The sequence below is a fragment of the Cuculus canorus genome, chromosome 27 (assembly GCF_017976375.1).
Source record: "Cuculus canorus isolate bCucCan1 chromosome 27, bCucCan1.pri, whole genome shotgun sequence".
NCBI lineage: Eukaryota > Metazoa > Chordata > Aves > Cuculiformes > Cuculidae > Cuculus > Cuculus canorus.
The window spans coordinates 421,832-562,783 of record NC_071427.1 but is presented as its reverse complement, the minus strand read 5'-3'; the positions used below and the strand labels follow the sequence as shown (position 1 = coordinate 562,783).

Here is a 140,952-nt window from a genome sequence, read left to right as displayed (position 1 = left end):
TGGAACCTCATTGAGAACCCGTACTCTTCTGTCCCAGCCAAGATCATCGCTGTCATGTCGAGCTTCTTTGTGCTTATCTCCATCGTGGGGATGACGCTGAGCACAGTGGAGGAGATGAAACAGAAGACAGGGAAGATATGGATGGAGCAGCTGGAGATGATCTGTGCCATCTTCTTCACCTCTGAATACCTCATGCGGCTCATATCCTCCTCCAGCTTCAAGAAGTTTTTGCGGGCAGCATTCAATGCTGTCGACCTGGTAGCCATCCTGCCCTTCTATATCCAGATCCTCTTTGAAAACTTGGACCAAGGGGACACACTTTACCATGATGAACTGGACAAGGTGGAGAGCGTGAGCAAGCTGGGGAAAGTCCTCAAGCTCATCAAACTCATGAGGATCTTCCGCATCCTCAAGCTAGCTCGTCACTCCACTGGCCTCCGGGCCTTCGGCTTCACCATGCGCCAGTGCTACCAGCAGGTTTGCTGCCTCCTCCTCTTCATCGCCATGGGAGTCTTCACCTTCTCTGCTCTCATGCACTCAGTGGAACATGATGTCCCAGGCACCAACTTCACCAGTATCCCTGACGCCTGGTGGTGGGCAGCGGTAAGATCTAAGCACGTTCTTCCAGAGGGGGTTGTAGTGGGGCTCCGAGGGCAGGGGCTGCCCTGGTTTCACCACTGCTGCTGGCCAGGAGTCAGAAAAGGGCCTGGTCTTCCCATAAACTCGGTAACAGTGGGAAAACCAGAGCCCCGTGTGCTCCGAGAAAAGAAATCAGAGATTTAGACTCAGCTCAGATGCTCAAAACCCAGAGCTGGGGTGGGATGGTGGGACAGAGGTGGTGGCACTGAGCACCTCCAGGCCCTGGGTTAAAGGGAATAGGACTTAGTCCGGGCTTTATCTGTCATGGGACCAAGTGTTGGGGGGGTATGGTTCAGGCCCTGTGGGGATGGAGACAGCCTGAGCCTTGGGCAACTCTGCAGCCCAGCTGGGCTCGGGAGGCGCAAGGGGGCCACGGCTTGTGGAGCTGAGCCAGGGGACACAGAGCTGCACGCAGGAACCAAGGAAAGATGGTCACACCGTGTCTCAGCCCAAGAGGGGACACAGGCTAGGGTGTGTTGCTGCCAGGGACAGGAACTCTTGTTTACTGCACTGCTCGTGCCAGGAGCCGGCAGCTCTGCTGAGCCGAGCGCTATAATAAACCTGGGATTACCTCCACAACGAGGAGCAGCTAAAGTGCTTGAGAGCCAGGGGTTACAAGGGCGTTTTGATGTATGGATGAAATGATCCCACAGATCACTCCTGCTCTTATAATCCCCCTCAGCCACCACAGGCTGCCTGCAGCAAATTCATCCCTCCTCAAGGGAGTGCAGAATCACTCAACAAAACCACCTGATTTGAGTACTTGGGTGCCACAGGGTGATGCTATCAGCATGGTTCCACGCAAAGCCCAAACCTCTCTGCCTCAGCTTGCAACCTGTCTGCATAGTCCTGCTCCCCTGTCGCTTGAACACAGTTCCTTGGGTGCATTCCTGGGCAGTGCCTCAGTTTCCCCTGGTAGGAGGGTCTGGAAACTTCATTCCTGTGAGACGGGGGAGGGTACGACCAGGAAGCACTGGAGCCGCTGCTCCATGGGAGCAGGAAGCTCCAGCAGACAGTCTAGCTGCTGGGAAAGTTCAGCTCAGTGGTGTCCAGCTGCTTTTGAAGATGCACACGCGAAGGGGAGGAGGGAGCAGGCAGGCTTGCCCCCAGTCTGCTGCAGGGGTCTCACCCGACTCTTTTCTGGGGGTCTCCAAGCCCATCTGGAGCTGAGCCCTGGCCATGCTGGGGGCTGGAGTGGGACCAGCTGAGCTGGTGCTGCCCTGGTGCAGTGTTGGTGACACCCAGCTCCCATGCAGGGGAAGAGGGAGGGGGGTCCCAGCACCAGCAAGGGGGTCTGCTGGGATTCCTCATGCAGGATTTTATCCTTTCCTTGCCCAGGTCAGCCTCTCCACTGTGGGCTATGGAGACACGGTGCCTGACACGATGCTTGGCAGGGTGGTGGCATTTGGCTGCATCTCCTTTGGCATCATCCTCAACGGCATGCCCATCTCCATCCTCTACAACAAGTTTTCTGACTACTATGCCAAGCTGAAGGCCCATGAGACCAGCAACTCGGTCAAGCTCTCCAGGAAATTCCACTTGAAAAAGCGAGTCCTGCAGAAGCTGTCGGAGTGCTGCCGACCAGACCCTCCCTGTCGCCACTGACCACCAATCCTTCACTCCCTGGATTACTCCTCCACCACGGCGCATCCTGCCCTTCACTGGTCATCCTGCCAGAAAGTCCTGTCCCCTGTGGAAGCTCCAGAGCTCAGGCAGCGAGCAGCAGCTGTAATAAAGCAGTCAGTAAAGAACCAGCTAAAGGACATCTGAACAGCCGAGGCAGGACATCTGTCTGCCGTGGTCTGGGGCACGGGGCACACCGGGGACACGGGGAGCTGGCAGTGGGATGCATGGGGCTGACCTCTGTCACCCTGCTGAGGGTGGTAGAAGTGGACACTCATGAGGTGAAGCCCGATGTGATACCTGGGCAGATGCTGCTCTGCTGCTGAGTCGAGCAGGATGTGCACAGGCTTCCCCGCCAGGCAGTGGCCAAAAGCCCTGCGACTCCTTCCCAGCCAGGTGGGAATCTAGCCAGGCTGAGTCCAGCAAATCCAGGTATTTGGATGAAGACCCACAGAAAATAACCTGCACCTGTGTGCTCTTCCAACCAACCCGTTTTCCTTCCTGCTGCCGTGGGAGCCTGGGGCACGGTCCTCGCTCGGGATGCTGCTGTGACAGGAAGCACAGCCACTCTGGGAATGCAGAGCTGGAAGCCAGAGCATCCCCAGGGAGAGGCGTTTAATAAACCAGGCCCAAACCATTCCATGTCTTGGATTATTGGCCAGACGCTTTGTGTAATTCGGTAAAATGCTCATCATCCAGGGATGAGGAGGGGACATCTCTACTGGACTCACTACCTCCTCTCCTGCCCTTTGGTGAGAGGAAGAGGCTCTTGTGTGACGCGGGAGAGCCTGTCTGCATATTGGTTTGGGGATCATAGAATCATAGAACCACCAGGTTGGAAAGGACCCACTGGATCATCGAGTCCAACCATTCCTAACACTCCCTAAACCATGCCGCTCAGCACTTCATCAACCCGTTCCTTAAACACCTCCAGGGAAGGCGACTCGACCCCCTCCCTGGGCAGCTGTTCCAGTGCCCGAAGACTCTTTCTGTGAAAATTTTTTTTCTGACATCCAGCCTGAACCTCCCCTGGCGGAGCTTCAGGCCATTCCCCCTTGTCCTGTCCTCTGTCACTGGGGAGAAGAGCCCAGCTCCCTCCTCTCCACAACCTTCTTTCAGGTAGTTCTAGAGAGCAATAAGGTCTCCCCTCAGCCTTCTCTTCTCCAGGCTAAACAACCCCAGCTCTCTCAGCCGCTCCTCATAAGGCTTGTTCTCCAGCCCCTCGCCAGCTTCGTTGCTCTTCTCTGGACACGCTCCAGAGCCTCAACATCCTTCTTATGGTGAGGGGTCCAGAACTGAACACAGTACTCAAGGTGCGGTCTCACCAGTGCTGAGTCCAGAGGGAGAATAACCTCCCTGGACCTGCTGGTGACCCCATTTCTGATACAAGCCAAGATGCCGTTGGCCTTCTTGGCCACCTGGGCACACTGCTGGCTCATGTTCAGTCGGTTGTCAACCATTACCCCCAGGTCCTTCTCTTCCGTGCAGCTCTCCAGCCATTCTTCCCCCAGTCTGTAGCACTGCACAGGGTTGTTGTGCCCCAAGTGCAGGACCCGGCATTTGGCCTTGTTAAACCTCATCCCATTGGTCTTGGCCCAGCGGTGCAGCCTGTTCAGATCCCTTTGCAGAACCTCCCTACCCTCCAGCAGATCCACACTTCCACCCAGCTTAGTGTCATCTGCAAACTTGCTGAGGGTACACTCAATGCCTTCATCCAGGTCACAGAATCACAGAATCACAAGGTTGGAAAGGACCCATTGGATCATCGAGTCCAACCATTCCTAACACTCCCTAAACCATGTCCCTCAGCACTTCATCCACCCGTTCCTTAAACACCTCCAGGGAAGGCGACTTGACCACCTCCCTGGGCAGCCTTTTCCAGGTCATTGATAAAGACATTGAACAGGGCTGGACCCAATACTGAGCCCTGATGAGGCACCCTGATGAGGTGCCTGGTCCTTGGCAGAGGAGCTGGGTATCTCTGTGTGCCGAGGTTGGCTCTGCCCTGTGTTCCCATGCTGGTGGCAGTGGGGCACAGAGCAGGGCCATGTCTGTGGGGCACGGGAAGGTTTGTCCTCTGCTGGAGGACTGTGTCCATCAATGGGCTCCTGGAGGTGATTCACCCTTCCCCTGGGTGGAGTGGGGAGAAGGAACCTCAGACTTTGGGGCCAGCAGTGACAGGGAAGGGCCAACAGCGGCAGGTGAGGCTTTCAGGTGAGCGGTGGGAGGAAACTGGTGCCCACCAGGCCAGGGTGGGATTTGGTCATCCACAAGATGAGCTGCTGGGGGGCAGTCCTGGTGTCAGCCTGGGACCATGGTCAAGCTGCTGCTGTTGGAAAGAATTGGAAAGAGGCTTGACAGAGCTGAGCCCTCTGGCAGGGATGGCCATGGTCCTGCTGAGTCCTGGGACAAGGGGGCTGTGCCAGCGGGTGTGAGTTGGGGTCCCTGGACCTCTGACACCTCCCCTCTATACCACTCCGCAGCACCACCCTGGCCCCACAACATTGGTCAGCTCTGTCTTCCACTCTATTTAATCTTCCACGAGAAACCTTCCCTGGGGTCACAGCACAGACTCCTCCAATCACCTTCACCCAGAGCATCCTTCCCACCACCCGCCTGCCCAGCAGCATCGTGAGCCAGCAGTGTGCTCAGGTGGCCAAGAAGAACAACAGCTTCCTGGCTTGGATCAGCCATGGGGTGTCGGAAAGTGACTGTCCCCCTGTTACTCAGCGCTGGTGAGATCCTGCCTCGAATCCCGGGTTCAGCTCTGGGGCCCTCACTACAAGAAGGACATTGAGGGGCTCGGAGCACGTCCAGAGACGGGGAACGGAGCTGAGGAAGGGGCTGGAGAACAAGTCCTGTGAGGAGCAGCTGAGGCAGCTGGGACTGTTTATCCTGGAGAAGAGGAGGCTGAGGGGAGACCTCATCGCTGTCTACAACTGCCTGGAAGGAGGTTGTGGTGAGGTGGGTGTTGGTCTCTTCTCCCACTAACAAGTGATGGGATGAGAAGAAACGGCCTCAAGTTGTGCCAGGGGAAGGTTAGATTGGATATTAAGAACAAATTCTTTTCTGAAAGAGTGGTGAAGCCATGGCAGAGGCTGCCCAGGGCAGTGGTGGAGTCCCCACCCCTGGAGTGGTTTGAAAAGCGTGTAGATGCGGTGCTGCGGGACACGGTTTAGTCAGCACGGTGGGGTCGGGCTGATGCTTGGACTGGATGAACTTAGAGCTCTTTTCCAACCTCAATGATTCTCTGATTCTATCACCTCCAGGCAGATCTCCATCCCCCCTGACCCCCAGACCCTGTCAGCACACCCCCCATCGGTGTCTCAGGGACTCCCCCCCGGCACTGCAGGCCGGCTGCTGCCTCCTGAGCTCATCCGGCTTCCAAGGAAGAGGGCTCAGCAACCAAACACCTCCTGCTCCGAACCTGAGCTGCAATGGAACCAACATCTCTGCTTGCACCAACCCTCCCTGTGCCACATTTGCTCGCCCTCAACCTGAGCAGGGGTCCCACAAGCATCCCTGCAGAGAACAAGGTGTTTAGTAGCTCCTCTGAATTTATTTTACAAGTCACAACACTGCAGAAATGTACAGACATTTACAGGACCCTGTCCAGGCGGTTTCTGTCATATATTAGTGCTCTTGCTATTTACATATAGTACAGCCTGTGGGACGCCTCCGCGCGGGCACCGAACCTGCCCCCCACGCAGGGCACCCCGACATGGAGCCGTCACCCCGGAATCACTTGGGCTCACTAAGGTCAATTTAATTAGAGCTCAGCCCTGGGCCTTCCCCAGCACTGCCAGGGGGTGATGGCCCCCAGGACAGAGCTTTGCTCACCGTGGTCTCTTCTGTGGGGAGTTTCGGGGACAAAGGCCCCACAGAGATGCTCCGACGGGAGCAGCCTCGGCCACGGTGGTGGTTCCACCTTCCTGCTCCTCAGTGGCAGCCGCAGCTCCCGGCCACCATGTCATCGTACTGCTTGAGGACCACGTTCTCATCATCATCAAAGTAGAGGAGGTTGATGGAGTAGAGCTTGTCGGGGACGCAGCAGGGGCTGCTCACGCCCTCGCTCAGCTTGAGGGCATTGATGATGGACTGCACAGTGGCGTGGTTCGTGGGCCGCATGTTCTCGCCCAGCGGGAAGGGGCAGGAGCCCTTGCAGTGGTAGGCATTGTACCCCCGTGGGGAGATGATCCAGCCAGACCAGCCGATCTCCTCAAAGTCCACGGACAAGGGATGTCTCTGGCAGGGCTGAAGCTGGTCCAGCGAGCGTGTGCTGCGTCGCCCGGTCAGCTTCTTGGCGGGGAGAACGGGAGCAGGAGGCTGTAAATCTGCTAGAAAGGAGCACACCATGCCGTTAGCCATCAGAAGACCCTGGGAGGACAGGGAACATGGTGCAGCCCTTGCCGCCGCCCCTACCCATGGGTTTTCTCTGCAACCTCCTGGTGTGGCAGGCCCTTCGGTCACAGCCTGTCACCAGCCCAGGCAGAGCCACCGGGAGGTGACGACCTCACAGCACCACAGCCGCGCTCATCTGGGCGAGGCAAATCTGGATTATTATCTGTGAGTCTGCAACTGTACAGAGACTAAACCAGAAGGGAGATGGCCTCTTCTGCTGGCCAGAGAAGGACCTTTGGATCTGAAGGAGCCCAGGTGCTGGGAGCTCCCCAGTGCCTCAGGAGCAAGGGGATAGAAGGACCGAGGGAGCTGTGCCAGCATGCGTGGGACTCACCTGGGAAGCCGGCCGTGGGCAGGGATGCTCCCCGGCGCCCATCATCCGTAAACAGGACCAACATGGGCTTCTTGCTCTCATGGTGGTCCCTGCCAGAGGCGAACCGCAGTGGTGGTGGGTTGAGCGGGCTCCCACCCGGGCCCTGCACTGTCACCAGCAAACCCTGGTTGTTGCTTTCATCTTCAGTCCAGTCACGAACCTGGGGAACCAAATTGGTGTCACCACAGCACAACAGGCCAGACAAGTTGGTGTCCTCGTGGCATGTGCCAGGCCAACAGACCCCATGCCCTGTCAGCAGTGAGGAAGCATCAGCCACAGAGCTGCTCTCCATGTCCCATGGAAGGGTCTGAGCTGCTTCCATGGCTGCAGGACAAGGAACACTGCAGCGGGAGCCAGCCCCAGCATTACCGGTGGAGCAGTGAGACCAGTTTGGGAGCTGGATGGAGCAGGGCCCTCACCCCCCTCCCAGAGGCTGTTTCCGTCCCTGGATCGGCAGAGCGTTCAGATAGGAAACTGCATCAGCCCCCAAAAGGCTGCTGGGGTAAAATGGGTTTCCAAAAAGTCCTGTACACCGGATTCCCTTGTGGGGTGGAGGTGCTGGGGGGGGTCAGGGCAGGGGCCTGCATCTCCTGGTACCATCCCATGTTCCCACTATGCCACCTGAACCAGGGGAAAAGCAACTCACAGCCTGCGTGATGGCAAAGACCTCCCAGCCCGAGCCCTGCAGTGAGACCAGCCTGGTCGCCAGCAGCTTCTTCCCTCCGGGGGCATCCAGCTCGCTCCTCTCCAGCACTTGGTAGATGCTGACCTGGGGAAGGCAGCAAAGGGCAGTGACCACCAGTGGGTCCTTCCCAAGGGGAAAGACCCCAGACAGTACTGGGGGAAAAAGGAGTAAGAGATGGGGGAGTTGTCAGCTTGGGTTTGTCACCACCCACAGGTGCCTCGGCTGGTGCATGAACAAACCAGAATGATATTTAACAACCATCATGGTTAAAACATGGTGATTCCAGGTGACACAGTGACATTTGGTTATATGAATTTCACAAAGCTGGGGCGTGTCCCACTGCAGGTGAGTGACCGCAGTCTGTCAGTGACATCTGGCTGGTGCACATCCCCATTCCCATCCTCATCCTCACCCCTACCCTTATCCCCCTCCTCACCTGGCAGAAGTGCTGTCTTTTGGGCCCATTGCTGGCCCTCGGCCAGAGGCGGAAGAGATGCAGCTCTGCTGTCAGAATCTTCTCGTTCTTGGCCACGCTGGAGAGGATGAAGAGGAACCGCATCTCCTCGCCGTGAGCTGGAGGGAAGGATGGGTTGAGAGGTGGAGCCAAACCAGGGGCAGCACCTCCACCGGCTGCGCTTGGCCCCTTCCCACAGCCCCATCCCCAGCACCGCGGGCACCCTCTGCCCTTACTTTTATCCAAGAAGCTGCGGACCGTGTTGCCCTCCAGGATGTCAGGGTTCTTGGTGACACCATCTGCGTTGGCGACAGTGTTGAATAGATCCACCATGTACTGGGGCGGCTGCTTGGAGTGAGCTGGGGGAGGCGGGGGATCTTCCATGCCAAAGACTTCCAGGAGCTTCTTCAACGCCTCAGCCCTCCGGCTCGTCACTCCGCTCGGACTCGGGCACACGGGCTTGGCCAAGGCCAGCAGCAGCAGGACGGTCCCCAGCATGGCTTTCCTGTCCCTGCCCCAGCTCCACTTCCCTCTGCCTCTCTGTCACTGAATTTATAGCTGGAAAGGTGGACTGGAGTCAAATATGCACAAGAGTAATCAGGAGGGCAAAGAGAGGTAATTGCTATGCTAACAAGGTGCAAAGCTGGGCTCCCTGCACCAATTCGTCCCAGTACACAAGCAGGAGAGGAGGCGGCTCAGCCCAAGTGCAGGGGACACGGTGGTCTGGGGACACAGCCCCTCGCAGGGCCCTGGCTGGGCGGCGTTTGCTCTCCCTAGGAGACGAACTGGGGTTAATAATGGCATTAATGGGACAAACAGGAGGACCTTTGTGTGGAGGAATGCAGCCCACCTGCCAGAGCTGGAGGAGCATCCATCCCCATCCCAACCCTGTCCTGCTGCAGCAGCTCGGGCAGCATCATGGGGCTCACTGTCCCCATCCCATGTCCCTGTCCTGCCTGCAGGGTGGGGGTCTGGGGGGCTCCTAGGAGCACCTAGGAGCCTGGTGAGCCAAGACCGTGGTGCAGTCTATTCCTCTCATGGGAGACCTCATCTGGAGTCCTGTGTCCAGTTCTGGAATCCTCAAAGTAAGAAGGAGACAGAGCTGTTGGAACGGGCCCAGAGGAGACTGCAAGGATGATCTGAGGGCTGGAGCACCTTCCCTATGAGGACAGGCTGAGAGAGTTGGAGTTGTTCAGCCTGCAAAAGAGAAGGCTCAGAGGAGATCTTATAATGACCTTCCAGTACCTGAAGGGGCTGCAGAAAAGCTGGAGAGGGGCTGTTCATAGAAGCTTGTGGGGATAGGACGAGGGTGAACAGGCACGAACTGGAAAGGGGCAGATTTAAACTGGATATTAGGAAGAATTTCTTCCCCATGAGAGCGGTGAGACACCGGCCCAGGTTGCCCAGGGAAGCTGTGGCTGCCCCATCCCTGGAGGTGTTCCAGGCCAGGTTGGATGGGCCTTGGGCAGCCTGATCCAGTGGGATGTCCCTGCCCATGGCAGGGGTGTTGGAACTGGATGGGCTTTAAGGTCCCTTCCAACCCAAACTATACTATGATTCCAGTGGAAAACTGGCAGCCCCAGGAGCTGCATAGGATCATAGAATCACTATGCTTGGGAAAGACCTCTAAGCTCATCCAGTCCAACTGTCAACCTCAACCCCACCATCCCTACTAAACCATGTCCCCAAATGCCACAACTACACATTTTTTTAACCCTTCCAGGGATGGAGACTCCACCCCTGCCCTGGGCAGCCTCTGCCAGGGCTTCACCACTCAGTAAAGAAACTGTTCCTCATAGCCAATCTGAACCTTCCCTGGTGCAACTTGAGGCCATTTCCTCTCATCCTATCACTTCTTTCTTGGGGGAAGAGACTAACACCCACCCCACCAGAACCTCCTTTCCAGGAGCTGCAGAGAGCAATGAGGTCTCCCCTCAGCCTCCTTCAGACTGAGCAACCCCAGCTCCCTCAGCTGCTCTTCACGACCCCTGATCTCCAGACCCTTCACCAGCTCCATTCCCTTCTCTGGATGCTCCAGCCCCTCAATGTCTTTCTTGGAGTGAGAACTGAACCCAGGATTCAAGGTGGGGCCCCACCAGCGCTGAGTCCAGAGGGACAATCCCTTCTCTGCTCCTGCTGCCCACACCAGGGCTGATCCCACCCGGGATGCTGTTGGCTTTAACAGCATTGATTGACTGTGGCAATAACGCTGCACCAGGAGAACCAGAGAAAAATTACTCTTTTTTAGTAAAAAAAAAGAAAAAAAACAAGTAACTATTTGGCTTCCTGAGGATTAAAAGGCGTTTGCTGCCAAGTCCTGAGTGCTCAACATGAATGAAATACTGTGAGAAACCTACAGGTGATGGGTAACAACCAGTTCTTTTGCTCTTATTCCCCAGTCATAGAGCAGCAGGGCTGGGGAAGGTGGGCGTGTTGGCACAGTGCACTCGGACCCCGTGTTGGCTGTTTGGTTTAATGCCATGCGACCGAACAGAAAAAATGAGTGTTATTCAATATCTGACAGCACAGTTTGACAGTTTTGGGTCAAAAGAGCAGAATTAGAAAAGCCTGATAGATCTTACAGGGAACAGGGAAATGAGGCTCACAGGCACGAGCTCTGCAAGAGGTTCGGCTTGAAGAAAGGCAGGTGCAGGTGCCGAGCCAGCTCCTTCTGTCTTTCTGCCAGCAGGGATGGAGCAGCGCTCCTGGCCCCACACTCACCTGGCCAAGGTTCTTCCAGGCCACCGTGCTGGGAGACAAGCCAAAGGCTACTTGCTCAGCTGGCGGCTATAGTTTATTCTAACCCAATGCCTGGCTGGTGAAAGGGCTGTTAATTATCCCCAGTAGGCAGGGGAGCAATGATAGGTTTGAGTTAATCACTAGAGGAAACTATTTGTATCCTCTGGATCTTTTCCTTCCTCCTGCCTTGCCAGGGGCGTGGCGTGTCTGCACGATATCTAGGGCTGCTTGAGAAGGGACATCTCTGTCCCAACTCACCTCCCGACCTCTTTCCTCTCCTCTCCAGCTCCCCATTTTGAACATGGGAACGGTCGGGTCCGTACAAACTCCATCTCTCTGTGCCCACCACATCCTCCTGGGATGCTCAGGTAGATACTCTGGGGGCCATGGAGCTGCACATCGGCACCCAAAGGAGCCGCAAATTGCCTATGATGTTTATTTTACAAGCTGCAAAATATTTTGCAGAGGGTTCATTTATAGGAGTGCTGTTTAAAATAGCTTTGATTCAAAAAATAGCCTTCTCTCATTTACACGTAGTACAAACAGTCTGGCGGGGGGTCTTGCAGGAGCCCCACCTGCAGCTCCCTATCCCACTACCCCCTGCACTTGCATTGCTGCGTGGCAATCCCGGTGCCAACGCTGTCCTGGAGGCTCCTGAATATGTGTACATCATCCGGTGAGGGATGCAGTGGCTGGAGGCAGCTTCTGCCCAGAGTAGGACTTTCTCTCTGCCTCGCGGCTCCCTGCAGTTAGAGACAAACCAGGTACATCCCCTGGTCCCCATGCCCAGCATGCTTCATCTCATCCTCTGGAAAAGGAGCCCTTGACCAGGGTTGGGGGAAGGGAGGCAGCTTTCTCCCAGTGGCATCTATTCCTTACTCCTGGTGTAACCTGGTGAACCATCTCCTCCTCCTCTGCCTGTGCAAAGCAGGAGTTATTTGTGATTTCCCTTTGCATTTGCCATGTTTTTATGTCTCCAAGTAACACAAAGTGGCCTGAAACAACTGTTCAGATCCTCGCTGCTCTAGAGCATCCTCCTGTTCCTCCTGCTCCTCGGCATTGCCAGAAGGCGAGAGCAGGAATGGTCCATCCCATTGAGAAAGGCACCGCCAGGACCCATCTCTGACTGCTGGGGGACCACAAGCTCTCTCACCAGCTGCCCAACACACCTAATTCAGTATCATTGTTGGCAGGGTCTTCTGGAGCGATGGAGCAGGGTGCTGCTGGCCAGACACAGCCCAGAGGGTGACCCACCCCCTGCTTCTGGCCACGCTGCCCCAGGAGCAGCAGATGCATTCCCAGAGAGGAATGGAACCAGCTCAAACCTGCGCTGAATGTGTGCGGATGCTCCCAGGAAAGAGAACAGCCACATCCTGGCAGCTGTGCTTACCCAAGCAAGCAGGGATCCCCCCCAGGAGCAGCTGCCCAAGCACCTTCCCACGTCGATTTCCTGCAAAGATTTGCAAAACAAAGGCACACAAACCCCCTGCAGCACCTGGGCACACCCCAGGGAACCTGCCTGTCCTCAGGCTGAGCCCACGCCCCAAAGCTTGTACCAAGAATTTCGGGGGCACAGAAGTGTTTCTGGAGTCAGAGGTCCCGGTGCACACAGGTAATGTTGAAGTAGAGGGCAGAGTATCCACTGAACTGAGCTTAAAACATATATAATGATGAAATAGTTCTTTAAATAAATATCTTGCTTCTCCCTTAATTATTTCGTAAAGAAATCCTCACTGCAAAGATAACAGCATTTGTGACTTTGTGACTGATGTATATACAAATTAGTGAAAGTAAAATACATTTTATAACATAAATGTGGGATTTTTACCATTACAGTTTGTGCCCGGGGTGCACTGAGCTCTGCCGGGGTGAAGCTGCACACGTCAGAGCATCCACCCGGCTGTGCAAACCGGCCCAGCAGCACAGCAGAACCCACCAGCGAGGACATCGAGCTGCAGGAAACCACCCTTGATCTGTTCCTCCCTGCATCCCACAGACCCAGACACAATTTCATAATAATATTCCATCTGGGAAGCACGATAGCATTTCTCCTTCATTTCACATCTCTCCAGCGTCCAAACCACCTGCCTGCCTTGTGGTGGTCTGACCAGCACAGTGTTGAACTTTGTGGGCAGGCAGAAAAGTCCATCAGCAAGGAAAACAAGAAGGAAATTTCCTCTGGGATTGCACGAGGCCATGGTGGCTGCAGCTGCCCCGTGGTTCTGCCCGGCACACGCACAGCGCCGGGCTCCAGCGTCCAGCACCCGGTGTGGAAAGTGCTGTTGCTCTGTGTGAGGTGCCCAGCTGAGAGTTTGGGGCTCATTCCTTCACTACTTCAGCAATAAGTTTTGTTCCCCCATCTCGTTTTCAGAGCACAGGGCAAAGAGGTTATTCTGGGTTCAGATTGTGATTCCCGTGCCTGACCCTGCGAAAGCCCCATCTCTAGGTGGCAGCCTGAGCTATTTACACATTGTCTTCAAGGAATAAAGGTCTTTAACATCAAATATTCATGGCAGCGCTTTTTTTCCAGAGATGTGCTCTCACACCATGGAGCTGGGGAACATTATTTACCATTTACTCATTCAGCATTTCTCGTTGGATCATGGAATCATAGAATAGTTTGGGTTGGAAGGGACCTTAAAGGTCATCCAGTTCCAACCCCCCCTGCCATGGGCAGGGACACCTCCCACTGGATCAGGTTGTTCATAGGTTCATCCAACCTGGCCTTGAACACCTCCAGGGATGGGGCAGCCACAGCTTCCCTGGGCAACCTGGGCCAGTGTCTCATCACTCTCATGGGGAAGAAATGCTTCCTTATGGCCAGTCCAAATCTGCCCCTCTCCAGTTTGTACCCATTTCCCCTCGTCCTATCCCCACACGCCTTTATGAACAGCCCCTCCCCAGCTTTCTCGTAGCCCCTTCAGGTACTGGAAGGTCACTATAAGATCTCCTTGGAGCCTTCTCTTCTCCAGGGTCTCTGGATCTGCCAGAAAACTGCGCCCTGCATGGGCTTCTTGGATGCTGGAGCCAGTATCACCAGCTCTGCTGGAGTAGATTTCCCTGGGCATCTCTGAATGTTTGCTTTGGGCTGGGTTCTCAGCTCACCATGCAAGCAGAGGAGCTGCCTGGGGTGATGGAGGCAGCATCTCCCCATGTCAGCACAAGTCATCGTCTCTGTATGACCCGTGTGGTGGGATGCAGAAGGGGTGACACAAGAGGAGAGGAAAGGGAAGGAAGGCAGGTGGTGGCCCTGGGGCACAGGAGTGAGTCCTGCTTTGCCGTTTCTCTCCTTGTTCATGCTTTAACTCAATGAAAAATCCCTGGGGCAAAACCGTGTTACGTTTGGATTTGCCATACCCAGTCTGATTGTTAAGGAAGCCATGCAGAGAGCGCACAGCCTGTTGGGCCAGGGTCTCAGCAGCTTGAGAGGAGAGACAGCGGCTCCTCCAGCAACGACTCATGCCCAGTGGGAAGGAACCAGGCACAGACTGTCCTGCCTGGCTCAGTGTGAACACACGTTCTGCATAGACGCTTTGTCTACTAAACCTCCCAGCTTTTCTCCCTCACTGAGTAAATCAGGAATAAAATCACTGCATGAGCTAGGGGAGGGGATAAGGGTAGTTGCCCAGGGAAGCTGTGGCTGCCCCATCCCTGGAGGTGTTCAAGGCCAGGTTGGATGAGCCTTGGGCAGCCTGATCCAATGGGATGTCCCTGCCCATGGCACGGGGGTTGGAACTGGATGATCTTTAAGGTCCCTTCTGACCCAAACTATTCTATGATTCTATAAGGGGTAATGAAGATTAGATGATCTTTAATTAGATGATCTTTAAGGTCCCTTCCAACTCAAACCATTCTAAGTTGATGGTTAAGTCAGTCTCGGGGTCTGGCTCTAAGCAGGACCCAGTCTTGCCCTGTCCCAGCCCTTGGGTGTGGGTCCTTTGGGGTTTGTGTTTGCTTCATGGCTATAGAATGGCTGTAAGAGTTTCCTGTCACCTTCCAGCTTCATCAGCTGCTGGAGGAGATTTCTTAGTTCCAGGATGTGGCTGTGTTTTCAGGGGAGAGAAAAGCAAAGCAAATCTCTCTGGGATGATGGGGACACAGGGTGACAACCAATTTAGAGAAGCCAATATTTTTGGATGAGGTTTGACCATCCTTTTCCCCACTTCTCTGATGTTCCCACCTTTACGACAGCACCGAAAGAGTCAGCCTGACTGTACAGGGGAAAATCCAGAAGGAAAGTGCAGAGACCTGCCTTAGGGCAGAGGCAAAGCTAGGGGCGAGTCCACATTTCCCAGCCCTGGGCCATTATCGCTGAATGAGCCACGGTCCATTAGCCATCCTGGGACACCAGCATTGTCCAGCACCTTTCAGTCACACCTCTGGGAAGTCAATGCTGATTCTCCCACCTCTGGAAAAAAGCACTTCACGCTGCCTAATTCTCTTTTCCACTTGCTGTGATTGGCAGCCGGATTGCACAACGGCAGCGGGAGGATGGGGAATGTGTCCGTAAGCAGAGCCCCTTTGGGTTGGGTTTTCTCCACCACCTACTTGGCCACCAGCCCCTCTGCTCAGGCCCCTTCACTGCTTCTCCAGCTCACGGTAGAACTCACTCTGTCTCTGTCCCTCTCTAGTGGCTGTCGTACAGCCGTGTCACAGGAGCCACCAGGAAGATTCCAATGGAATGGGTTGAGATGCAGAAATGCCAATAAATGACATCAAGTTCCAAGAGAATTGATTTTATCAAGCAGTCATGGAAAAATCATTTCAACACAATTTTCTGTTCTGATAAAACCAGATCAGTTCATCTTCACTGCGGTGATTCTTGGGTTATTTTATGTCTGGGCTCACAAGACAGTGCCCCATTTCAGGACAATCCAATTTAGATTTATCCCAGTGGAAAGATTTGCTCTGTCTGGAACAATTTAGTTTGGAATTTCCATTGCCGAGTGATTTTTGAAACATCAGTGTGGTTCCCTGGTGCTGAGCTGGAAGGGCAGGTCAGACCATGGGAAAGGAAACCAGATTTCAGCGGTGGCCAAGTGCCCTGTTTTCAGGAGAGCTTCTGTCACCAGCTTGGGTTTTTCATTTTGAGTGGTGGGGTTGAAGTACAGACCCCTGAGGTCCCTCCAGCTGGAGTAACTCTGATGCTATGGGCTCTGGTCAGAGGACACTTCCTGTAAGAGGATGTGGTTGTATCTTCATCCTCACACCATGCACAGAGAATTACCAGCATGCCCACAGCCCTGGGCTGCTAGGGCCCAGCACCAGAGGGAGAAGAAAACCCAAGCCCCGACAGTATAAAACACAATTTTACTCCCACTGACAGCGAAGTGGGTTTGTGTAGCATACTGGAGCACTGTTGGATCACCCTCTGCACTCTGAAGTTGGTGCTGGTGACACGGAAGGTCTCATCCCCATGTTTCCTGCCCATGGCGGAGTGGGGGTGGAACTAGGTGATCTTTAAGGTCCCTTCCAACCCTAACTATTCTATGATTCTATGATTCCCGGAGCGGGGGAGCTCTCCATCATTCCCATATCTGCATGTAGGTTGGTTCAAAGCATTTCCCCATGTTGACCGTGACCTCCCAGGGCACGTCTGGAAAGGAGATTTTCAGAGCTGGGAAATGGAGACATTCTTGGGGCATGACAGCCACTGACCACCTCCTGAATACCTTTGAAGAGCAGGAGCAGCTCCATGTGCACGTGGGCAGACTGGAAGCAGGAACCCACAGGGCAGGACCGTGGCACTCCCGGCTGTGGTAGTGAGTTGGGGTGCCTGACCAGGGCAAATGGCTTTACACGCTGAAGAAGAGGTCGTGGAGAACCTTCCAGCATCAGTTCCCTCATAAAACCTCTTCCAACCTAGAACTGGCTCAGCTTTTCCTCCTTTTGCCGTGCATGGTGGCACTGTGTCACTGTAGTGCTGCTCTTCCCAGTGACACATTGATATCAAAGCTGTTTGTACCCCAAAGCTCTGCTCCAATCAGCTCCACTGTGTTGGTAAAGCAGTCCTCATTTCACCCCAGGCTTCTCATCCAGTGTGATGACCACTCTGGGGAATGAACATGGAATGAATGCCTGGAAGATGTTGCACCAGCAGTGCCACAGTGGTGGCAACAACAGGCCAAGTGGCAAGAAGAGTTTTCAGCCCCACAGGTGAATGCTCACAGGGCACAGGTGTGCAGCACCATAGAATCATAGAATAGTTTGGGTCAGAAGGGACCTTAAACATGATTTAGTTCCACTCCCTGCCATGGGCAGGACATCCCACTAGATCAGGCTGCCCAAGGCCCATCCAACCTGGCCTTGAACACCTCCAGGGATGGGGCAGCCACAGCTTCCCTGGGCAACCTGGGCCAGTGTCTCACCATTCTCATGGTGAAGAAATTCTTCCTTACATCAAGCCTAAATCTGCCCCTCTCCCTTTCCCCCTTGTCCTTTCCCCACAAACATTTACGAACAGTCCCTCTCCAGCTTTTCTGTAGCCCCTTCAGGTACTGGAAGGTCGCTCTAAGATTTCCTCAGAGTCTTTTCTTCTCCAGGCTGAACAAGCCCAACTCTCTCAGCCTGTCCATCCTGCAGGTCTTGCTTTCATCCACTCGCCAGGGTCAGTTCTCCTGGTTGGGATGGGACTTCAGACAATGTCAGCTTCCCTGGGATAAGGAGACCACCACAGCCTGTGCGCTGCTGTGTCCCCGAACACACAGGCTCCTTCCAGTCCCCCCTGGAAGGGACACATAGCATGTGAGAAGGGATTGTCATGAGCACCCCAAAAGCCACATATCCATCATCGAACACGTGTCCTGACCATTTTGCTCAATCAGGCAGAAAGCATCTGCGTACAGGACGTCAGCTCTCGTGAGTGACCTGATCCAGTGGGATCCATGGCACGGGATTGGAACTGGACAGGCTTTAAGGTGCCTTCCAACCCAAACCGCCCTATGTGGCTGAAAGAGCTGGTCTGGCTGCTGGGTGGGAGAGGACAGAAATAGGCTCAGGTGCTGCCTGGAGCAACCAGGAAGGTGCTGTGATCTCCCTGCAGCCAAGCCCTAGCCCTTCTGGCCCTGCTGGCACGAGGCAGCCAGCACTGCTGGATGGTTTCCATTTGTCTGGCCCACATAGTCCACTTCTTGCTGGCCAAAAGAGAGCAGGAGGCTCAGTGAGAGGGTTTCTGCAATGCAGAAGCCAAGAACAGGTAAAACATGCGTAAAATCACAGCATCAGTGTGTGAATCCCGCCCAAACCCAACTGCTCCTGCCACTGGGATGACACAGACACTTTTCTAACCTTCTTGCCCTGGAGGAAATCGAGCATGGAGGAGCATCTGGAGAGCCCAGGAACCTAGGCTGAATGGAGCAGAGCTGCTGGGACAGGCACCGTCCATGCTGCCCAGAGACATCTGAGAGAGACACACTGACAAAGGGATCACTGCTCACTATTTGTGTCCTGCTGGAGAGGCCCAAGCTCAAATCAGGGCCAAGTGTGACACAAATGCTGAACAAAAAGACATGGTCCTTCGGGAAATCTGCCTGGGAGAGAGATTACTTCAATCTGAGCACCCACAGAAATCCCAGAGGGAAGGCCCTTCCCTAGCGCTGCACACAAGACTGCTGTGTCCGCGGAGAAGTAGATCATTTCATAACAGCCTGGTAAATGCACTTCAGAACAAAGAAAATGCAATTAAAAACACACTAGGAAACAGTCAAGGTTGTATTGTGAGGACGTATCATGGAGGATGGGGTGAGACTAGATGGAGAATTCAATCAGCAAAGGGAAAATGTGAACGCTCAGCTGTCGCCAAACAGCAGAGCCTGAAGGGACCAAATGAGCCCGAGCGCCCAGCGGATCCAGGGCAGAAAGAGAAACCCGGCTCTCCTTGCCTAGAAGCCTGATGAACCTATTTGTGGAGCTGAAACTTCATCTGCACACCCTACTCACAATTCCACGGCTCCCCCAGACTGGTGCATCCCCACACTGGCACTAGAAACAGAGGATGGGAAGGTGGGAACAGGGATCAGGCTTCCAGCAAGCATCAGTGCTTCTTGAGAGCAGCTGGGTTTGCTGCCAGCCTGGGGAAGCTCCCTTGGGGGTCTTTGTTCTTATCACCAATTTCAAACTAATTACATCTGTGGAGACTCAGAGCCACTTTCAAGCTGCCTCATTTGAAAGGACCACACTCCCTTCATGCCCGTTCTTCACATTACCTGGACAAGCTGGAGAAGTGGGGCCTGTGTGGACATGATGAGGTTCAACAAGACCAAGTGTCCAGTTCTGGAATCCTCAGCATAAGAAGGATACGGAACTGTTGGAACAGGTCCAGAGGAGGCTACAAAGATGATCGGAGGGCTGGAGCACCTTCCCTGTGAGGACAGGCGGAGAGAGTTGGGGTTGTTCAGCGTAGAGAAGAGAAGGCTCCAAGGAAACCTTACAGAGACCTTCCAGTACCTGAAGGGCCTACAAGAAAGCTGGGAAGGGACTTTTTTACAAAGGCTTGTAGTGATAGGATGAGGGGGAATGGATTTAAATCGGAGAGGGGAAGATTTAGGTTATACATTAGGAGGAAATTCTCACAATGAAGCTGGGGAGGCCCTGGCCCACATTGCCCAGAGCAGTGGTGGCTGCCCCATCCCTGGAGGTGTTCAAGGCCAGGCTGGATGGGGCTTGGAGCAACCTCATCCAGCGAGAGGTGGTGTTGGAAGTGGATGGGCTTTAAGGTCCCTTCCAACCCAAACCATTCCATGATTCTATGATTTAATGGTGTTTTTATCTCGAGACAACACTCTCCTGTCCCTCCTCACCACCAAACCCGAGACAAGGCTGGCTCTGTTATAAGGACAGTGACACCGTAGGACCCAGGCACAGCAGCAAGTGCTCCCCCTGACCATACAGAGGGACCTGCAGCTCTGTGCTTGCCTCTTTCTGGTGTCCCTGAGCCCTGGAGCCAAGAGGAGGCATCTTTCTTTCTGGCTCGTAAATACAAGTAGGGAACACCAGACTCCCAAGTCCTGGATACAGCAGAGGAACGGGCAGTGCTTGTGTGCCGCGAGTGCCGCTTGCAGCTGCGCCACTCAGGGGCCACATCTGTCTGAGGACTTTTGCCAAATGTTCAGAAATCAGGATCTCTGCCCTGACTTGGCCAAGTTGCGCAGGGACTGGATCCAAATCACAGAAATCACACAGAATCACAGAATCACAAGGTTGGGAAAGGACCATTGGATCAATCGGTCCAACCATTCCTAACACTCCCTAAACCATGTCCCTAAGTACTTCATCCACCCGTTCCTTAAACACCTCCAGGGAAGGCGACTCGACCACCTCCCTGGGCAGCAGCTGTTCCAGTACCCAATGACTCTTACTGTGAAGAATTTTTTTCTGATAATCCAACCTGAACCTCCCCTGACGGAGCTTCAGGCCAAAATCCCAGATGAACTGTTTTTTTTGCCAGATTCAGAACAAGAGCAACACAACAGAACATCACTGGCAGCCTCACACATCAGGCACCACTCTGGCATTCAAAATAGGGGGGCTGGGATGGATTTTTTTGGTTACAATGACAGCAATTACAGAAATTTATGGAATCCATACACCCTTAGGAAACAAGCCAAGTCTCCCAGGAGCTCATACATAGCCCCTGGAGGACAGCAGGGCTTCACTGGGACAGAAGAGGAAACAACCAACGAAAGCAAACAGCATTTAGCATCCTTTCTTGTTACCACAGCGCTACAGGAGCACCATCCATTGTCCCAGCAGAAATCAGGACAGCTGTTCAACAACAACAATTTAATTGTGTTCAGCCAAGAAACAAACATACACAAAGCAAAATACGTTTCCATACAAAAAAAATTCACCATGCCTGGGTATCAGAGCCAAGCTGCTCTCTGTTCTCAGCTCCATGGTGCTGCAGAGTGCCCAGAGACGCAGCTGACGCTGCTCTGCCATTGTGGCCACAGCTGGAGAGCGCCTGCGCCCTGCAGCAGGGAGGCTAAGGACATACAAAATAGGTATGAGAAAAATATGCATTTTTAAATAAAGAACTTCCCAAGAACTTTACAAAACTTATGGCGCCATTCCAGTGTCTCAATTCTAGGAGCTACTTTTTGAATATGTAGCATCCTGTTTTCCACCCCATGCTGACTCCGCAAGGCCCTTTCTCCAGAGGGATCTGTCTTTGTCCAGCTCAGTCCAAAGTACCTAAAAATGCAAAAAAAAAACCAAACCCCAATTACAGCCTCAGGAATCAGAAATGCAGTTATGTCAACAAATGAATCTTGTTTACAAACTGCCTAAAGAACAGGCAGAAATTTGAAGTTCAAGCAGATCACACATGAGTAAAACCAAAGCATCGTAGGTGCCTCAGGGTCCACTTGATTTATCTTTCACCTCTCAGAGCAGGGCAAAACAAGTTACATTAGTAATTATTAAAGACATGGAAACGAGAGGGTTCTGCAAATGATTCGGTTCTTTCTCTCCCAAGATGATTACACAAAATATTGAAACCAAGGGAAACCACGTAGAAACTCACCTTCCAAAAACGCGAATTCATCAATAGCTTCAATGGCGTTATCTGCAAAGCAAATAGAAGCAATTAAGACAAATAAACCGTATTTGCATCTGCCTCAAACATTTTAAATTACATCCCAGTGCAGTATCCAATTTTGAAGAGGTTTGCTGGGTTTGAAGCTGATGTGCGAAATTATCAGCGTAATATTTGGTAGCAGAGAAGTTTTTCCCTCCCATCTTCTGAAAAAAAGAGAAAGGCAGCTACAATTGTTTCACCACATCAGGACAGGTGGAAAAATCACTCATCTCAGCAACCCTTTGCAAACAACAGCATGGAATATGCTCTCATACCCAGGTCTTTTCTCTGCAGAGTTTTCCTCTTTCCTTGCTGAGCGTACACGTACGCGTCTTTGGCTATGGTTTCAACAAACAGCTCCTGAAAAGCAAAACAAGAGTTTCACGCAGGAAAGGAGAGCAAGAAGAGAGAAAATCTTGAGGAAAGGTACTACAAGGTTTCAAGAAGAAACCAGAATCTCCATCTTAACATTTCCCCTTTCCAATAAATAGCTCTGAAAATAACAAATGAAACTGCTGGATGGAGAAGCAGATGAGAACCAAGGGAGGAGAGAAGGCCACAGAGATCATTCCTTGGAATAGGTTCAGGAGACCAGCTACACCAGCTGCTCCCTGGGCAGCTTCTGAAGGAGAAGTGTCCCTTTGTCAGGGATCCCACCAATCCCACGTGGGCCAGCAGGGGTTGTTGAGGTTTGTTGTCCATAGTAGGAAATGTGGCTGTGGAAATGTGCTCCCAGGAAATCATAGAATAGAATCACAAAATAGTTTGGGTTTGAAAGAGATCTGAAAGCACATCCAGTCCCACCCCTGCCATGGGCAGGGACACCTCCCACTGGATCAGGGCTCCCAGCCCCCATCCAACCTAGCCTTAAACACCTCCAGGGATGGGGCAGCCACCATTGCTCTGGGCAACCTGGGCCGGGCCTCCCCACCCTCATCGTGAAGAATTCGTTCCTAATGTCTATCCAATCTTCCTCCTTCCAATTTAAATCCATTCCTCCTCATCAATATTCCAGAAGCATTTGGCCAGCACCCTCAGACACAACAACGTGAATGTTAGGGTTGCCCTGTGCAGGAAACAGGAACTGGACTTAATGATCCTTGTCAGGTCCCTTGCCAACTCAGGGGAGAAGGACAACAAAGCTGGTGAAGGGGCTAGAGAATAAGTCTTCTGAGGAGCAGTTGAGAGAACTGTGGGGGCTTGTTTAGCCTGCAGCAAAGGAGGCTGAAGGGAGACCTCATCACCATCTGCAACTGGCTGAAAGGAGGTTGTGGTGAGGTGGGTGTTGGTCTCTTCCTCCAGTAACAAGTGATGGGATGAGAGGAAATGGCCTCAATTGCACCACGGGAGGTTCAGATTGGATATTACTAAAAAAATTCTTCCCCTAAAAGGATGGTCAAGCACGGTGAGGCACGCCCAGGGAAGTGGCTGAGTCACCATCCCTGAAGAGAAGCAGATGAGAGGCTCAGAGATCTAGATTAGTAGTGGGCAGGTATGGTTGGGACTTGATCCCAAAGATCTTTTCCAACCAAGTGAGTCAATGATTCTATGTTCTTCTGAGCTGAAGGCTCCAGAGCTGGACGCGGGGCTCCAGGGGGGCTCTCCCCAGAGCGGAGCAGAGGGGGCAGGACCCCCTTCCTCGCCCTGCTGGCCACACTGCTGGGGGTGCAGCCCAGGAGACGCTGGGCTTTCTGGGCTGGCCAGCGCACGCTGCCGGCTCATGGCCAGCTTTTCAATCTCCAGCAACCCTCAGGTCCTTTTCGCCAGGGCTGCTCCCCATCCCTGCATGGACACCAAGGCTTGCCAGGGTGAGGCACCTCGTGCTGTTGGGGGCTATGTGGATTCCATGATTCAGGACATTCCTACAATTCCACAAAATCCCTCAAACCCTCCACTGAAAGGACAAACCCAAGCGAGTGGCTCCTGCCAGGTCTGCCCCCCCTGCTCTGCCCCCCCATCTCGCTCCACCCCTCCCCAGGTTCTCCCACCCTGCCTTTTCCTGTTCTGCCCCCACTGATGCTTTGTGTACCCCCAGGCTTTGGCCCCCCCAACCCAGGGCATCTCCCCCTGCCCCCCCTGCTTTCTTCAACCCCTTTAGCTCTGGCCCTCCATGATGGCTTTGTAACCCAATCCCAGGGCTCTGCTCTACCCTCCCATTGCTTTGTTCCAACCACCCCCATGCTTTGTGCTCTCCCCCCCCACTCCATCTCTGTCCCCCTCTGTCCCTTCCCCAGCCTTGCCCCCCCAGGCTCTGTCTACCCTAACCCCCCCCAGCTCTGTCCCCCCAGTGCTCCCCCCCTCCTCTGGACTCTTCCCCCACCACCACCCCATCCCCACCCTCCAGCTTAGCCGCCCCCTCCTCCCGCCCCCTTCCCCAGCTTACCCGCCCCCAGCTCTAAGTCCCTCCAGGCGTTGCTCCCCCAACTCAGGGCTTTGCCCCCACCCCCTGGATTTGTCACCCCACCCAGCTCTGCCTCCGCAGCTTGTCCCCCCTGCTCTGCCCCCCTCAGCTTTGCCACCCCAGAACCCCCCAGCACTTACCCTCAGCTCTCCCCTCTCAGCTTTCCCCTTAGCTCTCCCTCCCAGCTCCCCCCCTCAGCTTTTCCCCCCTCAGCCTCTCCCCCTTTCAGCTCCCCCCCCCTCAGCTCTTCCCCTCAGCTCTCCCCCTCTCAGCTCCCCCTCCTCAGCTCTCCCCCTCTCAGCTCCCCCCCAGCTCTCCCCCTCTCAGCTCTCCCCCCACTCCCCCCTCACCTCTCCCCCCCACATCCCCCTTCACCTCTCCCACCCAGCTCTCCCCCTCAGCTCCCCCCCCCCACAGCAGCTCTCACCCTCAGCTCTCCCGCTTCAGCTCCCCCCTCAGTTCTCCCTCCCCTCAGCTCTCCCTCCCCCCTCAGCTCTCCCTTCCCCCCCTCAGCTCTCCCCTCCCCCTCAGCTCTCCCTCCCATCAGCTCTCCCTCCCCTCAGCTCCCCCCTCTCAGCTCTCCCCCCCACAGGCCCTGCCCCCCCCCCCCCCCCCCCTCCCCCCCCCCCCCCGTCTCTCCCTACCGCTCACCGCCGCTTCTCGCCAACACCACCCACGGCCTCGTGGCTCGCCAAGCTCACGTCCGGTCCAGCCTTCACCAGCGCCTTTCACCCGCGCCAGCGGCAGCCGCGCGCGCCCGCGCCCCCGGCCCGGCCCCCGCCGCCTCCTCCGCCACCTCCGCGCTCGCCGCCGCCATCCCGGAGCAGCGAACCGAGCGGCCCGCACAGCGCCCCCAGCGCCCCGACACTGCCCGCTGCACCCCGAACACCGCCCCCCCGTGGACCCAACGCCGCCCCTATCGCCCTCTGCATCCCGAACACTGCCCCGCACCTCCACCCGCGCCCCAAACGCTGCCCTATATCCCTTCTGCACCACAAACAAACGCTCTGCGTCCCTCTGCACGACCTAAACGCTGACCCATCACCCTCTGCACCCCAAAATAATAACCGCCCTGCACCCAAACACTGCCTGCATCCTGCCCTGTACCCCCAAACACCGCACTGCATCCTGCCTGCACCCCAAACGCCACATGGCATCCCCCTGCACCCCCGAACGCTGCCTGCACCTTCCTCTGGACCCGCACACTGCCCCCCTGGTCACCCCTGCACCCCCAAAACACCGCCCCTATCACCTTCTGGATCCTGAACGCTGCCCAGCACCCCCAAATGCTGCCCTGTGTCCCCTTTCTGCACCACAAACAACGCTCTGCATCCCCTCTGCACAACTAAATGTTGACCCCATCACCCTCTGCGCCCCCAAACGCCACCTTGCATCCCCTCTGCACCGTAAACACTGTGTTGCGTCTCCCTCTGCACCCCAATAATACCCGCCCCTGCACCCCAAACACTGCCCTGCAACACACTTGCATCCCCCCTGCACCCCTGAACACCCCCTGCACCCTCCTCTGCCACCTGAACACTGCCCCCCTGTCGCCCCTGCACCCCCAAACACCGCCCATCACCCTCTGCATCCCAAACACTGCCCTGCATCACCCTTGCATCCCCCTGCAACCCCAACACCGCCCTGCATCCCCCCCTACACCCGAAACACCACCCCACATCCCCCCTACACCCGAAACACCACCCCACATCCCCCCTGCACCCCAAACACCACCCTGCATCCTCCCTGCACCCCAAAATGTGGCCCTTGAGCTCTCTGTCCCCCAAACACAGCCCTGCATCCTTCCCTTCACCCCTGTCACACCTTATCCCTCACACCCGGCTCTGTGTCCCCTCTCTGTCCCCCCTGGTGGCAGCGGTGCTGGGGCAGGTGGTGGAGGTGATGGAGGAGGTGTCTGTCACTGCCACCTCCCGTAGAATCATAGGATAGTCTGGATTGGAAGAGACCTTAAAGATCATCCAGTTCCACCCCCCCTGCCATGGGCAGGGACATCCCACTGGATCCAACCTGGCCTTGGACACCTCCAGGGATGGGGCAGCCACAGCTTCCCTGGGCAACCTGGGCCGGTGTCTCACCACTCTCATGGGGAAGAAATTCTTCCTAATGTCCAGTCTAAATCTGCCCCTCTCCAGTTTATCCCTGTTCCCCCTCGTCCTATCCCCACACGCCTTTCTGAACAGCCCCTCTCCAACTTTTGTGGAGCCCCTTCAGGTACTGGAAGGTCGCTCTAAGATCTCCTCAGAGCCTTCTCTTCTCCAGGCTGAACAAGCCCAACTCTCTCAACCTGTCATTGGATGGGAGATGCTCCAGCCCTCCAATCATCCTTGTAGCCTTCTCTTCATCAACACCTACTTGCAGTTGGTCAGAACATCCCTGCCATGGGCCTTGACTCAATCTCTTGGACCTTTCCTGTCTCTGAGGCAATAAACAGTGACACCAGAGTATTTCAACACAGAGATGGCCCAACTTGGCCTGTGACAAGGAGAGCGTTTTCCCTGCATCCTGGTGGAGCTCAGCTCTTCAACATAGCTAATGTTCCCTAGTTCTGGATGTGATGAAAAGCCCAGGTCTCTCCCCAGCCCTCCTGCAGGGCTCAGCTTCGTGGGGCCATGTTGGTTTTGCCATGCAACCCCTGCAAATCGCCTCCACCCTCTGCAGGTCCTGTGGGGCTCTGAAGACCTAACCTGCAGTGAGTTCGTGTTGGCCACCATCAGACAAGAATGTAAGCCACTCTCCTGGTCCTTGTGGCAGCCAGTCCCTCACATCACCGAGTCACTCCCTGAACTCCAGACTCTTTTCTGGATGAGACTTCTATCGGCAGCAGGGCTTGGTGGGCTTGAAGGTTCTCAAAAGCAGTAGAGTCCAAGCCAGCAGTGCACCAAGAGCTCCTCCTCCTCCTCCTGCTGTTTCACAGTCAGGCTGCAGTGACTTCCTGACATTTGCACACAGCTTGTCCCCAACAATTAGCCAAGAGCTTCTGGTTTCAGGGGAGAGGGACTCACCTTGCACAAGTCCTTCTGCTTGGAAGCCTTTTGTGGCCTTCAGAAAGGAGTTGAGCATGCAGGAAAGCATTTGCTGATGGAAAATGGTGAGTAAGAATGGGATCTGGGCTGAGCTGGACCTGGGGATGGAGAGTAGAGCTGTGTGTCCTGCTTGAAAAGGCTTTGGTAATGCCCTGGGTCTTACCAAGATCCTCACTCCTGGAAGACAAAGTCCTCCTGTATGTCTGAGCTGGTCAGAGCTTCAAAGGTCTCTCAGTGCAAGATTTGCTGGGTGACGTTGGGCTGGATATAAAATCTGTAAGAGAGAAGGAGGCCACTCATCCACCGAGTCCAGGAGAGCTCCCACCGGACCAAAATGTACTGAAAAATCTGGGATTGGTCCTGATGGCAGTGCTGCTGCATCCCACGGGCACATCTGGGGGCTTGGAGCACTTCCCAACTCATGGAACAGCTCCAAAATTGATGCTTACAAACCTCTGGATCCTTTGGGTGCTGAAAATCCCAGTGGCATGTTTGGAAATCTGGAAAAAGTTGCTTTTTTTCACTAGTTTGGGTAAGAGCCCCGCAGCTCGGTGTCCAGGAACCATTGGAGTCGCGCTGCTTTACCACAGGCTGCATTCAAAGTGCTCTGTGTGCAGCGTTCACCAGGGAAGCTGAGGTGCCTGGGGACGCAAAGGGAACTTGCACTTATTCAGGTACAGATCTATTTGAGAACTTACATCTAAAAACCCTGCACGAGCATCTTTGCATGTGAGCCCCTCCTGTTGTGAAAGAAAAACAACAGGCAAGCACAAACTCAAGCTAAAATCCCAGAGAGTGAACTTCAAAATCAAAGCCTGTGGGGCTTTTTGGTCATTCAGGAAAGCCGGGCAGCTCTGTGCTGAGGCTGGTGTGCTCCTGTTCACGTGTGCATGGTGTGAGCAGCGCAGGAAAACACACTGGGCAGGGAAAGTAGGGCAAATCTGCTGCCTCTTAGCCTTTAATATTGCACGCAGGCTTTGGCAGGAGACTCCTGCTAAGCTACCCTGAGATCATGGGAACCAGGACCAGGACAAGGCAAGTTGCTCCCTTCTGAATCCTGGGCAACCTCTAGATATCAGATTTTGCCCTCAGGAGCTTTGCTACTAGTAGGGTATAATCCCATCCCTTCCCTCTGTTTGATGGTCCCTGGTAGTGGACAAAGGTGGATCAGACTGAAAGGGACCTGGACAGGCTGGAGAAGTGGGGCTGTGAGAACTTCATGAGGTTCAACAAGGCCAAGTGTAAGGTCCTGCACCTGGGTCGGGGCAATCCCCGATTTCAGTACACAATGTGGGATGATGTGATTGAGAGCAGCCCCTGCAGAGAAGGACTTGGGGTGCTGGGGATGAGAAGCTGGACATGAGCTGGCAACGGTGCGCTCCACAGCCCAGAAACCAACATGTCCTGGGCTGCATCCAAAGCAGTGTGGCCAGCAGGGTGAGGGAGGGGATTCTGCTCCTCTATTCCTCTCTTGTGAGACGTCATCTGGAGTATTGTGTCCAGTTCTGGAATCCTCAACATAAGAAGGAGATGGAGCTGTTGGAACGGGTCCAGAGGAGGCTAGAAAGATGATCAAAGGGCTGGAGTACCTTCCCTATCAGGACAGGCTAAGAGAGTTGGGGTTGTTCAGCCTGGAGAAGAGAAGGCTCTGAGGAGTTCTTATAGCAACCTTCCAGTACCTGAAGGGGCTACAAGAAAGCTGGAGAGGGGCTGTTCATAAAGGCTTGTGGGGATAGGACGAGGGGGAATGGGTATAAACTGGAGAGGGGCAGATTTAAACTGGACATTAGGAAGAATTTCTTCTCCATGAGAGTGGAGGCCCTGGCCCAGGTTGCCCAGGGAAGCTGTGGCTGCCCCATCCCTGGAGGTGTCCAAGGCCAGGTTAGATGGGCCTTGGGCAGCCTGATCCAGTGGGATGTCCCTGTCTAAAAGACTCCATGAAATACCTCTTGGATGCCCCGATGGTTGTGGGACCTGTTCCTAATCCGGTGCAGCCCGGTGCTGTTTTCTCAGGCACGCTCCAGAGCTGCCTCGAGGAAAGACCACATTTCATGGAGGACAGTTCTTGTTGCATTATGTGGAAGAGATACTGCATTCCCCAGGGGGGCCTTTGGCTTCTTGTCCTCCATGGTGTTTTAACTGGTGCTTTTCTTAATGGTTGCAGGCCCATTTGGAGGGGAAAGAGGCTGTGGTGAGGCACCTACGGGCAAAGTTCCAAGGGAGCAGGAATGACCCTCCCAGTGCAGGTGGCCAGCCCGAGAGTCGCTCTACAACATCCTGTGCAACGGAGACAAGACAAACCCCCACGCTGCCTCCCGAGCACCCCTGGACCAAGAGGATGGACTTCAGCACGGCTCCTCCATCTCACAGTAAGGGTCAGAGCGTGGGACAGCATTTGACTCCTCATCCCATTTGTGAGACCCCAGCACGGATGGTGCAACTGAAGAAGGGGAATGCTCGAGGTGCCGGCTTTCCCCGAGTCCCTGTGAAGCCAGGTGGAGATGCATTGAACAAGGAGATGGAAGCCACCTCCGATCCTCCCCAGAAAAACACAGCCCAGCAGACACGGCCACTTGCCAAAGACAAAGGTCCTCCAGCAATTTCTGGCAAAGGCACAACTGTTGCAGCCTCCTTGGACACTGTGGGAAGCCCTCACAGGACCGGACACCCATCTGGGCCTCGGAGGAAGCCTTTGCCACACGTGAAGGCACTGGGAGCGAGGCCAGCCAAGCCCAGGCGCCCTCCTGTCGTGGATCTGGAGAAGTTTGGTGTGGCTCCACATCCTGGGATGCCCGTCCGTCCTGTCACAGAGCCACCAAGAAGTGCTCAGCCAGGTACAGCCAGGCACAGCCAGGCACCTGCAAGTCCCCCAGAGAAGGATATTGCTCATTCAGGAAGGAAAATCTTCCCACTCAGAGTCTGGAGCTCCTGGGAGATAGAAATACTGATTGATTACCAGCTGGGGCTGGTGATGCCAAAGGGGCTTTTATAGGCATAGCGTGTGGAAAGGAATGAGAGAGAAGGACAGCAGGTGAAGAAACAAAAGGGTCTAAGCGCCCTGCCCCTGGCTGGGGATGAGTGTGAGGCTCTGGGGAGCTTGTAGGGAGTAGGGTTGCAGGGAGCAGCACGAGGGACACTGACAGACCAGAGTGAACCCTACGCAGGGCACTAAGAAGGTTGAGGGGTGGAGCACGTGGGGAGAGACAGGCTGTGACCCAAAGCCTGGGAGGAGAGCAAGCGATGGGGAGATCCTCTCACGGCCCACAGCTCTCTAATGGGAGGAGAGGATGGAGCCAGACTCTTTCCAGAGGTGCCCAGGAGCTGGACCAGAGGTGACGAGTGTGATCTGCAGTAGGGGAAATTCCAGTTAAACATTGGGAGAAGGCTCTTTCCTGTGAGAAAAGCAGGCACTGGGGAGATGGGTATCTCCATCCTTGGACATAAGCAGTTGACCCGGGGATGAGGCCCTAAACAACCTGCTTTGGCTCTGAGGCCAGTCCTGCTCTGAGAAGGTGGTTGGATGATGCTCCAGAGGTCCTTTCTATGCAGTATGCCCATGTGTGGTTCTAAGGACAAGCCTGACTGGTGAGAAGCAGAGCTGATATCCTTCCCATTGGCAAGAGGCACCCTTTGGCCAAGGGGCAGAGGTTCTTTGAAGATGGCAGCATGTTGCCTGCAACACCACCTGCCTCCAAGCCTGAAGGAGCTGCTGAGATTCCCCAGGCACAGCCAAAGCTACAGCTTGGTGTGCCCTTCTCACCAGCTGTCTGTGGGACACAGGGCTTTGTGCCTCTTGGATGTGGTGGTTATCCATTTGGCATGAGCCCTGCCACGCTCCATGGTGGCCTTCCAAATCAAGGCAGATTTGTTGGTTTCTAAGAGCAGCCACTCTGGAATCCTCACTCTGGGTGATGAAACTTGTTGCAAATCCCATTTCTTCCTCAAGTCCTCTAAATTCTTGCTCATAACCCTGCTTAACGGATGGTTCCCTCTTAACCAGTTCATGCCGTACATAGCCTGTAGGGTAGAGGGCAATCGTAGGAGTAGAGCCTCTCTTTCTTTCCTTATAAGAACTGCAAAGCCTAGCTGGTTTATATTATTGTTATGAGATGTAATTATTGTATCAGCACGCAGAGGCCATTCCCAGGCTGTTGTGTAGAGAAGTAAACACCTGCCTGGGTATAAACTGGAGAGGGGCAGATTTAGACTGGACATTAGGAAGAATTTCTTCACCATGACAGTGGCAGGGCCCGGGTACAGGTTGCCCAGGGAAGCTGTGGCTGCCCCATCCCTGGAGGTGTTCAAAGCCAGGTTGGATGGGCCTTGGGCAGCCTGAGCCAGTGGGATGTCCCTGCCCATGGCAGGGGGTTGGAACTGGAGATGATCTTTAAGGTCAACCCAAACTATTCTATGATTCCAAGATTCTACGATTTTTAGGGCCTAATATATGATCACACTAGTTGGTACAATAACCCAGCAGAGCAGTGATGTTGTACTGCAGATCTTCATGCTGGTTGTTGGCTGCTATGGTAGTCCAAGATGGTGACAGCTACGAGGCTGGTGATAAAATCAAAAGATCCCAGCAGGTGTGCTGGCAGTCGTACAGGGTGCAGCAGCAAGTTCTGGCAGATGATTCTCCTGAGCACATGATGATACTCAGTACTTGCCCTGACTCTGGTATGGATCTGGAGTTTAGGGTTTCCCATCACATTCAACATACCGATTTTGGCCTCTTCTACTCTGCTTTCATCACTTGCTTCAGAGAGAAAGTAAAATTGAATGGAAAACAGCCCTGCCAAGAAGGACCTGGCAAGTCCTGGGGGGATGAGAAGCTGGACATGAGCCGGCAACGTGCACTGGCAGCCAAGAAAGCCCAATGTCTCCTGGGCTGCATCCGCAGCAGCGTGGCCAGTGGGCGAGGGAGGGGATCCTGCCCCTCTATTCCTCTCTTGTGAGACCTCATCTGGAGTATTGTGTCCAGCTTTGGAGCCCTCAGCTCAAGAACAACATGGACCTGTTGAAGTGGAGATGATGTGAGGGCTGAAGCATCTTCTGTATGAGGACAGGCTGAGAGAGTTGGGGTTGTTCAGCCTGGAGAAGAGAAGGCTCCGGGAAGACCTTAGAGCAGCTTCCAGTACTGAAGGGACTCCAGGAAAGCTGAGGAGGGGGCTCTGGATCAGGGAGGTGCAGGGACACGATGACGGGGAATGGCTTTAAGCTGAAGAGGGGAGATTGAGATGAGCTCTTAGGAAGAAATGTTTTTCCTATGAGGGTGGGAAGGCCCTGGCCCAGGTTGCCCAGAGCAGTGGTGGCTGCCCCATCCCTGGAGGTGTTTCAAGGCCCATGTCAGGGAGGGGAACTGGATGGGCTTTGAGGTCCCTTCCAACCCAAACCATTCTATGATCCATGAAAATAAGATCATAAGAATGGGAAAATAAAAAGCTCCCCAGTGAGCTCCCTGATGAGCCCCAGAGTGCTGGGAAGAAAGGAGATTCACAAGCGGGCCACAGAGTAAGAACACATCACTGGATCCAGCTGTGCCGGCAGTTTTAAGTCCCTGCATCTTTCTACACTAAATCCAGCTCAGGGCAGCTCTAACCCCTGGATGGGTTATAGAGTCAAGAATAAAATGTAGAATAACCCCTCACAACCCTCTTCTGTTCCTCTTTTCACCACAGGTTACCTAAGGACAGCCTGCATTGCATCAGCCCCAGCTCGCCTCCCACCGCAGGAATGCTCTGACTGTAATGGGGTAAGGACTCAGATGGCACTTTTACTCTGAGTGGTTTCCAGGCTCTCCTGATCCAGTGGGAAGGGCACAAGAGGGAACAGCAAGAGGGTCTTTGAGTTTTTTCTGCCTGCTCCTGGAGCCCAGCATGAGACAGCACCTTTGGCAAGCAGCTCCCACAGTGCAACACACCGTCCTCCGTGGGCTGCACGACCGCACCGGTCTGGCTGCTGCCTTTGCACCTATATGCCATCTCCTGCACCCTAGGCTGCAGCGCCGTGTTGCCGAGCCTTGTGAGGAGCTGCTGGCACATGGCACAGAGCTGCTGTTCCACTCTGCCCCAAACCCAGGGCCAATCCATGTGCAGTCCAGCTGCCTGTTGCCCACCCTCCTTCTGGAAGCCTCAATCCTGCCCTCGACCTCCAGTGCTGTCGCTGCAACAGAGCTTCCTAATCACTCTCTGCCTCATCACAGGGGTGAAGATGAGATATACGATGACGTGGAGCCTGTTGGGCTGCTCAGGAGTGGCCAAGGCTTTCTGCTGCCCCCCATGTCCCGGCCACCAGTACATCCCCGCCCCAGAGGAGGTGGGTACCGCAGGGGCTGGGATGCAGAGTGGGGTGAGCCGTGCAGCTCAGAGAGCTCTGAGGCCCTGACGAGCCACAGGCAGCAGCGGAGCCCACGCTGAGCCCACTGATCCCATATACAGGAGGGTGATGGGCTTCTCTGCTGCTCTGTAAGTGGATACAGGCAACCGTGATGCTCCCCACACTCAGGGGGCAAACTCAGGGTTTGCCACCAGGAGGATAAAGCTCTTGCTGCTGTGTCAGTCTCACAGTCTGTACACCTCGCAGCAGCCTCACAGCAGCACCTCTGCCAGGGTTTGGTTTTGCAGGTGGAGACACTGGTCAGGCCTCTAACAGGGCTGCACTGCTGGCGGCAGCACACAGGTAATGGGGGCTTTTGCTCTTTCTAAGGGCCCCCAAAATGGCTCAGGGAGCCTTTGGCAAAGCTTGTGGTTTAATGGTCTCTGGTGGGCTTGTGATAGAAAAGTCCATGCACAAGCATCAGGCTTTAACCTGGCCCGGGAGCCCCAGCACCCCTGGATGGAGGCACCCTCGGGTGTGGGGGGCAGAGCTGCTGCAGGGCAACAGGACAGGGCAGCAGCAGGGGTGGGAGAAGGGAGAGGGAGGGAACAGAGCGTGGGGTCACCTGAGCTTTCCCGTGACTTGCAACAACCTCTGCAGAGAAGCCCCAATCTCCCGCAAGGGGAAGCCAATGACACTCAAGGAATGCAAGAAAGAAGAGAAGGCAGACAGGGATTTTCAGAAGAAATTCAAGGTGAGCAGCAACAAGCTATTACTTTTCCCTCTCAGCTCCCCCTCTCCTCCCAGGAAGGGAGTAATGAGAAGAGCTGAGGGGAGAGCAGAGAGGGCTGTGCCCCACAGAGACCGGGAATACCCTGTTTGCCACTGAAACATCCCTCATCAGACCAGTCCCACAGACTAACTGGGATGAGAGAGACATCTGCCTTCTCGCAGAAGAGAGGGTGGTCAGAGCTGCCCATCTCACACTCCCCTGGGGCGGCTGCTGAGTTGTTGCACTGCTCATTTGTGTTTTCAGTTTGAAGGAAGCATCCAATGTCCTGACTCAGATGATGGTTGACCCCCGCAGCAACGGAGAAGAGGGGTGGAGGGAAGAACCTGCCGCTGAGACGAGGAGAAATTCTCGATGTCATTCAGTTTACAAGCCAGGAGCAAATCCTCTGCCGAAACAGCGAGAGGAGGTGTAAGTCTGTGGGGGCTGAGGTGTTGCTGCACTGGGGATCACAGCGCACAAAGGTTTGGGAACAAGTTTCCCTGTGCACACACCCCCCGGTAGACAGCAGGAGACAAACCCTTTCTGTTAGACACATCTGACCATACCCTGACTCTTTGGTTGAGGCCACACCTCGAATCCTGTGTTCAGTTATGGGCACTTTGCTATAAGATATTGAGGTCCTGGAGCGTGTCCAGAGAAGAGCAACAAAGCTGGTGGAGGGGCTGGAGAACAAGTCTTATGAGGAGCGGCTGAGAGAGCTGGGGTTGTTAGCTGGAGGAAGAGGAGCCTGAGGGGAGACCTTATCGCTCTACAACTACCTAAAAGGAGGTTGTAGGGAGGTGGGTGCTGGGCTCTTTTCCCAAGTGACAGGTGATAGGACGAGAGGGAATGGCTTCAAGCTGCACCAGCTGAGGTTTAGATTGAACATTAAGAAGAATTTCTTCACAGAAAATGCTGTCAAAACACTGGCAGAGGCTCCCAGGGAGGTGGTTGAGTCCCCATCCCTGGAGGTGTTTAAAGACAGGTAGATGAGGTGCTTAGGTATATGATTTAGTAGTGGGACAGGGACGGTTGGAGTTGATGATCTCAAAGGTCTTTTCCAACCTAGTGATTCAAACTCACACTTCTCTTTGCACAACATCCTTCTCTTCCTCTCATTGCTGGCAGCAGAATTTCCGCTGTTATCTGGGCTTGTTTTCTCCCTCTGCTAAAGCCTCACAGTTCTCAGAGCCTCTTGGCCACCAGCCTGACACATCAGGCTTTCCATAGGCACAGACTCCACAAGCCGTGTTTTGCACTGGAGGGATGCTCAGGTGAAATGGGCTGCACATCCCACAGGCAGCGAGGTGCGAGCAGGCTCTTCCCAGCCAGGTGCAGGCTCATGCCCTGCATTGCCCTGAACAGGTTCCTCCCAAGCGTCTAGCTCAGTCCCCAGACTCGGGCTTCTTCTTGTCCCCATTTGTCCCTGGGGACAGGAGATGTTGCCAAACCCCAACGTGTCCTGGGCAGGCGCTGGGGTGAGAATCTGGTAAACCCCAGCCCCTGGCACCGCGCTGACATGCTTTCCCTTGCTCTTTTGCAGATGGGTACGTGCCTCGAGCTGTGATGCTACAGCTGTGAGTACCTTGTCCTCAGCCCCTTCCTCCCCACTCCATGAGCTGGAGCAATCCCCCAGCTGGTGCCCAGCACCAACCCAGACCTAGCCATTGAGTGCCAGCTCAAACCCATGCACCCTAGTCAGTGGCCACGACATGGGCTCATTACCCTGGGGCTGGCATTTGCCATTCTTGGTGTCACGAGAGGTTCTGGCACTGAGAGCAACTTCTTGGGGTGCTGTGAGCCCTTCCCAAGCATGGTCCCTCATGTGGGACCTGTCCACAAGCTGTTCAGATGCTGCGGTGGCACAGTGTGATGGGCCAGCGCTGCCCTTCCGCACCACTGTGTTTGTGTCTCTGGCAGCCCAGGATGGGGCCACCATCCATGTGCAATGTGAGAGAGGCCAGAGTTGTGCTCATTTCCATGCCAGACATTCCCATCTCTGCCAGGAGAGCACGAGGCTGGGAGGAGGTGAACAGGGCTGTGTGGAGGACAGCAGAACCTGTAGACGTGTTAGGAGAGATGGGACAGACGCTGGAGCAGGAGATAGCCCTTGTCTCAGTGTCAAAAGGTGGTGGGGACAGACCAGACTGCTCAGAGCACCATGTTCTTTTTCCTCACAGGGATGCTGACATCTATGATGATGTTGAGATTTATGGTAGGTGCAGAGGGAATTGCTGCCATCAACCCTGTGCCGAGCACCGGGTGATGGTTCCTGGCACAGGCAGGCAGCTGTGATCCCCACACCTGGACCTCCTGCCCCCTCTCTGTTGTTTCCCCACCTTTCCTCACTCCTCTCTCTGTGATTCCTCTCCCTCTCTTTTCCATCAGTTCCCCACAGTTCCTCATTGTTGCTCTGTTCCCAATTATTTGGACTTCCCCGCAACCTTTCCCTTCTCAGCTTGCTCCCTGCACTTGCTGCCACCCCCAGGAACCCTCAGATGTCCTTTGAGATGTCCCTGAGCTCTCAGACAACTCAGGGTGCCCTTTTCCCCAGCAGCTGCTGACTCCCAGCCTGCAAAATCCATCCTTGGCTCGCAGCTCTGGAGACAGAGTGGAGCAGAGACAACTCTATTTTAGCTGTCCTGAAGAGCAAACATTCTATCTAACTGCCTGGCAGGTTGAGCAATCCATGCTGAAGCCAAAGGCACAAGACAGCACCAGCAGAGACCTCCCCAAGGGCCATAAGATGACAAGCACTGCATGCCACGCTCCTGCTTTGGAAGGTGCTCTGTCTCCTCCAGCAGAGCCTGCAAACCCTCTTGTCCCTGTGGAACCAGCACGCTGCGGGGCTGCAGGATCCTGTCCCACGGGGGCAGACGGTCCAGAGATCCTCAGGTCGAAGCCTTCTCTGTGTCTTTGTTTTGCCTATGTAAAAATATGGCAATGGTCTGAGAGGGTTTTGTGGTCTTATTCGGGCTGGGGTGTGTGTGTAAAATCTGGGCCAGAGAAGTTTTAATTCAGAAAGGTTTTAATATTTCCCAAATCCTAGAGCATCCTCAGCCCAGGAACTGCACTGTATCCCTAAACCCACCCACCTCACCCTCCAGCTGCCTTCTGCGCTGCTCTACTGCCCCAGTGAGGCTCCTGGGCTGAGCCAGAGTCAACGCAGCCAAAGAAATCCTCTAAAACATCGTGGGCAGCGATGATTACTGAACCCGGCTCCCAGCAGCATGGTGTGGGCTCAGGGCAGCTTCCCTGCAGAGCTGGTGGATCTGTTGGGGTTGATTCCTGCGGGCACATCGCCCTGTCAGCACCCTGGGTTTGTGCGCAGCTGCCATGGGAAGTTCTCCCCTTGCCTAAGAAGGTGTCCCCTTTGACAAGCTTTGCCCTCAGGAAGCCCTTACCAATGTGGGGTGGGAAAGAGGATGTGCTCGTAGCCGGTGGGAGCATGAACAACTGCATGAACACTCCGGTGGCAGGACTCGGATCCTTTTGAGTCACAAACTGTGACTGGAAGGGAGACTCTGGGGGCTTCATCCCTGCCCTCAGCCTGCAGCCCATGGCCCCGATCCTGGGGGCAGAGGCTTAACCCAGAGGTTCGGCACCGCGCCGGCGGGATGCCAAGCCCAGATTAAGCAGTTGAAGACGTCACTTTTCCATTACGGGAACGGCTCCCAAAGAGCCCCGAAGCTTTTGGGTCCCAGGGATTAGCCACCAGCACACTCAACTCCTGGTAAAGGACTGGGATCCAGCATTGCGGTGGTGCCCGGGGTGATGAACGGGACCAGGAGCTGCTCTGAGGGGCATCGCTTGGGCAGCTGAGGATGGCCATGTGGAACCGGGTCAGGAGAGCTTTGCCAGAGCTCGCTGTCCACCAACTGCCTGCACATCTGGAAGTGGGTACAGACTTTCTGGCACAAAAATGGTCTCTTGACCCTGTCGATGCTGTCGGTTGCCAACCGGGTGCCTCCTGGGGTTCCTACTGCGGGCGCTGGAAGCTGACAGAAATGGTAAGCCTGGGATGGAGACGGGAATGGGAGCCAGGGGGATGGAGTGGAGCAGCTAGAGCAACCTAGCCCCGGTTGCTGCCAAGACATCATTTCATCATCAAGGGCCCCGGCGTGAGCACAGCCCCAAACGCAAAAGGCTCCCTGCCCAAGAAAACCATCTTGCAGGGCTCGTTTCTCCCTGAGGCTTTTCTTTTTTTGACCAAAAGCTGCCAACAAGTGCTGAAGCTGCAGGGACAAATCCTGCCTCCCTCCACTGGGAGTGAGGGACTCTGAGATGGAGCTGCAGGAGCCTCTAGGTGGGATAGGGATGGGAAAGTAGGGAATGAGTGCTCAGCTGCTGGATGCTCAGTAACAGGATCCCCCAACCCCCAACAGCAGTGCCGGCATCCGAGGGAGGAGCTCCTCCCATCACTCTCCCCAGCTGCGTGATGCTCAACCCGAGCCCATCCACTCTCCTGGAGAAGGCCCAGGAGAAGTAATTCCAGGGTTGGCGGGGAGCCCAAAGGCCTTCCTCCAAGGACCCTTGGAGATAAACCTGCTGGAGAAAATGCCACTGAACAGAGGTGTTTGTTCGGCACTTTCCTGGAGCATTGTGCTGTGAAATGTCACCGCAGTAGAAGCCATGTGGCTTTAACGACATCGGGTGGCTCTGCCACTGCTCAGCTCTGATCTCCAGCCAGGCTGGCTGAGCGCAGGAGGGGGGAGACTGCTTTGGAGGGATGGAACATCCCCATGTCACCCAATGGATTACGCAGTCTTGTCACTTCAATTATGCCCTCCCAGCATCACCCGCTGCTGTGGGGATAATCTTGTTACTTAATTGAAGCTGGTGTAATCTCCCCAGCAGCCTCCCCACACCGCGTTTGGGGCCAGCAGAGCCTGGGGCTCCTGCTCCTCATCCTGCCATGCACTGAGTTCATTCATCCTCTGCCCCTGTCCCATCCTGCCCTGTTGCCACAGCCCTGCACATGGTCCCCAGCAGCAGATGAGGGGCTGCAGAAGCAGCCGGTCCCTGCTTTCCTCCCCGTGAAGGAAGATGGATGGATTGATGGGGTGAGGGATGGATGGAGGCATGGAAGGAACTCAATAGCCAAGAGTTTGGATGGAGAGATGGATGGATGGTAGGTGAATAGATGGTCGGTGGAGGTAGGGAGGGATGGATGGATGGATGGATGGATGGATGGATGGATAGTTGGATGGATAGTGGGTGAATGGATGGTGCGTAGAGGTGAGGATGGATGGATGGCAGACAAATGGATGGTATGTAGAGGTAAGGATGCATGCATGCATGCATGGATGGATAGTAGATCAATGGATGGTGGGTGGAGGTAAGGATGGATGGATGGTGGATGAATGGATGGTGACAAATGGATGGTGGGTAGATGGAGGGATGCTGGTCAGGTGGCTGCTGGTCTAGTAAACCCTTTGCTCTTCTCATGATCATGGCTGTAGGATCTGGGCTTTGGAGGTCTCTCTCCAGGCAGCCCTACCCCATGCCTTCATGAGGAGTGTAGGGGGTGGACAGATACCACGGGATGGAAACCTCCCTTGGTTCACCAAAAAGCCGCACCACATGTGGGCTGCACACCTGGACTTTCTCTGAGCTCAGCTTTGCCATCAGCAGCCACAAGGAATTTCCACCTTTTGCTGCCTGCACAAGGCAACACTCAGTTTGCATATGCAGTCAAGCCTCTGCTCTCCAATAACAAGTGCAGCGATGTTTGGGAGGAGTCAGCAATGGGGCCCTGGGGACCATTCCCCAGAGGTCAATAGACACAAGGATGTTTTTTTAAGGGGATCTGCCACAACCCCACCTCCGGTTCACAGACAGGTTTCCTACGTGGCCAGTATTTCCCATCCCTGACCCAGCTCCTGGTAGGGGACAGCCAGGTTAACCACAGCTCCAAGTGCTTCAGGGAATGGCTGCTAGCTCAGAACCAAGCTCAGAGCTGGGTCTAGATGGGGAAAAGGCAAATTTATCAAGTCTGAGCCCTTAATCCAACCCACAATAAGTGTCCTCTTCTCAGCTTTCGCCTGACACAACGCCTCTGCTCTATGTGCAGGAGAAGCAGTATTTTTCTTTTCCTGGAGAGCTCCTCATGAGGATGTTGAAGATGTTGATCCTGCCCTTGATCACTTCCAGGTGAGACATCATCTTCTGCTTCTAACGTACCATCTATAGTCTGGAGAACAACTCCTAGGGTGTGGAGAACAGGCCCTGTGAGGAGTGGCTGAGCGAGCTGGGGTTGTTTAGCCTGGAGAAGAGGCTGTCTACAATTACCTGAAAGGAGGTGGTAGCGAGGTGGGTACTGATCTCTTCTCCCGAGTAACAAGTGATAGGAGGAGAGGAAATGGCCTCAAGTTGCACCAGGCTCAGATTGTATAGCAGGAAAAAATGTCTTCACTTAAAGAGTGAAGAGGCTGTCCTGGGCAGTGGTGAAGTCTCCATCTCTGGAGGTTTTCAGTAAGTGTGGCACTTTGGTATGTGGTTTAGTGGGAATGGTGGGTTTGGTCTGGATGAGCTTAGAGGTCTTTTCCAACCTTAATGATTCTATGATTCTATGGAGAAGTGAGGCTGTGAGAACCTCATGAGGTTCAACAAGGCCAAGGGCAAGGTCCTGCACCTGGGTCAGGGCAATCCCTGTTTTCAGTACATGATGGGGGATGATGTGATTGAGAGCAGCCCCTGCAGAGAAGGACTTGGGGTGTTGGGGGATGAGAAGCTCAACATGAGCAGGCAACGTGCGCTCACAGCCCAGAAACCAACCGTGTCCTGGCCTGCATCCAAAGCAGCGTGGCCAGCAGGGAGGGAGGGGATTCTGCCCCTCTATTCCTCTCTGGTGAGACCTCATCTGGAATATTGTGTCCAGTTCTGGAATCCTCAACATAAGAAGGAGACGGCACTGGCCCAGGTTGCCCAGGGAAGCTGTGGCTGCCCCATCCCTGGAGGTGTTCAAGGCCAGGTTGGATGGGCCTTGGGTAGCCTGATCCAGTGGGATGGCATCCCATGGCAGAGGGGTTGGAACTAGATCATCTCTAAGGTCTCTTTCAACCCTAATGATTCTATGATTCTGTCATAACTCCACCATGGTGAAGTGATCACCCCAAAACTGCCCAGAGTGTGTAAAACCCCAGCCCCAAGCAGCCAGCAACCAAGAACCATCTCCTGGCTCAGTGTCCATCCAGCCCCATTTCCCAGCAATGGTCTTGGCCAACTCTTTGGTGGACACCTGCATCCAGGTCAGATACCTGTGCTGGCCTGGGTGTTTTTCTTCTTTTTGGGCCCAGTCAGCTGGTGATGTGGGACCACCCACGAGTGGTTGCTAACGGGCAGATGTTAAACTCAAAGCAGATTTCCTTATTTTGAGGGGTTTGAGGAAGTCCAAGTAGAAATCACAAGCATCTCTCAATGCTGCATCTAGGTCTGCAAATCCCACTTCTACTAGCTCATCCAGCCCTAGGAATAAGAGCAAACAGAGTCACACTCAATGTAAGTAAGAACTTGAAAAGCTGACATATTATAAACAGTTGCTGGCACGTTCTCTTTAGAAATACCCAAGCAATCCACTTGGTTCCCTTGAGGACATCCCTTCTCTAATATTTTCTAGAGTTTACTTGTTGTCCCACTTGACTTTGGGTCATTTTTGGGAGCAGTGTGGTCTCTATCCTGGCCACACTTGGCCCTTTCGGTATCAGCCCTTGTGGACCCACTTCCTTTTCTCCTCCAGTGTTTCCCACCCTCCCTGACGCTGCCTGGGCTCTCCCTGGCTCCCGAGCCCTCCTCGCAGTCCAGTGATGCTGAGCCATCCCAGATGACCGCTCTCCCCCTGCGGGCGCAGGGTCTGACTGGGGCTCATGGGATTTTCTTGCATGTTGAACTGAACCAAGCTATTTTCTTATTTAATGATGGCATGGTGGTGTCTTCCCACTCTTGTGCTGTCCCATTTGGGGACCTGGTATGCCCTGGGGATGGGTTTGTCCAACCTGGTGCTCAGCTCCAGACCTCCCCAAGCCTCACGCTGGAAAGCTTCACCCACCTCCACCTCTTCAGCTGCTCAGGGTCCCTCTCTCCTCCCGGACATGTGGCTGCTGGAGGGGATCTGTGGGTTGGCCAGCTGTCCCTTGTGTGTCCCCAAGGGTGGGGTTCATCCTCGCAGCCTCTGTTTCCATCACGTCCCACCTAGGGACCGTCAGTCACTGCTGAACACACTGTCTGGCTCAGCCAGGGCTTTGCGGGGCCCCGAGGGAGCCAGAGCAGTGAAACCTGGTGGGCAGGAGCTCGGTGTGGGTCTGCGAGCACACGGGGCTCGCTGCAGCCCCCAAACACTCCCACCTGCTCTCCCTGTGGGTGCAGCCTGTAATTCCCTCTCTATTTTTAGTCCAGTTTTGTTTAGAAGTAGCTTATGGGCTGCTTCTTAAGAAAGCTTACCTGTACTGGAGGTCCATCCCCACCAGGATTTTATAAGCCTCACTAATACCTCTGTTCCCAGAGACTCGCAGCGGCAGCACAAAGCGGCAGAGACTTAAGAGGCCGGTATCACAAAAAAAAAAGAGTAGTGTTGGTTAGTCACCACCAGAACACAGTGAGAATATTTACTTCTTACCCCATGAGGAATACAGAAAACACGGCCAGACCTGGAGAAAGGACTCAGGGAGGGTCACCTTGCCCTTCGCAGCTCAGCCAGTCGCCCATCCTGGGTGTGGGATCCCACAGGAACACAAATGTGCAAGAGCTGGGGATGCCCTTAAGCATTGGTTGAATAAATATCTATGGAAAAGTCTCCCACCATGGAGATTTTGTCCATCAGGCGCATCCTGAGCAGTTCTGAGAGCAGGCACTGACCACAGTCTTGTCACTCAGTCTCATGTCCGGGCTGGCCACCATGGACTCCAAGGCATGCGGGAAGATGGGGGTGATCACCATCACCTACTACCTTTGGACAACCTTCATGGCAGTGACCATTGGGATCATCCTCGTGGTCAGCATCCACCCTGGCGCAGCCGCCCAGAAGGATGACTACTCTGTGGGGAAAGTGGTGCTCAGCTCAGCTGACGCGTTACTGGATTTAATCAGGTACAACACAGGGTTTCAGAAGGAGCCATGGTCCCGATGGCATCTCAGAGAATAGGGAGGAGAAGAGGGGGAAGAGCTCCTCATCAATGTCACCAGCAAGCACAGGGCTCTGGAAGAGGCAGCAGGGTGGGTTCAGAGCCCTTGCAGGGATGGGATGGAGATGGGGGAGTGGACAAGATCTTCCCACATGGCACTGAGTTCCCAGGAGGTACCGAAATCTCAAGGGAAACAGGAGAACCACTGGCCACACCCGTACCTCCAAGCCCAGTGACGTGGAGTTCATTCCTCCCTACGTGTCCCTGTGGCCACTCTGCCACCCTCTTGCCCCCCTCCCAGTACCACCAGCAAAGAGGACGTGGCAGCAGAGAACAGGAAGGTTTAAATTCCCTGCAATTCCACAATTCTCACTCCACAGCTACAGGTGGGATGTGCCAAGCCCTGCAGGTCCTTGGGCTTTGCAAGGAGAAAATCAGTAGGAGTTGGCCCGGGGCTGGATTAAAGCAGTGGACAAGGGTGAACTGTGGTGCAGCACAGACCCAGGGGCTGGGGGAGAATCTCTATTTCTGGAGGCATTTGATGGCCTGGACAAGGCTCTGAGCATCCCGCCTCAGCTTTGCAGGCTGTCCTGCTCTGAGCTGGAGGTGCCCGGGCTCCGTCCCAGCCTCTGGCTCCCCAGGAGTCCAGTTTACACGTGGCTCACAGTCCTGCTCTTGGTTCAGCTTCCAGCTGGTCCTCACCCTCAGCACAGGGCCATGAGCTGCTGTTGGCTGTAGTGGTTCTCCTCTTGTCCCACCAGAGATGCTCCCCAGGTCGTTCCCTGTGTCCTCATGACATGCTTTAACCCCTGCGCCATTGCTCTCTTCCAGAAACATGTTCCCTTCCAACCTCATCGAAGCTTCGTTCCAGCAGGTGAGTCCACCCGGCGCCGCAGCTGGGATGGTGCTCAGCTCCAGGTGGGGCTGCTCTCCCCATCCAGGAGCTCTTTCTCAAACAAAGCCTGGACATAAGTCCCTTTCTTTCCCTCTGCCTCCCTCCCCACCCTGCCGCTCCCCAGCTGCTTTCTGCTCACTGGGAAGGTGCTGGGCTCCTGCCCCAAAGCAGCACAGCTCTTCCCTCAGACCTCACCCTCGGGCAGTGGCTTCTCAGTCGCCAGGGATGGGGGAGCAGCAGCCGAGGGGGGCGCAGAGAGAGGAGAGGTTGGGGTGGAGGAAGAGGAGAGGCCAAGGAGAGGCCAAGTAGGGTGGAAGGGAGAAGGGAAAATGAGTGAACTCTCAGCATTGGGAAAGCACCTGTAAAGCCCCCAGAAGGAAAGGGATGGGGCGGGTAAAGGGGTGTCTCCATGAGGACCACACCACTTCCCCAGCGCGGCCGCAGGATCCTGAGGGACCTGGCTCACAAATCCTTTGTGCGGGCCCAGAGGAGCCCAGACCAGCTGGAGGACGGCTCTGCTGAGTCTGCAGCGAGCAACCACAGTTCTCCCTATCTGTGTCTTGTCTCTCTTCTTTTCACCTTTTACTTTTGCCTTTTACTGCCTGAAAAACAAACTTTGAACCTCCAGGACCACTCAGCCCAGTGCTGGTTTTGCCCTGTAGCAGGATGGAACCCAGTGTCAACAGGACCGTAACCTCACGGCTTTGCTTTTGTTCCAGTATCGAACCATTATTGTCCCGGTGGTGAAGTCTCCCGGCTTTCCAAAGATCCCAGGGAAATCTCTCAGTTTTATTTACTTTGCACCCGATGATGAAAACCCCGAAATTCATCGGCCGGTGTTCCTTGAGCTGACACCACCACCTGAGATGACCTACAGGACCTTGCCCGGGACCAGCAATGAGATGAACGTCTTGGGAATTGTCATCTTCTCAGCAACGATAGGTACCCGCTCGATAGGGAACGGGGCTCCGCGCTGCTCCCTGACCAGCAGTGGTTGCAGCCCAGGGTGGTACCTGTGGCCCCTGGGCTGTGAACTGAGGTCGAGATGCTTAGAGGGACGAGGTTATTTTAGCTGCAGCTGCTCAAATCCCTGGAGAAACGGGTACAGCACGGAGCTCGTACCAACACCTTTGTCAGTACCATCCATAGCGGAGCTCAGAAATGAATCACAGAATCCTTGAATGATGGAATCATAGTATAGTTTGGGTTGGAAAGGACCTTAAAGATCATCCCGTTTCACCTCCCCTGCCATGGGCAGGGACATCCCACTGGATCAGGCTGCCCAAGGCCCATCCAACCTGGCCTTGAACACCTCCAGGGATGGGGCAGCCACAGCTTCCCAGGGCAACCTGTTCCATGTTTGGTGTTAGACACTGAGGAGGATGTTTTCTCCCAGATTTTCCATCTGAGCTTTCACAGCCCAAGCGCGGGTCCTGAGGGTTTTGAAACCATCACGTACACTGGAGGGTCCTTTTAATGAAGCCTGATGAAGTGAGTTCTAGCTTTGGCAGATGCCCCCTTGGACACAGCTCGTTACAAACCCATCACGCTGGCAGTGTTCATCCTCCCTGACCAGGAGAGAGCTGGGTCAGGCTTAGTGCCAGTCACAAAGGCATGGAAATTTGTAGCAGGGCTTTCTGAAGAAGGCAACAAGCTTCCCGTGCTGAACAGCCTGCAATCCTGTGCGGGCAATGGTCTCGACAGCAATTTCAGGAAGGAAGAAGAAGAAGCAAGGGTTGGATGGAGAAAACGTGTGCAAGGGACAGTGAGGAAGAAGGCTTAAAGGAGAGAAAGTCCTTGGAAGGAGGAACTTGGAGTGGACTCAAAGCATAATAGAGGACACTGCGTGCAACACTGAGCAAGAAAGGAAGAGAAGAATCAGGAGGGAAGGGTAGGAGGCGATGAGATGAGCTTGGGGGCAGGATTAGGTGTAGATTAAGAGGTGAGGGCAAGGAGCTTGACCTTAAGTGTATAAGGAACCAAAAAGCCAATTAGAGGATTTGCACGGTGGAGGCAGCGTAGCCAGCCCAAGCGCTGGAGCATAGCAGGCTGCTGTCAGATCAGGAGAGAGGGCAGTTTTAAAGGCCACAAAGCAGTGCCTGAAGAAGATGGGGCAGAGGTAAAGCCCCTTTCCAACAAAAGCCAACTCAATGGAAGACTCCTGTCCCAGCGACCACCAGCACCTGCCGACCACAGACGCTCAGGGAACGTGCCGAGCTCCAGCTCCCAGCACACGTGCCCTCCTCCAGCCCAGCCAAACAAGCAAGTAGAAGCCGCTTTTCTCTTCTGAGATTACCAGCCCACCTGCCTGCCAGCGTGGGAGTGAGGATCAGCCCCGAGTTAGGGTGCAGCAGATCACTGGAGCCAGCACCGCGCACCCAGCTGCGCTCCCCGGGTCCTGCTCAGGGTGGATAAGAGCTCCTCGAAGTGCATTGGGGTTGGACAGCTTGGGAAAGGGCACTCCTACATCCACAGGAAGATTTACCTGTGAGGAGAGGTTGAATTAATGGGATTTGCCTGGCAGAAGAGGGACAGGGAAGGGCAGGCGGCGCAGCTCTGTGCCACGGGAAATGGGGATCAGCAGATCCTTGCAGATCTGGAAGTTGGTTAAGATCTTGGCAAAGGGTATTTGTGTCCAATACCAAAACTGGGTGGTTTGTGAGACTGAGGTGTCCATGCTGGTGGTGGCTTTGTGGTGGATGCTAACAGGGGTACCACAGCCCAGCTGCCTCTCACTCACACTGGGCATCTCCAGTCACCTCCATGCCTTTTGAAAGCCAGAAAAGGCAGAGATTTAAAGTTACTCAAGTGAAGTTGTCCATTTGCCAGGGTGATCTTTTCCACATCTGCTGTCTCCAGGACCTGAAGAGAAATGGATTTTTTTTGAAACCATCTATTGTGGCCACCATATACAGGATGAACATGCACAGAGCTAAGATTTAAATGTGTTGAACTTGGTCACAGCTCTGAAAGCCCTGGCAAAGATGACTCTGACTCATCTTGTCTTCTGAGCAAGCCAAGAGACCCAACTACCTGTCAAGGCTCTCTAGGAGTCTCAGCCCTGAAGAGGGATGAGAGGGACAAGGGAAGATTCTGACTATATGCCTCTTCTCCAAGCTAAAGCAGACACTTGCACAGCACTTCAAAAGTCACAGAATCACAGACCATTAGGTTGGAAAAGACCCCCAGGATCATCAAGTCCAACCACTCCTATCAACCACTAAACCATGCCCCTGAGCATCTCATCCACCTCTTTTAAATACCTCCAGGGTATTTAGTCATTTTAGTCAATGGGACCACACAGAAGTCCATGCACCAGCTGAGAAGCTCCATGGGCAAATACTCAAGAGACTCCTTTTCCTTTTGCTCAACGTGTACCTGAGAAACCTCCTCACTGGCCAAGACCAGAAAGCACCGTAATCTCTCCGACTATCCCCAGATTTCTGCTCTAGTGCTGCTTCAACAGAAAATTAGCCTGGAATGAGTTTAATGCAACAACATTAAAGAAAAAAACAGAATTAAGACTGGTGGCTTAGTGCCTGTATCTAAGCTTCTTTGAGAAAAGGCCGGATGCTTTGTATTCCCTTGGAGCAGAGAACCACCACGACCTGTATGAGCAAGTGGAGATGCGTATTAAGCCTGACCTGCTGTCAGTTTGCCCAGTGAAACTCATTCTGTGCCCACCAGAGCTTCAGAACACTCGGCATGACACCCACTGCTCCCACCCTGATGAGTAACATAAATACATGTGCTTGGTTGCAGGACTTCTCCTGGGGAGAATGGGCGAGCGAGGAACCCCGCTGGTTAACGTGTGCCAGTGCCTGAATGAAGCTGTTATGAAGATTGTCTCGATGGCAGTTTGGTAAATCTGGTTTGACTGATTCAGTTATTTTCTTCCCTGCCCTCTAACGGTAATGCCGGTTGTGCCTCTACAAGCATCCCCGGCAAGCGCTGGATTTCCATATGGCTGTGCCAAATCCTGTGAGGAGGTCGTGTAGAGCTCCGGTGATTGCTGCATCCTCAGAAAGAATTCCTTATGCTTATTCCTTGCAGGTACTTCCCCTTTGGCATCGTATTTCTCATCGCTGGAAAGATCCTGGAGATGGAAGACCCATCGGTTATCGGACAGAAGCTGGGACTGTATGCCATCACAGTGGTGTCAGGGCTCGCCATCCACGGACTCGTTCTCTTACCTCTGCTTTTTGCCCTCATCACCAAGAAAAACCCCTTTGCTTTCATCCAGGGGATCCTACAAGCCCTGCTGATTGCCTTGGCGACATCCTCCAGGTACAAAATCGGGGCTGAAAGATGCTGACACAGCTGAGAAGGGGTCTGGCGTAGTGGAGGCAGAGGGTGTGTACGGCCAGGCGAGCTGCAGGAGAACAGGAATAAATCAGACAAAGAGAAATTACGCCCCAACACCATTTAACACGAGGTCTCTTCCACCTTTAGTAGGAAGCGGAGTGCTTGGCGCTGCCCTGGTCTAGGTGGGAAGAGCCTTGGTGTGTTTGCAGACCCAACCAGCTCGAGTTGCTTTGCCACTCGCTCTCTGTTTTTTTTCAGCAATGTCTGAATGTCTGTATGTCTGTCTGTGTCTGTCTGTGTCTGTGAGCTTCTCACTGCGGTAGTCAGCTTTCTTTCAAAGAATTCAAATCACGCTACTGTGGGTGCCGTATAAAACAGCGTGGGGTTATGATTCTGGGTCTTAACTGAAAACATCAAAAGCTCTTCTGAACACTTTCCTAAACATTTTAAATCAACTCCTGGGCACTTGAAGGTCCTCCAAAGAAAAGCGCTGTCTACTTTTATAAGATTTCATAATTATGAATTACTCTTATCTATTTTATTTTCATTGAAAAACATTCTTGATCAAAATGAAGGAGCTTTGTATCAGAAATCACTTTCCCGCCCAGGAGACAGGCAAATTAAAACATTTTCTTAGAAGCCATTTGACCAGGCAAAGGGTTTTCCTGGCCTCTGTAACGTTTCTTCTTCACATAATCTCAATCAAACCATCCAAGACTGTCCTTCCCTGCCCCAGCACCGACTGATGCAGGGCTCTTCTGCTACTCCAAACTACTTGATCTCCGCCTGATCTTGGGTCTCCAGCTCTGTCCCCACCAGGCTTTCTCCCTCCTCTCTGCTCTAGAGTTGTAGAATCCTGGAATTATAGAATGGTTTGGGTTGGAAGGGACCTCAAAGCCCATCCAGTTCCACCTCCCACTGGATCTGGCTGCTCCAAGCTCCATCCAAACTGGCCTTGGACACCTCGAGGGATGGGGCAGCCACAACTTCCCTGGGCAACCTGGGCCACTGCCTCCCCACATTCATGGGGAAGAAATTCTTCCTAATGTACAATCTAAATTTGCCCCTCTCCAGTTTGTACCCATTCCCCCTTAACCTGTCACCACAAGCCTTTATGAACAGCCCTTCTCCAGCTTTCCTGTAGCCCCTTCACGTACTGGAAGGTCGATATAAGATCTCCCTGGAGCCTTCTCTTCTCCAGGCTGAACAACCCCAACTCTCTCAGCCTGTCCTCATAGCAGACGTGCTCCAGCCCTCCGATCATCTTTGTAGCCTCCTCTGGACCCATTCCAACAGCTCCATCTCCTTCTTATGTTGAAGATTCCAGAACTGGACACAATACTCCAGATGAGGTCTCACAAGAGAGGAACAGAGGGGCAGAATCTCCTCCCTCGCCCTGCTGGCCACGCTGCTTTGGATGCAGCCCAGGACACGGTTGGTTTCTGGGCCGAGAGCACACATTGCCGGCTCATGTCAAGCTTCTCATTGACAAGCACCCCAAGTCCTTCTCTGCAGGGCTGCTCTCAATCACATCATCCCCCATCATATACTGAAAACAGGGATTGCCCCGACCCAGGTGTTGGACCTTACACTTGGCCTTGTTGAACCTCATGAGGTTCTCACAGCCCCTCTTCTCCAGCCTGTCCAGGTCTCTATGGATGACATCCCATCCTTCCAGTGTGGCAACTACACCACTCTACTTGGTGTCATCCACAAACTTGCTGAGGGTGCTCTCAATCTCACTGTCAAGATCATTGATAAAGATATTGAACAGCATCAGTCCCAGTACAGACCCCTGAGGGACACCACTCGTCACGGATCGCCATCTGGACTTCCAGACATTCACCACTACTCTTTGAATATGACCATCCAACCAGTTTTTTATCCATTGTACTGTCCACCCCGTTTCTACACTGTTACATTGATTCCTATTTATACAGCTCAACAGCAGAGAGAATTACGGCTCATTTCTTGTTCTGCAGCTCAGCAACTCTGCCCATCACTCTGAAGTGTCTCCTGGAAAACAACGGAATCGACCGACGAGTGGCACGATTTGTCCTCCCCGTCGGTGCCACCATCAACATGGATGGCACAGCCCTGTACGAAGCGGTTGCCGCTATCTTTATTGCCCAAGTCAATGAATACGAGTTGGATTTTGGACAAATTATAACAATAAGGTAAATGTTTCTTTGTGGCAGATTAATTAGTTCTCTCTGTTCATAAACATTCTGACAACCTCTCACACTTTTCCCATCCGGCAGAGCTGTTGCCACTGCCCAGAGGGAAGTTTGCTGGAAAGCTGAGGAACAGGGCGAGAGGCAGCAGGTCCCAGACCCTGCACTGCGGCCAGGGAGAGCTCAGGCTCCGCACCCGCAGGATCGGAGCAGAGTCACTGCCTTTGCCTGGGGGAAAAGTCAGGCTTTGAACAAATGGCATAGTCAGAGCAGGTCAACACCTGACTGGGGAGGAATTCTCTTAGCACAGAAGGGTTTATAGGAGTTATCATTTAATCCCCTTCAGGAATAGGATGTCCTCAAAAGAAGGGTGAGCAGCAGGTCGAGGGAGGGGGTTCTCCCCCTCTACTACTACTTGTGAGAGCCCACCTGGAGCCCTCAGCAAAGGAAGGACATGGAGCTGTTGGAGTGAGTCCAGAGGGGGCCACAGAGATGATCCGAGGGTGGAGCACCTCTGGTATGAGGACAGGCTGAGAGAGTTGGGGTTGTTCAGCCTGGAGAGGAGAAGGCTCCATGGAGACCTTGGAGCAGCTTCCAGAGCTGAAAGGGGCTGCAGGAAAGCTGGGGAGGGATAAGGAAGTGCAGAGATAGGATGAGGGGGAATGGTTTTCAGCTGAAAGAGGGGAGATTGAGATGAGATCTTAGGAAGAAATGTTTTGCTGCGAGGGTGGGGAGGCCCTGGCCCAGGTTGCCCAGAGCAGTCGTGGCTGCCCCATCCCTGGAGGGGTTGAAGACCGGGTCGGATGGGGCTTGGAGCCCCTGATCCAGGGGGAGGTGTCCCTGCCCATGGCAGAGGGTGGGACTGGATGGGCTTTGAGGTCCCTTCCAACCCAAACCATTCCGTGATTCATGGAGCAGGAAGGTGGAGGAAGCCAGACCTAATCCAATTCAATCCAATCCTTCCAAACAGGAATAACTTTCTTTGCCATGAAAATTTGCTTTTTCTAAAGAGACACCCCAGCCCCCAGTAACCGGCAGCCCCCTTCTCTTTGCAGCATAACAGCCACAGCTGCAAGCATAGGGGCGGCCGGGATCCCCCAGTCCGGCCTTGTTACGATGGTCATCGTGCTGACTTCTGTGGGGCTGCCGACCGAGGACATCACACTCATCATCGCCGTTGACTGGGCTCTGTAAGTGTCCCCTATATGCAACGTCATGGGGGTGCTCAGGTGCACGGTGATGGACTTGGAGCAGCTCTCATGAAGGCAAATGGAGATTGAGGGATTGCAGTACAAGGCCAGGAGCTGAGTGGTAGAGTCTTGAAGGCGACAGATGATGGGATGAGAGAGAATGGTCTCAAGTTGCACCAGGGCAGGGTCAGATTGGACACTGGGAAAAATTTCTTCACTGAAAGGGTTCTCAGGCACTGGCAGAGGCTCCCAGGGGGGTGGTTGAGTCCCCATCCCTGGTGGGATTTAAAAGATGGGCAGACAAAGTGCTCAAGGATCTGGTTTAGTAGTGGACAGGCATGGTTTGACTCATTATTGCAAAGGTCTTTTCCAATCAAGCAATTCTATGATTCTATGAAACATCCCATGATATCCACAGGCAAAACCTCTTATAGGAGCGAATGAGGTGTTTCTGTTCCGAGGTGCCCATCGCTGCCCAGTGCCAGTATGTAGGAGAACTACTGATGGAATCCAAGCACTCTCTCAAGTAAGGTCCCCAGTTTGAAACACCAGCTTGTCCTGATCTTTTATCTAAGCTCTTACCTGACTGTACCAGTTGGAGGTCTCAAACAAAAGGATCTTTCTGAAACATAAGCACATTTATACCTCTATGAGACCAAAAGCACGCTGCTGTCCTCTGTAGTGAGAGGCAGAAAAGGGGGAAAGTAGGTGCATAGTCTTGTCTCCATGAAGCATTATTGTCTAAGGCTGCCAGGTAACATGTTCCCTAGAAATACTTCATGTCCCAGTCTTTTCCACGCTGTCCACTCTGTGAACACAGCAGGGTGGACAGCACAAGTGCCAAGGCAAAGCGGTGCAGGATACAGGACTTGTTTTGGTGGAATATTAACCCTGGAAAAGGAACAAGGTTGGTGAGGCAGGGTGAGAGGTATCCAGCTTTGCACAAGGAGAAGGTAAAATTAGCCTGGAAGACTCAAACAACTACAAGACAGTGACAAAAGGGGTAGAAACATGTTTGTTTGGGGGGGGGGGGGGAAAAGCATGATCTCCAGGGGAAAAAAAAAGTCTGTCAGAGAAATCAATAACAAACCATAAACCAGTGATTATTATTTACAATATGGGCTCATCCAGTTTGCTGTTTCTATTTCCCAAACATCAGCATAATTAAGAAGCAAAAAGGAGAGAGAAACAGATGTCACGTCAAAGCGGGAACAGGGTAAAGCACGAGCTGGTTGCACACCAAATCACAGCAGAAAACCAGAGTGTCAGTTCTTGAACAGATGTAGCAAATCCCCCTCTTGCATTTAATAGGCAATTTCTCTCTCAAACCCATATTTCACCACATCTAAAACACCTCTGGAGCTTCTAAAAGTAAGGATGACATTTTCAAAGGAATGCATCCAACACCAAGGATGTCTGCCTTCCAATAAGACTGTCTTCATCGGATGAAGACGGTCACATTGGAAGGCAGACTTCCTTGGCATCCATCCTGATGGATGAAGACCAGGTGGATCTGGAGACAAAACCTGATGATTACACTTGTCCCAGACAAACAGAAGCCAACCCTAGGCAGTCTGGGAGACGTGCCATTTTAGAGCACTAAGATAGAAACAAATCAAATTAGCTAGTTGAAACAACATAGAGTAGATGCTGATGTTTACATGGTTGACAGGTGGGTTGCCAATCCATCCTTCCCAGTTACCTTGGACACAGGGAACAACATCGAGTATCCTGGCTGCTTTTTTCATTCTTTCACATAAAAGAAGTTTAACTGTTCAGGTGAAACTTGTGAACCCAGACACCACGCACACTCAGTTGTGCATCGCACAGTACGCAGCACCCTCACCTGCCCGGTGTGCTGATGTGAGAGCTGCTGTGCTGCATAGACAAGATCTCACCTCCTGAGAGGCACCTCTAGAAGGTTTATGGCTCGCTGAGGCAGCTCACCCCCAAAATGAGTGAAAATGCTGAGGATGCCTCAGTTTGGGAAGCAGCACAGGCAGGACAATGCACTGAAAAGCCCAGCGAGATGAGACAAAAGCAGCCTCACCGCCTCCACAGTGCCGGGGTCACACCAACATCGCAGATACCATTTTCTCTCAGTATTTGCACAGCTGCCTTTATCTCAACTTGCCTTCAGTGCTAGAGACATTAGGGATGGAGGCTGATGTGTTTCGAAACCACAAAAGACTTCAGGCACATTGGCTTTGACCACCGAATGGATCCTCATGGCTCTCTCTCCTCTAGGGATCGATTCCGAACTATGACCAATGTCCTTGGGGATGCTCTGGCTGCCGGTATCATAGCACACATCTGCGAGAAAGACTTTGCCCCCAAGCGCCCCGTGGTACGTACAGCTCACCCTGGGGAAGCAGGAGGCACAGTGACTGCACAGACAGCGTAGCTGCAGGGTCTAAAACTGCTTTTCTTTTCCTTTTGCAGCAGGATCCAGGAAGCAACACAGACAAGTTTCCTCCTGCAGAGACCTCGCAGCTGCATCCCAAAGACAACGTGATCGAAATGATGGAAGAAACTTTGTTCGATCAGACAGGAGTTCATTACAACATCTGTCAGGTGTAGAGCACAGCATTCCTGTTCTGGGAATGGGAGCTTCGTGCTAAACACTGACTGTGAATGTCACATCTCTGCAAGATAAAGGCCTTACTTGGCACAACAAGTGGGAAAATTCTCTTTCCTTTTAACAACTGGGACTCTCCAGCAAACACCGTGCCAGGGGAAGAGAGCCAGCTCATCCCCACAACCGAGGACACAGCTGCGAGCTTGCTGCCCTGAAGTAGTTGAGACCTGAAGGGTTTCTGCTTCCGATTTCTTTCAAGAGCAGCTCTTCTGAAGGCTGGGGAGGGCAGCGGGTGTAGAAAACCAGCATTGGACAAGACAAGAAAGCAGCAGAGATGGGACAAAACCTGACAGTCCAGGTCAGCAGCCCGGATCCGCTGGCCTGGCTGCACTCTATACGGTTTTATTTTCTTATTATAGAGACTATTTTTTTAAATTGATATTTTTTTTTATTACTAGGTTCTCATCTAAAAACTAAGATTAAGTGGGGTTTTGTCTAGAGCTCAAAATCCAAGTTGGACATAACTGGATTCCCAGCCGTTCCAGGCGGCACAGCTGGCTGGAGCGCTCTGCTCGGCACAAACAGCGGGACCCACTCTGTCTACCAGCTGTATGCGTGGTTTTACCGGCTGGTTTATTACAGTGAAACTAATTGATCTGGCCAAATTGCAACCGCTTTGATTTTCCCAGCTAAGGATCTGTCCCTAAGTTCAAATTCCAATTACAGCCTTAAAACCCAGGGCAGCTGCCTCCACAAAAGCCTTTTATACCAACAATTCGTATCATTAAATTAATTTCTCTCTTGAAATGCCATCTTATCCTCTCTTCTCTCTTTGTCTTTACTGCCACAGCGTTAAAGACTCGTGGAAGCAGCTTAAGCTCCCACTAACATCACTGAACTATTCTCCAATTGCACGTTAAGAAAACATTTCCCGTGTATAATCCTTTGTGCTGGAGTCAGGGGTATTAAATTTCCCATTTAGAAGAAACATTAATTCTACTTTTGCCAAATGAAAAGCAGAAGTTATTAAATACCATAAACCAGCTTTTGCACAAAAACTTGTCTTCTTCTCCCTATTAACTTCAAAAAGCCGCCAAAGCATCAAAATCGCTGTCAAGGTAAGCTCGAGGCACTGCTGTTAACTCTGGCTTTTCCTGCCCTTTCCTCCTAGGCTGGTTAGGTCTTTATACCTTCTTCAACATTACTTTCATTAATTGGAGCAGTTCTGTCATTTGCAAAAGGAAAACTAATCATATTTCAAATCAAAAGACCTCTGCAGCACCCCAGGATGCCCCTTCCTCCCCTGATTATCCATCACCAGCTGGACGCACCACCCAAGCATAGGAAGGTAACAGAGCTGTTGGAGAGAGTTCAGAGGAGGCAACAGAGCCCATCTGAGGGCTGGAGCACCCCTGCTATGAGGGCAGGCAGAGAGACTTGGGGTTGTTCAGCCTGAAGAAGGCTCCAGAGAGACCTTAGAGCAGCTTCCAGTACTGAAAGGGGCTTCAGGAAAGCTGGGGAGAGGCCTTGAACACCTCCAGGAATGAGGCAACCTGGGCCAGGGCCTCCCCACCCTCACAGCGAAACAAGATCGCATGTCATGTCATGTCATGTCGTCTAGTCTCATCTCATCTCATCTCATCTCATCTCATCTCATCTCATCTCATCTCATCTCATCTCATCTCATCTCAATCTCTGCTCTTTCAGCTTGAAACCATTCCACTTTGTCCTGTCCTTGCCCTCCCTGATTAAGAGCCCCACCTCAGCTTTCCTGGAGCCCCTTTCAGTAAAGGAAGCTGCTCTGAGTTCTCCCCGAGCCTTCTCTTCTCCAGGCTGAACAACCCCAACTCTCTCAGCCTGTCCTCGTAGCGAAGGTACTCCAGCCCTCCCACCATCTTTGTAGCCTTCTCTGGACCCATTCCAACAGCTCCATCTCTTTCTTACATTGAGGATTCCAGAACTGGATATATAGTATTCCAGATGAGGTCTCATCAGAGAGGAACAGAGGGGCAGAGTCCCCTCCCTCACCCTGCTGGCCACGCTGCTTTGGATGCAGCCCAGGACAAGGTTGGTTTCTGGGCTGTGAGCGCACGTTCCTGGCTCATGTCGAGCTTCTCATCCCCAGCACCCCAAGTCCTTCTCTGCAGGGGCTGCTCTCAATCACTACATCCCCCATCGTGTACTGAAATCGGGGATTGCCCTGACCCAGGTGCAGGACCTTACACTTGGGCTTGTTGAACCTCATGAGGTTCTCACAGGCCCATTTCTCCAGCCTGTCCAGGTCTCTCTGGATGACATCCCGTCCTTCTGGTGTGGCAACTACACCACTCAGCTTGGTGTAATCCACAAACTTGCTGAGGGTGCACTCAATCTCGCTGTCCATATCATTGATGGTGGTGAGACACCGGAACAGGTTGCCCAGGGAAGCTGTGGCTGCCCCATCCCTGGAGGTGTTCAAGGCCAGCTTGGATGGGCCTTGGGCAGCCTGATCCAGTGGGATGTCCCTGCCCATGGCAGGGGGGTTGGAACTGGATGATCTTTAAGGTCCTTTCCAACCCAAACTGTTCCATGATTCTATGATTCAATGAAACTCACCAGTGGTTGAGGGACAAGAGATTGCCAGAAGACAAGAAAGCAGCACAGAGTCTGGATAAAGCCACTGGGCATCATCTGAAGGAGATAACTCTGTCTTGACTACATCCAGGAGCACCAGGACTAGACGGAGGTGACATTATGTGCTCCACAACTGGCAAAATTACATTATCGCTCTCTACAACTACCCAAAAGGAGGTTGCAGAGAGGTGGGTGTTGGTCTCTTCTCCCAAGTGAGAGGTGATAGGACAAGAGGAAAACGGCCTCAAGCTGCATCAGGGGAAGTTCAGATTGGACATTAGGAAAAATTTCTTCACAGAAAGGACTGTCAAGCACTGGCAGAGGCTGCCGCGAAGGTGGTTTTGTCCCCATCCCTGGAGGTGTTTAAAAGGTGGGTAGATGAGGTGCCTGGGGACATGATTTAGTAGTCAACAGGTACGGCTGATGATCTCAAAGGTCTTTTCCAACCTAATGATTCTATGATTCTGTGAAATCAAGGCATGCCACATAGTAAACTCCCTCAAAAAAAGGGCAAATACGATTCAATCTCACTGACTGACACACTGCATCTTCAGAGCATTTCACGCTATTTTTCCCAGATACCTGTAAGAAAAGAAAAGGTGCCTCTTGCCATTGCAGCAATGAAAACACTAAGCTGTTTCCATATTTCCCTGCAACTGGATTCCAGACCGACAGTGCAAGGCAAACACATGACACAGAAATGTGGTGGTCAGAGAGAACACAAGCACCAAACCTAAGTTTTTTTCATTGGAAACCATTGCTTTCATTACAAATATAAACATCTCGGCTGACACTGTGCTACAGATGTTCCCCAGGTTATGGCTGGAGTGTATAAAATTGGAACAAAGTTGGAGAGCAACTGGGGGAAGGAATTTGTTTGATACCCAGGTGTTATTTCCACTGAGAAAAAAAAAAATCACAAAAAGCTATTTCCATAAACCAAAATCCCTTTGAAAGGTGTTGATGAGGTCTGTGATTATGAAACAAAACGAAAGGCAGAAGCAGCCATTGGCCTTATGGCCAAACACCAGCAGAAAATCTACCTGTTCATAGAATCATAGAAGAGTTTGGGTTGGAAGGGACCTCAGAGCCCATCCAGCCCCACCCCCTGCCATGGGCAGGGACACTTCCCACTGGAACCGGTTGTTCCAAGCCCCATCCACCTGGCCTGGAACCCCTACAGGGATGGGGCAGCCACCACTGCTCTGGGCAACCTGGGCCAGGGCCTCCCCACCCTCACAGGGAACAATTTCTTCTTAAGATCTTATCTCAATCTTCCCTCTTTCAGCTGAAAACTATCCCCCATGTCCTACAAAGCATTTAGAAGAGGATGGGTTTGATCCATCAACCTTGTGGTTATGGACCCAGCCCACGCGATTGGGGAATGACAGCTCACCAGTGGTTTTGGTGAAGTTGAGGATGCAATCCAGGATAAACACTAAGCTTAAACTAACTTGCAAATGACCCTTCAGCTCGCTTCACCCTTGAGCGCAAGCTTCACCCAAGAGAAAGAAGCTCCTTCCTACATATAACCCATGGTTTAGATGCCTTCGTCTTCAAGAACGGGTTCCTTTCTGTGATGTTCAGCGTCTCCCACAGCAGGACTTAATTCTACATTTCTGAATTTAGAAAAGTGATGAGATTTGAGCAGGGACTTGAACTTCTGTATTATTTTTACATCACATTTATACAATCTATACTTTATAGAATCATAGAATCACCAGGCTGGAAAAGACCTCTTGGATCATCGAGTCCAACCACTCCTATCAACCACTAAACCACGTCCCTGAGCACCTCATCTACCAGTCTTTTAAATACCTTCAGGGATATATAGAGCAGCCGCAGCCTGGCGGCCCCTGGAATGGCCCAGGGAGTCAGCAGAGAGCGCCGCGTCCTTCCCGTCTTCCCCTCACAAAACCCCTTGCTTTGTTTTACTGACACTGAAAAATAGAACAAAACAGCTCAAGGTTATAACACGCAGCAAAATAAAACCAAATCAACAGAAGTGAAAAACAGCCCAAATCTTCCATTCTTTAACCTAAACCACTATCAGTTTCTAAATTAATCCTTGCAAATTTGTAGAATGATTTGCTGAAAATCCCATTCCACAAGAAGTTTGCAAAGTATTTAAATTTATTAAATCACCAGGTTTCTCTGTTAAATCAGGTTTCCAGAGCAGCTCTAAGTGATACACAAGGCTCAGCCACACTGAACACTCCCTTAAGCAGTAAACGCCTCCTGGTGAGTGTGTGTCGGGTCGTCTGTCTTTGCCTCTTCCCTGATTCACTGTACCCATTTATTTCCCTAAGGAATTTCTTTTTCATAGAATTGTTTGGGTTGGAAGGGACCTCAAAGCCCATCCAGTTCCACCCCCTGCCATGGGCAGGGAAACCTCCCACTGGATCCGGTAGCTCCAAGCCCCATCCAACCTGGCCTGGAACATCTCCAGGGGTGGGGCAAATACAATTTCTCTGGGCCGGGGCCTCCCCACCCTCACAGAAAAACATTTCTTCCTAAGATCTCATCTCAATCTTTTCTCTTTCAGCTGAAAACCTTCCCCCACATCCTATAAAGCATTTAGCAGAGGATGGGTTTTATCCATCAACCTCGTGGTGATAGACTCAGCCCAAGCGATTGGTGAATGACAGCTCATCAGTGATCTCATCTCAAGCTCCACATTTTGTCTACTGTGACAATCAAACATTCTAGAAAACCCAAATAAATCATCCCAGCCCTCCCAGCACAAGGAGCTCCTCGCTGCAGACCCAGCTGTTACCTCCCCATGTACAACTCAGCAGATTGCCCTGCAGATGTAGTACCACGAGAGCAAATTCAGACAGCATGGCAACGCCTGCTTTCTCAGCATCGTTTGCAAACTGAAGTTCACACTAATTTAACAAACTCCTTGTGTTCAAATGCACCTGCCCCTTTGCTGAGCACCCAGAATTTACATTCAGACACACCAGCCCCACGCAGAGCAAAGCAGCCCCACGCAGTGCATCCGCTGAGCATCACACACAGCACAAGTCCCTTACGGGCTCATTAGCTTGGATCTCGACAAGCTTGGGCTGTGTTGCATCTCACCGTGTTTGACATTCTCCTCTTGCAATCCTCCTAGGTTTTCAGTGTGGGGAGGAAGCCAGAACTTCCCTGGGAAAGGTGCTCCAACATCCGTGTCAGGAGTCAGCCAGCCCTGAGCAAGCGCAGCCATCGTGGTGCAATGATGTACGGTGCAACGTACACTCACCTGTCTCGTAGAATCTCATGTATACCACACAAGTGAAGTCTCCCGTAGCCAACAGTGAGAGCCAGGCACCTCCATGAGCAGAAAATCTCACCTATTTTAGGAGTGGATGAGTTGTCCTCTCAAGTCTCATACTGCTGGGCTGGGACTGCGTGTTAAGATTTTTAGCTGCTGGAATCAGCAGGATGAACCCCACTCCAGATTACACACTTGAGCATAGTATTTATTTTTAGAATGCTGAGCCTTCAAACTCTGTAAGATCAGGTTTTGGCTTGGATTTTGAGACACAGTCTACTCAAACCCTAGCTCGAGAGAGAGAGGAAAGAACGCCAGGGTTGAGACACTACACCCATCCCCAAACTGGATGCTTCACTTACCTGGCCATCTCACCTCACAGATCTCCTCCTCAGTGGCCTTCCTTCAGCAGAACCACAACAAAACGGTTGTTTGGCCATTCTCCTCCTCATTTCCCTTTCAGTGATCCTGAAGTCTTCAATCATCTGCAAAGCATCACCTTAAACCACATTTTGGTGCTAAAGCATTAACAGCAGCAGTGTGACCCCCACCTGAGGAACCCTGCCTTGTTTTTACACCCCAGCTCCACTGTGCTTTTTGTCTGACCTCGGAATACCGAATCGCAGTTATGGACAGAAGGAATGTTCTCTGCGCTCACAGCCTGGCAGGCATCTGCTGCTGATCTCACAGCTCTAGCCAGGCTGAGCTCCTCACGATTCTCCTCCTAATGCCCACAAAACACCAGGTCTGACCTTTCACTGTGACTCTCTACTGCTCGTGTATCAGCAATTTTTCCTGAGAGGATACCTGCATCCAATCATCCATCATTCCATTATCAGCTGCTCCTCAAGACACTGCTTTCTTCTAGCCTGAGCACTGATCTTCATTTCCTATATTTAAAGTCTTAAGTAGGAAATAAAATACTCAAACAAATCCTTTGCAAGTGACAACTCCTCCCTTGCTCATAACCAGCGTTACAAAAGCAGAATCCTCTCTTTGTACTCATTCACACCCTCGCTTTTACAGCCAGATACACGAAACATATAAAAGAACTGGTTATGTTTGTCCACACGTTGGACCCGAATCATTTCAACTTCTGCATCCGCAGTCATAAAGTCATAAACCTCCCCTTTCCTTTCACTTCATGGTCGAGCAAAAGCATCAGGAGCCAGGTTAGGTCTCACAGTTGTGACATGGCTGAGCATCAGAGAACAGACACAACCATCTGAGTGACGCTGTTCAGAATTGAACCCTAAGAGTATCTCCAGCACACATACTGGGGGGCATTCAGTCTGCCAATCCTTGTCTCCACAGTGCCAGATCAGGTGTACAGAGAAAGAGGCAAAGCCCCCATAAACAGGCAGATACAAACCAGTCAGGTCCCCTCCTCTTTCCCCTCCTCAAAGCACCCAAACACACAGCTCCTCCCAGAAATCCCAACAGAAGCAATGCTCTCCCAAGATCTTTTCTCGTTTCTCACCCTGCAACACCAAAGCAGAAGCTCTGGGCTGCCGATTATTTCTCTTCAGCATATCCCCACGTGGAACCAGTGAGGTCCATGTCATCCAGAGGGACCTGGACAGGCTAGAGAAGTGGGGCTGTGAGAACCTCATGAGGTTCAACAAGGCCAAGTGTAAGGTCCTGCACCTGGGTCAGGGCAATCCCCGTTTTCAGTACACGATGGGAGATTATGTGATTGAGAGCAGCCCTGCAGAGAAGGACTTGGGGTGCTTGTCAATGAGAAGCTTGACATGAGCCGGCAATGTGTGCTCTCGGCCCAGAAACCAACCGTGTCCTGGGCTGCATCCAAAGCAGCGTGGCCAGCAGGGCGAGGGAGGAGATTCTGCCCCTCTGTTCCTCTCTTGTGAGACCTCATCTGGAGTATTGTGTCCAGTTCTGGAATCTTCAACATAAGAAGGAGATGGAGCTGTTGGAATGGGTCCAGAGGAGGCTACAAAGATGATCGGAGGGCTGGAGCACCTTCCCTACGAGGACAGACTGAGAGAGTTGGGGTTGTTCAGCCTGGAGAAGGCTCTGAGGAGACCTTATAGCAACCTTCCAGTACCTGAAGGGGCTACAGGAAAGCTGGAGAGGGGCTGTTTATAAAGGCTTGTGGGGATAAGACAAGGGGGAATGGGTGTAAACTGGAGAGGGGCAGGTTTAGACTGGACATTAGGAAGAATTTCTTCCCTATGAGAGTGGTGAGACACCAGAACAGGTTGCCCAGGGAAGCTGTGGCTGCCCCATCCCTGGAGGTGTTGAAGGCCAGGTTGGATGGGCCTTGGGCAGCCTGATCCAGTGGGATGTCCCTGCCCATGGCAGGGGGGTTGGAACTGGATGATCTTTAAGGCCCCTTCCAACCCAAACTGTTCTACGATTCTACATGCCTGAGCTACAGTGCACTGCTCTCCATCGCAGGGAACAGCCAGTAAGGATGGTATTGGAGAAACCAAGAGGTGGTTTCCCCTGCTGCCCACAGAAGACCTAGGCTGGTAATGGGATGCGCACAGGTTCAGTACACAGTGCTGTATGCACCTGCTTAGCAGTGTGGGAAAGAAGCATAGAATCATAGAATAGTTAGGGTTGGAAGGGAACTTAAAGATCGTCTAGTTCCAAAAGATCATCCAGACCCAGGATAACCTGGATCCAGCCTCCCTCTTCCACTGTTTGTGACTCTCATCACCAGCCATCATTTGAAATAAAATATTAAGTTCTAAGCACTAAAGACAATTTAATGATGAACCCATACACCAGCTCTGGAAGACAGGAAAAAGATCAGATAATAATATTGAATGGGCCAGAGGAGGAGATAACAAGCAGAATCAAGCAGCCCGTCCTGTACCGCATGAGGAGAGCTTGGTGAAAAATGCAAAATTAAGATGCTAAGAGCCTGGTGTCACTACTTTACTGTTTCAGCTCACTGGTGTAAAAAGAACCCTACACCCCTATACTCCAGTAACGAGAATAAAAACTAAAGCATATCCTTTAGTTAACCCCTTGCTTACAGCTCTCAGACATCACTGACCTGAGCACAGAACCTCTTTAGTGAACAACAGCTCTTGAGAATGCAATCAAAGTGATGCAAAGTAAAAAACCAACCAATGAAACTCCTCTATGAATGTGCACAGTTACTCAAACTGCACGAGGGGAGTGCTCAGCATTTCAGTTTTGCAAGCTGGTGAGCTCTACCATTTCTTAATATACAAGTAGTATCTTCCTAACTTGGATTATTTCTTTATTTGCCTCGGTTCTTGTTTTAATAAAAATGTTAAACACCTACTGCAGCCCTTGAATCTTGTGCTCTGCAGTCCTGGCTTTCACAACTACAGCATCAGCTTCTGGAGCTGAGCAAGGGGCTGAAGGAAACGGAAGTGCAGGACAGAGGGAGCCCTCAGCTACAAAAACAGGTATCTGACATAGAAGCAATGCAATCAGAAGAACCCATGATTCAGTGTGATGTTCTGAATTTCCTGAGTTTCATAGAATCATGGAATGGTTTGGGTTGGGAGGGAACTCAAAGCCCATCCAGTTTCACCCCCTGCCATGGGCAGGGACACCTCCCACTGGATCAGGGTGCTCGAAGCCCCGATACACTCTTTCTACTCTCTTTTACACCCTTGTTGGCGTAAACAGGTGAGGTTCCGAGGGGCACTGGAATGGCAGAGCATTCTCATTGCTGAAGAAAACATTTTTATTTTACAAAGAGCACAGACACTAAGTTGTCTGGAACGCCGCCAGCTGGGGTTACAACTGCCACCACCGTCACTACACAAAGAGATTAAGTGTGATAGCCATCGGGCTTAGAATAATCAAATAGCAATAATGTGCTTTAGCCAAGATCACAGCAAGAGGAGGGGGATAAACTCTAGCAGCAACAAATCAGGAGGTCTTAAAGGGGCTGCAGCCACCGTCAAACGCATCCCCTGCAGATGTCACCTCAGAGAGACACGAGCTGGCTGAAGGCGAACTTTCGGCAGTTCAACAGGTTTCTGTGTGCGCACTGCATCCTCAACCTAGACGACACCCTCACTTCACTCATGTCCCATCCCCAACAGGAAAACCACTAAAGTGCTCAACCTGCTCACTGTCAGAAGAAGAAAAGCAGGGTGGTGCAGTTCAAAACCAATTCTCTCCTAAGCAAGAAGTGATCAACAGCACCGTCAAGCACTGACCCTGGGAAGAGGACATCCAAAAAGCTTCACTACAGGTGCTCACTCCAGCCTGTGTGCAAGAGAGACATCACCAACTGGTGAATCGTAGCCTCCCCACATTGATGCCGACCCTGTGACAAACCCTGAACAGCCAGACGCTTTGAGATTTCTAAGTTCTCATCTACAGCCTTCCACTATAAAAGAACACATGACAAGGCCAACAGAAGACTGCAAATCCTATCCTAGAATCACTTCCCTGCTCCCAGGCTCATGCATCTCCTCAACAAAGGATACTGAGCACTAGGAGACACAGAAGGTGCCAATGGACCCCCTCATTTTATCTTCTCTTCTTGAGAGCATCAGTCCTGTCCAGCAATGCTACGAAGCACTTGACTGAGCCCAGCTGACCCATCACAATGACCCTCCTGCTCCTACAGAGCCCTGAGAACTTACGCCCCACGCTTCCATTTCACAGAAGTGTTCCACATCCATGTTATCACCGCTCATTGTTCTGCACATGTGGTTCCTGAACGTGGAGTCTGGATGCTCCTCTTCACCATGTCAGACCCATGCTCTGAGCATGAGCATTTATACTCCTCACGCTCACAAAAAACTGAGAGAAGAGCTAGGGAAGGGGAAGTTCAGTAGGGAAGAGCCATAGCCCCTCTCTGCAGTTTCCAGCTGAGGATTTCATAGCACATAAGTGATGTTTCAACATAAACGAACACTGAAAATGTACCCTGAAAAGATGGCATAGCAGCCAAAAATCTCCTGCTTTACTTCCTCCGCCATCGTCTTCTGGTAAAGCAATTCCCACCTTAAAATCCTGTAGTTTTGATTACCCAGGTTAAGTTAGGGTTACACTATCACACACCTTATACAAGGACAGCTGAATGGCAGATATAGCATTTTACATAGCTGTAAAATGTATTCGTTTATAAAGAACTTATTGAAGAACCCCACCGAACCAATGTGATAAAATCAGTGCCAATCCATGACAAAATGTATTTGAACCATTTAATTTACTGCTGTATCTTTAAACCTGTAATTACCAATTTCACGTAAGGCTTCAGCATGGTTTTTCCAGCTGTGCCTTGGTGGGACCAGGCTCCAGCCCCGGGGAGGAGCTGCCGCAGCCCTCACTACCTCGCTTCAGCACAGGGATGAGCGAGATATCTATTGAAACACATCGCGTCTAACAGCCTCTAACACACATCTGCCTCTCATCCGCCCATTTCCACTCATAAGATCTCACCAGCACTGACAAATTCTTCTACTTCCCACCAGAACCGCAGTGTGAATGACGCGCGTACGCTGAAGGACATATCCGTCTCTTCTGGTTTCCATCCACCAGCAGCCACTTCCCCGTAACCATGCTTGCTCTCATCACTCACTGCACCACACCCACCACACCCCCATCCCAGCTGAAAATGAAGTCTCCCGCATCCCACCTCACAGCATCATGAACAATTCCACCTCCTGATCTGTTAACGTTTCTTTTGGCACTCACCAGCCCTTCTTCTTCCACATTTACTCTTTACTTTTCTTTAATACTTTGGGTTGGATTTTTTCCACTGCAGTTTGTTTTGCTTTTGCCAGGAACGGAGACTGGAGATCACAAAGCAGCTTTGCCTAAGAAGCAACTCCCCTGTCCCTCACATCCGTACACCCTCTTCTTTGTCCTGCTCGTTCCCCTGGTTCCTCTGGTTTCCCTGAGCCACCCAGCTGGCACCAAGTATTCCAAGCATATTTGAGTGCAGCTCCCGAGCTGTTGATCCCCCCCTGTACCTGCCCCTTCAGCAGCACTGGTATCTATATTCCCATGAGACTGCCTGGATAATAGATCCAAGCATAGAAAACAGATGCAAGAACGGACCCAGGTTTAAAGTAACCACAAGCAAAGCTTATCTTTCATTTAAATAAGTCCTACCAACAGTTTTATCTGCACAAATAAGATGACGGTGGAGGACTGGTATAAGATGCTGGAGACTGGGGCATTTATTGCAACACCATTACCTAAAATCATACCCAGAACACAACTCTGGAGTCTGTTTTATGCCTGCAATGACATTCAATTATTATTGTTTATGTTTTTCAGGACCTAAATACCTAAAATTCTCTTGCAATATAAAAGCATTTTTGAAGCCATATCACATCGTGTCATTTGGACAGATAATAGCCTGTTAAGCTTTCACACAGATAAGAGCTGACAGTGTGCAAGTGCAGCCACTGTAAGGAATTCCTCATCCTGCCAGCTCCAATGAGGAGCAGGAGATGGAGAGGCCCTGTCTGAGAGCACAGCTTCAGCAGCAGCCGCACTGGTAGGCGGGCGAGAGGATCCCACGCTTGGACGCATACTGCAAAAGACTAAAACGTTCCCAAGAACAAAACCCACCCTTGTTCCTATGAGGACATCACATCCCACCTCTTTTCCTCCTTTGGTTTGTACAAGAAGTTTGCTTAGGAGATTATGCACAGGGGTGAAATGGCTCAGCTCTCCTACCCCACACCGACCTGGAGCACCGCCGCTAACGCCCCTACACAGAAACCTTCCTTTCGCTCTGTTCAGCACTCAGCAGCTATGAGACTGCCAAGGAGTCACCCTTTGCAGAAGGAGCACTACACAAATTAGGTCAGGCTGCCTTAACTCACCAATTGAACAAAAAGCCCATCCTTTTCCTTTTTAGTTCTTCTCTAGAGGTGACCAGCTGGCATGATTCCCAGGGTGTACACCAAGAAAGGATCCGGGAACTCAGATCCTACACAGGGGACATTAGAGCTGCTCTTCTGTAAGGTCAGTAGGTGTGATAAGAACTTGGAGAGGCCAAACTAAGGGCAAACATTCCTTCCTCAAGACCAATGGCAGCCCAACACATGCGAGGCTCAGGATTGCCCATCTGAACGCTGAGGCTGGGAGGAAAGCACAAAGTCTCACCTGCCTCTGAGGATTACTGTGGTTTAAGTAACCTGAGATGCAAATGAGCAGAGTCAGAATGCTGCCCAAGAGCAATCACAGCCCTGGAAACACTGCTGCTCAGGAATGAAACAACTGGAACAGGTCCATGTAAGCCAGAACAACTGAACACGGCAAAGACATCATAATATGTCATACTTCAAACTGTAACTTTGCCTTGTTCAGAAAAGAAGCACTTAAGACACTCGGACAAGGCTTCAGAATGTTTTATCTAAGCAAGCACAAGCAACCGGGGTGTCTATCCCGGAATCCAGTGACAGGGGTAGGAGAGCAAGGCCTGGCTGTGCACATTGGCAGACGTTGGCAGTCATGGCCATCTCACTAGAATCAGTCTTCCTCGAAGCTGACCTGTCTTCCTTCCTCCATCCCTGCAGGAAGAAAGGATTAAAACATCAAGGTCCGTGGTAAAAACAGAAAGAGGACAAAAACATAAGAAAAGTGGCTTAAAATAAAATGTAAATCATTTCTGAAGGCACTGACTCCCAAAGAAGTGACAGCGCTTTGTCTCACAGGGAGAAAGGAATGGTTGGCACTCCCTGAAAAGCGTTAAAAAAAAAAATAAAAGAAAAAAGAAAAGTTGTGCGTTACAGGGCCACTTTTGAGAAAAGCTAAGACACAATAAATAGATGTGGCTGTGAGTTATTACAGGAGAAACTGTAGAAAAAATTGATGTTAAATTTTTACCCAGCTGGAGATTAATTTCCTAAACTGCCATAGCTTGCCCACCACATCCCCCCACCATTATTAACAATATCTTATAAAGTTTTACTTCAACTTGGGTTTCTAAGGGTGTACAACTTCGTATGAATTGCTGTACACTGCATAGGCAAGTGGAATAGCACAGATGTGCATGGAGAGCAGTCGCCCAGCGCTGGTGTCTCTATCTGTTATGCACATATTCTGAACAAACCATCCGTAAATACAGCCTATGCACGTTTCAGCACACACAGAGGTATGAGGTGTGTGCATGCAGAGTGAAGCGTAGATGTGAACTGTGCCTCTAGAGAGAGGCAACTAAAAGGAACAGTCCCGGGACAGAAAGGTGATATGGGATGAATGGTCACAAAAGTGTTTCCTCCCAAATTTTGCAAGTGTGGTTTGACGGAGACCAACCCCATTTGTGTCACAACTGTACAGAAGCACATGAGTTCACTTACCACAGCCGCTCGCAGGCTGCAGCACAGCCTTGACCTCCTGAAAGTGCAAGTGCCTGCTCCTTCCGTGGTACCTGAGCAGGAGCCTACTGAAGGAAGCAGCTCAGCACCATTTACACTGACTGACACTGCTCCTAAGCCAAACCACTTCAGCTCTGCTCTCCTTTCTTTACGGCATGCATAGGCTGGACCTGTGGTAAATCTGTTCCAACACATTCAAACAGAATTTCAGTTAAAGCAAGTTTAGGGGGTCTGCTGACACCCCCTGAGAGAATACAGGGAGCCCCAAACTCATTTTTATTAAACTCAGGGAAGTTTCCTTGTAAGCTCCAGTTTAAGTTGAGAACATGCTCTTTAACAGGCGCTCCAGCTCCAGGTCTGCAGGGAAAAGGCAACCTGCTGCAAAAAGGTCAACAGTTAAAGCATTAGGTACCTTACTTACAACTCAAAGAAAGAACATCTGTAGCTTAACTGTGACAAATTTTGCTTAGTTTTGTTACAAAGAAAAAAAAATTGTCAATGAGATGTTATAGAAGTTGTGTTCTGACAAACCAGAGTCAGATTCCCCTTTAGCTAAATTCACTGCTTCTGCACAACGCCTCCCTGCACAGGCAACACACACACCAAAATGTTAATCCAAATGTTCCGTCTTTCCTTTCAGTCTCCTGCCGCCAACAAGCAATGAAAGCAGAAGACAGTTTAAGGAGGAAAAAAAATCTTTGATCAACCAAGAAGCCAAAGGAAAGGGGATGATACGGGAATAAGCAGGGCCGCTCTGATATCCCGCTGCTCTGCGGGATGGGGAAGCATGAGGGGAACGGAGAAGGGATGCTGGCCTGGGTCTGTGCGCTTTCTGTAAATAGCTTCTCTCCTGCCACTGCCGGAGACAACATCCTGGGCTAAATACACCACTAACGTGACCCAGAGGACATTCCTTATCCCAATATTTTTCCATGTTTCTTTTTTTCATAAAGATAAGAGATACAGAGGAAAACACACAGAGAGGAGGATGTTTCTTCCACTTTGTCTTCTGAAGTACCAATGAGAATCAGAGCAGGCGAACACATTCCGCCGACCCCACTCCTTTCTCCCCCCTTCTATTCTGGAACGAAGGTGATGTTTACCAGATGGACACCCCAACAGTGCCCCCAGTAGAGCAAGGGGGCGAAGAGCCTAAAGCCAGGGAGTCTGTGGACAATTCTGCAGCACCAGAAACTCCACCTGGGAGTCAATGGACCTACACTTGATTTTTTGGGTTGCTTTTGGACAAAGAGCCATTTCCACGCGGGACCTGTCCTGCACAAGATTGTGTGCTGGGGTTAAGCTTTCTGGGGTTAACACATGTTTTCCATTTCATTTTTCATAGAAGAATACCCTGGAAAATACAATGGTGGTGAGAATTAACGTGTGCGAAGTAAATGCCATGGGACTGACATTGGGTGGGAGGCAGAAGGCAGAAGCTGCCCCAACTCCATCCAAAGGAAAAACCAGGAAAGGTCTGAAATTCCACACCGGTGAGCCTTCCCAGTTACAATGCATTCAACAACCTGTTGTTATACAGCAGTAACAGAAAATGCTCATTTCTGTTCTTCACCAATTTAGTACAAAGATTAATTCCAACTTGGCAAACAGCGCTGGACTGAGCAATTCCCACAGCAAGGAAAACCAACTGAAATCGAGTTTTGCACCGCACAGAGCTGCCTGAACCAATGCAGCATCACTCTCTGTTCCATGTCGGAATACACAAAACACTATTTTTTTTCTTATTTTACATCCCTTTTCACAGGTAAGACATTAAGATAAGAGGAAAATCAGAGCCTGGGTCCCAAATGAATGGTGATTAGCCTGGCTCTGAGAGAGATGGACAACACCTGCGACCAAGGAACACAGCAAGGACCTCTTGAAACTCAGCAGGAGGTGACTTCAGTTCATCAAACTTTAAAAATCCGTTGGTGTAAACAGGTGAAACACATGGTCTGCCTAGAGCCCATGTGGGTTACCTCCCACTGACAGGACCGGGCTTCCCGAGCACTCCCTCAGGTCACCCACACAACCTCCCTGCGGCCATCACACCGGGCACCTGCCTGGCCTCCAAGCCACCTCCAGACCAGAGGAGCCAGAGAGCCCGTCCTGACCTGACGGCTGACAGGTTCCTTGTTCTCAAGAGATCTCTTCAACAGTGCCAAAATACCGAGGAACAGTGCAACTGGGCTTTGGGTTTGGTTTAATCAGGCTGAACACCATAAGTTGGAGAGAACAACTTTTTTTCCTGAAAAATAAGAAGGAAATCATGTGCCTCCTTTTAATTCCATCTTTCTATTAGGGTTACAGGTTACAAAATCTCCAGTGGAGCAGGCTCGGCCAGCTGTGCATGAAAACAGTTCAGATTCTTCTGAAAATAAAGTCAAATTCCAAATTGCACAATAATCATCCAATTCCTGTGGGAAAAAAAGACAAAATATGAACAAGTAAAAGCCTGATTCTATATTGAAATACATCGGCTTTCAGCATGGATCACTTAAAAACATCATAAGTGCATTCCAAACAAGCACTCAACAAAACCAGCAATGAACATGTGGCAAAGTACAGAACTCCTTTGCTCTATTGACAAATAATTAATTGCATTTAAGTATTAACATCAGCGGCATTGTTTCATTTAATTTTGAAAATACCACATAGAAAACAATGCTGATCATTCCATCCACAGGATTCTACAAAGCTGCTGCTTCAGTCAACAAATCTTGCAACTGTTTCAATATGAAAATTCCCATTTTTCAAATTGCTCAAAAATCATTGCAGAAAATTTCCAAGCACTCCAAGCGAAGCCAACCCAAGGGCAAACCTGGTACAATTTTGCCGTTATTTCTAAAATAAGTCAATTTACAGAAGTAGTCTCAAAATAACACAATGGGATTCAACTTCATTTTAGACATTTGGAAAGCAGTGTCATACTTTATTTAAAATAAACCCATGTAAAAACAAAGTTTAAATGAAAATGGTACCTGAAAAATAAATTATTTGATATAAAACAAATCAATAACTTAAAAACACACCAAATATACAAAATGTTTAACCATATACTGTACAGTATGGGAAACAGTTGATAAAACCTTCTGTCCCACAAACAGATTAATTATAAACAAAAGATTACACAAGTTAAGGGAAATGAAATCAAGAAGGAACAGAAGTACAGCGTTATTCAAAATTAGTGCTCAAATAAAGGTTTACTCCAACTTAAGATTCCAATGTCTCAAGTCATGTTCTTCTCAATGACCAAGTGAAAAAGTTCAGCTGAAACCACTGAAATGGTGCTCAAAAATGTGTAAACCCAAGGAACAAAGGTCCAGGAATAAAGGCTCTACTTGGTGCGCACAGCGGCACACGTCGGAGGGCTCGGTTCTACCATCACCACCACAAAGAACACAAGTGGTGAAAATTCCACTCAACAGGAAAACATTTCCAGTTCAAGCCCTGTCCCTGTTTTACCCCATGGGAGCTACAACAGCTGAGTCTGAGGAGAACCCATCTGGGATCTGAAGTTGAAGCTCTCGCTGGGGATGTGCTTTGAGAGCAGAAAAGCTTTGATCAGTTTTGAAATCATGCAGGAGGAGAAAGCAACGCTTCAAGTTGGGTTTAGTTTTCCTACATGAAACTACTACAAAAAGCAACCCCAAAGCAACGCTGTACCCCACTGACCTCAAGAAAGGAGCTGCAATTTTCAGTCCCGCCTTTGTCGTGAGAAGCAGCCTGTCACGCAGGCGCCCGTCCACAAGGACCAGCACGGGGGAGGCCGCTGCGACTCTTTTTATGAACCCTGCACTTTTTACATTAAGAAGTAGAAACCCATAAATTCAATAAATATAGAAAATAAACACTAGCTTTTTGATCTCTGTATTCACCAGCTCTATTGTGCCAAGGCCTGACAGCGAGAAGGGTGCAGCGACCCCAGAGGAACTGGCCAAGGGCACAGACTGCTTCAACTCCAGAGATTAAAGTGCCCGGGGGGTGGGAAATTCAGCTCCTGAGAAAACCAAGTGCGGCTCCTCTAAGGGAGCTCAATGGGAATCAAGTTCTCTTGCACTCAATGTGGATTTGGTCCCTTCCTTCTAAAGCTATTCTTAGGAGCCTAAAAACAGACATGTTACAATAAGATGCTTTGCTGATGGGGTTACATAGGGAACATTTCCTCCTTGTGCGAGTCAGAAAGAAGGGAACCTTGTGCCAGAAGCATTGGGACAGATCACTCCATGTTTGATTTGGGATTGAACCATGGGATCACCGTCAGTTCACAAAAAGCCAATGGTTAAAAACCTTCTGCAAACCCTAACGTTTCACAGGTCAAAGGACCTAATGTCAATAAACAGTTTATTTTACTATAAGAGCTGTTTAATTTGTTAGAAAAGCATTGGGACACCCTCCAAGTTTTAAAAAGCATACGTGTAACTACAAATCTTCCACTATTGCAGTTTGTAATACACTGAAAAAACCTCACCTGAAATATTTGAAGAATCTCTACTTTATTGACCTCACCCAGAACATTAAAGCAATATAAAATTATATTATAATCAATGCTCGAGGACATTAAGGAGTGCCCACATCCCAACCTGAACATTCTGGATAACGGAGCATCCTTACAGTCATTTCATCAGTTTGGTTTCACTGCTGAACATTCTATAAACATAGCTATATCCTTTTTTTTTTTTGTAAGATTTTTAATTGCTTTGTATAAATACCATCACCACAACAGTCGATGCCCCTACAAACCTCTCCATGCGGACACCCTTTGGTTGTCCGATCAAACAGAGCAACCACACCTAATCACAGTGAGCCTCCTCCTGCTTCAGTGACTTGCGTGTCTCTGCATTCCCAGAGGTTTTCATGTTACCATGAAACAGATGGACTGAAAACCCATAACCAAGCAAAAGGAAAGAAGAAGCTGTGGGAACACACTGCTATGGGACGCTGTTCTGTACAGTGGTGCTTCCTGACTTCTCTACCCTAACAGATGGATCCTCAAGCCCTTCTCAGTCCCAGATCTAGCGCAGAAGCGAAGGGATCGGCACATGCTCAGCACAGAAGTCAACATTAACTGCACTGGTGCAGCTCCCCTCCTTCGCCATGGAAGAGAGGAGCACACCAGTCCAAGGAGACCAAACTTTAAGGGGACGTAGCTTGAAGAACAAACTGAATTCAACCCTTTAGTATGCAGACACTGTCTAAATCGGGATCACAAGAGAACTAAACATGCTAAGCTACTCTGATTCCGCTCATTTTACAGCCTTTCTGATACTACGAGCTCCTCTGCAGGAGCTGCGCTTGCCTCTGCCAGTTTGCACAAAGCACACAGCAAGAGAAGAGGTTCCTTTTGGTATTTCCTGTGCAATTTCCCTACCTGCACATGGTTAACATGAGGTTTAAAATGTGCTCAGGCTTGTGGCTAGCTTTCCACACAGGGGTGAATTCCATTCATAGTGGAAATCTGGGAAGCAAATATAGTTACTGAGCAGGAGTAAAAGCTCGTTAATAAATCAACAGACTGGAAAGACCAAGTGTGGATAAAGCCTTCAAAGAATTTCAATTCTGACAAAACTCTTCTTTTTTTTTTTTTTACGTCCTAAGAAAACCTTATTTATTTATTTAATTCTGTACAACACAAATCAAGCCCAGAACATCTTCAGGAAAGTTGAGAGGTGACTCAACCACAACCAGGACAGTTTTGCTCTTAACTAGGCTTTGTCTCATTTTTAGAGTGAAACTCCAGTCTTGCAAAGAAAGACGACTGCTCACGTAGTTTTGGAAGCAGCCCCACAGCAGTGTTTCAAAGCCGTGCCTTGTCCTGCTGAGAGTCCTTCTGCAGCGCCAGATACGAGTGCATGAAGAGAGCGGGGAAAGGAGAGGTACCAAGTAAGGGCAGCAGAGCTTCCCTTTTGAAAGGAATATCAAGCTAAACCAAAGTGAGCCTAAAGCTAAAAGTGACAAAGCAAATTGCCACAGAGGCCAGGCTCAAGGGGGCCTGGTTTGCAGGCTGCTTCCCAACAAGATGGCTCCTGGCCAGAAGTGCAAATCCAGAGTGACTCAGCGCCGGAAAAAGCTATGGAAGCAAAGGCCAGTTGCTGCTGGACTGCTAAGCTTGCAGACAAGCTCTGTCTTTGTGAAAATGAATGAGTTGTGGATGCACAGCAAACAGGCCCATTTGAAAAGTGAGCCCAGAAGCCTGACAGCAGCATCACTGGCCTCGCCGTTGGTGTTCCCCATCAGAAAAACTTCAGCTCTGAGGTGAGCTACCCTGACCATAAGGAGATGGATGAAAAAGCCTTCTCTCCCCTTTTGTTTTTAAACACAGGCAGATAAACTTCTCATTTTGTCCCCATCTTTGTCTGTCTGATGAAAGAAGTAAAAAGGCAAAGGTGTCATCCAAATTGCAGGTTCCCGAAAGCCAGGCTAACCCTTCAGAAGTGCTGACACAAATATCCACATCCCAAGACATGATAATACTCTTTGACCTCCACTCACGAGACCCTGCGATAGCAGCACGGCCATAACTGTGTTTTCATCAGGAATTGTACCCAATGCTGCAGAAGCAGTTCCCTGCAGGTGCTCTGCATCCCAAAGCATTCCCATCACAGCTTCTCCCTACGGCACATCTCCAGTGTGGATCATGAAATCCAGGTCTTGAAAATCTGATCATGATCCCATTCTAATCCAATAACCAAGACTTTCAAGTCTTACCCCACTTAGCTTGCTGAGTCTCAGCAGAGACAGGAGACACCTCTGGTTTGAGGACAGCCTTTGGTTTACAAAGATCCCATTAGCATAGAGGCAGAGAGAGCATCATCTGACAGAAACATCTCTCTTTTCTCTAATTAAAGGATGAAAAAGCAGAACACATCCACAGTTGTTCTAAACTCCCGGAGGATTGAAAACCCAAACCCCTCCTGAAACAGGAACACCCAAGGGAGAGCTCCAAAGGAGGGAATGCAGGATGACACGGGGTGGAAAGCAACTGCTGATTCCTTTTGGGTAGAAAAGCTGTTGGTGGATTACTTCTTGTCAGAATTTAGTTTCCACTTCCAGAAGTTTCCCTTTGGACTTTACTAGCTGGATGCACGGGCTGTTGTTTAGGACCAAAAGCATAAAGAGTATCTTCACCACCTCTTCTTGACATAAGCTCATTATGCCATGCACTTATCAAATGTTAGAATGGTGCAGACCACGCAGTTCTGGTGGCAGCTCTCAGTACCTGAGCAGGACTTTGCCCAACTCAAGCAGCAGTGCCTTGGGCACAGAAATTGCTCAGCAACTGTTTTCAGAGCAACTATCAAAGGAAGCCTGGATCAGATGTTACCTAAAAGAGAAACAATATCCTGCATTGCCTTTTTATTTAGCAAAGAATAAGAGTGAAAAAATAGGGAAGCAGTCAGATGACAATGATGCCAAAGAGCCTCCAGGAAGAGTTTTAGGACTGGCAGCTGGAGAACTCCCCCAGTGTGCTGCTGAGCTGGCTGCCAGGGCCAGCACACTCGGAATGACTATGGATGCAAAGTTATATCTATAGGGTGTCATTTGTCACAAGTCTGAACTCTACCTAAGTGCTGTGATAAAATAGCAACCCCCATTCAGCGCGAAAATTAATCTTGTATGAAATAAGGTAAGAGAGAATAATGGGAAACTGGAAATAACTGCAGACCCACTCCTGTGCAGCAGGACAGCGCGAGGTTATGAGGTGACGGGACACAGTGAAAGGACTTCTCTACAGGTTTAATTTGCGAGAAATCCCCTGAATGCTTCTGAACCTCTCCTTCTGCACAGAAAAGAAGTACTAATTGAGGTGATAAATGATGAGAAAACGATGGAGAAACCTGGAATAGACTCTGGAACAGACAGTGGGAACACACACTTTGTGGGGTGGGAGTTGGTTGGTTGCTTTGTCACAGCCACTGTTTTATAGACCACTGTGCTTCTCACAAGACGCCAGAATGAAGAGGACAGGCGGGAAAGGCAAGGCTGTGTGTCTTCATAGCAAAAATCTCACTGCCATTCATGGCACACGAGCTGAAGAACACTGGGAGGCTGCTCGCTGTGCCAAGGCTTAGCTACACAGCTTTTTGTATGCCATAAGCAGCTCCAGGAACACCCGCGATGGCATTTCCCAGGCAGGGCTGAAGGTGATGGATGGAGACGAGCAGGCAGTACTGCCGTGCCGCAGCCGCAGGGACACCGATGCAGACACCTCCAGGCTGTGCAAGGCCACAGACCTCATTGCAGGACAAGGAGAAACTACTGCAAACACAAGGCAAGAGCAAGACAAGCAGGCAGCATGGAACAACCTCTGCTGTTGGAAAAGAAACTTTGGGACTGAGAGTTTCACCTATGAAAAGGAGACAACAAAACTGCCACTCTGCCCTCTTCCACCCTTGCTCTGCCTCGAGGCAACTGAACACAAACACTGGACCTGGGCGCTGTCTGCGTCAGTCTCTGGTTGTGCACAGTATCCACATGTTGCCTTCACCTGGCGGAGAAATCCTTGTTGGGTTTCCTACCAAGGAACACCTGCAGGGCTACAACCGCTGTGCAACAGCTTCTCTGTGACAGATTTACTGTAGTGCTCTTGGTTCAACCCTTATTCTTGGACTCATCTGTCAAAGGAGCGACTGAGAGCGCCTAAAGAGGAACTGCAGTTCTAAAAGCAACACTCCGAAAGCTGGACACTGTGTGCAAATAATTAGCAAAAAAATAACAGAAAATAAAAAACAAAACAAAATTTGAGCAAAACAAAATCAAATTTAATGTTCTTAAATGCAAAAGTAAAAACAAACAAAAAACACAAAAAAGCAAAAGAAAATTAACAGAAACAGAACAACTCAAAGTTTCAAGGCAGTCTGCAGAAAACTTGGGGGATTCATCTTTAAATCTACAAATCAAAGGGGGTTTCTGTTAATATCTAACTTGCAAGGAGTAAGTACTTTTCTGCTGAGTGTTCCATAAGTAAAGCTAGATGTCAAAACAAAATCCTATTAAAATAGAAAAATCTAGCACTCATTAGAAGGGATGCGAGAAATACAATGCTCAAATGTTTATAACTGGTTTGTCTTTACAAAACAGAGCTACCAGAGGAATCCAAACTAGAAGTATCTTTGACAATGAGTAAGTATCTTGCCGTGTTATAATGTACCAGTAAGTAGTGCACCATGCATTAAATATTTGGACAGAAGAGATTCGTTTTGAGAAAGTAGTGACACGTATTCACGCTCTCTTTTTGGAGTTTCATTTTGACACTGAAATCTTCCTGGAGTTTCTTTGAAACTCTTTGGTCCGTTCCTATTCAAAAGTGGGCTTTAAAAGTAATGTTCTAAAACCTCCCAATTTGACAGCTTGGCGTGCAGCTTAACTTACCTCCTCAATGGTGTTAAAAGTTATGCCGGCATGCTACTACTTACAAGACCTTGCCTTTAGAAAGCCTCATCCTCAACTATAAATGTAATAGTGAGTATTAACTGAGCAAACAATTCACTGGCAACTAAAACATTAGTATTTCTCAATTTTTCTTCCATACTACCAAGGCTGGGGTAGAGAAGGTTAGGGGAGGAAAAACAACAACAAAAAAAACCCAAGAAAATTCATTAACTCAGCCTGATATTTTTCAGCAAATTCCAGTTTTTGCAGACAACATTCAATGGAACAAATGCGAGTCTCATAAGTGAAAGCATGCTTCAATTTTACCACCATCCAGAGGGTCTGGTTAATTCAATCTGCTTGAGATTTCAGGGGATTTTTAATATGGTTTCAATGAAATAACTTAAAGGAACTTAAAATTGGTCTAACATTGTGGGATTTCAAACATTTGAACATGTCAGTTGCATCCCAGAATATAAAACCTTTTCCACTTCTCATTTAGACTAAAGACAAACACTTGTGAAAATTGGCGCAAAATGAGTTTTACACTAACAAAAATGTTTCAACTTCTGTCACTCCATTATCTATTCCATACAAAAAGCACGAGCAAGTTATTTGTGAGACTTGTTGGTTTTGAAGGAAACCTGTAAGATTTTGTCCCCCAGGCGGTAGCCGTTAAGACTCGCTATGGCCATTGCAGCTTCTTCATAGTTTGTCATGGTCACAAAACCAAACCCTTTGCACTTGTTGGTGTTGAAATCTCGAATAACTTTCACATTGGTAACCGCACCAAAGGGGCCAAACATCTGCCATAGGATTCCCTCATCAGCATCTTGACCAAGGTTGTAGATGAAGATACACCAGCCAGAAGATGCGTTTCCTGGAACATTTACACCAGAAAGCCCACTCATGTGATCTACACCCATAGGAGAGAACCTAGCAAATAAAAAGCACAACATTGCATGTAAAAGTTCAATTCAATTCAGCAAGTTAACTTGAATGGGAAGCAACTGAGAATGAATATATTCTACAAGGACATCAAAACCGTCAGAAAGAAACGTTTCCCCATTCACACTGACAATCAAATTGAGAGCTGCCAGGGAAAAAACAGTTAAGTATTCCAATAGGGAACTATCCTTAGCAAGGCAAGATTCCGTGATCACCTTCACTGGGGACTTGGATTGATCTCAAACTCAGCAGGGCTGCTAGGAGTGCTCATGGCATTGGGGCAGAACTGCTCGGGTGCAGGGAACAGGCAACACCCCCCTAGAGGCCCCAGCTTGGCAAGCCACCCTCGGGCATCTCCACTAAAGGAGTTTGCATCCCATATCCTGCTTTTCTTGCCTCTGAAGTAGCATGTTGGGAACTCAGGGAAGGAAGGGGAGTGTGTTTGTTTTTTAGGAGTAGGGATTGTGTGCATACATTTCATTTTTAGTGGAACAGAAGGAATCCCACTCCCTCGTCCACTGTAGGGCAGCAGGAGCGGGCAAACACTCCCAGCACCAGCAGGCGACTAAACACACCCCAGCGATGCACACTCCCAGCTCCAGGCAACTAAGGAAATGGTGGCACGTCCTCCGCCAGCTCTCGGAAGCTGTGATGCCCCACGTTTCTGGCTGCAGAAGTTACATCTTGGGGTTTTATTGTGTAATACTGGTTATGCAGATATTCACACTGTAGCAGCTTTCAAACATCAAAATAGCAAACCATATTTAAGAACACAGTGTCAGTATTCATTTACTGTTTTCTTAATAATTTTTACACCAACTTTATAGGAGGAAACCTCTGATACTACTGAACTGGATTTATACATTCTTCTTCCCACTCTAACTGAGCTCTTCCCCCTGCACAGCACTCCAGCAGTATTCATACATAACATAAAGCAAAAAACCCTCTCCTTTTTATGTCTTGCTTTGTATCATTTTCTTTTCGCCTATAAACCACATCTCTAATTCCCCTTTACTTTAATTCTGGTCTCCATCCTAAAAATTCAAAGCTTCAGACTATTTCAATGCAATATCAAGGTTGCACAGCTAAGCACTCAAAGGTCAGGAAATGTGAAAGTTAAGGTAAAAGTCTCAATTTTCTCCCTTGCTTTTATGTACTTTCTAAAACTGTGAGGTCAGGTGATTGTAGAAATATAATGATACTATACCAGGGGTTCCCAAACTGTGGTGTACCACTGGGGACATGCAAACCACTTAAAAGCGGTACACGTGCTGCTCTCTGCCAAGAGCATGGCGGTGGCAGTTCCTGATTCTCTGCTGACCTGGAGAAAACAGGGAATGGATGTCTGGGCAGTGAACGCTGCATGAGCTGCCAAACACTTCCCCACTGACTCGTTCTCGCCCTGCACAAAGCCAGGAGCTGCTGCTGCCTTTCCACAGCAGGGAGGATTGGAGGTGGTGTGTGTTGGAGAGAAGGGGAGTGGAGCTGCAGCAGCACACATGTGCAGGGAAGCAGCTCCTGACGGGTGTGAGATGCACCATACGAGAGAACCACTCGGTCACCACCCCCATCCCAGGCTCTCTGGTGCTCAGAACGCATCCCCTTGGACCCATGAGGTGCTAGACCCTTCTGCACCCAGCGCAGGGGAGTCCTGGTGGAACAGCCTCCTTCCCTCCAGGGCCTGGAGCCAGCCAGAGCAGATCAGGCTCAGCCAAGGCTGCAGCCCTGCTGGTGTCCGGCTCCGTGTTTCAGGAGCTCCCGCTGCACATTCACTGCTGCTGCCACTGCGGGGCAGACCCAAGCAAATCCAAGCTTGGGAAAACTTGTCCTACTTACTCTCTTGACAAAGTAGTTACGAGTGTCAGAATGTGACTGAGAGGCACTCATCCCTGTGGACTCATGATTGTGTGACATATCTATCTATTTTGGCTTCTATATCAAAGTATTCCTGGGTTTGCATGCTCTACACGCTTACTTGTTCTGACCACCTTCAGCTCTGCAGCTTCTTTCCATTTGAGTAATGATCCAGTAGGGTCTATTTAACTTAATATCTGAGAAGTTTTCATCTCAACAGATCACCAGTCCTGGGCTCCTGCTCCCGTGTGTGGGGAGCGGACAATCACTGAGCTCGGCATCACATGCCGTTGGTTCCAGCAGTTGGTGTGGCCCTGAAGCTGCTCACTCTCAAGGCTCGGGCTCTGCCCACAGGCCCAGATCAACAGCACACCAGGGACTGGAAACCCTTGCAAAAAGCAGCTGGGGGCTGAACTCGGGAAGACAACATATCTAAATGCATATTACAGGCAAAACAATACAAAACAGCAAGTACCTCTGTCCTCCGGATAGATGGATTTCACACAGATTCTCTTCTCTTCCTGCTTAGACTCACAAAAATTTTATACCTTTAGCTTTATAAAAAAAAAGCCCAAAGACCAAGGTAAAAACACCTTTAAGAGACTTGAAAAGTCATTCCAAAGAAACAGCCGCAGGAAATATTCCTCTCATTCAGGTCTAACACGGTTCTAAAGTGAAGTTGTACTTTGAAAGTTCACATGGAAAAGAAATCTCCCACAGAAGTTACCGCCTGGTTGCAAAGCGACCATCAAAAGTGTAGTCTGCAGAAGTGACCGTAAGCGCGGTGCAGGACCAGACCTTTGAGGAAGGCTTGATCTACGTTTAGACTGGAGTTCGCCTGGACACCTCTCACAGGACACAGTGCACATGCAAGAGCGCTTGCCCGATGTGCAAAGCGGGGCTCCTGCCACCCGATCCCGACTGATCTGGGCAAATGACATCAAAGCCCACAGAGATTCAAGATTTTGAGAGACAAATTTTTTGAAGTCCCATAAATCCTGTAATTTGGTTCCCAGGCTCACAGGGACTGCCGGGCCCTCACTTCTGCTGCATTTCTTTTCATACACTCTCTTTCACATTGTTTTTTCAACCCCCCCTACGCACCTGCAGATGACGTTACCTGTGGATGGTTCTTTTAAGCCACGCGAACCTCAACCCTCCAACGTCGTGTGACATTAACAATCAACACGACTTAAGTATTTTTTAACTGTAATCTATTTTAATTTATAACCTTCTCATTTATATAAATCTTGTGCTTTACTGCTATGAGGCAGACTGCTTCATTTAATAGACTCTGGGGTTATTTTAACACACGAGAGGACACCATCTCAGAAGTGACACTTTTAAATGAAAATCAGTTATTGTCACTGTCATGGAAGGTCTAGAAACTCTTTTAGCTGAATTCTTTTCAATGCAATCTGAGAGCATCCATGAACAGCATCACAGGTAGGAGCAATCCCACAGCTCACACGCCACTAAGCAGTACCATTATTTGTACATTACCCTGTGTTGTCTCCCCACACGAGCCCGGCACTATTTTATTTTTGAACAGCTATACAAAGAGCAGAGGTTCAGCTGCACTGATACTGGTGACATCCACAGTCTCCCTCAGAAGCCACTTTTCCTCCTATACCCTGATACAGAAAGAAACAGCCTACAGAATACGTCTTGTTGAGTGTTCAGCGCCATGAGCTTTAAGCCTGAATTAGCGGGTATTAAATCAAACAGCCACGCATCAGAGAATGGCAGCAGTCAAAATAAAGGGTTTGGGTACCACGTTCTTCTAGAACTTTGAATAAATGCTACTCTGGATGAAATGTTTTCTTCTATGACATTCTCAACACAGACAACTCGCATTCAGATTAAAAACTGGCTTCAAAGTTTAAAATTTGAACAATTTCAGTGGAGTGAAGCAACACATACCTGGGAGCTGCCGGAGTGGTACCGGCAGGGACAGGGTCACACACTCCGGAGTCTCCTTGCATCTCCCCTTATTCGAAGAAATAACAATCCTTCTTCAGGCACTTTGGCCTTCACTAATGGACTCTGGTACCAAGAGGTTTGCCCGCTGAACTCGGTGGGACCTGGCTCCCACCCTGAACAGGTCTGGGAGCAAAACCAGCTGAACCGGGAATACTTGTGAGATTTGAAAGAAACTTTCTAGCATAAAACTCTGTTAAGCAGTGAAAGCACAGGACTTCTAGGGACACTGGCCAGCCTTCACCAGCCTTAGGAACTAAACTCCTTCATTCCAGCCGAACTCAACATCTAAGAATCTGCTATTCCATCTAAGTAAACAAATCTTACACTCAGGGAAAAAAACTTGCTCCAAATGTTTTCTCTCTCCTCCAAACCCAACTCCATGCTGCAGCATCATTCCTGCTGGATGGAAGCAGAACGCTCTGCACTGTGTCTCAGAGCTGGCAGGTGGAGTCAGTTCTCCAGTGGGATGAGGCATTAAGACCAGATCCTGACAGGAGCCACAAATACCATAGGAGCTACAAGGGATTAACAGGACATTGAACAAAGGGTCTAAGCGATATCTGTAGGAAATTAATAATTACAAATTAGAGATACTAAACACTTAATCCTGGATTTACAGGGATATGATGGAATGAGATGAAGTGTAATCAAAATGACAGTTTAAGTATTCAACCTCCGCACAACTGTTATTTATACAGACTGAGCTCTCTGGAAGCAGCTTACCCTTTCATCATGTTTTGTTTCCAAAACAAAACAAGACTCAGTCCAAACAAAGGTTCCTAAGCTTTACCACAGTATGAATAATCACAACTCATTAAGTTCAGCACCTTGTAAGTGAGACTCACTGGAAAAACCTGCAGTTAACACCAAAGATGGGAAGAAAAACAGGCAGGGCTGTGGGACAGCACATGCATTGTGCATATGTGCCTGCACACACACATGATTGAGGGAAGGCAGTTGTACAGCAAGTGTTAAAGTTCTTGCAAGGCTGCAGATGGTTCTTGTCTTCAAGTAATCTGGTGACTCTGGTGTCCACAGCATATTCATAACTGGATGCCTCAACCCAGAACTGCTCTATTCACACCTCTGGTTTAGTGGTGGACTTAGCAGTGTGAGGTTGATGGTTGGACTTAATGATTTTAAAGGTCTTTCCAACCAAAATGATTCTCCAACTCTGATTCCAACTGCTCATTAAAACTTGACCTGCAACTACTAACATAAATACATCAGTCAGTTTTACTACTGAGTGATCATTACAGGACAGAAATTAATTCGTACCTTCGTTATGGATGTACACTGCTTACTGTGATGCATCTTAATTCTGCTATAAAATTTAAAGGGGAAGAATGAAGATAAAAATGTCCAGATACATTAAGAATGAAAACATGAGACCTAAGCCTCGAGATCTTCCTGGGACCAGGACACACTGAAGCCCTCGCTGATGCAAAGGACTGAGGTGATTTTTTTAATAGTTCACCTAACTGCCAACAATGTAGAATTTCATTCCTTGGTGTGGTTTAGGAGGTTTGAGCGTGGAGATCTAGATAAGAAAGGAGATCTTGTTGGAGGAGCTGCCTGCACTGAACCTGCCTGGGCTGAAGAGAATCGGAGAACAGCTGAGGCTGTCAGGGTCCTCTGGAAATCCTCTAGCAAACCTCCCTGCTCAGGGGCACCGAGAGCAGCTCAGGCCCGTTCCAGCTGGGCTTTGAGCAACTCTGTGGCTGAGCACTCCAGAGTCTCTCTGGGCAACCTGTTCAATCAGCAGCAAGCACTACTCAAACTCTCACAAACACATCCGTAACAAAGTCAGTAACTTTATCTGCAAAACCGTAAATCTAATGCATTTTCCAGAGAACAGTCCAACTATCCAAACCCCTCTTTAAGCAGCCAAGGAATTCAACTTCAAGCAATTCATATTCAAAACAAGCAAGGCCATCCTCAAAGGCCAAAATGCAACACCTTCTGCAGCTCCGGAAGCAGACGATGTGTTGGGAGCAGTTGATAATCCTACTGCACTCACGAGGACTCAAGGACAGACAGAACCCTGCACTGCTCAAGGTTCCTATGCAATCAGAAATAAGGTTTGCCTGGTTTATTCTGACACCTCCCTGCTGGAACCAATGGTTCAGAGCTTTAAGTTGCCAAATTATATCTGCATTCAGATCTCTGGACTGCAGAATGGGGATCTGTTGAGACAGGAATCTACCCACACCCCTCTAGAACCACCTCGTTTCTGTCCTCTCACTATTCACACGGTTAAGTGTATATACCTTTACATAATTAACTTCAATATCAATTTTACAAGTAAGATTTTACTTTAATCATATTTTAATTCAACAATTTATTTACATATAGGAGACAGAGTGCACTATGGATTCATTCACACGCTGCAACGAAGATATTACTGCGCCGCTGCAAGAGTGCAGCTTCGCAGATGGACAAGGGAACAGTCGGACAGCCTTAAATGCATTTAATTCTTCCTAACCTACCTGAATCTTTGCGCCTGGTGGTGCACCGGCCCTCCGAACCGTCTAGCTGGTGAATGACACAGCTGCGACAACAGGGCCACATTTTTGTTCTGGTTAGGATTGGCTGCAAACTTCACTGTAATGGGTTCGGAGGAACCTGGGGGTTTGTGACCATTGAAATTTGTAATTGCCTCTTCTGCTTCTGACCTTTTGTCAAACCGGATAAATGCGACCCCTCTGGACAAACCTTGTAACCAAACCAATAAAAAAAAACAAAACAAAAAAAAAAAACAAAAATAAAAAAAATTGAAGTTCAGGATAAACTCAAAATAACTTTGAAAGCAAAGAACGAAAAAGTTAAATATTTCTATGGTCACAGCTTTCAAGTTCTCTACATTTACTGATGTTTCTTCAGCAGCTGGCAGAAAAAGTACAAAATTAACAAACAAAAGACAAATTAACACATTCATTTCAGCGATAACAACCACAGTGACTAAAACACTTCATAAAAACAAAATTCAGTGGGGTAGAATTCCATGAAATCCGTTACCAACTGACATTTCCATTAGCAAAAATCTCCAAAATTTTAAATTAATTCACACACACACAAAAATTCATTCCAGTTGGTTAAAGCCAAACCGAAGCCCCTTAGCTTTGATCACTTTGTCACTGAATAGCATCTGCAAACACAAAATAGATACTGATTGTTCCCAGTGGTTTCAGTTTTGCCTGCTCTGATTACTAGGTGAGAGCTGCATGTCTCACTAATAAAGCTGTTTAACCGTCTGCAATGAAGGGATCAGAAGTTCATCACATCACAGCTGTTATTTCTGTCACATACATTGTTTTTAATTCATTAAAAACTGATTACAAGGCACCACTGAGTAACAGTGCCAAACGGTTACGCTGTGTCAGACACCTGCACCTCTTCCCTAGTTCTGGGGAGGCACTGGATGCCGTTGTCCCTCTGACCCAGAGATGAGCTCTGCCCGCCCCTATGCCTCTCCCGTGTGAGACACCTGGTGATAGCAGTTATTGCAAGGAAGCGATGGAAAGCCTGTGGTTTCAATCCCAACCCATAGCAAATATTACGGCTAGGCTAGGGCTAAGGTTTCACCAGCTCCAGTTCAGAAAGGGCCACATCAAATACTTCCAAAACCCCACACCCACACAGGGCACCTTTCTCTGACGGTGTCAGAAACTCGTTAAGCCATAAAGCTGTTTGTCACCACTGAACAGGCTTTCCTGTATTTCACAGGAGGAAATGCAACGTGACAAGCCCCGGGCATGCAACAGGGAAACAAAAGGGAATCCAAACCCTGCAGCTACCACAGTGTGGTCTCCAAGAAAGGCTCTGGGAGAGCTTCCATAAATAACAACTCCTGTTTACTGCGTGTTGCTAAGCGTGCAAAGCCACGCGGCAAAAGCCTGGTTCCTACGTCACTGCGCTTGGTGAAGACAAGAACTGAGCACTGGCAGGAGGTGCTGGGCACTAAAGGGGCTCCTGGGATGGAGGCGCCCTGTGAGGAGTTTGATTTCTGGCTGGTTACTTCCAAAACAACAGGCTGGACCAGATCAGCTTATCGAATTAGAGCTGACTGTATTATACGCTCCAACACCATGGAGACTGGCCTTTCCATGCTGGGAGGAAGCACATGCCCCATCCTGGACAGGCAGCATCACCAGGAGCCAGCAGGGACTATCCCAGCACCCACCATGTTGTTACTGCTTCTCCTCCTCCATGTTTCTCACCCAATCTATCAGAGTGTACATCAATAGCGTAGAAAGCATCTTTTTAAACAGATTAATTCTCAGAAGCTGGAGAGCAGCCTCTGCTGAGAAGGTACAGCTGGAAGCACAAACTGAAATTTGGCAGAACTGGAACCAGATCAAGATAGGAAACGTGGGTCTGAAAGCCAAGGCATGGCCACATGCCTAAAGTGAAAGAAACCCAGGCTATCCACACATTAAACTTTATAATGTAAGCAGGATATACTCTTCAAACAACACGTAATTAAAGTTGTTTGAAAGCAAGTGGTGTATTCTGAGCCACCACTGAACAGGTCAGCACCGTGCCTGAGCGTACACGGTGAAAACCGCATCGTGCCTGGCGAGATTTCAGCTGTGTGACCTCTGCCATCTCGTTCAGTGCTCAGGCACAGACAGATGCTAGCTGAGCTCCACTGACAGCCAGAGGAGGGCTACTATTCCGGACACTCGTATTGATAGTTTTTTTTGTGATCTAGAAGTCTCTCTCTTTCTCCTCCCTCTAGCTGTCACCCAGCACTAGAGACAGAACCATACATTTATCAAAGCTGCACAAAAGGAATCCTCCTCCTGGAATCAAGGAAGGGACAGGTAGCATTTTCCTTGCTCAATGTGAGTGTCAGCGCCCAGATCTCATCCTGTCACCTCGGAGTTCGTTACACACAACTGCATTTACAGCGCAGTCTGACCACATCGAAACACTTCAAAGCAGATGCCCAGACAAGGAGCTGGCTCTGATGGAGATCCCTAACACTGCAGACCCGAGTCAGATGAATCCCACCTAAAGCTGCTGCTGACCCACTCTAAGTTACAGCAGATTCCTCACAGAGCGTGGGAGCTGCTGCTTAACTCCTGTGCATCCACATACAGACTGACACATAAATGTTAAATGTGGAATTGCTGAAAGACTATCCTCTATTCTAATACAGCCCAGGCATAATCAGTGGAAAAGTGAATTTGTAGAAGTTCGCTCCAAATTCCTATCTGACATAGGGGCTACTGGAAAAAACACGGGACACCCCAGGATACAGCGTAAGCCATGGCCTTCCATTATACGGTCCGAGACAACTGGCTAAGAAATTAAAACACACTGTCACTCTGAGGCAGTGTCAACACTATAAAGGAAACCCTTAACTTTGGTCTCTCCTGAGCTGAGTGCTTAACTAAGCAACTGCACCCTTTTCTTTCTCTTTTTTCATAAGCAAAACACATTCAGAGAAGTCAAGACTGCAGCACTAAGTGCATGAAGTTCATTCTTTGGGTCAGCAGGAACCACAGGGGACTGTGAGACACCCTGCATGTTTTAGAATATGAGGAATTGTGTCAGTGAGTTCCAGGTTGGTATAAAGACAAAACACATTAATGTTTTGGGTTTTAATCTAGAACTAGGACCTGGGATTTACGTGTGGATAACAGGTGCATTTGTGCAGGGTAGGTACCATTAGCCCTCCAGATCAAACACTGCACTGCGGTAACACCCAGTGTCACAGCAAGAGAGTGGATCGGGCAAATCAGCAACTCAGCCTGGCACAACGGACAGTAAGAGCACAAAACCAAAGGAGGCAGCGTGAGTAACTCTGAGTTACAAAAAAAAAACATCGCTAAAGGCTATGCCATTAAAACTATCAGTGGTTGCCACCAGGTGTCGTAGTTAGCTTGTGACAGTCTGATTTAACTTAGGAACTACCAGAGGGACAGCAAACAGGCCATAAATGACAGTTTCATGGCACCAGTGCAGCAGAACCCACCTGTAGTTTGATCCACAAGCACGCGCGAGTTGATGATGCGTCCAAAACGTGAAAACATATCTTCTACATCTTTCTGTGTCATTGACCTTGGTAGTCCACTAATATATAAATTAGCATCCTTGATAACTTCAGAGCTTGGGCGAGCATAGGAAACCTTAGAAAAGAAAAAAAAAATGGTATGTTTGGAGTGTAAACAGGAAAGAGTAATTAATCCTGCCAGGAGGCACTTTCATTTACACCCCACTCAATGCAAGCATTTTTAAATGCCGTTCAAAAAAGCAGCACTAGGAGATAGAGAAAATTCCTAGAACAAAAGGAGAAAGTCATGTCCCTCAGCTCTGTTCATTTTGACCTTATCCAGTCGATAAAGGACATCGTGGCACTGCTGTAAGGAGACAGCGGCAGATCAATAACCAATACTGATGCTCCCAACAACCACATCTGCCACATTCACAAATCCCTGTCTGAGGTTCCAACTCCAACACTGGACCAATCAGAAGGCACAGATCACATCAAGAACTTGTGCTGTCAGTATATTTTGTAAAGCCTCATAAAAAGATTTCACCAGCCAAAGTGCAGTTTTCCATCTTCATTCCTGCTACTCGAGACAGCTCCAAGTGTCACCTGAGCAGGCACAATTCCCTGCATATGCAGTGCTAGTGGTTATTTCAGAGAAGGAGTACATGTGTATTAACAGGAGTTAAAACAGAGATCATCAGGTATCTGAGGGCTTAAACTTCCAGAGGGCAGACTTTGGCCTGTTCAGAAGGTTGATTAGCAAAGTCCCGTGGGAAACAGTCCTTCAGGGCAAGGGAGCCCATGAGGGTTGGGCGCTCTTGAAAAATGAAATCCTAGCAGCTCAAGAGCAGGCCATCCCTGTGTTCCGGAAAAGGAGCCGGCGGGGGGAAAAGCCAGCTTGGTGGAGCAGGGAGATCTCAAGATGCGTCAATAAGAAGAAGAAGCTCTATGTGCTCTGGAGGAAAGGACAGGCATCTTGGGAGGACTACAGGGACGAAGTGAGATCGTGCAGGGAAAAAATCAGGAGGGCCAAGGCCCAACTAGAATTAAAACTCGCTAAGTCTGTGAAAGACAACAAAAAGTCTTTCTACAAGTACATTAACAGGAAAAAGAGGACGAGGGAGAATATCCAGTCTCTAGTGGATGCAGAAGGAATAACAGTGACAGTGGATAAGGACAAGGCTGAGGTACTTAATGCCTTCTTCGCCTCAGTCTTTAATAGCAAAGGAAGTTGTTCCTTCTGTTTTCAAATCCAAGAGTTAGAGGGGCAGATTGAGGCTCCCGTGATCCAAGAGGAGGCGGTTAGAGACTTGCTTGCCCAGCTAGACGCCCACAAGTCTATGGGGCCGGATGGGATCCACCCAAGAGTATTGAAGGAACTGGCGGATGTCCTTTCCAAACCCCTATCCATCATCTTCCAGAGATCCTGGCTGACTGGGGAAGTTCCACTGGACTGGAGGCGGCTGATGTTGTGCCCATATACAAGAAGGGTTGCAGAGAGGATCCGGGGAACTACAGGCCTGTCAGTCTCACCTCAGTGCCAGGGAAAGTCATGGAACAGGTAATCTTGAGTGCTATCATGAAGCACATGCAAGAGAACCGGGTGATCAGGCCCACTCAACATGGGTTTACAAAAGGCAGATCTTGCCAAACTAACCTGATCACCTTCTATGACAAAATCACTCAACTACTGGATGGGGGAAAGGCTGTGGATGTAGTCTTCTTGGACTTCAGTAAAGCCTTTGACACAGTTTCTCACAGCATTCTGCTGCAGAAACCGTCAGCCTCTGGCCTGGACAGGCGCACACTCTCCTGGGTTGAAAACTGGTTGGATGGCCCAGCCCAGAGAGTGGTGGTCAATGGAGTTAACTCCAGCTGGAGGCCAGTCACAAGTGGGGTTCCTCAGGGCTCGGTACTGGGTCCAGCTCTGTTCAATGTCTTTATCAATGACCTGGATGAAGGCATCGAGTGCACCCTTAGCAAGTTTGCAGATGACACTAAGCTGGGAGGAAGTGTCGACCTGCTGGAGGGTAGGGAGGCTCTGCAAAGGGATCTGAACAGGCTGGACTGCTGGGCCGAGACCAATGGGATGAGGTTTAACAAGGCCAAATGCCGGGTCCTGCACTTGGGGCACAACAACCCTATGCAGCGCTACAGACTGGGGGAAGAATGGCTGGAGAGCTGCACAGAAGAGAAGGACCTGGGGGTAATGGTTGACAGCCGACTGAACATGAGCCAGCAGTGTGCCCAGGTGGCCAAGAAGGCCAACGGCATCTTGGCTTGTATCAGAAATGGGGTCACCAGCAGGTCCAGGGAGGTTATTCTCCCTCTGTACTCAGCACTGGTGAGACCGCACCTCGAGTACTGTGTTCAGTTCTGGGCCCCTCACCACAAGAAGGATGTTGAGGCTCTGGAGCGTGTCCAGAGAAGAGCAACAAAGCTGGTGAGGGGGCTGGAGAACAAGTCTTATGAGGAGCGGCTGAGAGAGCTGGGGTTGTTTAGCCTGGAGAAGAGGAGGCTGAGGGGAGACCTTATTACTCTCTACAACTACCTGAAAGGAGGTTGTGGAGAGGAGGGAGCTGGCCTCTTCTCCCGAGTGACAGGGGACAGGACTAGAGGGAATGGCCTGAAGCTCCGTCAGGGGAGGTTCAGGTTGGATATCAGAAAGAAATTCTTCACAGTAAGAGTCATTGGCTACTGGAACAGGCTGCCCAGGGAGGTGGTCGAGTCGCCTTCCCTGGAGGTGTTTAAGGAACGGGTGGATGAAGTGCTTAGGGACATGGTTTAGGGAGTGTTAGGAATGGTTGGACTCGATGATCCAATGGGTCCTTTCCAACCTTGTGATTCTGTGATTCTGTGATTCTGAGAGATCTGTCAGTTCAAAAGCCTGACGACAATTTGGAACAAACCCACCTGCTGTTGTAAAAATGGTGGGAATGAGAAAAAGGGAATCTTTGAATACAAAGCTCACTTCACCACTGCCCTCCTAGATTCTGCATGTCCTGTGGCTGGAGAGCACGTAGCCCTTACCACCCTAACAAAGTTTTTAGAATGCCATTTACACAGAAGACAGAAAAAAATCCAGACATCCTACCTTGATAGTTTTTGACTGAAGTCTGAGGCCGTTCAGTGTATTTATTGCTCTTTCCGCATCTTTCGCAGTGACATAGTTGACAAAGCCGTAGCCTAAGCTGTGTCCTGTAGGGAAGAACATTTGTTAAATGAATCCTAGCAAAAGAAAGTTACCCCCAGGAAATGCAAATGAGAAGTGAACTCAAACAATCCACAGAAGAAACATTTAAAGAAGACAAAGAAGTTCCTCAAGGCCAGCATCAAACGAAGTAACTCGGACCTCTTTCATTTGCCATTCTGGCCAGCGTGTGTCAGCCAGCTGCAGAGGGTCACCGACAGCGAGGAATTCCAGTCCAAAACACCAGCTCTGAACACTGGTAAATTAAATGGGTGTGGAACACAGGCAAGAGTTCAACAAAGTTCCTAAGTACAAACTCCATAGGTAAAGAGCAGAAAGCGAGAAAGTGTGAGCAGGTGAATGGCTGGCTGAGAAACCCTCAGGCTGCTCATCTTTGTGTGGCTGTTCCAACCCCCACCCCTGGGGACAAGAGGGGAAAAGACGTTTTCATCCCTTCATACACACCCAGAGCCCATAAGCAGCACAGCTCCCAAACACAGGATGAAAAGAAAATTTTTCGCTCTTCAGTTAATGCAGACAATTCCTGTGCTGTTTCATCAGTTCACTCTTTGAGAATAACACAGATCTTCAAAACATTGTAGTTAAAGGTTATTTATTTTTTTTGCTTCTATCTCCAACCATCACAAATCCATTATAACACCACATCCTAAGATCATTGCAGATTGCAATTTCCCAACAATTAGAGGCTCTTACTGCTGTAGACCCAAAAATAACTACAATACTTTCAAGACTGGCTCAGTGCAATAAAGCAGCTCATGTTCAATAAGGCACACCTTTTTCAGACAATCTCTCCCCGTCTCAGCCAGATCTATGGGACTTGCTAAAGAAAACTGTACGCACACGTAGGAGACGTTATTTTAACAATATACTATTTTTAATTTATTATTAAGCTCTGTTGTTAGGCTTGAGAACACTGAAAGACACAGTTAATTGTTATGGTAGAAGATTCTCTTCTGAAATGCAGCTTCTTTTTGACCACACCGCAGTGCTCCGCAGGTGGCAGGGAAGTTTCGGAACACAAAACACACCCCCACCACCACCCCCATCTCCCCAGAGTCCAACAGAGCTCATCTAAGCACAAAATGTCAGGGGAACAGAAGAGAAGTGTTGTGACACCGCAGATCAACCCCAGCTACTGGAAAAAGAATCGCCAGTCCACTGAAGGAACTGAGACCTGCGAGTGTGAGCAGTGCAAGGGATGGAGAGCCCTCACACGACAGTGACAGCAGAATCCCAACAGCGCAGCTCCCTGGCGTGCCTTTTGCTCAGCCTGTGTTGGTGTGAGTCCTAACAGACCGGGAATTCATCTCACCCCAAACACTGCCAGCGTCTGTTTCCTAACACACTCCATGTGTAAACAGTCCCGGTTCATTCTTACTGTCTGCTACTGCTCCCACAGAAGCCAGATCACCTTTGTGTTCATCCCTCAGACAGGAACAGCACCCTACAGATCTGGCACCACTTCCGCCAGCACAGATCAGACTCTCACGATGCCAGAGGCTTCTGCACAACTGTAAGGCAAATTGCTCTTTGACAGCCAAGCAGGATTTAACTCTGCATAGGAAAGAAATAAATGCAATAAAAGCAAGATGTTAGACACCAGCTGCTGCTCCTTTGCCCTTTGAAGATCTACAATACCGCTGAGCAGGGCTCAGCAGACACATCTAACATTTATCTACACCATGGGTTTTGTTGATTGCTTTAGAACATTCATTTGCTGGTTTAGTAGTCAGAGATGATCAATCACTTAGGTCAGATCTGGTTGGTCTGTAATTACTTGCTTGCTGAGACTCTTTTCCCTTGATTAAGAAAACAAATAATTTAACAATTAGAGAAATGACTGGACTCTGGCTTATTGCTCCAGACTGACCAAGAAAACAAAGACAAGTTGAAGAAGGAACAAACCTCATGCAGAGAGCAAGCAATGACTCTTCCCCTCCTATGGGAAACAACACGCCAGCACCCACTCAGGGCACCAGCTGCTTTAGAGATATTTTCAGTCTGTCCCAAGAGCCACACAATCACCAACATTCCAGCAAAGTACAGAATAGAACCCGGCCCTGATAACACTTATGGAAATAGGGCCTTGAAACCAAGGAAATAGATTTCAAGATGAATTTCTCTGAGCCTGACGACGGCACCCCGGTAGCCAGGGCTGCCTCTCCCCAGTGGATGCTGCCCTGGGGAGAGGGTGACTCTCTTCTTCTGGCAGAGGAAGTGCAGAAGTCCACACCGTATCAATTTAATAAGCTATCTTTAGTGCTCTTAGTCATGGAGCTCAGGGGCTCAGCCTGTGACCGCTGCGAGCGAGTATCCTTCTCTGTTTTCTTGCAACAAGTTCCCAAAGAACACAGCAGGCAGGCGACCGTTCCTCACCCAGAGCCTTCCTGGTAAAACACCAGACAGGTTCCATGCTTATGCACTGTCTGAAATCAGTGGCGAAGAAGATTCAGCTTTTGGTTTTATCCTGTATGTGAGTAACAGCGTTCACAGACACACCGAAACAAAAGAGACCACGCGGTCTGGGTCCAGCTCCTGCAGCCACGAACTGTCTACCCTCTCTTCCCAAATCATTTGCAAGCTCCACATTAAAAGCAGTTGGATTTTTGTCTCAGGAACTCGGACTGCAAGCATGTTTTACAAAGCCACTCCAATGCTCACCTTTTCTAAAAGCGGTTGTACAGGTCGCTCAGTAACTGCTTCTCATCAGAGTTCAAAAGCCCTGGGAAAAGGGAGCAGGGACGTTGTGGGGTTCACAGGAACAGAGATTAAAAACAAAAGGGTCTGCAAACCAGCACAATTACAGCAGATACCAGATTTTCTCAGATTCACTGTAGGCATTTGACAATCACTTCATACTAAAACCCAGACACTTAAGCCACATTAACTCTTCCCAGGCAATAGGGAAAAAATACCAGTTACCTGTCTTTGCAGAACACGAAAACACCAACCCTCCCTCTCAGACCACACTTCCCACCCTTCCATCACACCAGCGCAACGCAGCTTCTCAGCCCTTAAGTAAAGGCTAAAAAAAAGCCAATCCATGCAAAATCAACAACCAAGCTCTTCTTGCTCTGAGTGCCGAACACCTCCAGCCCCAGCCCTCTCCAGCCAGTCTCTACCTCCAGCTTGGTAGGTGATGTAACACATAACAGCCCCAGCATTGCAGGAGTACGTCCTGCTGCTTCCTCATGAAGCACTCTGCAGGAATGCTTTCTGCTCTGTAGCTGCACTCTGCATCCCCCGTTCCCACACAGCCCAAACCACCTTCCTCGTCATGCATCCCAGAAAATCTATAAGTAATTCCCCGTTACACAGCATTACGATCTGTGGCAAGCAGACAAGTCATTTGCTTTACCATGATGTTAAAGCCTGCTATAAACTTGTCGAGCAAAAGAAGATGACACTGTAACAGCTTTCAAACTGTTTTAGTGGACTGTAATTAAAAATGTTTATTAAAAAGTTTCGTATATATAAATGCAAACCTCCTCAAGAGACAGAGATAAGAAAAAGAAACAAGCAGGTCCTTATCCAGATGAATAATTAACAGACAGACCATAAAACCTAGTTTTAAGCAAACTACTACATTCCTTCTTCTGCAAGAACCTGGTTTTGTTCCATGACAAAAAGCTCTTTCATGAAAGAGGGGACTCATTTCTTTCTGTGCATCACTTGGCTTTCTGTTCAAGTCCTCACTTCCCCTCCATCTCCCCGAGCTGCACTGCTTCAGCTCTAGCTTGTTCCTTATTCCGTCCCCCCTTTCTTATTCTGTCCCCCCCACCGGCTTACAGCTCCAGCCTCACTGGGCGGTTCAACAGAGACCGGAGCCAGCACTGCTTTCTCACTTCCCTACGGAGCAGCTGCATCCCGAAAGCACTGAACACACATTGTCTCCATCCCACCCTTTCCAAGGAAACCTAGAGGTAAACCTGGCTCCTGTTGTGGCAGAGCACCTCAGTATGAAGGCATTTCGATCTCAAGGCATTTTAGTTTAGAATGTGTTTCCTGAACTGAGAAACAGTGTTTTGAGATTAAATTAAAAACACAAGTCACTAACACAGAAAAATGGGCTGCTGCTCCCCAGGCATCGCTCACGGGATGATGGGGAGCCTTGGAAAGCATTGGGATTGGGGTTTCTGTTTGTTTGGCTTTACAAAATGCACTGTCAATGACAACCAGCTTAAATACATGCAAACGCATCATGAAATACAGTGTCCAAATACCAGGCATCAGCGTGCTGAAAAAGCAGAATTCAAAAGTGGTGACTCTAGTTCAGAGGATGAGAACAGATTAAAAGTGCTCAGCTGTGCCCGCTGTGGGCTTTCCTCAGCACAGCTACGCTGCGGTACAGCCGAGGACACACCATCACATCACGGATGCAAGAAGCACCCTTGCACCCAGTATCTCCAAAGGGTTACAGCGATGCAGAAACACAGAGTGAGCAAAGGAGAGGGTGGATTCCAACCCACTCAGACAGTCAGTGCTGTGCACACAGCATCTCTTGTTTCCCAACATCCCAACACCCAGAAAAACAAGCAGATGTGTCAGCAGGGCAGCCTGGCCAAGCAGGGGACCCATGGCAGAGCTCCAAGGCACATGGGCAGCATTCCGGAGGTGGAAGAAGCAACAGCCTACAAAGGAGGAATTCAGAAGCAGCAGCCACTCGGTCTCAGGAACATCAGGGCTCGACTGCAGCGGGGACTTGAAAGGAATAAAACCCAACAGAATGTGATATCAAGGATAATGAGAAAAGTTTCTGCTGCTGCCTGAGCAGAACAAGACTGGAAAAGGAAAATCTGAGACAGATGCTGAACAAGGCGTGTGATTCAGTGACTGGTACCTGATGCTTTCTCTGCATCAATCCTCAAAGCTCAACAAACCTCTGTGCTTGAGGAGAAGGAGTGCTGCTGGGTGAACACCAAGTCGGGGATTGACTGCTTGAGAGAACATGACCCACTCAAGTGGGACAAGATGGGCTCTTTCTGAAGGTGCTAAGACACGAAGCTCACATCCTGGTCAAAACTGCTCTCTATTGTCTTTGAACGGTCATGGGAATTGGAAGAGGTCGCCAACAACTGCAGGAAGGCAAACACCATGTCCATCTTCAAAGACTTATTTATGCCTGGAGCAAGAGGAGTCTGGCAGGGACTGGGACCTGCTGTTCAATATTTTATCCATGACCCAGAAGAGGCACGGGAGCATGCTCGTACCAAAACCAGAGAGGAACCTGGAGGGCAGGGCTGCCACCCAGAGGGACCTGAAGTGGCAACAGGCACCTTGGGAAATGCAGCGAAGACAAACCCAAAGTCCTGATCATAGGAAGGAAGAAAACCCAGCAACATTGCAGACTGGACACCTACTGGCTGGAGAGCAGCTCCATGGAAAAGGACCTGGGAATCGTGGTACAGAGCAAGGTAAGCAGAAGTCAGCTGCGTGCTGTGACAGGGAAGGTTAACAGCGCCCTGCGTTGTACTAAGAACAGCCAGAAGAAAGAGATCAACCCCTGTCTCACCACTCACAACCACACATAGGAGACTGCATCCAATGTTTAGTATCTCCCAACACAGGAACTAGAGTGAGCTCAGCAAAGAGCCACCAAGATCTACAGGGAAATGGAGCATGAAGAGGTAGAAACCAGACGGGATAAAATCCTGAGCAGCCTGGTCCAACCTCCCAGCTGACTCCGCTCTGAGCAGGAGGCTGGGCTACTGTCCCATGAAACCGTACCATCCTAAAACCCCAAATGAAGGAGGACTTCAATACCACGTTAACCCGTGGTTCTTCCAGTTCCACAGTGCAAGGTCTCTTTGTATCAAGGCAGCCCACATGCATACTTTATCTCAGAGGGGAGGGGAAACGGAAGGTTTGGAGAAGGTAAAGAATCAGACTTTGCTTCTCCCTCACAATATTTTCTCCCATTCATGGAACTATTTCTAAATTTTGAGTTTATTTCTAGCGTAGTCCTTAAACCAGAGCCTGAAGTCACTGCTATGTGGCTGGCGACAGACTCTGACAGTTGCCAGTGGACTGGTTATTCCGTCACACCGTTTTGGAAGCACTCATTCTCACAGTCTATTTTTAATTGAGTTAAAACTCCTTTCTGTAGGTTTCCACTAGGATTCTTCCATCATTTTTCTGTCCACTTCTCTCAGGAGATGATGCTGGTTTCCAGCTCCTACTTATGTCCTTCAACTGAATGATAAATTAGAAATGGTAACCACTTTTCCACTTCAATATTTTAAACATAGTCTCTGAACACCTCTACACGTACTGCTTGGCTCGCCTTTGGAGAATGCCCCTTGGCAGTTTTTGTTTTCATACTACAAGGCATCCTCACAAAAAAGAGAAAGCACTTTCTTGAAGGACCGTTATCAAAGCAGATTTTTGGATGCGAACAAACATCAAGTATTTAATGACTGAGCTTAAAAACGAACAGTAAAAGGACATGATCTTCCTCTGCAAGTCTATGCTGATCAAATCCTACCATCACAAAACAGAAGTGATTCTGTTTATTACTGGTTTATCACATAGCCCACATAGCGCATTTTGGAAAACACAGGCATCTCCCTGTACAGTCAGTTCTTCATTGAAGACACAGATGATGCACTCAGCTACTCTGAGAACACACAAACCTGATGCTGAAAGCCATAGCCTGAGCCAGAACTGAACCTTTCTCCTGATCCAGTCCCCATGGACCCTGGACTGGGGTCCTTAGAACAGGTTGCATAGAGAAGCAGTGGCTGTCCCATCCTACAAATAACGTGGCCTCTCCTCCATTTGCAAAATCAACGTTTGCCTCGGAACAGAGATGACCATGAGCAACTCAGACAGTTCAGACAGAATTCAGAGGCTCCAAAGCTGACTGAACAACACAAGCCTGTTCTTCACTCCAGCTCAGAGACAGCTTCCAGAGATCTCACCATCCCCACAATATTTAAACCACTCTACCATAGGCAGCAAGAGCAACAGCTTTAAATCCTGAAAACAGATTTGCTATTTGCAGTAATTAATTTCATTTACAGAAATTCTCCTGCACACTAATAATTTCTGTACGTTCTCTTTACGTTTTCTCCTTTCTCTCATTCCCAGAATATTTTTCTATTGAGATTTAATTTCAGTTGCTCTAGGGCTCTTTTCCCAGATGAATCACCAGCATCCAAGATGCTGTGAAACAAAAAGGATTTGTAAAGTGAACACAGAAAATACCAGGCCCAAAGCTGTGAATGAACACCACATGCTGATGTCTTGAGGAAGCCTCTGGGAGGAAAACACCTGGCTCACTTACTGTAAGAACTCAGTTTTTTAAATTCGGGACAGCTTTTGTTCATCTGGAAAAAAAAATTGACTATTCCAGACTCTGAATGCTGAAATATCCACTCTCTCCACGTCCCTGGGAAGGCACCACAGCTTGCAAATAACAGCACTTCTTTAGCTGCAAACATCACAATGCAAAACCTCAGCAAGTGTTCAGAGGCAACACAGTCAGAGATTAAGCGGAACTAAATCGTTATTCTGCAGAAACACGGCTGCTGCGCTGGAAGACAATAAAAGGATTCTCAGATGAGGTGGAACAATGAATCCCACTAAAAATAGGTTGAGAAATATTCGAGTATGACTGAAGATGTTGCTATACAGCTCAGGGCTCGGTGAGGGAAAAGAACGCCAAACAGAGTTATCTTTACCAGGGAGTGCAGGGATAGGACAAGGGGGGACGGTTTGAAGGTGAAAGAGGGGAGATTGAGATGACACCTTCGGAAGAAACGTTTCCCTGTGAGGGTGGGGAGGCCCTGGCCCAGGCTGTCCAGGGAAGTGGTGGCTGCCCCATCCTTGGAGGTGTTCAAGGCCAGGCTGGATGGGGCTTGGAGCCCCTGATTCAGTGGGAGGTGTCCCTGCACATGGCAGGGGGTGGAACTGGATGGGTTTTGAGGTTCCTTCCAACCCAAACCTTTTCATGATTCTGTGATTCTATGAAGCAAAGGTGTCACCTTGTGCAAAGCAGAGTGGCTTCAGCAGTGGCTTCACATGACAGCCGCTGCAGCTGTGCAGCCTTTCTGACTTTGTGCATGAATGCATTTAACCCTCTCGATGTTTCCAGACAGAGTAAAGGCATACCCATAAACCTAAAACATAAGGAGTCATCCTTCATCATGTCAGCCCTTCCTTATAGCATTCAGAGGACACTGCACAGGTCCCTCCTATTGGCAGCACAACTCTTCCAAGTCATGTATTGGCTTCAGGAATGCCAAGGGTGGAACCTATCCCACCATCCAGGCCATTAACAAAAACTTTGAAAAGAACGGGCTCTGATGCCAAGGCTTTGGGTACTTCACTGGTGACCAGCCTTCAGCTGGACTTGGTGCTGCCCATTATCAGACTCCACGATGTTCAACCCAGCAACCAGTCTGTCACTTGGTCTGTCACTTGGTGACGCAGGCCCTCCAGCAGCGATCAGAATGCATCCCTCGTGCCTCTGGCACCCCTATAGCCCAGCCCTGCAGAGCTGCACCCTCTTGCGGTCCCAGCCTCTGATGGTACAGGGAGAGCATCTCCAACGGCTGCCGGAGCCTGTGCAGCCTCATGTCACCCCTTAGCGCACACAGGCCAATAGCAGCAAAGTCCGTGGTCCCCATCAGCACTGATGTCCTGTTTGCGCTCCAGGCTGGGCTGTTCCACAGGCCTTGTCCTGAGCAACAGCTGAAGAGGTGCCCGACTCCCTAAACGGAAGCAACCGGAATGACAGCTCCAGCCTCCCTTCGACCAAGTGCCCTGAGAGAAGTCGAGGGCTCCCACAGCTTTCCTGTCATAGCAGCAAGCGCTCCAGTTCCTCAAGGGGGTTCCACAAGTCCACTGACAGTCCCAGAAATTCCAGGAACATTCGGAATCAGAACCTGGGAGCTGCTGCTGCCACCGTCTGTGCTCGGAGCACACTTCAAGAACCCAAGTAGCATCAAGCGCATTTTCCCCCTGCCGGCACTCCGTTATTGCCTCCAAGGGAGTTCATCTGCCCAGCCCTATGATAAAGGAAATGAAGTGAAGCCCGCAAAGCCAGAAGGGTGTGAACGTTTCCAGCGTTTGGCCTACTCGGCGGCAAGCCATCTGCACTCTCATTACATTAACCGCTGTGCGTAGGCCGTCCTGAACACACATTTAAAGAAATTGCAAACCACCAAATGTGATTAAAAGCTAGGAAACAACCCAAGTGTAATGATGCCTTCCCGTTGCATGGTTAACAGCAAAACAGCAGAAGCAATTTCACAGTAGTTTTCCAAGCAAAAGGAAACAATTTCAGCCAAAGAGTACACTTAAATACTTTCCACAAAATGCGACCACTTAAGAATTCTGTTTCTCAACCAGAGCCCTGCGCTGGTGAAGCGCACAGTGAGTCACCCTGTCAGAGAAGCCAGAGCGCTACTCACTGCCTTCCAGTGTCTGAAAGGGGGCAGGGAAATCTTGCTTCCTCTCCTTCTTTAAAAGTTTACAGGGCCACAGCCATTCACCTCTTTTTCAGCTGCAACATTTCTGTGGAGTCTTCCAGAGAAGACTTCACAAAAAGGAAAAGACAGGGAAGAGGTGAAAAGGCACACCGATTCCCAAGGAATTCCATCTACCTGGAACTGATTTCCTCTTGGCCCTGTAAGCAACGCGTCACAAGCACATGCATTGAGCTGTAACAATCTGGGGGTTGGCCACACAACCTTAACAACTCACCCCAAATACCCACTGCTCCATGTTTTCCAGCAACAGTGGAAAACTTTGTCCCCAAGAGCTGCTGATCAAGGAGTTCAACGTTACTGAGCTCCATCAGAGCTCAAACTTTGCACAAATGCAGAGCTGAGAGGAAGCCCACTGCTCCTTTCAGTGCCTGCACAGAGGTGGCCGTATTGCAGTAGCTGCCAGGTACAGCCAGAGTTGCTGGCACAGCCTGAAGGAACGTATCCTGGATTCCCGAGAGAAGAAGCCACGTGTATTTTGCCGTGAGTATCACTGGGATCCCTTAGTGCCAGCTCAGACAGTACAGAGAAGGTGTGAGGGTGGAACAGAAACCCTCAAGACACCTCCCAACTGCCATCAGAACACTTTCAGAGCACTGCACACAGCCAACTCATCACCGGGTGCTCGGGTGTCACGACCAATAAAGGTCTCAGAGCAGTCCAGGACCCTAAATACATGGGAAGTTTAACCCAACCTGTTCAGAGCTATCAGATCCGAAAGAACCAACACTTCAGCAGGGTCAGGGGAAGACAGAAGCTAAATACAACTTAGGCTCACAGCAGACTTAGTCCTTCTGGGCCAAATGCTACAGCTGAAGGTGAAAGCCTCGTACGGCTGCACAAAGAGCAGACTGAGGATGAGCAGGTTCTCTCAGAAACAGCTATGGATCAGAAACACCCGCACTGTGCACCATCCTCACACAGCAAGTCATCCGCATCTGTGCTGCAGGAGACTCAGCAAGACCAGAGTGGCAAAAGGACTCAATTTCTGCAGAAACAATTACTGAAGGAGAAGAAATGCTCCTGTAAGAGGAGTCCAGCCCAGTGGACTGGCAGGAAACCCAGAGGCCAGAATCTGTCTGTTCCAGCAAAGTCAAGCACTCTCAAAGCAAAATGTGGGACAGGACACATTTCTTATGTGGGATCACACGTGGCAGGAGGTGATGGCTCCCAGAAAGTGGACAAGCCAGAAAGTGGCTTTCTATGATGGGCTAACTGCAGCAGTGGACATCGGTAAACCAATGGATGTGATCTATCTAGACTTCTGTAAAGCCTTTGACGCAGTCCCCCACAACATCCTTCTCTCTAAATTGGAGAGATATGGATTTGATAGGTTAACAGTACAGTGGATAGGAAACTGGTTGGATGGTCGTGTTCAAAGAGTAGTGGGCAATGGTTCGAAGTCCAGATGGAGATCCATGACAAGTGGTGTCCCTCAGGGGTCCGCACTGGGACCGGTGCTCTTTAATATTTTTATCAATGATATTTACAGCGAGACTGAGAGCACCCTCGGCAAGTTTGCGGATGACACCAAGCTGAGTGGTGTAGTTGCCACACAGGAAGGACGGGATGTCATCCAGAGGGACCTGGACAGACTGGAGAAATGGGCCTGTGAGAACCTCATGAGGTTCAACAAGGCCAAGTGTAAGGTCCTGCACCTGGGTCGGGGCAATCCCCGATTTCAGTACACAATGGGGGATGAAGTGATTGAGAGCAGCCCTGCAGAGAATGACTTGGGGTGCTGGTGGATGAGAAGCTCAACATGAGCCGGCAATGTGCACTCACAGGCCAGAAGGTCGACCGTGTCCTGGGCTGCATCCAAAGCAGCGTGGCCAGCAGGGCGAGGGAGGGGATTCTGCCTCTCTGTTCCTCTCTTGTGAGACCTCACTGGAGTACTGTGTCCAGTTCTGGAATCCTCAATGGAAGGAGATGGAGCTGTTGGAACGGGTCCAGAGGAGGCTACAAAGATGGTCAGAGGGCTGGAGCACCTTCCCTACAAGGACAGGCTGAGAGAGTTGGGTTTGTTCAGCCTGGAGAAGAGAAGGCTCAGAGGAGATCTTAGAGTGATTTTCCAGTACCTGAAGGGGCTAAAGGCAAGCTGGAGAGGAACTGTTCACAAAGGCTTGTGATGATAGGATGAGGGGGAATGGGTATAAACTGGAGAGGGGCAGATTCAGACTGGACATTAGGAGGAATTTCTTCCCCATGAGAGTGGGGAGGCCCAGGAACAGGTTGCCCAGGGAAGCTGTGGCTGCCCCATCCCTGGAGGTGTTGAAGGCCAGTTTGGATGGGCCTTGGGCAGCCTGATCCAGTGGGATGTCCCTGCCCATGGCAGAGGGGTTGGAACTAGATCATCTTTAAGGTCTCCTCCAACCCAAACTATTCTATGATCCGATGATTTAACACAGTCCTGGGTAGGACATCAGTCCAGAGCACAAGTTTGGCCTCACTGTGTCCGGTCAGTGCTAAAGGGCTGCAGTCACATCAGTGCAGACTGACTGGACAAAGCCCAGGGTCCCTCCTTCCTCTCAACCTTGTGAGCCACTGGGAGAGAGGATTTCCCCATTGATGGCTGCCCACGAGCCTCAGCAGTTCCTACAAAAGGACAGGAGATAAAACAGCGAAAAGTTACACCTCAGACCCAACACCATGCCATACTCTATTGGGAAGCGACCTTCTAGTGTTTCCCCAGGGCTCAAAGTCCTGAGACACAGGCAGTTCAAGTCTTGAGATCTGACAGAAGGAACAATATCCAGCAATATGAGTTCCATAGTTCTCCCGTGAAAACCCTGGATGCGCAAGACATATTCACCATAAACACAAGTACAGTGAGCAACAACCCAATATCCGTCCACTGACCCCGAGTCCTATTTCCCTCATCACAAGTCAAACAAAGCCACATCTGGAAGTGCTGAGGAACGTAACACACACATTGGAGAAGGAAGGGACCAGCACCCTGTCTTTCCAGTAGGATCAGGTAAAGCTGAAGGAGCACTGTACCCTGTCTAATGTTCATCTGCTGTGCACAAGCTTCTCTTTAGTTACTGCAATAAACAGAAAAAGAAGTGATCAAATCTCAACAAAATAAAGGCACAGTCACACTGTTACCAACTGCTCTATTCCATGCACACAAAGCAGAAAACTCACCATTTACGGTTTGCTGCCACCTTCACCTTCCCCTAGCACTCATCAGTAACAAAACCCAGCAGGAGCAGCCCTGTGGTCTCAAAGAGTCTCTCTAAGTTTGATAAATACAATCTAATACGTGGAACATCAGCTAGTTCCCTCTGGTGCTGTATCTGAAGCAAAATGTAACAACACAGATGCCCTGATCACAGCAAAACACTTTGCTGTAACAAAATAAAACTTAGGCTTTCAAACCAGTCCTTGAATTGAAGGAATCAGTGTCCAGAAGGCCAAGGCTCACTCCATAAACAGTTAAAAACTGCATTCCAGGCAGAAGGCTTTTTCTGCCCTACATGTTTCATTAACAGAGAACTGAGAAAAAAAAAATATACATACCAGTCATTGTTTAATGAAAAATAAGCATTATCAAACAAACATTGATTTTAACTCTGCTAATAAAGGCAACTCCAAAGAAAAAATGCTTGGATTTAACAGAATGTTATGGGGCACCAAAGCTGTGATTTCATTGAAAAGAACTAAACTAATCTAAGAAGCCTCATCCCAACAAAAGCGGAGGTTACCTCCCTCCTGTCATAGAATCGTGGAATGGTTTGTGTTGGAAGGGACCTCAAAGCCCACCCAGTCCCTGCCATGGACTGGGAGGCAGGGACACCTCCAACTGGACCAGGCTGTTCAAGGCCCATCCAACCCGGCTGCTGGCATGCAGATGTTACAACTTCTCTGACCTCACAGAAACCAAGGTCAGGGAGCTGAAACCAAGGTCAGGGAGCTGAACAGGTTTTCCTGCAGTTCTCCTTCCCTGCTTGTCTGCCCTGGGGTCAGAAAAACACAGCTGGTGGCACAAGGGAGGCAGAACCCTGCCACAAGAGTGTTCTTTTCAGGGGCAGCCAAACACCAGAGCTGCTGAGAGCAGAGTTTCACAATCCAGAAATCTTCACAAAACATGAGGGGTGGAAATGAAAGCAAAACGAAGGGAAAGGAAGGGAAAAAGCAGTGCTTTTAGAAGGTTTTTGGTTCCTGACAGCCCAAAGCCACCTATGAGCATGGAGGAGCCTGTCAATTGCTCCTAATTGTGTTGCAAGTGAACGAATGATTAGGCAGCAACTAAACTAAGTGGTCTGACCAACAGAACTGTGCAGAACTAAACACCTGCAATCACTTTAAAGAGACACGAACATTTTCTGCACAGGCACTCAAGGATGCTGTGCAATACTGACAGGAATTTACTTGTGATTCCTCAGAGGGTTGCTAGAAAGAAAACCTGAAGCTCAAAAGTGTATGTTTTGGACTTTAAACCACCCAGCACTGTCAAGTTCCAAGTTAAAGTTAACCAGACTTTACCGGAGTATTCGACGCTGCAGTGAACAGTAAGAAGTAGGCTCTCAAGTTTCAGGTAATGATGTGTCTTGCTTCCCATTTAAAACATCCCTACCTCCTATGTAGCCAATTTTGTGCTTATTTGAAAGTCTAAGGTGTGGATCAGCTGTGACATTTGATGAATGGCTTGCTATCACTACAAGTGGTCTTATTTCCTCGCAAGAGTAGCCTCCTGACCAAGTTTCTACTGCTAAGCACCTCCAACTGTACAACAACATTGAGGCTAAATGCTCAGCTATCAAAATATTCAAAGAAATCAATAGTTTATGTAACCATGTCATGATGACTTCACATACACATTCCATTAGTACAGACCCAGACTGAAGGCCATCACATGAAACTTCATATGAAAGGAACCAGGAAAACTAAAGATGTGCAAATCAGAGAAGCCAACTTGAAAGTCAGTTCTGAAGTCTTTAACGATTCAGCTCTGACATCTATTCTTGAGCACATAAAGTACCAGAGTCAGCACAGATAATGCACAAAGAATCCTCGTGTGCTTCACCAGCTTTCATGCCGTTTCTATAGTCAGTGAAGGAGTTTCTGTCCTGTTTTGTTATGGATTAGATAACGATCTCAGCATTGCTAGGTTCTGAAATATGAGATTGAGCACGTGCAGCAGCAAATTCCACAAAGCAACCGTCAACCAGCTGAGAACAATCACGCATTGCTTAGTGAACAGCACAAAGACTTTTACAGGAGCAACAGAGTCCTCCCACTCAATCCAGGATTCCGTGAATTCTGAACAAGAATAACCAGAATTTGTAAATGAAGTTTTTTACCATACAACAATTAAAACATCATAGACTCATAGAATCACTTGGTTGGAAAAGACCTTTGAGATCATCAAGCAGATAAAAAGCTCTTACAATGAAAATAGACGTGGCCTCTGGAACCAGCTGCTCTACCAGCATTTGATTGTTTTCAAGGAAATACCAAGTTTCACGGCTCTGAACAATTCATTCCTCTCATTTTTAAAGCAATCTCTTTTAAAATACTTAGAGGTTAAATTCCTGAGGAGTGATAAGGCCCATGGCTGTCTCAGACGCCTGCCACACCTTTATTGTACTGATCAAAATCAGACCACAAGGTTTGTTTGCATTTTCAGAGCTCTGGCAGAGTCAGAAATGCTCACACAGGAGGAAGAATAAATAAGCTGGGCACCAAATTCAAACCAGTTTTAGACATGCCTGTTGATGTTCAAATTTAGGAACTGAACTCCTTGGAATTCTTAGCCATATATGAAACAGTCCTTAATTCAACCTGAAGCGTTCCAGCTGCCTCGCACTCAGTGTCCTGTCTTAGCATCGCGTTGGCTCTATGCAGTCTTGTCAACAGTTTGATTACACACACATTTAATATTTCTAGATTAAATTGCATTCAATCCAGTATTTGCCCAAGCAATCTCCCACAACATAACACTCCTTATACACTAGATTATACCTGCAACTTTGTCCCGAATAAGCTTTGCAGATTCGACTTCGCCGATGCTGCTGAACAGACTCCGTAGCTCATCCTGCGTCATGTTCTGAGGGAGGTAGTTCACAATTAAATTTGTTCTCCCAATATCGTCCCTGCAATCTTCAGCCATGTGATCCTCATAACCATTTGACATCTTATAATGTATCTGTGAAGAGAAAACCCCAAGTAAGTTCAAGAGCTTTGCATTTCAATGAGACAAACTTTCTCCACCTGAAATAAGTTTAAATGTTTATTTTTAAAGCTGAGAACAAGTGACTGTTTCAACCACGCATTTTTTTCCACTCACAAAGCAAAACATTATTTGTTGAAATTCCAGAACAATTCATTCTTTCAGATTAACAAGTATGGCATTTTACAAAACTATGCACCATTAAAGAGCTCTTCAGGGGTTTTTTGCTAATAAAAAAACATCAAGACAGATTGTGTTCACTTCCCTGTAAATACCAGTCTTCACACCAGCCAAGGCAAAAAAATCGGTTCCTGTGTCCAAGCACCTGACAAGCAGAATCAAAACCTTCATTCCAACCTTATGCCCAGAGCTCTTAAGAGACCAAGAGGAGTGGATGGATCTATCAAACCAGTTCGGCATTTCAGCCGGGGACTATTCATGTTCATGAGATCAGAGAATCATGGAATGGTTTGGGTTGGAAGGGACCTCAAAGCCCATCCAGTGCCACCCCCTACCATGGGCAGGGACACCTCCCACTGGATTCAGTTGCTCAAAACCCCATCCAGCCTGGCTTTGAACACCTCCAGGGATGGGGCAGTGACCACTGCTCTGGGCAGTCTGGGCCAGTTTCATAATTTTGTGCTTTACACATTGCTTCTCCTGACACTGAAGCCCTTTCATTGTTAAATGGTTGCCTTTGGGTGACTGCTTAATTGCAGTTATGAAATATAAATCTGTACTGGACCCTAAGGTGGTGTATATTAAGCCTTCAATACAGTTTCTGTTTTTGCATCATTTTGAAGAAAGCCTTGAACAAGCCCTCCACAGCTGCCCTCTGCCTCCACCACTAGCCAGGATTGTGTCCTTTCTCTCCAGACGCAAGAGGACATCTACAGCTCAAACCCTCGGCAGCCCCAAGCAGCTCCTCCTTCAGAGCTTGCCAGAAGAGCTTTTAAAGCACTTTTACAACTAGTTTGAAATTGTCAAATTCAGGATACCTAAAAATAGGATACCTACCCCTGCAAGAGCAGCAGCAGGTCTGGCAGATCCAGGAAGCCTAGACTGGCACATTCTATCTGGAGAACAACCCTGCTGAGAAGCTCACTTCCTGCGTGGATCAGACTCGGGTTCTCCTTTGCTGCTGCAGATTCATTTACTCTCTCAATTGAAGCACACTGAACTCCCCTAACCCCAAAACCCCACAGTTTGGTTTAACAGCTGTGAAGTGCACAGAATCAACAGAAAGGCTGCTGAACGCCTGACACGGATCCACGGCCTCCTGGTGCTCAGCTCCACGCTCCAACCCTGCCGGCAGCACTGTTGTGCCTTTCACCACAGAACCGAGACCCAGAGCAGCACCCGGCCCCTTCCATTCATACCATGAGGGTGCAACCACATTCACATATGTGAAAATTGGAAAGTGTTTCCAATTCAGACCCCATCAGTAAGAGGCAAAAGACTAAACACTTATTTTGGGGTGAAATTAAGGCTAATTTGAGAGAATGCAGGTTTTTTTTCTTCAATCCAGAGCTCTTGCTGCACGAACACAATCAGACGCCTGGCTGCACACAGAGACAGCTCCTCATCGGCTCCTGCTACTCTGTTTACCAGCTCTGTAAATTCAGATCCCCACCACTGTCGTTCAGACTAAAGGTGAATGAATGCTTCACCTGGCCCAAGAGATCAGTGTAACGGCAAAGTCAGGCACTGGAAGTCCAGCAGCAGACTTGCAACTCTCTAACTCCCTTCTAAAAGGGAAGGAACCTGGGAAGGTTAGCTCAAACCTTCCCAGTTCAACACCAACTCTGATTCTCCCTGAAACTCTCGGTGCCACCACAGCTGAGTTCATTACCACAGACCCAAAGCTGAACTCGGTGTTCACTTTTAACAGGACTTTTGGCTGATAAACAAGACGTTCAGCCCAAAGAACATGGAAGGTACAGCATTATAACTGCTATCTCAGTTCTCTGGCTGCAGCCTGCCTGAGAACCGAGTGATTCTCTGGAGCAGGTATCACCAGCACAGAGCTGGTCTTGCCTGAAGGGGTAAACAAGCCGACCTGGATTACAACAGGTTAAGACATTATCGCTCCTCAGGCACCAGTAAAACACCAGGGCAGGGGTCTGGAGGATGCAAAAGCCTCCCACTGATCCCAGTGCAGAGGAAGCTTGACAGCACCACATCATTTACACTGATGGTGGTGCAAATGGATTTTTGCATTCAGACAGGTCAGAAGGGTTCGCACAAGCACACGTGCTTCTCAGATCGGGCAGGTTTGAGTTATAACCATGAACACCACAAGACGACCACAAAGCATCAGCTCAAAGACTTCTGCAGAACTACAGACACCGCTGTCCTCTCTGCCAAGGGCCGAGAAGCAAGGCATGCAGCTTCATTTATCAGAATCTACTGAAGAATGAGTCTTTCCAAGGACCACAGTGCTGCTGACAACCAAGAGTTGGATAGTGGAAGCAGCCAGGGACAGCAACAAGAAATCCTAGGTCTGGAAAGGGAACGCTGCCTGTGGGAAGGGGCTCGGTTCCCCCAGCAGCACCTCTTGGTAAGCTACGCTGGGTGTTTATTTCACACTTTCTTCTGGCGGATGTCAAATATTTTACATAGCAATAACAGAGTACACATTTTAGAACAAACCATGACCAGATTTACGTTCATTTGAGATTTAGCACAGGACAGATTTAAATTGAGCCCTTGTTTTATAAGCATGTGTTGAAGCAAGCCCAGCCAGCAGCTACAGAAGGAGAGAGCCTACCCCTAGTTTCTGCGTTGCCAGTGCAAACACCAGCCAACCCCAGCATCATTCTGCCCAGGATAACCAATATGTGCTGCGAAAGCAACGGAAAACAGCAGTAGGGAAGCACTTTTTGTCATGTCAGCAGTTTTAATCTGCTTTCCTCGCAGTAAGATAAGCACCAGAGCTAATGCCGGAGGAGAGAAGCAGGAGGAGAAACTGCAAAGCCAGAAGCAGAGGAAGAGGCTCTCCTCCTCAGATGAGTTAAGCTGCATTGTGAAATGATATTGTTAAACACACATTCCCTTCCAGCTCCACCAGAACAGTCTGAGCACAACATCCCAAGTTTCCTGGTCCGCAACCAAACAGCTGGGCTTCCTCTGTTCAACATCTCAGAGCGGTAAAACGCAATGATTTACATTTCAGAATTGTTTTAACAGATGGCAACTTTGCTTGCCTTAGTCCTCTGTAAAACTCGAGCTCCACAAGCACAACACACCGATACGCTGGAGCAGGGAGGTTTTCAGTACAATTCAAGTATTCAGTAACCAAAGGAAGAAATACTGAGATTTTTCCAGTTCTACAAACAAAAGTCCACATTTCCTTCACTACAACCAAATTTGCCCAAGATAGGATACAAATCCTTCCTGCCACCCAGATTCTCCTCCTCACAAGTTTAAGAAGTTGCTCTATATTTTAGCACTTTCCCAAACCAAACACTTAAAAAAAATTTGTTTCTGTATCCTTCCAGGTACATATCTGCTGGTTGAGGAGGCGGCACCACAGCTGGATACCTAGCGCAGAGAACTCCCTGTACACCGTGAGGACAAGCTCCCAGACTCACAGCTGGCAGGAAGCAAAATTGACAGGAGTTTGGCAAGTGCCTATCACTGTAAATCATTCTGCCACAGCCTCTGATCTCTCTGCCAGCAGCATCTTCCATCCATATCTCCCATGACAAACACAGAGTGCCTAGGGCAGCGTTGATTCAGAAGCAATCTGAACCACGAAGAACGCCTTCCGCTTCTTTTCTGACAAGAGAAAAACATTATAGAAAGCTCTCACATAAAGGCCTGGCAAACATTTTGCTGGGGTGCGATGAAAGCACAGCAGAGGAGAGGAGAAGGAGCTGAGTACTGATGAAGAAGATGCTCCTTTCTCCTTAATCCCTCACCAAACACTTACACAACCTCCCGTAAGACTGACACTGACACTTCCTGGCCATCCTGGAAGGCAGCAGGAAACCGCTTCCTCTGCTGGCCATGAAAAGCTCTCCTGACAGTGAGAATAAAAACAGCTCCTGAAGAATCGTTAACCTTGACACACTGAAAGGAATTCCAAAATGAAAAGGTGGTACAAAATAGTCAGCAGGAAGGAAATTAGAAATGCTACACAAGAAAACAAGTTTTTCATTCTGCTGTTGCTGAAATGTGTGGACAGAATCTCTTGAGCTTTCTTTACCAAAGAGATAACAATCAAATTACATCAGTAAATATTCCAGATGTGAACCAGGCCTACAAACGTAGTTGGATCTATAACCTCATTAACTGACGACTGTTGATCCATGCTGACATAAAGTAGAAAGCTGAACGCGTTTCTGTTCCCACCAGACAGGTCAAGGGTGGAATGAAGGCTGAGCAGCCCCCTGGGGGAAGGCTACCTGTAAAGAGACTGGCTAGGCACTCCTCAGCCTTCTCAAAAAGGACTTCAATTCTGTGTCCCAAAAAAACGAGATTTCAAGACTAAGCTCCACTGAACTGCATTTCCAAAACTGAAGGAGTTTTAAGCAACCAAACTCTCCAACTGCTTGGTTTAAAAGGCAGTATTTCTCCTTCTTCCTCGTGCAAGATGCTCTCAAACTTATGAGGCCAGGGAAGCACAGAACAACCAATGAGAAACGTATGTGCTGTGCCCAAACCTTCCAGTAATCCTGGAGGTACTCAAACTCACAGAGCCCAACACTTCCCTGTCTGCTTCCAAGGTCGCTCACTCACCAACAGCCAGGCCTGTGAGCCCAGAGCGGGGCTGCAAAGCTCCAAGGTATTTTTTCAGAAGCATGCTGACCATGACCATCACCTTCTCAAAGGTGCACACATTCCCAGACTGTTTAAACCACAAATGACACACGTGGTTCTGGCAACAGACCAATAAAAGCTTTTTCGAAATGAGATTCAGAGTCTCTACCCAGAACTCTTTCTTTGCGAGATGTTTGCCAAGAAGGAAGACCTGTATGAATCAGAGGTGAGAATCTGAAATGGGAACACCAGCAAGGAAGGCAACCGTCTGTCTGCAAGCTCAGGCAGTTCACAGCTCAGCAAAGGCTCTGGATCACTACTGAGATCACAAACTTGAGTGGAGACACCTGAACGGTCAATAGGTAACATGCGCATTTTAGCTACTGCAGAACTTAAGATGGGAAATTCCTCCAGGAGCAAAGAGCACTGGCCTCCTCGATGCCACTCCTACAGCACCTTCACTAAAATCCAGGCAGCAGGTCTCATTTCTCCCGCCACTAACCTGTTCTCATTCCTGCAATCAAGTTCTCCACCCAGCAAACACCAGGGAACACGGCGGGTGCAGCGGTAAGCACTGACACTGGCTGTGCCAGACACAAGATGCCAGAGCTGCCTCAAACGTATTCCTCGTCTCTGACACCAGAAGCATACAGACCACGCCAGTGTCCGACATCTGGCCAGAGTGAGCCAGATGAACACATTAAGGCACTGTTTGTGTCACCTTCACTGGAGCACTGGGAATGGGCCATACGGAGCACAGCACGATTCTCAATCCATGGGAGAACTGTGGTTGTGACACAGGGTACCGGGCCAACACTGGGGCCTTTCTTTGCTATGGAGTGCAGGTCAGCATTGCCAAGGACACACTACGCAGGAGACACTGTCTCACAGCATCCCTAAACTGATGAGGTCTCCTCATTGGGGTTAACACCAGTGAACGACCAGGGGTCTTGCACTGAACCAAGTGACCTCAGCAGAGTTCTGCTGGTGAGCTGCCCTGATCAACTAAGACCTCAGCCTCAAGGGTTTATTCCTACATGCACTGCTGACCTCAAGAATCCTGATGGGGTGCTTCAAGCACAACTTGAGGGCTATGCAGAGACTTCCTCCTGTTTCTTCAGCACACGGCTGGTATTTTTTGACATCCACCCCTCCAAGCCATGGCTGTCTGAGGCAAACAACAATTCTGGTGATTTGCCTTGGACACTGCTCTGCCACCCAATTCTGAAGCTGCTGAGCAGTGTTCCCTGGAGATCACACCTGAAATAGAACAAAAGGACACTTCTACAGCAAGGGAAAAGCCACTCCACACAGCTACAAAGGGCAGATGCAGAGCTGCTGAGGTGTCTGGGTTCCAATACAAGCAAAAACCAGTGCCACAGACACAGAAGGGCCTGAGGAGCCTCCGTGAGTTTCAACTGTGTCAGGAAAAGTTTTCAAGAATGACCCAACACAGCAGTGCCATGAAAAAACTTGCTCTGCAGCCAGCTGTCAAGACAGGGCTGAGAGCCAAGAGTTCACTCATGACATCGAAGGGACAGAGACCACGGGGGAAAAAAAACATGTTTTCTTCGAAGAAATCATTGCAGGGAACAGAATTTATGTCACCTTCAAAGCCACACCAGCTGAAAAACCTCCACTAGGCCTATGTGCCTGCCACAAAAAAAACCCAGTTTCCCAATGCTCCACAGCCAGAATATGTCTCTTATTTCCTAATCCAGACCCATCTACTTTACATACACCACAAACCCTACCCCATATTCTCTGAGTAAACTCCTTTTATTCTTTACACAAATTCCTTTCATGCCCCCAACAGCTCCCGACAAGCACAGACCTCCGTGACCATCCATACAGACTGCATGCCAACAGCAATTCAGGACAAGATCCATTGCTATTCGACTCACACCACATTCACATAGTGTGACTTCAAATAGCAGGAGATTTAATATTGACCAAACACCAAAAGCCAATTGGAAGGAGGAGGGAAATCACCAAATCCACAGATTCTCTTTTCAATTCAAGAACAGCATTTATAGAGCATGAGAGGACAAATATTAAGTCCAGCATAAAAGGTTGTCCTGGTGCGTGCATGCACAGTACAGGTCACACTCCAAAATCTCAACTCAGATCTGCACGACCTGCTCAAGCCTTTCACCCAATGATTTCACTGTATCAGGCAGTGATAAAGCTTAAGTTTTCCTTATGAATAAAAATAATGTAGATATGAAGTAGCCTGCCAGCATCTGAGAGATGCCACATGTTGTTTCCAAAAAGTAAATCCATGACCACAAAGCGGGAATCTTGATCTCACTTTTCTGTCTTGTTACACTTGCCCGGGTTAACGGGCAGCTACTGAATTTCATGGCCACAAATCTTCTCAGGAAGAGCCATCTTCCTGAGCTTTGAAGCAGGATGTTTGGGTGCATACGAAAACTTAAAGGCAGAAATCGAAGTGTCACAGGGTCCTTCCCTCAAACTGCAGCGTACCCTAGTTCTGCTTTTACTGTCCCACAGCCATTAGGAAGGACGGTACTGTGTCCTGCACAGCGCTCTCATCCGAACCCCTCTCCCTCACCTCACAGCTGCAATATTTTAAATCAGCAAACAGGAGACATTTTAATTCAATATTCAGTTTGATTCATCTGGCATTTCTACTCGCCCCCTCAAGAATGAAACCAACTCCATCTGCTGAAACACGCTCACAAAGGTCACTCTCACACAAAGTCCGAAGGGTTAAAGCAGTGTAAGCTGCTGAGCTTGTACCTATGTGCTCCTTCCACACCAAGGTGCAAGCTCTGTTTGTAAATCCCGCAGCCAGACAGACCCTTTCTGTTGGGCAGCCCTGCAGATTTTTCAGCGTTAATAGATCTCTTTTTTTTTGTTGATTCCTCTCTGCTTTGTGCACCTGGAATAAAGGCACTGCCCCTTTTACTCCTCAACTTGACTAAATTCAGGATTCCACCATTTTTTTTAGTTCTCTGCACCAGCAGTGGCTGTAAGAAAAAACTACCACTGTATTTCCACAAGCTTTAAGTGATAAATGAACCATTTCTGGTTGTCACGGTTTTCGTTTCCTATAGCACTGGGCATAAACTCAGTTTTAAGCACGTTAACAGTCTCACAAACCTCAACTGCCTAATTTTAATACACTAACAAAGTAGTTTTACATACTCTTTAACAATTGAATTAATCTAAAAAGCTTTTAAATGCCTGTCTTGGTCGTTTTTATCCATGTCCATATAATGACAAAGTAAATGTTTTTGTCAATGTGGATGTTGTCATTCAGAGACAGAAAATTTGAGGGCAAAAAATAAGTTGCATTTGTCTGAGGAATGACCTCATTTTACCAACAGGCTGCTGAACTACACTCAACTCCCAGGAACAGCATTAATGGCAGTTTGGGTTCTGTAGTAGGAAATCAGACACGGACTGGCCATGATACTACCCACTGCTGCTGGAACAAGAAAGGAGGATCAGGGCCTCCAGTTCTGCTCGGTGTGCACCAACAGGCCAGTTCCAAACTACGCAGCTCAGCCCAGAACACCTGCAGCTGGATCCGAGATCGCCCCTTCTCTCACAATTAAGAGTTGGCTTTGACAGAGTGCAGGCAGAGGGGCTCAGCTGCACGGCAAGACCTTCCCTGGCTGTTTCACCCCAGGGTCAAAGATGCTGGAACATGGGGAGTTCTCACACAGGGAAGAGACAGCTGGACAACTTTTGGGAGGTGGGACTACCTCACCTCCTGCACTGTTATTTCAAAAAGGACAGGTTTATAAGAAATGGATATTTAAAAAAGCAAGATGTTATCTTCCTTGTTCTAGACAGTATCAGTCTGACCAGCAACTGTCTCTGGCAATTCTTCCAGCTACAAAAAAGATCTGGAGACAAAGAACTGTGCAGTGAGGGAGCAACTGCTTTCCTACCCACAGGGCACAGGCAGTAAGTGAGAGGCAGTGCACACAACTGCAGATCCCAGGCACATTCCGCCAATAGCTACTCCTCACACTGATCCATCCTGGGAGAACAGCTGGGACTCTCACTGCAACGGAACCAGAAGGCAAATGAAGAACCAGGAGGAGGAGACAGCACCCACTTCATTCACCAGCACAAAACAAGAAGCTGGAAATCCACCTCTGAAGGCTTGAAAAGACACCACAATGCACCACTGCACTCCTGCAGGGAGGCCATGGAGGCAGTGGGTCAGGAGAACATTTTACATATTTGCTATGCCAGCTACTAGTATTATATACAAAATAAATAAAGGCAGCAAAACCAGACAGGTGAAGAACCTCTCTGCCTTATCAGCATTGCTTTTCCCACCCTACTTCCCCCTCCAAAAAAAAAACCCAAACAAAAGCAGCTTAAAATCTATTTCTGCATACATCACCCACCTATACTGAGGCTCTATAACCTACAGGTCATTGTGGGCGGCAGTGAGAAGACTGCAGGTGCCCCATGTCACTGAACTATGCATAGAAAAGAAGGGCCCTGATCGATTTCCACTGGGAGGCAAATGTAAAACCTCTCCTTTGCTGAACTGTCACTCTTTCTAAATGCTTAAATTACTAGGAATCTCCTGCCTCTGCCTTTTGTGCTTTTCCCAAAATATTTGGAAGGTCACATAGAGCAGCTGCTCCAAACATCTTTTGAAGTCTGCAAACACAGCAAGAAAGAGTTCCCTGTACCTACAAGTCTACCACTTTTGCAGGTCACTCATCCACAAGGCATGGATTCAGGGCAACATCTCAGCACATTTTACCATAATCTGTTCACAGAGGGCTCCTAACAAACAACGAAGAAACCAGACAGAGACCAAAGCTTCAGGAAAGCAAGCAGGCTGGCACAACAGTTTAAATCCATAGATAATGACAGTAAAGCGATATGTCTGACAGGTCACAGCAGGGGTTCTTTTCAGGAAGAAAAAAGTGATAGGACATGCAAGAACTGACGAACAGAAAACAGAGTGCTATAATTCAGAGCACTCACAGAGGACACATCATGGTAAGCTACTGTCAGCACCAGACACCGGCCACAGCCAACAGGCATAGTTAAGAAGGATGCTACATACACAACATTCACATCTCCGTCTGGACTGTGCTCACTCCTGCTGCTCCCACAAAATTCAGAGGAAAGCAGAATAACCATGTTTGTCTGGTACGGCAGAACCACCTACACCAAGGCTGGATAGCTGAGGCCATAAACTGACTAGACAATGTATTATTTAACAACACCACCAGCTTCCAATTCTTATTCCTATCCCAGTCAAACCAAAGGAGAACCCACTGCACGGGCAAATTGCAGTTCTGGAACTCAGCGCTGCTGAACTCTTTGAGCCATGAAACCAAAGACTCATGTGCATCATTCTATCAGTACAGTTACACTGCTTCCAGACAAGAACTAGGACAGACACAGAGCACTAGCACGCTGCAGACACACCAGAGCTCATGAATCCAGACTTTATTATCTATCACGCAACACAGCATAACCCAAGAGTCAAGAGAAATCATATCGCCCATACTGGCTTGATAAAGCCTACGGAACCCCCATTGCCACAGTTTTTAGAGATACACAAGTCACAACAGTTCACAGAGCACCAGAAAGAAGAGCGGTTAAAACACGAGCACAGGGGAACTGCAGGCTGGCGAAGAGCTGAGTGCTATAAGCAGCCCGCATCCATGTTCAGGGCATAAAATGAAAAAGGAACAGAAACACAGAAGCCACAAAAAGTCATCAAATGTCAACAATGAGCACTAACAAATAGAATTAATCTCTACGCTTCCCATTTCCTTTCCCACAGATGTCTCACACGATCCTGGTGCAAGGCCTTCATGCAAGAAAACACGCTTCCCTCCTCAGCAGGTCTCAGATAGCCTCAAGATAACACTGCTCCACTACCCAGCATCCCAGAACAAGGCAGCAAGCACACGCTTCCACACAGACATCCCTGGAGGTCTTTGCCCCATCCCTGGAGGTGTTCAAGGCCAGGCTGGATGGGGCCTTGGGCAGCCCCACTTGATCTAGTGGGATGTCCCTGACCTTGGCAGTTGGGTTGGAACTAGATGATCTTTAAGGTCCCTTCCAACCCTAATTATTCTGTGATTCTATGATTCTATGATCCCAATGGAGCCCGGTGGCCCTTTCCCCAGGGAAACGTCCCTTCCACCCATGTCCTCCCACTGAACGACCCCAAACATATTCCTGTCTCTCCAAACACAGTAAGCACTCCACTTTGAAAAGCCTCCCGCAAGTGCTAACGATAGCAGGCTGCTACTTTACTCACTATTTATGGCAGCCAAAAGCCCACCACTGCTGACCCCTGCTCCAGCAGGTCCCCGTTAGCATTAACATTCACAGAATCACAGAATGACATGTGTTCGAAGGGACCCAGAAGGATCATTGAGTCCAACTCCATTGTCCACGCTCAGGCACCATCAGATCATAGAATCATAGAGTGCCAAGTTAGAAGGGAACTATAAGACCATCTGGTCCAACGTTTTTCATGTGATATATAGTTTAAATGAGATGGCCCAGCACCCTGTCAAGCTGAGCCTTACAAGCGTCCAGTGTAGACAAATCAGCCTTCATGAAGGTGGGAGATTCAAAAGCTGTGTCTGTGATGACACGGGAACGGGGCATGGAGTTATAGGATGAGTGGGAATCACTTTAAATCCACTCTCTCCACGTCCCTGGGAAGGCACCACAGCTTGCAAATAAAGGCACTTCTTTAGCTGCAAACATCACAATGCAAAACCTCAGCAAGTGTTCAGAGGCAACACAGTCAGAGATTAAGAGGAACCAAATCGTTATTCTGCAGCGCTGGAAGAGAATAAAAGGATTCTCAGATGAGGTGGAACAATGAATCCCACTAAAAATAGGTTGAGAAACATTCGAGTACGACGGAAGATGTTGCTATACAGCTCGTGGCTTGGTGAGGGAAAGAACGGCAAACGCTTATCTTTACCAGAGAGTGCAGGGATAGGACAAGGGGGAACAGTTTGAAGGTGAAAGAGGGGAGATTGAGATGAGACCTGAGAATCATAGAATCACTAGGTTGGAAAGACCTCTTGGATCATCGAGTCCAACCATTCCTATCAACCACCAAACCATGTCACTGAGCACCTCATCTACCTGTCTTTGAAATACCTCCAAGGATGGGGACTCCACCCCCTCCCTGGGCAGCCTCTGCCAGGGACCCATGACCCTTTCTGTGAAAAATTTTTTTCTGATATCCAGTCTGACAGTCCCCTGGGGAAGCTTGAGGCTGTTACCCCTTGTCCTGTCCCTTGTCACTTGGGAGAAGGGCCGAGCACCCTGCTCTCCACAACCTCCTTTCAGGTAGTTGTAGAGAGCAGTAAGGTCTCCCCTCAGCCTCCTCTTCTCCAGGCTAAACAACCCCAGGTCCCTCAGCAGCTCCTCATAAGACTTGTTCTCCAGCCCCCTCACCAGCTTCATTGCTCTTCTCTGGACACGCTCCAGAGCCTCCAAATCCTTTTTGGAGCGAGGGGCCAAGGAAGAAATGCTTCCCTGTGAGGGTGGGGAGGCCCTGGCCCAGGTTGCCCAGAGCAGTGGTGGCTGCCCCATCTCTGGAGGTGGTCAGGGCCAGGCTGGACAGTGCTTGGAGCAACCTGATCAGTGAGAGGTGTCCTTGCCCATGGAAATGGATGGGCTTTGAGATCCCCTCCACCCTAACCATTTCACGTGTGAAGTACTCAGTCCCTGGGCCAGGGCAATACCCCATTTCAATACATGATGAGGGATGAAGTGATTGAGAGCTGCCCTGCAGAGAAGGACTTGGGGGTGCCAAGTGTCCATCCAGAGAAGGATGTTGAGGCTCTGGAGCGTCTCCAGAGAAGAGCAACGAAGCTGGTGAGGGGACTGGAGAACAAGTCTTACGAGGAGCCACTGAGGGACCTGGGGTTGTTTAGCCTGGAGAAGAGGAGGCTGAGGGGAGACCTTATTGCTCTCTACAACTGCCTTCTGAAAGGATATTGTGGATAGGAGGGAGCTGGGCTCGTCTCCCCAGTGACAGGGGACAGGACTAAGGGTAACAGCTTCAAGCTGCGCCAGGGGAGGGTCAGACTGGGTATCAGGAAGGAATTTTCACAGAAAGGGTCATGGGGCCCTGGCAGAGGCTGCCCAGGGAGGTGGAGTCCCCATCCCTGGGGGTGTTTAAAAGACGGGTGGACGAGGTGCTCAGAGGCAGGGTTTAGTGGCAGATACGAGTGATCCAAGAGGTCTTTTCCAACCTGGCGATTCTATCATTCTATGACCTGGATGGGCTTTGAGGCCCCCTGCCCCCCTCCAGGCCCGGCGGGCCCCGCAGGCCGCGCTCCGGCGGCCCCAGCGCCGCGCTGCTCCCCGCCAACCCCCGCCCGCACCGGCCCCGCGGGAGCCCCGGGGAGGAAGGGGGGGAAAGAAACAGAAGGGGATGGGAGGGCTCGTCGCGGCCTCACCTGCGGCGGGGCCCGTTGCAGCGGGAGGCGACCGAGCTCCGCAGCGCACAACGAGAGCCGCTGGCAGCGCCGCCCGCCGTTGGCCGCCGCGCGCACGTGTCCCGCGCGCCATTGGCCCCCGCGGCCGCCCGTCACCGCGGCGGCGGGGCGGGAACCGCGGCTGCGCGGGGGGAGGCGGGGTGGTTTGACTTGGAGGCTGCGGGGGAAGCTGGGAGCTCGGCCTTGGGGCTGCCGGCCGCGGAGGGAGCGGGCCGGTGTCCTGCTTCCAAGAGCGAGGTACTACACCTGGGTCGGGGCAATCCCCGATTTCAGTACAGGATGGGGAATAAAATGATCGAGAGCAGCCACTGCAGCGAAGGATTTGGGGTGCTGGGGATGAGAAGCTCGATATGAGCCGGCAACGTGTGCTCACAGCCCAGACGCTCAACCATATCCTGGGCTGCATCCAAAGCAGTGTGGCCAGCAGGGAGGGAGGGGATTCTGCTCCTCTATTCTTCTCTTGTTAGACCTCATCTGGAGTCCTGTGTCCAGTTCTGGATTCTTCAGCGTAAGAAAGAGATGGAGCTGTTGGAGCGGGTCCAGGGAAGGCTACAGAGATGATCAGAGGGCTGGAGCACCTTCCATGAGGACAGGCTGAGAGAGTTGGGCTTGTTCAGCCTGGAGAAGAGAAGGCTCCGAGGAGATCTTAGAGCAACCTTCCAGTACGTGAAGGGGCTCCACAAAAGTTGGAGAGGGGCTGTTGAAGGCTTGTGGGGATAGGACGAGGGGGAACAGGTATAAGCTGGAGAGGGGCAGATTTAGCCTTGATATTAGGAAGAATTTCTTCCCCATGAGAGTACTGAGACATTGGAACAGGTTGCCCAGAGACGTTGTTGCTGCCCCATCCCTGGAGGTGTTCAAGGCCAGGTTGGATGGGCTTTGGGCAGTGGGAGGTGTCCCTGCCCATGGCAGAGAGGTTGGAACTAGATGATCTTTAAGGTCCCTTCCAACTCTAGCTATTCTATGATTCGGCTCTGGGTTCCTTCCCGCATCCCTGTGCCCACTGGGGCTCCAAGGGGTCACACCGGGAGGCTCTCAGGGGGCAGGCAATTGAGGTGTTCCTGCACCAAGGACCTCAGGGCAGCCTCCAGAGCCACAGGGGGCTCCTGGAAAGCTCTTGGTTGGGGAGCGCAGGTGATGAACTGGCAGTGTGCCTGGAAAGTCATGTTCTGGGCTGCATCCCCAGCAGCGTGGGCAGCAGGGGAAGGAGAAGATTCTGCCCCTCTGCTCTGCTCTTATGACGCTCCACCTGGAGTCCTGTATCCAGTTCTGGAATCCCCAACGCAAAAAGGACATGGACCTGTTGGAATGGGTCCAGAGGAGGCCACGAAGATGATCCGAGGACTGGAGCAACTCTGCTATGAGGACAGGCTGAGAGAGTTGGGGTTGCTCAGCCTGGAGAAGAGAAGGCTCCAGGGGGGACATTAGAGCAGTTTCAGTGCTGAAAGCAGCTCCAGGAAAGCTGCGGAGGGGCTTTTTTACAAGGGGATGGAGTGACAGGATGAGGGGGAATGGTTTTAAACCGGAAGGAGGAAGATTTAGATGAGATATGAGGAAGAAATTATTCACCATGAGGGTGGGGAGGCCCTGGCCCAGGTTGCCTAGAGAAGTGGTGGCTGCTCCATCTCCAGAGGTGTTCAAGGCCAGGTTGGACAGGGCTTGGAGCAGCCTGATCCAGTGGTATGTGTCCCTGCGCATAGCAGGGGGATTGGAACTGGATGGGCTTTGAGGTCCCCTCCAACGCAGACTCTTCTATGATTCTATGAAATGCTGAACTATAAACTATAAACCTGAGCAGCTGGTTTTGTACACTGAAGAGTTTGCTTACAGCATGAGTGGAGCGTGGGGCAGTGATTCCTGGTGTAGCACTGACCCATTAATCCAGCCTCACAACAGAAGGGTCACTTCCAACCCAAAACAGCCTGATTCTATGATCTGTAAGGAAAGCTCTGGTGGGTAGTGCTTTCTGTGCTCTGCAGTGACCCAAAGTACCTGCCGGGCAAGAGTTTTTCCCTCTGTCCACTGCCAGCAGCTTTTTGGTAGCCAAGGATGTCTCTTTATATCTGAACCTATTTCCACTGTACAGGAGGAGCCTGTGAATGCAAAATGCCACTAGTGAGCAGGAAACAAATGTCTCTTTGAAATTAACACCATATTCTGCAGTAATTCCGGTGGTACGAAGCAGCACATTTCATGTGTGAAGTATTCAGCAGCTTGCAGGTCTGTAAATCCTGTATCCTGTCACAGCACTTGACTTTGGCCAAAAATTCAGAATACATTAAAATATGATATTTTTCATTCACAGACAATCATGATTTGAGTTTTACAGTTGAGCAACAGAACTGAAAATTGAAACAATGCATCTTTCTCTAGACAAGGAAACTGAGATCTCACCTGAAGGATAGGAACTTGCAATATTGCAGCAAAACCGTATATATAAGATTGTGTGTTCTTTGCCATGCCCTTGCACCTGTGTGTGTGGAAATACTCTGTACCCAGGAATAATCACACTGGAACTCATGGAAAAGCACACAATGAAAATGCAAACCTTCCCTCTACCTATCTGAACCTGGCTTCTAGTAAGGCACTGTACAGTAAATTTGGACATCATTGCACTGATGGTATCTGGTTTGTCTCCCCAGAAACCCGTTCCAGCCCCCCCTCCAAGTGGTCCTGCTGTTCTGGGACATTGTGTACAGGCTCCTCATCTCTATGTTATGACCAGGAGCAGCTCAGCCTCTGACATAATCCGAAGGGCATGGTATTAAAACATAATGGTCAGCATCATTAAATGGCACGTCTGTTGAGGAGGTTAATGATTAAGAGAGATGTTAAAAACATTGCTATTTTCTCTTTTCTTTATCATAGCTTTCAGTGCCAGATGGGGAATCCTCATATATAAAATCCAAGCCTGACAGGTCTGGAAATATCCTTCAAGGCCTCATAAAACATTAAAGATATTTGTGCATCTGTTATTTGCTCATGCTGCGATGTATGCCAGCCACAATATCACAATTGTGTCATTCACATCAATGGTAGCTTTCTGTTACTGTGAATTTTCCTTGTATCATTCGGGTGTTAATTAAGCAATCCCATTCTTGGGCCTAAGATGGGTCTCAGATCTCCAAAAATTGGGGCCATGGGCACAAAACAACGCTGCACAGAGCTTTGACATTTTCATATTGTAACAGCACATTTGCAATCTGATTATTTCATTTATTACTATAAACTGTGTTATTTCAGACTGTGATGGCAATTAAAAGGTATTAATATGTTAAACTGTATGTCCAATTTAAAGGAATGATCTTATTTCGCTGAAATACATTTACTGTCATAGAACCATCATAGAACCATGGCAGGGTTTGGGTTGAAAGGGATCTCATCCCATGGGCAGGGACACCTCTCACTGGATCAGGGGCTCCAAACCCCATCCAACCTGGCCTTGAACACCTTCAAGGATGGGGCAGCCACCACTGCTCTGGGCAACCTGGGCCAGAGCCTCCCCACCCTCACAGGGAAGCATTTCTTCCTTGGCCCCTTGCTCCAAGAAGGATGTGGAGGCTCTGGAGCGTGTCCAGAGGAGAGCAATGAAGCTGGTGAGGGGCTGGAGAACAAGTCTTATGAGGAGCTGCTGAGGGACCTGGGGTTGTTTAGCCTGGAGAAGAGGAGGCTGAGGGGAGACCTTATTGCTCTCTGCAACTACCTGAAAGGAGGTTGTGGAGAGGAGGGAGCTGGGCTCTTCTCCCCAGTGACAGGGGACAGGACAAGGGGGAATGGCCTCAAGCTGTGCCAGGTGAGGGTCAGATTGGACATCAGGAAGGAATTTTCACAGAAAGGGTCATGGGTCCCTGGCAGAGGCTGCCCAGGGAGGGGGTGGAGTCCCCATCCCTGGAGGTATTTAAAAAGACCAGCAGACGAGGTTCTTAGGGACATGGTTTAGTGGCAGATGGGAGTGGTTGGACTCAATGCTCCTGGAGGTCTTTTCCAACCTGGTGATTCTATGATTAAGGCCCCTTCCAACCCGAACCATCCTGTGACTGCATGGTTCGAGGGACTCCAGGTTACAGGGAAAGGGCTGATCACAGGCACTGAGTCGAGTCACCTTCTCTAGAGGTGTTTAAGGAACGGGTTGATGAAGTGCTTAGGGACATGGTTTAGGGAGTGTTAGGAATGGTTGGACTCGATGATCCAGTGGGTCCTTTCCAATCTGGTGATTCTATGATTCTATGATTCTATGAGGGGCTGCAGGGGCTCCATGCTCCCGCAGACCCCGCTGCGAGCCCACAGACTGCAAGTTTATTAATGCATTCCCGGGATTTATGTCGTTTCCGTTGTCAACCACCGTTTTCATAATCACGGTTCGTATCCCACAGGCCACACCAGACCTCTGCCTTGCACTCGCCTAAAATGGCGGCGGGGCGCCGAACACCACCCCGGGCTGCCCCATCGCCCCCGCTGGCCACACCCCCAGCACGGCTGGCCACGTCCCCAGGCCTGCCCCCGGCCCGGCTGGCCAAGGCCTGGCCTCGCCCGTCCGCTCCCACTCCCAGACTGGCCCCGCCCCATCGCACCCCTACATGTCCACGCCCCCGATGGGCACGGGCACGGGCACGGGCACGGGCACGGGCACGGCCCCATCCCCATCCCCGTGCCCCGGCCCCGGCCCCGGCCCCATCTGCCCCCGTACCTAGACTGGCTTAGCCCCGTGGTGGCCACGCCCCCTTGCTGGCCACGCCCTGCTTCCGCCGGTAGGGGGCGGGCGAGGTGGCAGTTGTGGGCACCGTGCGGTGTTTGTACCCTGGCTGAGCGTGCGTGCTCTGAGCTGTGTCCAGGCTTCTCCAGGGTGTCCGTGGTGTCTGTCTGCCTTTAGAATCTTAGAATAGTTTGAGTTGGAAGAGACCTTTAAGATCATCCACTTCCACCCCCCTGCCATGGGCAGGGACATCCCATTGGATCAGGCTGCCCAAGGCCCATCCAACCTGGCCTTGAACACCTCCAGGGATGGTGCAGTCACAGCTTCCCTGGGCAACCTGGGCCAGTGTCTCACCACTCTCATGGGGAAGAAATTGTTCCTAATGTCCAGTCTAAATCTGCCCCTCTCCAGTTTATACCTGTTCCCCCACATCCTGTCACCAGAAACCTGTATGAACAGCCCCTCTCCAGCTTTCCTGTAGCCCCTTTCAGGTACTGGAAGGTTGCTCTAAGATCTCCTCGGAGCCTTCTCTTCTCCAGGCTGAACAAGCCCAACTCTCTTAGCCTGTCCTCATGGAAGGTGCTCCAGCCCTCCGGTCATCTTTGTAGCATCTTCTGGACCCATTCCAACAGCTCCATCTCCTTACGTTGAGGATTCCAGAACTGGACACAGTACTCCAGGTGAGGTCTCACGAGAGAGGAACAGTGGGGCAGAATCACTTCCCTCGCCCTGCTGGCCACGCTGCTTTTGATGCAGCTCAGGATATGGTTGGCCTTTAGGGCTGTGAGCGTATGTTGCCGGCTTGTGTCAAGCTTTTCATCGACCAGCACCCCAAGTCCTTCTGTGCAGGGCTGCTCTGCCAGCATCCTTCTCGGTGACACTGGTTTGGCTTCCTTGGAGGTCCCTTATGCTCTCCTCTCTCTTTCTGAAATTCCTTCCTTGGTGCTTTTGTCTTTGTATGTGAGGGTCATTTCCCTCCCGACACCTGCTCTGGTAACATCTGCTCGTCTGGAGTGATTTATCCTCCCCACAAGCGCTGTCTCCCAGTCGCTGGCAGAAGGCTGGAGCCATACATGGTCTCTTGCTCCCACGGGAGTTTCCTTCCTTGTTGTCAGCTGTAACTACTGCTTTCATTCTGCCGGTGCCGTTCTTTACACTCTGAAATGAATTGTGTCTCCTGGGCCTGTTTGTCTCTTCATTGTACTGCAGGAATGTCAATGGCAATCAAACCTCTGGTGGATTTCTGGAGAACTTCTCCAGCCTTTCCCAGATGAATGCAGAAAACAGTGGGAATGCTGTGTGGAGCTCTGGAGTGGGCTGAACCTCTCCAGTGAGCGTCTTGGCTGGCAGACCTGTCTGTTCAGGTTTCTCTGCACCAAGCTTCTCCAGTAAACCAACCACACTTAGTCATTTGTGGGCAGATGTGGATAAGTTTTAATTCACTTTAAATTTGCAGTTATTATAAGTTGTTATTGAAGCTGATTTTCCTCTTACCCTCTCTTTGATTTCCCTTTTTGTATGAATTGCACTGGAAGTGTTCCCCATGTATTTGTGTCCAGTCACACTGTCTGCTAGCCCAGTTCCTGAAATCACCTCCTTTAACATATTGTAGCCGATAAAATACCTCCACAGTTAAACAGCAAAGTGGAAGGAAGCAAAATCAAAGCTTTTCAGCTTGCCTTTATTCCCAGCTCATCGTTCGTGAAGCCTGTGGTTGTACTGGTTGTGAATATTGTCCATTTCAATTGTTTAACTCAATGTAGCGGTTATTTGTAGCTTCGCTCTGTCTGTCTGGTGAGCTGTTAATTTTCTATTGCAATTAAAATCTAGGATAACAATTTTTATCATCTTCAACCTGCTACACATCTTGGACTGAATGGAGAAGCAAATGGCTGGAAAGTGCCTAGGGTAGTTTGTGGCAAATCAAATTATGCATTTAAGTTTTGACACTTTAGGTCCCTCCTTAAACTGTAATCACTTACACTGACGGCTGGCAGCATGCTTTCATTTGCTCTTCTCTCTGGTGTATAGGAGCAAAGTAGTATTTTTTTTTTGTAGTAGTAGTGGCGTAAATCACTGCTTCTGCATGTTGCTCACTAGCTCTGGCCTCGGCACCAGAACTCCTTGTTTAGCCTGGAAGGATGGGTTGAGCTCACTGACTGACCACATTCTGCAGTCTCAGCTTGGTGGGAAAAAAACTTTGTCCAACTGTCAGTAAGACAATATTGATTACATTTCTTATCATCTTCCAGTCCTTGAAATGTAGGGATGATGTTAAGCAGTGGGAAATTCCACAGTAAACGCACAGTTTTAATTACTTTTTTGTTTCCCAGAGACTCAGGGAAAGCATCTGTTTTTTCTGTATTTTGGAATGTTTGGCAAAACCTGCTGCTGAAGTGTCCACATATGAGCGAGGAGCAGGGAATTTTGACAAGCCTGACGTGAGCCTTAGGGATGATTGTTTGAGAGCAGCTTGTTAGTCCTGAAATCAAATATTTATGGTTACAAAAACAAATACATGGAAATAGATTTCCTGACCTGTTCTTTTATGGTTGAATAAAGGGGTAATGGGGATAAACTGGAGCAGGGCAGATTGAGAATAGACTTTAGGAAGAATTTCTTCCCCATGAGAGTGGTGAGACAGTGGCCCAGGCTGCCCAGGGAAGCTGTGGCTGCCCCATCCCTGGAGGTGTTCAAGGCCAGGTTGGATGGGCCTTGGGCAGCCTGATCCAGTGGGATGTCCCTGCCCATGGCAGGGGAGGTGGAACTAGATGATCTTTAAGGTCCCTTCCAACGCTAACTATTCTATGATTCTATGATTCTAAATGTCTATGGTCATTTAACTCTTTTCTTGAAGCCACAGATTTGTTCTGCATGAATCAGCAATGGCAAGTCAGAGAACCATTGGATCGTGGAATGGGTTCAGTTGGGAGGGACTTCGAAGCCCATCCAGTCCCACCCCTTGCCATGGGCAGGGACACCTCCCACTGGATAAGGGGCTCCAAGCACCATCCAACCTGGTTTTGAACACCTTCAGGAATGGGGCAGCCACAACCTCCCTGGGCGACCTGGGCCAGGGCCTCACTACCCTCAGAGGAAAACATTTCTTCTTAAAATCTCATCTCGATCTCTTCTCAATCTCCCCTCTTTCAGATTAAAGTCATTCCCTCTTGTCCTATCCTGCACTCCCTGATCCAGAGCCCCTCCCCAGCTTTCCTGGAGCCCCTTTCCTTACTGGAAGCTGCTCTAAGATCTCCCTGGAGCCTTCTCTTCTCCGGGCTGAACAACCCCAACCCTCTCAGCCTGTCCATTGACACTGATGCCACACCTGGCACTGAGGAGGTTTGGACTCGCACCAACAGCAATTACATAGAGCTCGATGTTTTTGATATATTTGACATGAATGGTTTGCTTTCACTGCCAGAAGTTTGTGGTTTCCAGAGCATATATTCTTGATGGTCTTAAGTACAGAAAATGTGGTGATACGAATATCTTAATGTCTAAGGAATCTGCTGGGGTTGATGAAGTAATTAGCTAGCTTGAACATTTATGGCACTTGTGCAAGCCGTAAGTGTCCCTTATCACCATCCTGGAAGCAACAAAGCGTTACAGAATTACTGTGTTATCACACTTGGAGTATCTTCATACTTAGGGAATGTATTTCAGAATTCTAAAAGAGACTTTGTAAAGTCTCATTATCATTGAAATGCACAGTGGTTGCCCAAGCTTCACAAACTTCACTTACCCCAATAAAAAGAATTCCCTACACTGGACCTTTATGGAGGAAGTCATGACTGTACCTAAAAATGTTTGAAAATTTGAAACATCAAAGTCTTGTTGAATCTGGTGTTGTAGTAACATGAGTCTGTACAGGGCACTGAAGTTTGGAGAAAGCTTGAGCATCAAATTAGATCCGAATCTTGGCTGAAAGGGATAATGGAATTTTTGTTGTGGGAAGCGTACCAGCTTGCAGCAAACACAGAATCACCGGGTTTGGAAACACTTCTTGGATCAGCAAGTCCAACCACTCCTATCTGCCACTAAACCATGTCCCTGAGCACCTCATCTGCTGGTCTTTCAAATGTCTCCAGGGATGGGGGCTCCACCCCCTCCCTGGGCAGCCTCTGCCAGGGACCCATGACCCTGATGTCCAATCTGACCATCCCCTGGCACAGCTTGAGGCCATTCCCCCTTGTCCTGTCCTCTGTCACTGGGGAGAAGAGCCCAGCTCCCTCCTCTCTACAACCTCCTTTCAGGCAGTTGTAGAGAGCAACAAGGTCTCCCCTCAGCCTCCTCTTCTCCAGGCTAAACAACCTCAGTTCCCTCAGCCGCTCCTCATAAGACTTGTTCTCCAGCCCCCTCACCAGCTTCATTGCTCTTCTCTGGACACACTCCAGATCCTCCACATCCTTCTTGTAGCAAGGGGACACATTTTGAAGCAACACGTAGTCCTGATCTGGTTTTATCCCCAAACGAGTAGAATTTTGCAGTTTCAGGATAAGTGCTCTAGATAATCATTGAATTGTGGAATGGTTTGGGTCAGAAGGAACCTCAAGACCCATCCAGTACCACCCCCTGCCATTGGCAGGGACAGCTCCCACTGGATCAGGGGCTCCAAGCCCCATCCAACCTGGTCTTGAACTCCTCCAGGGATGGGGCAGCCACCACTGATCTGGGCAACCTGGGCCGGAGCCTTCCCACCCTCACAGCAAAACATTTCTTCCTACGATCTGATCTCGGTCTCCCCTCTTTCAGCTTACACCAGATCTCCCTTGTCCTGTCCCTGCAGTCCCTGATCGAGAACCCCTTTTTCTTGTAAGAAGTAATCCTTTATCTCAATGCATGACGCAGTGGAGTGCAGGATCTGTCCTTGGGGACAATCCCAGTCAACCGGCCAGTGCCAGCCAATGGGTAGCTGTCCGGCAGTACATCTGACAGTGCAATTGTTTTTTCTCCTGCTTCCAGCCTTACACTTTGGATATGTTCACATGCCTTTCCTGGATAGGTGGGATGTCTCAGGATGCCTGCTTACACAGATCCACATTATTTGTGCCTTTTAAAGGATTTAACTTCAGAAATTCTAGTTATCTAGTCCCGAGTATCTTGGTGTTTCAGCTGTCAGGAGAGACACACCATCAGCACGGTGACAATAACTCAAGCCCTGCCTTTCAAAAATTTCTCCCAAGAAGAGCTTGCAGGCTTTTATTGCTCATAGTACAAGTGTTGCCTTTGTAATGGATTGACCAAACCACTGTGATTTATCAAGGGAAATGATTGCCGTGTCCCAAGCAGTGACTTTTCGCTGGCCATCAGAACTTGTTCTGCCAGCACTTTTGCTCCTTGACTCTGTGCAGTATTTAATTTTGAGACTTCATTTTGTATTTGCCGGCCTGGCCCTTAAAAGGTGATTGTGCCCCTCTATTCCTCTCTTGGGAGACCTTGTCTGGAGTCCTGTGTCCAGTTCTGGAATCCTCAACGTAAGAAGGAGATGGAGCTGTTGGGACGGGTCCAGAGGAGGCTACAAAGATGATCTGAGGGCTGGAGCTGAGAGAGTTGGTCCATCCAGGCTGAGAGAGTTGGTGCTGTTCAGCCTGGAGAAAAGAAGGCTCAGAGGAAATCTTAGAGCGACCTTCCAGTTCCTGAAAGGGACTACAGGAAAGCTGGAGAGGGGCTGTTCATAAAGGCTTGTGGGGATAGGATGGTGGGGAACGGGTATAATCTGGAGAAGCGCGGATTTAGGCTTGATATAAGGAAGAATTTCTTCCCCTTGAGAGTGGGGAGGCCCTGGAACAGGTTGCCCAGGGAAGCTGGAGGTTGCCCCATCCCTGGAGGTGTTCAAGGCCAGATTGGATGGGCCTTGGGCAGCCTGATCTAGTGGGATGTCCCTGCCCATAGCAGGGGGGTTGGACCAAAATGATCTTTAAGGTCCCTTCCAACACTAAGTATTCTATGATTCTATGATTTTTTGTAATGCTAAAATAAGCAAGTATAGCACAGAAATCCAGACTAAAATCGTGTCCTCTCTGTGGGACTGGTTCTTGTGGGAGTTTGTCAGAATCCTTTTATTGTTTGTTGCTTGCCGAGACTGCGACCAGAGAGAAAGTGCAGCCGATATCAGCATTTCCTAGGGACCTCCATCACAGCAGAGTATTCTGTTCTCATGCTTTAAAGATAATGAAGTGAGTCATTGTCTTTACCTCTCGTGATTTATTATAGACATACAGTACTCATGTTTTCCAAGGGAAAACAAACAGCTCTTTTGTTCAGACTTGTGGCTTTGGACTTGCAACCTGGTTGGCAGTTTGCTTCACTAGGGAGGTACTTTGATTTATTTTTTTAATCTATGTACTGAGAACGCTTCAGCAGACAATGGAGCTCACAGGAGATTTTGGGGTGTTTATTTTTATAGGTGTACTTCTGCTTTGGTGTCAAGGAGGAATAGATTCAGCAGTTACTTAGTCATAGGATCATAGAATTGTTTGGAAAAGGCCTTTGAGATCGAGTCCAACTGTACCTGTCCACTACTAAACCAGATCCCTGAGCACCTCATCTGCCTGTTTTACAAGTCCCTCCAGGGATGGGGACTCAACCACTTCCCTGGGAGCCTCTGGAGTCCATATGGATACATCAATGTTTTGTTCTTCTAAGGAAAAAGTGAGGCTTATCTGCACTGGCCATGGATTGCTAGCTCTGATCAAGGAGTACACTGGACATTTTTCCTTTGTGATGCCCACTTGTGAAGCATTGGGAGTGCAGAAAACTTCCTAGACCTACCAATACAAATTCTGCAGTGATGTCTCCCACCCATTCTGCAATTAGCATCTTATATACTTTTTTATTACCTCATTCAGCTTCTGTCATGAAGAAGCCAAGGTGGAGATATAACCAGAAGTAAAACAAAAGGAAAATGCATGTTAGCAGCCCAAAAGCTGTATTTGTAGGGATGGGTGTCCTTACTGCCAAGTAAGGGCAGGATGTTTGGAGGAGGAAGGTGTCCTGGGAGTGGCTGAGGAATTTGAGGCAAATGTAGACACGCTTGTGCTTGAGCAGAAAACACTGAGAACCCTCGCTAGATACTTCCTGGTGACAGAAGGGACAAGCTCCTCTGCAGAGGACTGAGGGAGAACAGGACCCTTATCCACCTCCAACAGGAAACCCATTTCTCGTTAACAAGCCCTCCTTGCTCACAGTGCCCCGGTTTTGCTGAGTGATGCCACCGCCAGCTGGTCAACAGAGCTGATGACCTACCCAGAACTGCCTTTTGTTATTCTTGCTCTAAACCAAGACTGTCAATGAGCTTTGTAGGGTAGAAATGTTACAGCTTTCACTTGTTTGAAATGCTGGATGTGCCTGCTGTATTACAGGTGTGGGTGGGAATTACAGGGCCCACCAGATTCGCCTCCACAACAAACTGTGTCGTCCAAACAAGGAGAGATCCCTAATGATGCTGAAGGCTGTGCAGCTTCCAGAGTTTTCATCGACCTTTAGGAAAACAGTTGTATGTATTTTTTCTCAGAATACTTGGATCGTTTACAGTCCTATAACGTGTATGATAATAATTGAATCTTAATTTCCTGGCTGCAGGAGGTGCTGGGATCGAGTGCACAATTGGCTCTATGCCTGAATGTCAGATAGAACTGCAGTGACCTTTGGAATTAATTGGTTTGAGATGAAGAAATTTGGGGGGTTTCTGGTTGGCTGTATGTTGAAACTTCTCTCTGGTGTGAGAAGGTCATACTGGCAATACAGTGTGGCAGGAGTCATAGACTCATGGAATCATTAAGATTGGAAAAGTCCTCTAAGCTCGTCCAGTCCAACTGTCAGCCCAACCCCATCGTACCCACTAAATCATGTCCCAAAGTGCCACCTCTACACATTTTTTTAATCCCTCCAGGTATGGACACTCTGGCACTGCCCTGGGCAGCCTCTGCCAGGGCTTCACTACTCTTCCAGTAAAGAAATTTTTTTTGCAATAGCTGATCTGAAACTCTCCTGGTGCAAATTGAGGCCATTTCCTCTCAAACTCTCTTGTTACTTGGTTGAAGAGACCGGCACCCACCTCATTACTACCTGCTTTCCTGGAGCTGCAGAGAGCCATGAGGTCGCCTCTCTGCCTCCTGCAGGCTAAACAACCCCAGTTCCCTCAGCTACTCATCCAAGACTTGTTCTCTCTCGATTTTAAATTTCATGGAGCGAAGTGTGGGTCACTGTCTGAAAATAATGCTGAGCAGTGAGGTGATATAATCTAATGTTATGTAGGACGGAGCATGAGGAGTTATAGGAAGACTTTATGCATGACTGAATAATTAATGTACAAAACCAAAACTCTGCAGAAAACCGTCCTGGCTTTCCCCCAGTACAAGGATGTCTACAGAGTCTGAAGTGGCATGAAGGAGCTGGGCAGGAGCTGACTGTTCCTTGTCTTTTGCAGTAGACACCTGAGGGCCTTGCTCAAGGATGCTGCGGCTGCAGAAAGCTAAAGAGGGAAAAAAAGGAGGCTGAGCAAGTATTCAAGAGGTATGGAAAAGGACATGGAACTGTTGGAACGAGTCCAGAGGAGGCCATGAAGATTATCCGAGGGCTGGAGCACCTCTGCTATGAGGACGGGCTGAGAGAGTTGGGGTTATTCAGCCTGGAGAAGAGAAGGCTCCAGGGAGACCTTATAGCGACCTTCCAGTACCTAAAGGAGGCTACAAGAAGGCTGGGGAGGGGCTTTTTGCAAAGGCATGGGGTGATAGGACAAGGAGGAATGGCCTTAAATTGGAGAAAGGAAGATTTAGATTAGACATTAGGAAGAAGTTCTTCACAAAGTGGGTGGGGAAGCCCTGGCCCAGGCTGCCCCGTCCCTGGAGGTGTTCAAGCCCAGGTTGGATGAGGCTTTGAACAACCTGATCCAGTGGGGGGTGTCCCTCCCCACGGCAGGAGGGTTGGAATTAGATGATCTTTAAGATCCCTTCCAACATAAACCATTCCATGATTCTATGAGATGTGTTGAGTGTTACCAAATTACATCAAGGTTGGGATATTCTTGGGGCTGACAATCAAAGTAGAGGGACTAGTAAGCGAGTGCTCCGTACTGCCTCTTCTCTCAGTGCTTGCTCATAGGCACCATTGGAGACAGGACACTGGGCTGGATAGCCCTGAGTGTGCTTATTGTGGAATAGCACCTGTGACAGACTTCGCACAGCTGCTTTATTGCTACTGGATGGATTTCTGCTCTGTGTGGGCTGTCTGCTGCTGGCCTCTCTGCCTCTGTGCCTGCTGACCCAGGCTCCCTCTGTAGGCAACAGAAAGCCATGGTCTGGATGGGTTCGCTGCCATTCATGGCTGTTGCTCTCTGGCCACTTAGAACAGAAAGGCTTGTATGCCCTCTGGCTGGCGACCAGCAGCCTTTCCAGGTGCTGGGAACCTGATTGGACCTGCCTGGTGTGAGCCTGCAGCCCCTGGGCATCTCAGAGTAACAGACGACAGAAGAAACTGTTGTGTGTTGTGCTGAGGTAAACCCCTCATTTTTCTGGGGATGGGTTTTTTTTTTTTCCTAACACAATCTGTTTCAGTCCTTAATAAGTATCTCTGGGTATTGCCATCAATGGGTCAGCTCTGACTTTCCACTGAATTTCAGAGAAATGCTTCTAGACAGTAGCAGGTTTTCTGCTTCTTTTGATTGGCAGGGCATGTTTGTTTTTCGACAGTGTTCCAGATACAGATATTTCAGAATAAGACTCACAGAATGGGTTGGGTTGGAAGGGACCTCAAAGCCCTTCAGTACCACCCCCTGCCATGGGCAGGGACACCTCCCACTGGATCAGGGGCTCCAAGCCCCATCCAACCTGGCCTTGAACCCCTCCAGGGATGGGGCAGCCACCACTGCTCTGGGCAACCTGGGCCAGGGCCTCCCCACCCTCACAGCAAAACATTTCTTCCTAACATCTTACTCTTCCCTTCCCACGTTGCAAGAATATCAATTTGGAATCTGTCACACTAGCAAGAACATGGGATTTTTTATGTTTTAATGAGGTCTTGTATCTGGCTTTAGATATTTGTGACATACCCTAATCGGGGAGGACTCAGACTGAGCACTGTTTGGAATTGGAATGAGACCTTTAATGGGAATGAATTAGAACTGCCTTCTTGTCCAGAGTTACTGTCAGTGGTTTCTGCTGGTTCCCTGCACCTCCAGCTGAGCTCTCCCAGAGTCAATACAATTCACCTGCTCCCAGGTCACTCCCCGCCAACAGCACCAAAATGCTATTAGGTATTTCCACTATAAATAATCTCCCGATCCACTATTGGAGGAAGGCATCAAGAAATTAAATAGAAACATAGAATCATAGAATCACTAGATTGGAAAAGACCTCTGAAATCATTGAGTCCAACCATTCCTATCTGCCACCAAACCATGTCCGTGAGCACCTCATCTACCTGTCTTTTAAATATCTCCAGGGATGGGGACTCTACCACCTCCCTGGGCAGCCTCTGCCAGGGCCCGATGACTCTTTCTGTGAAAATTTCTTCCTGATATCCAGTCTGACCCTCCCCTGGCACAGCTTGAGGCCATTCTCCCTTGTCCTGTCCCTTGTCAATTGGGAGAAGAGCCCAGCACCTTTCTCCCTAAAACCTCCTTTCAGGTAGTTGTAGAAAGCAATAAGGTCTCTCCTCACCCTCCTTTTCTCCAGGCTAAACAACCCCAGCTGCTCCTCGTGCAGCTTTCTAGCCACTCTTCCCCCAGTCTGTAGCTGCACAGGGTTGTTGTGCCCCAAGTGCAGGACCCGGCATTTGGCCTTGTTGAACCTCATGCCATTGGTCTCAGCCCATGGGTCCAGCCTGTTCAGATCCCTTTGGAGCCTCCCTACCCTTCAGCAGATCGACACTTCCTCCCAGCTTAGTGTCATCTGCAAATTTACTCAGGATGCATTCGATTCCCTCATCCAGGTCATTGATAAAGGCATTGAAGAGGACTGGACCCAGCACTGAGCCCTGGGGGACACCACTTGTGACTGGCCTCCAGCTGGAGTTAACTCCATTGACCACAACTCCTTGGGCCCGGCCATCCAACCACTTTTCCACGCACGAGAGTGTGCACCTGTCCAGGCCAGTGAGCAGAATGCTGTGAGAAACTGTGTCAAAGGCTTTACTGAAGTCCAAGAAGACTATGTCCATAGCCTTTCCCTGTGTGAACTCTCTGCTGTGTCTGTAAATTAAAACCCTACAGTCTGTTTTATTCATATTTTTGTTCTTCTGTTGGGCTTCCGTATACAGGATAATTCCAGCTGTGAACTACAAACATCTGCAAGCCAAGCTACGGGCCAGTGCCAGCCTGCTCATCCGCAGTGTGTTCCCTGCATTCCTGCTGCCCAGCACTGCTGGAATCCAGCAACCGGCTCTTCTGTAGGTATGTGTTGTATTTTAAAGTTCTTGCAGTACCGGGTGTTTGGTCTCCAATAACACCCTTAAACCTAAGGCTGTGGGTTCCTGTAGTCACTGAAGGACATGAGCTTCCTGCTCAGAAACTCTCTAGAGAAGCTCCTCTCTCTGCTAAGTGAAATACAATAGTTCCTTGAGTATGAAATTACTACTCTGAGTTGGACTTTCCAGCTCAAATATCACAGAAGCATAGAATGCTTTAGGTTGGAAGGGACAATGAAGATCACCTGGTCCAACACCTCTGCAGTAAGCAGGGACATCTTCCACCTGATCAGGTTGCTCAAAGCCCCTTCCAACATGTCCTTGAATGTCTCCAGGGATGAGGCTTCTACCACCACCCTGGGAAACCTGGGCCAGTGCCTCACCACCCTCAGTGTAAAAAATTTCTTCCAAATTGTAGAACAGTTAGGGTTGGAAGGGACCTTAAAGATCATCTAGTTCCAACCCCCCTGCCATGGGCAGGGACATCCCACTGGATCAGGCTGCCCAAGGTCCATCCAACCTGGTCTTGAACACCTCCAGGGATGGGGCAGCCACAGCTTCCCTGAGCAACCTGGGCCAGTGTCTCACCACTCTCATAGGGAAGAAATTGTTCCTAATGTCCAGTCTAAATCTGCCCCTCTCCAGTTTATACCTGTTCCCCCTCATCCTGTCACCAGAAACCTTTACGAACAGCCCCTCTCCAGCTTTCCTGTAGCCCCTTTCAGGTACTGGAAGGTCACTCTAAGATCTCCTCGGAGCCTTCTCTTCTCCAGGCAGAACAAGCCCAACTCTCTCAGCCTGTTCTCATAGCAGAGGTGCTCCAGCCCTCCAATCATCTTTGTAGTCCCCTCTGGACCTGTTTCAATAGTTCCATACCCTTCTTACATTGAGGATTCCAGAACTGGACGCAGTATTCCAGATGAGGTCTCACAAGAGAGGAACAAAGGGGCAGAATCACTTCCCTTGACCTAATATCAAGTCTAAGACCTCTCCTCCTTTAGTTTAAAACATTACCTTTTGTCCTACAGGCCCTGCTAAGAAGTTTTTCCCCATCTTTCTTATCAGCCCCCTTTAAGTATTGGAAGGCCACAAGAAGGTCTCCTTGGAGTCTTCTCCAGGCTGAACAACCCCAACTCTCCCAGCCTTTCTCCATTGCCTCCTCTGGACCGATTCCAACAGGACCAGGTCCTTCCTGTGCTGAGATTCCAGAACTGGTAGTATATATCACATCAGGCACTCGGTTCCAATAAATAGGTTGTATTTAATGCATGTTTTTTAAAATTGTAGCAATACAAGGTACAGGAAATCATTTTCGCTTCTTTCTTTTGTGTCTTTGGAACTGGGAAACATAATATTACTTTATAATCTTGTCTTTAGACAGGATTTGTTGTAACTTGAATACATAAGCAATATTCTTCCCTGTCTATTTGGTGAGAGAATGTGGTAGTATGAACTGTGGATTAAAAATATTACTCATTAATTCCTTAAAACTTTGCTAAGAAAAGTGATATTTTTGTAGCACTAGATTTGAGAAATCTGAAGTGAAACTGTTACAGAATCAGTATTTCACCTTTTTAATGGGTGCTGTAAATTAGTTTACTCCAGCATTGCTTTGAGGCTGAGGGGAAGGTTTAAATGTGTCCAGTGTTTGGGAGACTCTAAAAATAAGTTCCTCTAGCTCTGCACACATGTGTGCATTGAAAAGCATAGGATAGGAGCAGTTTATTTACAACTAAAACTCCTGGGTAACTTTGTCCTGAAGCATGAAGTGATAAAAAATGGCTCATGCTTTGTTAACCCTTATTTTTAGTTCTGATATTTCTCCTAGTAGTGAGATAAGCTTTCTTCTCCAGATAAAATGTAGATATTTTGATGATAAATGCAGTTTTCTCTGCCTGTTAAAATGAGTATGCACTCTCTCAAACTCTTCATTTACTCAGCTTTGTGTTTCTTCACCTGAATTCTTATGATTTTCGTTAGCTAACCTCCTGCTGTTTTAAGAAGAAGTTTTTATGGATGTGCTAAACATCTCTTTCCTAACTTAAGTTATATGAAAGTTTGGGAACACACCTTCTGGGGCGCCTGCTGTCCTGCAGTGGTTCTTGGTGTGTCCATTAATGCCTGGAATCAGGGCGAGCTGCCTTCCCAGAAGAGTGTGTGAACCTACCTGACTGTGGATTCCATGTCGAGAAACAAAACCTGGCAGGGTTTTTTTCCTCTTTCCTGTAATATTTTCTCAGTTTGCTCCCGATGTGACAGTTCTTGGTAGAAGAAAAGAGAGATCTGTTACTTGAAGTGACGCTTGCAGGCAGCTGTAACGCCTTACAAGAAACTGAGAAGTTACCACATCTAAAACTCCTCCAGGTTTTTCAGAAGCGAGCATGTGATGTGCCTGTAACTGCCCAGCCTCTTTGAACTTCTCACCTTGTTAGTTAACGATTCTTAGTCAGTGCCTTTCTGAAAACTGAAACAACAAACAGGCTGGGGCAAAGGGTCCTGGGTTCTTGGCTGGAGCACCTCCCATATGAGAACAGGCTGAGAGAGTTGGGTTTGTTCAGCCTGGAGAAGAGAAGGCTCCAAGGAGACCTGAGAGTGACCCTGCAGTACCTGAAGAGGCTTACAAGAAAGCTGGGGAGGGACTTTTTACAAAGGCTTGGAGTGATAGGACAAGGGGCAATGGCTTTAAATCGGGGAGGGACAGATTTAGACTAGACATAAGGAGGAATTTCTTCCCTATGAGGATGGGGAGGTCCTGGTCTTGGTTGCCCAGGGAACTCATGGCTGCCCCATCCCTGGAAGTGTTCAAGGACAGGTTGGACAGGGCCTTGAGCAACCTGATCCAGTGTGAGATGTCCTTGCCCAGGGCAGGAGGGTTGGAATTAGATGATTTTTAATGTCCCTTCCAGCTCAAACCATTCTATGATTCTGTGATTCTCTGATGCTTCATATTCAACAAGGCGCTATGCATCTAGCCCAGTGCCTGTGCCTGCAATATTGTCACCTGTATCTAAACCAGCTGTGTTAGGGAGGTTCTGCAGTCAACAAAAAGCTGACTGTGCTGTGATGTTTGGCCACATGTAGGTCCTGCACCTATGACTGGGCTGACTGTAAAGGGAGCATAAAATGAACCAGTTGTGTGTGAGTGCTTGGAGTGTGCAAGGCAGTACAGGTGACATTTCTCTAATTGTTAAGGCTTGCAAGCTTTTCATATTCTGCAGGTTTGACTGTGCCTCCAAAGGAAGTTTTTTTTTGTTTTACTCTGAGTGTTTCAGGAAATTCTCCATTCATTTTCAGAGGACATTTAGCAGTTTGATAGGGAAACAGTCCCATCATTGACAGGGAGATGAATGTGTTGCCCTGTATGACTTCAGGCTTACTGGGAGCACTGAGAATGATAAAAGCACAAAGAGAAGACGTTGTTCAGAAGACAGGAAACCAAGCAACAGGAGCCTCAGGACTCAGAGCAGCTTCAATGCGAGCTCTCTGATGTCTCTTGCACGGAAGCAGGTGTGTGTGCAGCACGTACCCGTATCTGGGAGGCCATCAGAAGGTGGGACGGATTTGTAGAGCTATGAACATGACAGAGCTTGCTTATGTTGTACAAGTGTGTGCAGTGAAAAGAAGACCCCTCAACAGCATTTCTGAAGGAAAAACTGCAATAGAAGGATATACCTTAGTGAGTTCACTGACGTGAACCAACTCTTGGGCCGACAATATGTGCTCACAGCCCAGAAAGCCAACCATATCCTGGGCTGCATCCAAAGCATCGGAACCAGCAGGGCAAGGGGGAGGATTCTGCCCTTCTGCTCTGCTCTCCTCTCCTCTGGGGAGAGCCCACCTGGAGCCTTGCATTCAGTTCGGGAGTCCTCAGCTCATGAAGGACTCAGACCTGTTGCAATGGGTCCAGAGGAGGCCACAAAGATAATCTGAGGGCTGGAGCATCTCCCATATGAGGACAGGCTGAGAGAGTTGGGGTTGTTCAGCCTGGAGAAGAGAAGGCTCAGAGGAGACTTTAGAGCCACTGACCGGTACCTGAAGGAGACCTCCAAAAAAGGTGAGGGAGGACAGTTTACAAGGATCTGGAGTGATAGAATGAGGGGGAATGGC

At 49.7% G+C, this 140,952-nt stretch overlaps 7 protein-coding genes across 8 annotated transcripts in view; 3 read left to right on the top strand and 4 right to left on the bottom strand.

Moving 5' to 3' along the window:
- The window catches only part of LOC104062069 (potassium voltage-gated channel subfamily V member 2-like), a 5,668-nt gene extending 2,786 nt beyond the window's left edge, over nt 1-2,882 (top strand). The window contains exons 1-2 of the mRNA XM_009564087.2: nt 1-603; nt 1,978-2,882. The exon at nt 1-603 is cut by the window's left edge and continues 2,786 nt beyond it. Coding sequence (XP_009562382.1) covers nt 1-603; nt 1,978-2,244 — 870 coding nt within the window. The 3' untranslated portion in view covers nt 2,245-2,882. The remainder of the gene's footprint in view (nt 604-1,977) is intronic.
- A 444-nt stretch (nt 2,883-3,326) lies between these two features.
- LOC104062070 (bone morphogenetic protein 2) lies at nt 3,327-12,767 on the bottom strand. The gene is made up of 5 exons (XM_054049854.1): nt 8,412-12,767; nt 8,158-8,294; nt 7,683-7,805; nt 6,998-7,196; nt 3,327-6,599 (listed from the first exon to the last, which is right to left on the bottom strand). Exons 1-5 carry the CDS (start codon nt 8,671-8,673, stop codon nt 6,202-6,204), a joined length of 1,119 nt encoding a protein of 372 aa, XP_053905829.1. The 5' UTR covers nt 8,674-12,767; the 3' UTR covers nt 3,327-6,201.
- Nucleotides 12,768-12,794: 27 nt separating this feature from the next.
- Nucleotides 12,795-19,154, bottom strand: LOC104062077 (DNA polymerase epsilon 4, accessory subunit). The gene is made up of 4 exons (XM_054050562.1): nt 19,119-19,154; nt 18,191-18,255; nt 16,457-16,707; nt 12,795-13,066 (listed from the first exon to the last, which is right to left on the bottom strand). Exons 1-4 carry the CDS (start codon nt 19,152-19,154, stop codon nt 12,798-12,800), a joined length of 621 nt encoding a protein of 206 aa, XP_053906537.1. The 3' UTR covers nt 12,795-12,797.
- Nucleotides 17,181-30,775, bottom strand: POLE4 (DNA polymerase epsilon 4, accessory subunit). Its single transcript, XM_054050561.1, is given in 6 exon segments — nt 17,181-19,274; nt 21,437-21,478; nt 21,766-21,863; nt 24,543-24,619; nt 24,621-24,765; nt 30,696-30,775. Coding segments are annotated over 6 exon segments (522 nt in total). The 3' UTR covers nt 17,181-19,194.
- On the top strand, nt 26,861-38,087 carry PRAM1 (PML-RARA regulated adaptor molecule 1). Its single transcript, XM_054050188.1, is given in 12 exon segments — nt 26,861-27,000; nt 29,100-29,769; nt 32,614-32,687; nt 33,138-33,250; nt 33,544-33,613; nt 33,911-34,004; nt 34,287-34,304; nt 34,306-34,335; nt 34,337-34,451; nt 35,566-35,599; nt 36,203-36,237; nt 36,700-38,087. Coding segments are annotated over 10 exon segments (519 nt in total). The 5' UTR covers nt 26,861-27,000; nt 29,100-29,769; nt 32,614-32,682; the 3' UTR covers nt 36,705-38,087.
- Nucleotides 38,088-38,177: 90 nt separating this feature from the next.
- On the top strand, nt 38,178-55,750 carry LOC104062071 (excitatory amino acid transporter 5). 2 transcript variants are annotated; one of them, XM_054050177.1, is made up of 11 exons: nt 38,178-39,153; nt 40,096-40,175; nt 42,894-43,106; nt 43,973-44,015; nt 44,756-44,978; nt 47,799-47,898; nt 48,090-48,323; nt 50,324-50,518; nt 51,571-51,705; nt 53,953-54,052; nt 54,148-55,750. In XM_054050177.1, exons 1-11 carry the CDS (start codon nt 39,097-39,099, stop codon nt 54,283-54,285), a joined length of 1,518 nt encoding a protein of 505 aa, XP_053906152.1. In that variant the 5' UTR covers nt 38,178-39,096; the 3' UTR covers nt 54,286-55,750. The 2 variants fall into 2 exon arrangements, with proteins under 2 accessions (XP_053906152.1, XP_053906153.1); XM_054050178.1 differs by having other exon boundaries at nt 38,854-39,085; nt 54,148-55,748.
- Nucleotides 55,751-75,056: 19,306 nt separating this feature from the next.
- On the bottom strand, nt 75,057-120,848 carry ELAVL1 (ELAV like RNA binding protein 1). The gene is made up of 6 exons (XM_054050187.1): nt 120,708-120,848; nt 107,283-107,466; nt 91,708-91,811; nt 88,596-88,749; nt 85,102-85,327; nt 75,057-78,763 (listed from the first exon to the last, which is right to left on the bottom strand). Exons 2-6 carry the CDS (start codon nt 107,452-107,454, stop codon nt 78,439-78,441), a joined length of 981 nt encoding a protein of 326 aa, XP_053906162.1. The 5' UTR covers nt 107,455-107,466; nt 120,708-120,848; the 3' UTR covers nt 75,057-78,438.
- Nucleotides 120,849-140,952: the final 20,104 nt, after the last annotated feature.

Excerpts from the sequence above, each read along its gene's own strand:
- LOC104062070 (XM_054049854.1), bottom strand. The coding sequence starts at position 8,673 with ATGCTGGGGACCGTCCTGCTGCTGCTGGCCTTGGCCAAGCCCGTGTGC. Across the intron at positions 7,197-7,682 it reads TCTTTGCCATCACGCAGGCT|GTTCGTGACTGGACTGAAGA; the intron begins GTGAGTTGCTTT and ends TTGGTTCCCCAG. Across the intron at positions 6,600-6,997 it reads GCCCACGGCCGGCTTCCCAG|CAGATTTACAGCCTCCTGCT; the intron begins GTGAGTCCCACG and ends GCTCCTTTCTAG.
- ELAVL1 (XM_054050187.1), bottom strand. The coding sequence starts at position 107,454 with ATGTCAAATGGTTATGAGGATCACATGGCTGAAGATTGCAGGGACGAT. Across the intron at positions 91,812-107,282 it reads TATTCGGGACAAAGTTGCAG|GACACAGCTTAGGCTACGGC; the intron begins GTATAATCTAGT and ends TCTTCCCTACAG. Across the intron at positions 85,328-88,595 it reads GCTTGTGGATCAAACTACAG|GTTTGTCCAGAGGGGTCGCA; the intron begins GTGGGTTCTGCT and ends TTTGGTTACAAG.
- LOC104062071 (XM_054050177.1), top strand. The coding sequence starts at position 39,097 with ATGGAGGCATGGAAGGAACTCAATAGCCAAGAGTTTGGATGGAGAGAT. Across the intron at positions 40,176-42,893 it reads CTGCCCTTGATCACTTCCAG|TCTCATGTCCGGGCTGGCCA; the intron begins GTGAGACATCAT and ends CTTGTCACTCAG. Across the intron at positions 48,324-50,323 it reads GCCTTGGCGACATCCTCCAG|CTCAGCAACTCTGCCCATCA; the intron begins GTACAAAATCGG and ends CTTGTTCTGCAG.
- LOC104062077 (XM_054050562.1), bottom strand. The coding sequence starts at position 19,154 with ATGTCCACACAGGCCCCACTTCTCCAGCTTGTCCAG. Across the intron at positions 18,256-19,118 it reads CACTTCTCCAGCTTGTCCAG|GTTCCTGGGCTCTCCAGATG; the intron begins GTAATGTGAAGA and ends CATTCAGCCTAG. Across the intron at positions 16,708-18,190 it reads GGCAAGAAGGTTAGAAAAGT|CCATTTGCCCTGGTCAGGCA; the intron begins GTCTGTGTCATC and ends CAGCGTGTAAAG.